Below are 144,179 nucleotides of genomic sequence, written 5' to 3'. Positions count from 1 at the left end.
CTTATATCTCAAAAACTCCAGCATTTAGAGCAAAAACTACAAGAAGTTAAAGTATTTATTACGTCAAGGTCTACCTGTCCTGAAATTTTCAGCCGAATTGGGTAACTGGTTTTTCAGGTATAATGCCCCTGAATTGATGATTTTAAAGAAATTTTGCAGTTTTTGGTTATTATCTTGTATATATTATTATTATAGATACAGATAAACTGTTAATAGCAAAAATGTTAAGCAAAGTAAGATCTACAAATAATTCAATTAGACCAAAATTGTCAATTGACCTTTTAAGGAGTTATTGCCCTTTAAAGACTTGTTTCACAATTTGTTCATCATGTTGACTTACTTTTAAAAATCTTCTCCTTTGAAACTGCTGTATCAATTTTAGCCAAACTTAGGCTAAATGAGTTTCAGAGTATCTAGTATAAATTTTATATTTTATTTCCTTGTATGTGAAGAAACATAGCTCCTATGGCTAAAAAGAACAAAGGAGAAAATGATTTTTTTTTTTGCTTTTGAAGAAAATAGGACGATTCAAAGAACATTTAAATAAATTGAAAAGACAAAATAATCATTGATGGGAGATTTAACCAAAACAATTAAGATAGTCTCTGGCATGCACTAAACATTTGGATTTTTGAAATGACAAATATTGAACTGCCTTTGAATATTATGATTATTTTATTTGGTATCTTAGAAAATGTTAAATTGAATTTTGTTAAAAATAAGATTATTCTTTTTTCAAAATACTACATCTACCGAACAAAACTACAAGAAGTTTTGCCAAATTTAAATGCTTTAAAAAACTATTTAAAGGAACACTTGAATTTAGAAAAATACATTTCATTTAAAAACCTCTCTGTAGAGGAATATAACAAATACTGGAGTCCCTGGGGCCCTATCATAGAATAAATAATAAATGTTAAAATTTGATTGAAACACCACTTATGCATATCGCAAGAACAAGTAAGACTTCAATGTTATAAGATATTTATTTATTTTCAAGCTACTATTGCACCACCATATATATTCAATTGTTGTTTTATTATATAATACTTCTTTTGTGTTAAAATGCCATTCTGTACACCTTTGTTCATACATGTTGTGCTAGTCTATTTGTTACAATAAAGAAAATTCATTATAAAAAAAAAAAACAATTAAGATAAGCAATTCAGGCTCTTGAGAGCCTCTTGTTTTTGTTGAGCCTGCCTGCGATTTACAGCAAAAGTAGGCGAGACACTGGGTTCCGCGGAACTCTTACAAATTTTCTTACTATGGAGTGCTACCTAACATGTATTATTATTGACGCCTTTGATTTTTGCGTATATCTTGTTCATCCGTTTTATCCGGTACGCTTCCGTTAGGTGTCTGTTTTATGCGTTACTCGTCCGTTTTGGATGTACGTTCGACATCCGTTCTGTCCGGTACGTGTCTGTTTCTCGTACGTTGCATATCCGTTGTGTGTCCGTTATGCATCCGTTACACGTCCGTTTTATTCGTTCAGTACATCAACGGACTGTCAACGGATGACAATTTTGTCAACGGACAACTTTCTTTTTCATCCGTTAGGCGTCCGTTCGTGTTATCCGGTAAGGTAAGACCGAGGCTTAAACAAATGTACAGATTTCAATAAAATATGATAAATTTAAAAACAAAAATTGAACTAATCGTGTCAAGCAAGATATTTCAGATTTTGTTGAAAATTGGTATGCATATACAATTATTAAAAAAATATATATTAATATGAAGATTTTATACTTCCAAAGTTCCAATCGATTACGTGCGTAGGATATTTACAAATACAGACTGAAGAAAAATAGAAAAGAATAAAAAATATAAATATGCTTTAACCAATTAAAATTGAAATTTTGCGAAAATCTGTCGAATTTATTGTTTCGGATATTGTATATTTAAAAGATTTTATTAACTTTTGAATATTGAATAAGAATCAAGTAGTGTCTACATTAGTATATTCCAAACAAAATTTTGCATCAATTCATTATATTTTGAACTTGATTTATACTGCAGTGGTTCATGTTTTCAATGGCACTCGTCGACGTTATAGCAAAATGTTGTAACGTCATACGGGTAACGTTATTTTTGATTTTGAAAATTTTTGGCATCGAAAAGGTTTAAGGAAAGCCATTTTTTCAAGTAGGATTTGGTATGAAATTCTGAACAATAAGGATAGATTATAACAAGCCCTTATCCATATTGGCCCTGGTATCATCTCGAGACTTCTATATCGGCTTTAGCCGAGGGTCGATATGGGTCGAGGGATGATACCTGGGCCAATATGCTGTCAAAAAATACTTTTATAAAATATCAGTATAGAAGACAAGAAAAAGCTCGAATGCATGCTTTTTGTGTATTCATTTCATAAAAAAAAATCCCATAGAGTCCTTATTAACAGTACTGTATTTGCAGAGTTGCGTCGTCAACTTGAGAATTTAATGGTTGCAAGTTTTCGTTTTAAAATCTGTATTTGCGACCTTCAAATCGCAAGTTGGTGATGGTAACTTTTTAACTACTGTATATTTTTTTTTGTCGGAGTGTTTTTTGATCGATCAAACAAATATAAATTAACTAGTTTTGCTCATTGACTACCTTTTAAAATACCTTTAAAGCTCAGTAACTTATTATTATTGTAAAGGAGCAACCCTAAAATGTGTGTATATTCATTCAACCAAAAGTATTTTACATTAATTCTTCCTTCCAGATACCTAAATTTTCTCCTCCTCTTCCTGATCATTCGGTAAGTGGAATAGTGACTATTGTATGTACTGACATTATAAATCTTGATATGGAGACAGCAACAACGATAACACATTTGTTGAAAACATTTAAAGCCGAAGCATACATGTTTGAAAATATCAAAATGGTTTATGCAACTGTAAATCCAGATATTTTGCGATGTTTTTATTTTTGCAAATGACAAAATCGCAACAATAAATGCATGTAATAATTTCTGAATCTCCAGTAATATGGAAATGAAATGTTTTGAGCATTCACAAAATCACACAATGGACACTCATTACAACATTACTTGGATGGTGAAGGATGAGTGTCATTCTAGTTATTGAGACTTAGGTTCAAAAGGATTTAACGATTCCCGCCCAGATATGAAGATTTTATCATTATGCCCATCCCATGACCTGATTACATAAACATAGTTAAAATATAAGCTTAAAAGGAAGTTTAAGTTTGCGAGTATGTCGTAGGACAGATACTCATTTTTTTCAAAGGAGTTAAATAGTACACCTCGACGAACTCCGGTAAATGCAATGCCTAATGTAATATCCTCGAAAACCCGAAGAGCGTATTTAGTAGAAAGCATTTTTAGTTTTTGTTTTGTCTTTGGTTAGGGTTTTACCTAGACTGGTCCACACCAGGGAAATAAAAAAAAGTCACATGCCACACTTCAGACGAAGTATAGGCTGATATTTATAGCAGTGCAAAAGTTACTTGGATCTTTCATATGTATCTACAAAGGGGTCATTATGTATAGGGTAACAGAAGGATAGGGTTTACAATAAATAAGTCAAATTGAAAATATGTGGTATATACATTATAAATCGAGGTTAAAAGGGAGACATAAATAACCCGGAAGTGTTTGTCACTTCTCAAAAAATGAATAAACAAAACCTTCAAGAAAATTCAAGACAAAACGTCCCTAATCAAACGACAAAATCAAAAGCTCAAACACATCAAACGAAAGGATAGCATCTTTCCTATTCCTCCTGACTTGGTACAGGCGTTTTCTCATGATAGATTGTTTTAGCCATCTTGTTACAGTTAACATGAATTTGACGTATTTTAAATATAAAACTATTTTATGAAGGAATACAACTTCCTAGTTCAACGATTTGTTGTCAGCATTTTGCAATAATTTTGGTCCTTTTTATTTCAATTAGCCTTCAACATTGCATGTATAATACACTTTTGGTTTTTCAAGTATTTAGGCCTCGAGCTTATAATATACGACATGCGTATTTGGTGAATTAACATTGATACCGTTTATGTTTTTACTACCATAATATCGATACCTCTGCTGGTGAATTGTTGGTCACCAAGGGTATCAGCAGTCCAGTAGGCAGTACTTCGGTACTGGTACATGTATTCTAATACGAATATTGTTTGATTAAATATTTTTGAATTGAATACTAGTATTTGAAATGATTTAATATTAGGAAATAGATTGCCCTAATATAAATCTCTGATTTTACTATGCATCAAGTCATTTTTTGTTTTGATCTGCTCTTTAATTTTCAAAATAAGCATATTGCGTCTTTCTATTGGTATATTTATGTAATTATTAATACAGAACACTACAAATTCTAACATGTATACATTAGATATGTCTTCTATAAAGACTCCCTCAAAGTATTTCGCTATAGTACAAAGTGTGTTCTTTCAAATTATGAGTAACAGGTATTAAAATATTGAAAACAACACGTTATTAATTTCTTACGTCCGAAGCGCTTTTCTGGATGTACCTTCATCAGGAACGCTCAAAGCCAAACATTTGAAATCCGAAGATGTATAAGTACCGAAACCGTTGAAGAGCTGTATGTCAAAAATACCTAAAATAAATAGCCAAATTCATCTAAAGCCAACTTTGCCTGAAGCAGTTGAAACCTTAGTTTCTTAATAATTTATAAATTTATAAACGGACAATTTTAGAAAAGTTTGTTTAATCATGTCAGTACCGAAATACTGACTACTGAGCTGATGATACCCTCGGGGACTGATAGTCCACCAGCAGAGGTATCGACCCAGTGATGTAAAATATTGAAAACAACACGTTATTAATTTCTTGCGTCCGAAGCGCTTATCTGGATTTACCTTCATCAGGAACGCTCAAAGCCAAACATTTGAAATCCGAAGATGTATAAGTACCGAAACCGTTGAAGCGCTGTATGTCAAAAATACCTAAAATAAATAGCCAAATTCATCTAAAGCCAACTTTGCCTGAAGCAGTTGAAACCTTAGTTTCTTAATAATTTATAAATTTATAAACGGACAATTTTAGAAAAGTTTGTTCAATCATGTCAGTACCGAAATACTGACTACTGAGCTGATGATACCCTCGGGGACTGATAGTCCACCAGCAGAGGTATCGACCCAGTGATGTAAAATATTGAAAACAACACGTTATTAATTTCTTGCGTCCGAAGCGCTTATCTGGATTTTCCTTCATCAGGAACGCTCAAAGCCAAACATTTGAAATCCGAAGATGTATAAGTACCGAAACCGTTGAAGAGCTGTATGTCAAAAATACCTAAAATAAATAGCCAAATTCATCTAAAGCCAACTTTGCCTGAGGCAGTTGAAACCTTAGTTTCTTAATAATTTATAAATTTATAAACGGACAATTTTAGAAAAGTTTGTTTAATTATGTCAGTACCGAAATACTGACTACTGAGCTGATGATACCATCGGGGACTGATAGTCCACCAGCAGAGGTATCGACCAAGTGATGTAAAATATTGAAAACAACACGTTATTAATTTCTTGCGTCCGAAGCGTTTTTCTGGATTTATCTTCATCAGGAACGCTCAAAGCCAAACATTTGAAATCCGAAGATGTATAAGAACCAAAACCGTTGAAGTTATTAGCCAATCCTTAAATGGTCAGAAAATGATTGATATGTGACCGAACTTGGACGTTTTGCCAAACAATCGATAGGATAAGTTCATTTTTGTTATCATAAAGATCTTTTTCTTCATGGTATTTTTAATCAGAAATTAATTGAAATAAAATCAATTCATTTGAAAACCATTTTTTTTTTGTGGTTATTATATCTTTCAGTGACGTGCTTAACATAGAGGTTTTCGTTTAACTGATTATTTCTACCACATTTGTCATATTTGAAACAAATGTTGAATCAAAAATGACATTGATTTGATACATAGTAGTACATGATAAAAAGATTCCTCTAATCGCTTTCCCTCTTTCTCTAACAATTAAGCTGTTTTTTATACGATCAGATGATTCTCAAATTTTATTTAAGATGAAATATAATTTTGACTTTCTATTGTAAGTCTAGTCACTCTGCAAGTAAGCTTGACATTAAACTAGTTGAACGAAGTAATTGGAAATATTTTGAAATTATAACATCATAGCTTTATACTTACATTATATTTTAAAAACTTCTTTTTTTAATAGATTGATAGGACTTTTTATCAGAAACATAACAGTTGTTATCCATTTGTTTTGATGTGTTTGAGCTTGTCATATGTCCATCTAATGAGAGATATTCTGTTATGTATATTCCTCGGGTTCAGTATTTTTGTGATTTTACATTTTTTCTTCAAAATAACTTCATTATCCATTTAAAAAGTAACACGTCAAAACATTTAATAAATATAGATAAGATGTTGTATGAGTGCCAATAAGACAACTCTCAATTTTATGTGTGTGTCATCTTTTTTTCAATTTTGTCGCGAATAATCTATCCCTAGAGTTAAAATCCAGTTCTGTATTATTGCGTATTCATCAACGAACCTGTAAATATTGATTTTAAATAAATCTTTTCCGGACATCAGAAGCCGAATTGGATCTGGAGTTAGAAGTTGTGTCTTTACAACGTGTTAGTTCTATCGAATACTAGTATACGATTTAGTTTTATTCATTAAAAGTTTGAAAACGTTTGTTATCAAGGTATAGTCACTGTTACATGTTATATGCATCAAAGGCGTACACTAGCAACAAAATAAATCAATTCAAGAGTCATTGTGCTCTTGTAAATGCAAGATAAAATGTGTGACTTATAACCTACACCGTCTTCAATCAAAATATTTTCATCGTTTATATTTTAATTCAAAAAGTTGCCGGGGTTAACCTCAGTGTACTAATGTTGTTTATATGTTGTCATTGTATAGTATGATACTTGTTCAGATCATATCTTCTGGAAAATTGTCGTTTGAAAACCAAATACATACACGTGTACATTACAAGAATTGACCACATAAAGACAACACACATGAATTCCTCAAAGTTATGACCTATCAGTGCATACTTCTTAGAAAAAATATAGCATTCCTGAATTCAATGCTTAAGTGAGCTGCTGCACTATTCTTATAACCTTAACAACATTAGTGCTTAGTCACTGTTTCATCTTTTTTGATACTCACTACGTGAAAACGCACAAATTCCTTTCAACACATTTGTCAGAGATATTTCACACATACCAAGTCTACCGCCTTACATGTAACAATTTCCAGAATGTGAGCTTTACTGATGCTATTGAAAAGTGTCATGTTTAGAGCATCAATATGTTGCTTTGTTCACTTGATAACGAACAGCAATTTGGTTTTTACCGAACACGACCAAAGGCCCATAGAAGCACAATGACACATAAAGGGAAAACAGTAAATAAAAAAAATGCACTTCTGTTATATAATCTATAATAGACCATCGTGTGCGTTGGTAAAGTAGATAACTGACTATTTATAAGTTTTGTCTTGGAACTTTCCGATAGTTTTTGTTACTTCATCTTCTATGAAAAGATTATAGGTAAATATAAAACGATCTGGTGTTAAATGTTTGGGTTATTGAATCAGAGCTCTCGCACAACATTTGGCTGTTGTCGTACTCTAGAATACGATCCTCAGTTTTTGTAGATGCTTCTCTAAGTGCTGAGAGGTTCAAGTTGGCTTTTACTTTGGCTTGTTTTTTCGTCATACACGTGCAGTCACTTGATCCATTTAAGTTTTCCTGCTTACGGCCTCTTGTTCTAGTTGAGTTTTCTTTTGATTTTTTTTATTGTGCTGCCTCCTCATCCTTTATGGGCTTGTGTATGTTAAGCTTCTTGTTCCGCAAAGATGGCTTCTTTTGACAGTCGACAGTATTTCACATGTGTATCTTTCAGTAAAACTGTATCAAGTGTATTCTTCAGAAAGTTCAGGCACACTTGTGTGGGCTTCAAATAATTAAAACATGACCTGTTGATACTTTTTATAACGTGTTTTTTTATTATTTTATATTCATATTGATTTTTGCTATATACCAGCTTTGATTATTTGGAATACCTACTAATTTTCACTTCCTCGTACTTCATTTGTATGAACCTCAAGATTATTCTCCTTAAATCGGTACAGAGAAGTTTTAGCTAGCTCTTATTTTAGAGTTTTATTGTTGATATTCACCCCAATTTGTATCTAGTGTTACATTATGCATTTATATGACAGAACTTTCTTGTTATTCCTATTTATTGGAAGAATTTTATACACATAAGTAGTATACCTAAAAGTTATTTTTCATTAACCTGTAGATATTATTAAAACCGTTTTTTTTTTTCAAAAGTGATTATTTTCGAAGGGTTAAAAATTTCGCTGTGGTGTCTTGTTATGACTTTGTTTGGACTTGTTTGTTTGCTTTTTGGCCTTCAATGTTTGTTCCTAATATTTTATTAACTATGCATTTGCATTCAGGTATCGCAGATCAAATTTATTCGTTCATAGTGTGTTAATTTACGGTTTTTGATTGAGTTAAGCCTTCCAATTGATATTTTATCGTGTGGTTTTCTATGTTGTGATGTTATGCTATTGTTTTTAGAAAAAGGAGAAGGTTTGTTACCGTTTAAACGTTAAATCCCGCTGCAAATGTTTGCACCTGTCCTAAGTCAGGAATCTGATGTACAGTAGTTGTCGTTTATTTATGTAATTTATACGTGATTCTCTTTTCTCGTTTTTATATAGATTACCGTTGGTTTTCCCGTTAGAATGGGTTTACACTTGTTATTTTTGGGGCCCTTTATAGCTTTTTGTTCGATGTGAGCCAAGGCTCCGTGTTGAAGGCCGTACATTGACCTATAATTGTTTACTTTTATAAATTGTTATTTGTATGGAGAGTTGTCTCATTGGCACTCATACCACATCTTTTTATATCTATTGTACAATAGTCTCTTGTTCTGTTAGCAGTAATGGAAGCTCGTTAGAAGGCATGATCACTTCTAAAAAAAACTGAAATTATTTTAAATACTGTACACCAACTAATTTTCGAGAGCGATTTCTTTTCGCGATCTTCGCGAGAAGAAAATTAACTCGAATTTAAATCGTCGCGAATATGAAAAACTTGGATCTTTCTTTATTTAACTACATCAAGTTAATAAGAAAAGCGCGAAATGAAATTACCGCGAAATTGACTCGAAAGGGTTAAACGCGAAATAAAGTATACGTTAAAATAAGTTGGTTTACAGTATGTGGTATAAGAGGAATTACATTGTGGTTCAATAGCGTCGTTTTCTGGGGCTGACCTGGTATTCCTACTCCGCATGACTGATATTCATCAACTAACGGATAGGTATATAAAAATGTACGCAGAGTTCGCACAACGTTGTTGGGTTGCTACTTGGGACACACAATATTTGTTCCATGGTGTCACAATAACAGCTACAAACGATGCTTCGTTGTATTTCCTGGGCAGGATAAATGTATAGACAAGTTGATGTCAATGTACTGTATTGGTCGGATCACGGGAGTAGGGATTGGGACTTCCTATTATGTTCTACTTCGCTTTTCTCGTCCAATCTTTTTTCTGACTACTTCAAAATAAGGCAACTAAAGACTGGTTTGAATTGAAAGATGCACCAAAGCAGTTTTAATAAACGTACAAGTGAGATATAACAATAATATATTTATAGTTATCGGCACAATCTGGCATCACAGTCTACAAATACAAATGATATGAATTAGAAAAAGACAAACTTCCATCATACAATAGCGTTATAATAAATAATATCTAAATTAAACTGTCAAACTCGCTTTAGTGTTTTCTCGATAATAGAAAAGGGTGCCAAAAGAATTATATAAAGCTCTTGAACCGAATTACTTCTTATTACGCAAAGAAAAGTAAAATATTTTATTTAATAAGAAATATTGTTATGTTCCTCTTCACTTTGCTCATCCCAACATAAAAACGTTTCTGATTACTTCAAAATAAGACAACTAAAAACTGGTATGAACTGAGAGCTTAAACTGTCTTCCAACGACCGTATGATTTTAATAGTCTTTCAAGGATGCGATTATGTGCAGCTTCTGAATCTCTGCCGCTTCTTAAACTGTGAAGACCAAATTGATCATTTTACAACTTACTTCTGACAATGCGCTTAATATCAGCTCTCGGGCTCGTGTAAATGACAATAGTTTGTTAACTTTTAAATGACAAAAAATATGGATAATTCTCGACTTTAAAGAAATGGTTTTAAAGATAAACTCATCTGAAGAAAGGGAAATAATTGCTGCTTTCAAAGTTAGTGTTTGCTAGAAACTATGGTGATTTCGACAGGTGAATCGCAAAATCGTAAATTCGAAGCTTTAAAATGAGAAAGTTCCACTGTATCTTAAAAAATCCCGCTTAAATCAAAAGTACTAAATAGCAAATTCTTTTAAGTCTGCTAAATTAGTAGATGAACCAAACTTGTCTATGACTCTCGTCATTAAATCGTGAGTGATAGAACCTTCTTTTTAACTGATTTTTGATAAAAGTCTGACTCCACCGTCTAGAACTATTGACAAAAATCATTTGAAAACACATAACTATACAGGTTTAAATGATGTTCCCATTTTCTTCTCTATTAGGCGCAATTTAAAACAGGAGATGAAACCACGGATTGTATCCAGAATGATATATAAACTGCAACTGTTGTCACTGAAGCTGGCAGTCGACATAAATCGCAATTTTAACACCTAACACTTTTAAAAGCATCAGTGTACTTTTTCATCGTGCGTTTGCTTTTGCTTTTGCTTTTGCTTGCTTCTGTTATATTAGCAGGGGCGTTACTTAAACAAGTGATTTTTTAAGTTACTTATTTAAGTAATTTTTGTTTTTATAAAAAATAAAATTACTTAATAGAGTTATTTCAATTTCATTAGAAACATAGACTCAATGTAGTTTTTATGAATTTTTACATCATTTTATATCATAAAATAAAGAATTTGTCAGATTTGAGAGGTGTAAAGAGATAAAATGCTACTTTAAAAATAATGACAAAAATATTACTTGAATAAGTCATTTTATACATTTTTAAAAAAATTATTAATTACACTTATCTAAAGAACATAGGTAAATGATTTTAGTTACCAATTATAAATAACTTCACGTCTTAACTAATTCACAAGTATCAATCTATTTATATCAGTCTACCTTCAAGATTTTTGAGGAAAATGATAATTTAATAGTCTAAAGAGACCAATATTTGACCTAGAAGCGTCGGTATGAAAGATAAGTGCGTCAGAAAGTTAATTAGTGTTTCAGAAGAATTAGATTTTATATTTTATGGGAAAAATAACCAGAAGACTGTGAAAATTAGTTAAAGCTAGTTAAATCTGTATTTTTGGACAACTATAAAAATAATATTCAGAAAAGTTACTTGTATAAGTAATATTTAAAATAGCCTCGTTTTTATCATTACTTGTTTATGTAATTTTTTATTGTTACTTGTTTAAGCAATGCCCCTGACTGACTGATTAGGGAGTTTACTAGCAAAGTCATCTACTTGCTTGCAAATCTTTCAAATACGAACATTGAAACCTTCAAAAATATATTTAAACGTTTTCAACAAAACTAAAAACAGAAAAGATATGAATAAGGTAAAGTTTAACCTTATTACAGGGAAAATGTTTATCTCAAAACGAGAAATCAAATCCCTTCACGGGCACAATAATATGTAAACACATAATGCCTTTCATCAATATCCCTTTACGGGAAAACCCAAAACATGTTATATTTGACTAAGATTGTTACTCCTTCACGGAAAATCCTTCTTTTCAATATCCCTTCACATGAAAACCAATAACGGGTAACATATATGATTACTATTTTTAACCGGATTTTTGTGGCAAAAATGGTCGGTTATTGCTTTGGGGATGTAAGGCGGGCGGTCGTGCGGCTGGTCGGGCGGTCAGGTAGGCGGCAATCAAATGTTGTCCGTGCATTTACTCATGAACCGTTCAACTAAAGCTTTTCAAATTTTAATATGTTGTTACTTACATCAAAATGAAGGTCAAGATCAATAATGACGATTTTCACTTTTACCGTTAAGGAGTTATGGTTCTTGAAAGATGGAAAAATGGCGTTTCAATTCATGTTGTTGCATTTACTCATGAACCAATCTACCTAAGCTTTTTTAAATTTTAATATGTTGATACTGATGACAAAATGGAGATAAAATTTGATATTGACGATTTCCGCTTTCACCGTTCATCAGTTATGGTTCTTGTGATATTGACAGGACACAAATAAATGTTAATAAATCCGGTTTGCTGTCGTTGTGAGAGTCTCTTGTTATTCCTACACTGAAAATCCCATCACATGTTGCAAAATTAACAAAATCCATACGGGTGCATCTACTGATCACTATTACAACGGTTATACTTGAAACATTTTAGCTAGTAAAATCAAAGTATAATACTAGAACATTAAAAGACAAACGATCAGCGACGAAAATACTATGATGATATCATTTTTTTTTCCGAAAAAAAATCTCTAGGCTGTTTGCATTCTATGAATCTTTTAACAAATAAATGAAACGAGTTGTCTTTTAAAAAAAAACTATATGATTCGCCAACAATCTGACGATGTTCGTTTCGGCGTAGCCAATACACCTTCACCTTGACACTTTGAAAAATATAACACAGACATTCTAATTAATCTGATAGGCGGAACAATCCAGTAATTATACAAAAACCAGTTGTATGCAAAAGCGTCTACGCCTCCCGTTCCGGGGCTCCAGTGGACTGAGAAAAACATAGGTACTTTGTTATTATTTGAATCTGCGAAAACTTCACAAGTTAAAGAGCCCCATTAAGTGTTAAAATATTCAAAATTAGTAACTGAAATATACCAATCCTCATAATAATTTTTTTTAGAATTAAATCTACTATTTTGTTTTTTTTCTCTTGGGACCCATTCGACTTTTTTTGAAATGCTATTTTCAAACACATAGATTAAATATTTCGATTACTAAAACTTGTAATGCAGCCTTCATGTTCCCAGCTGTAATAATCCTGACAACGGTTTGATTGTCTGTATAAATATTTACCAAACGACTATGAACATTTTTCATTGAAGAATTTAAAGTTATCAGAACAGCTTTTAATTCTATGTAGGTAGAACTCTTTTGTTTTTCTTCATATGTCAACAATTTGTGAACGACTTTCTCAAATTCTTGACTGTATAACCTGCCGCTGCAAAACTGCTGGCATCAGAGTACACTATTTTATCTGGCAAAATGTTATTCGTAAACAGTTTTTTAGATGGTAATAAATCACAATTAGTGTACCATGATTTCGGAAATTGCATTCGACGTTAGCAGAATCATATTTATGATATACCCCAACCTTCATCCAAATACAAAACTACTCTAGTGTCGTACCAATGCTAATGCTTTCCCAAAGAACGTAGTAAAACTTTTGAAAAGACATGAGCAGCTGTAGAGAGGTCAAAGGGAAAGGCGGAATAAACGAACTATTTGACCTTGAAACTTCCATGAAAAAACTGAAAAAATGTTCTGTGGTCCTAATGTATACTTTATGATACATAAGCTTCAGAAAATCCTTCAATTTTTTTTTCAATGAATTGATTGACGCGGCCTAGGTCAGGAATTTACTGTCTTTTCCTTTTACATTGACTGGCACCGTTAATAGGTTAAGCACGTTAGAAATACAATTTTTGTTACCCCGATTTTGTTTTTTGTCCATGGATTTATCAGTTTTGAACAGTGGTATACTACTGTTGAATTTATTATTCTACATTCTACTGCGGCTCAATAGTCAAGCCGTTTCTTGGTCGCTGTCTCAACAAAACAATCATGCTTATTAGCTGAAATATTATTGTTAAAATGAGGTGAAAATGGATTTTCAAAGAAAGGAACTAAAAAAAAACTTGAATTAACATTTGAAACGAAGTTATTTGCATGTAAAGTACCTTTCCAAAATGTAAAATTATGATTAAGACTACAAACTACAAAAGTACTTGATGAACTGCTTAATTTTTACATTCATAATCCCGTTCTAGTAAATTATGTATGTACTTAGTTGTTTTTGTACTGTTTCCCAGATTGGAGTCCTGGGGATTTCTTTGGGCATTGGTAGGAAAAGTGTCCTTCTGCGTTGCAATAGAAGCACTTGACGCTCTTCTTTACATCGTAGTATACGTTCTAGCAAGTGTTGGGGGATCTGCTGTTAAGTGATTCTTCTAGATATGATGTGCCAGGCTGACGTTAAAGAAAAGCATGACATTGTCATTGCCAAATTCGTTACTTCTGCTATAAGGGTTGGTCCTCTGCTTCTCATGCGCTTTGTCTCTACGTTTCGCCTTCGCTCTAAATTCTGCATTCTGCAACTTTGTGGCGTCTCCTGAATTGTCGGTAAGAGGGTCGTCCATATACTCCTCGACGACACCCAGCCGTACTTGTCAGCGATTCTTATGACCTTCTTACGCTCTTTCATGGCCTTTTCCGACTACCCAAACAACTTTAAAGTGGCTTCTAAGGAACCCCTCTCGATGATCGATTTTACCTTGAAGATTTCGTAAAGGCGAAGAGAACTGAAGGAATGTTGCTTGCTGTTACCTACAAACTGAAATTTATCTGGTGTGGGTTGCTGAACAGATGCTGCTTTGAAAGGCTTGTAAAATAAGCCTTAAATATATTTCGGAAACAATCTCCTTCTTCTTTCTGGATAAGTCTGCATCTAGTTTTGTTGAAAATAAGGAAAGTGCTCGTCCTCCGGAGAAAAGTGCTCGTCAGACCTTGGAACTGCTCGACTAGGCATATATTGAACCTTAGATTCATTCAAAAAAAATATCGTCACTCATAGCTGCAATTGTATCTTAATATAACTGTCGAAATCGCTAGGTGGTCTCTCGATAATTAGAAAAAGACGCCAAACGAATTATATACATGTCATGAACCAAATTACTTCCTATAAAGCAAAGAAAATCAAATACAAATATTTTATTGAATAAGAAATATAAATATTGGTTATACGTGGATTTGTCAAAAATAATAGGAAATAATTTTTGTGATTTTTATATAAAAATGATCCTTCTTTTCAATAACATCCTATATTTAAATGCATTTACTTTAGGTAACTGTTAATTGATTTGGGATAGCATATGAACAACTACGAACTTTAAAAAAAAATGCAGTTGTGTTGCATGATTTTCAAATAGTTGGGTCGAAAAATTATACATGTTATACTTGTGATATTTTCTATTTAGTAATGTTGATGCGGCAACACATATGATATACTGGATTATAAAAAAAACATAAAGATAAACACATATGCCAGTTTTATACAGTAAATACATGAACCATTTATAATATTCTTCCACACTGATGGGATACATTCATATTCTATGTTATTGTCTTAACAATGTCTAAACTACATGCTATAAGGATCTCATGTATGACGGGTTCTACATTTCTCTTTTTTTGTACTCATGCTATAAAACGAGCATGCAGAATAAACGTTTGGTCGTTCAAAAAGAACGTTTACTAAATTGCATATTATATAGAAAAATATTGCATTCTTCAAAATCAAAGAATTTTAGAATTATACATTCTTCTATATAAGAACGTCCAGCATCCTACATCTGAATTTGTTAATGATCTTTTTTTCTAAATACTACGTCTTGATATCATTGTGACTTCATATTAAATAAGTATTTGAAGAACATGAGTAAAAGCCCTGTTCATTGATTTTTGCTTTCTATGTATTGTGTACGAATTGATTCCATGTACATTTTTTACTCTATATTTTTTCTGTACTAAGTATCATGTTGATGGAAATTGTCTCATTCGCAATCATACAACATCTCCTTATTTGCTTATATACTGAATTTGTTTTAATTCAATGTTGAAATTAATTTTGTCTGTTTCTCGGTAATCTTAAATCAATGACACCAACATACAGTAAAAAATTATATATGTATAATTAACTACATTAAACCAACTTATTTTCGCGAGAGATTTATTTTCGCGACTTTCGCGAGTAGAAAAATAACGAGAATATAAATTGTCGCGAATATGTCAACCTTGGATCTTTCCTTATTAAACTTCATCAAGTAAATCAGAAAATCGCGAAATTAAATAGCCGCGAAGTGTTCAAGAAAGGGTAAAACGCGAAATAAAGTATCCGCGAAAATAAGTTGGTTTACAGTATTAAACGAAATATTCAGAAATTAAGGATTACAAAATACGTCTTCAGGGAAGGGCTCTTTTTCTTTTTCTTATCCATTTATGGAATAAACACATGTTATTCAATAAATATGCTCCATTACTGACCAGTGAGTAAATGTACATAAAACTTGGTCTATGTAAACATATAAATCATCTATTTTACGTTCTTTTTCAACTGAAAACCGCAAAATAGATCATGTATTAAAGAATCATAACCTATATTTCCTTTTACCGCCGAAAATGTATAGTCATCTCCAATCAAATTATGGTATTATGCTCTGAATTTACATAGTATTTATGGATTTTTAAGAGTAAAATCACTTTATCCAAAGTCAATTTCAACACCCCTAGCTTCTCTGTTTAAAAAGTTATATGAGTATGCCATTAAAAGATGTAGATTTAAGTTGTCATTGATAGTAATTGGGATCCCATTCTTTATATAGTTTCATATTCATAAAAAAAAAAGAGTTTTGTATAAGTGGGCCAGATGTTGGGATATAATACATAAGCGATAGAAGTGGAACAATGATCAATTTACTGTTTGCCTTTTTTAGATGTTACAGTCTTATTTGCATTTATCAAACATCATCTGAGCTATGTTATTCATATTTCCTCATGTTTTGTCATGTTTTGTCCATGATGAAGCTTTTAACAGATAACAAAGGTACATCTAACAGATAACAAAGATACACGAGGTTAGTCAAAAACTATCTCAGTTGGATTCAATATTTCGCCGGGAACCCATTGTCAATTTTAAACTGTTAAAACAAAGAACCTTATTAAAGCTTTTGCATACAATGATAATATAAATAAATGTTACATGCACGTGTATTAGCTATAATTGTCAAGAGAGAGATAATAAGGTACACAATCCTATACGCGATCAGTCAATTCGATTATTGATCGGTTATTGTAGGTGTTGTAGTTTTTTGGAGGTGTGCGGGAATTAATGACAACGGTCGTTTTAAAAAAAAATGAACTGCATAGAAATCTGAATCGGCTAAATTTTAAACACATCAATAAAATCTAGAAATATGTGTTCAATCCTCATAGTTCTTACAACAACGATCTGCAAATTTTAATAAAATAATTTGATCATAGACGACCTATAACTATTTAATGAACTACTGTTGTGTCGTAAAAAGTAAAATCACAAAAATACTGAACTCCGAGAAAAATTCAATCGTAAAGTTCCTAATCAAATGACAAAACACTCCAAACGAATGGACAACAACTGTTATATTCCTCACTTGGTACAGGCATTTTCTAACGAAGAAAATGATGGATTTAACCTGGTTTTATAGAGATAAATATGGGTACAGCAGTCATCACTATGTTACAATCTAAAAAAAAACAATCATCTACAAAACTCACAAAATCATCTATCAAATTAAAAAACACATGTCGTTCAATGTTTCTTAAAAACAATTATAATTTCACATTGGGAATGGGAATCAAAGAGTAACCCGCATTGTTGACCTCCTGAAAATACTTAAATGTTCGACTAGTGTAATTGAATCAAAAATGAAGAAGCACCTACCCGAAAAAGAATCAATTTAATGATTTGTTATTTGAATTTCAAGCATGCAAGTAACGGAGTAATCCTCAGCATCGGTAATCATCCATTGATTCTAACAATGCTAAGCTGTAAGCTGAAAAAAATTATTTTAGATATATTTTAAGAAGCATTCTCTGTAAGCATCAAAATTTCTGATAAAGAATGGGAAAATGTTTATCAGGTTATTCATATTATTTGACCTAAAATTCAATGTTACTTTTTCTTTTAAGTTTTGCGAACTCTTCAACATTTGTATAGTATCATGCGCTCTTCAAAGTAAAGTTTCGTAAGCTCTTCAATATTTGTACAGTTTAAAAGCTATTCAACATTTTAATGTACAGTTTCATGCATTTGTTACTGACCTCTTCAACATTTGTAGTTTACTAACCTCTTCATCATGTGTACAGTTTAATGAGCTCTTGAACATTTGTATAGTTTCGGGCGCACTTTGACATTTCTAAAGTTTCATGAACTTTTCGCCATTTGCACAGTTTAATGACCTCTTTGACATTTGTATAGTTTCGTGATATTTAACAGTTGTACAGATAAATGAGCTCTTCAACATTTGTATAGTTTCGTAAGCCCTTATATATTTGTAAAGTTTCATGAGCTCTTCAATATTGTTTCCTTTACTTCCTGTGCAATGTCACAACCCATATTACATGTAATTTTTTTAAAATGGGAATATTCGTCTAAATGTTTACTTGGGGGGATTTTTCCGAATTCTGGCTGCCGTATACGCTGTCTATGAATTAGGACTGTTTGGGTAACACTGTTTGGCCGATATTTTCTTGGCAACCATTACATTTGATAGAAAAAAACAAATTCTCAGTTTTACAAGTTGTGTCCACGTTGAAGAAAGGTGATTTTCCATTTGGTATGTCCAATTTTTTGTTGACATTAATATACGGATATGCTCCACAACGACTATCGCGGCATTTTCACATACTGAATGTTCCTTTTTGGTCGAATCTTGCTAGGGTCAATAGTTGTTTAAGGGTTTGTGGTTCCCAATTACTTGCAGAAGTGTTTCTGAATTTATTAAACGACGCATCTTTTCATCCTGACCGAGAATAGGTAAATAAAATTTTCAACGGGGATTATGTGTAACGACGAACAGAATTTCATCGTTGCTATAACTCTGCGTCCCGCGGGTGGCGCGTAATTGATTGATTGGGATCATTTTTGTCATCTGAAGTCCCCTTTCTATTAAAGTCTTTGGATAGTTTTGATTGATAAAAAATGACTGTAGTTCCTTAAGACGGTCTTCTATCAAATGTTCATCCTCGACTACTGTACATATTTGTCTTGCAAACCAATAGGGTATATTCCTTTTGGTATAAAAGCTTAATACTGATGTATATTACGGATTACAAATGTGTCGAGGTTTCTGATTGGATAACAACACAGAAATGTCAGTATATATTCAGGAAACCGCCGGGGTTTATACGACGTTTTTCTTCCCAATTGGAACCTCAAAAACGTCATCGTTAACACCGGTAACTATGTGACGTAGTCAAAAGCTTTTAGACTGTAAGAGGCTCACAGAGGGAAAATAATGACGTGCTTCAGTCAATTATACATTTTTGATACATAATCACACAATTTACACTTTTTAATACTGAAATTTAATGTTAAAAGTGTTATTATAAATTAGTACATACACGATAAAATTATATTCATAGCAAATTAGAAAATCCTTTACGTATGCCGACAAGATCAGGTTGGGTTTTTCAAATTAAATGTGTTGTCAACAAATACCTGCACTGGAAAATAACATGAAGTCAGGAGTCATCCGTAATATATGTATAATTCAGGTCTCAGAAAGGGTATATACTGTGACATTTCCTGGCTTAGGGCTTATATCCCCTTCGCCTTCGACTCAGGGGATATAAACTCTAAGCCGGGAATGTCACAGTATATACCCTGTCTGAGACCTGAATAACATATAATATCAGTGTCATTTTAAAAATATTGGTTTTAATTTGGGTGCCATCTCTTATAAGAAGAATGTCCAGAAACGGCAATTTATTGATCTTTTCATCCTTCGTAAATTTTAAAGAGGTGTGAAGGTTCTTTTTGCAGGTTTGAGAGAAAATCTTTATCTTCTCGTAAACAGTTTGGTTAACACTTACCAAATGGTTTCGAAATAATGTCTAAGAGTTGCCAAGTCTGGGGACGGGACACGCTAGACAATTAATAATGGGTCCAACTTTAAAATCTGTCGGGTTTTGCATTTTAATGCATTTGTTTTTCTGAGATTTTCTCCTTTGATTCATAAATTTTTGGAAGCCAATAAAAATTATTTATTCTCCTTACGAAATGTGTCATATAATCATACTCCTTTTCCGTTGTTGCCGTTTTCTATTTGTTCAGTACGGTATTCATTCTTCTCATGATTAGATGGTCTACATTGTCAGGAATTTCAGAGTAAAGTGTCGAACCATTGAGTTGTTCTTCCATTTTAATTCTTAAATATTCTGAACCCTTTATTACTATTACCTAACCTTTCAGCCTGTTTAATTACTATGGTTTTATCGTATCACAAATTTTGAAGTGCTGGCTTTAAGCCTTTATTTAAGTTGTGGTTGACCTTGTTTTTTTGTAAGTTGGTAGTTGGACAAATTTTCTATATTTTCACCTAAACACTTGTTTTTTCCCCTACTTGGAATGAAGGTAGATTTGTGTCTTACTAATGATTCATCCTCCTCACTTTCTATATTTATCAGCGAACTATTTAGTTAGTATCAATTTACTATTGATACGGGGTTGTTTCATTGATGTATTTCGTGAACGGCGATTTTGTTGGTAGTTTCCGCTACCGCGATCATAGTCTAGATTTTGGTAGAACCTTGCATCGCCAAGTTGTCGTTCAGTCTCTTGAATTTAAGCATATTTATCCATGATAACCATCTCACTGCCTTTGCATGCAGGTTTACTGCAGATATTGTTTTCAGAATGTTAGTTTTTCATTGCAGTTCGTTCTTTATTGGTCAGATTGTCAAAAGGTTTATTGTTTACTCTTGCAATTCTAAGAATGTCCGACTTAAAATTGTCAATACATGATTCCTAGGTGGTATTTTTGTTAGGTTAAGTGATTCAAGTACTCTTTTATATATAAATATGTAGTTGGTCTCGTCCTGAAATGTATGAGTCGCTATCCGAGCTTCTGTTATTATTCTCCTTCGACGCGAAATATTCCTTAATGTGTTGACTTTTGTCAAATTGTCAAGGTCTTCCGACAATTTCATTTCATTCACAGGTTCACAGTAATAGTTACAGGAAGGGATAAGTTGTCTGCGCAATGCTAAACGGTGTTGTCGTAGAAGATAAAAATAAAAAGTACAAGTTCCCGTCGGGGAGGAAGTAAAGACACAGATCGTCTCTAACATTGTTCGGTTGATTTTTTTGGCACGTTATATACATATAAGTACGTCTCATCAGATGACAACTCTACGACAGCTTGTATCCATCGGATCACCAGTGATTGTAATACAAGACTGAAAACATATTCTGTATTTACCAATGGATAAATCTGCTGTAGAGTCGTCACTGGTTTAGACGAACTTATAAATATAATTATTTCTGTGACTTGCCATTACTTGTAGGATTCTTAACAATAGATATTTCAGCTGTCTGTAACAATTTTATCTGCATGCCTCAATCGACTACCCAGGATCTACTTAAAAAAACTTTCGGTGGTCGGATGTTACCTTATCTCGTCAGTTTTTATCTAGCTTCGTAACACAGTCCATGATATATTAGGCATGGAGATTGAATATTTACAGATCAGGTGAATTATCTATCGTAGAGGATCTTACAAATCAATGTAGTTTGCAGTCACAGAAATAATTATGGTATAAGTACTTCTATTGAGTGTGTACGGCATATATGAAGTGCAAGCCGATTTGGTGCCACGATATCTCAGTAGTATGAGTTCGATTCCAGCCAGGGAAGATCATGACTAATATTGTAAGGCTGATGTCTAGACGAATTACATATATTATGATTTTAAATCAAATTAATAACAGATACAGTTAAAAAAAAAACATGTAAACAAGCATGTCAAACAATCAATAATTCAATTACAAACTACATATGAAGTTATTAGAAATATTCAGAGAAATGGTTTTGCCTTCATTTTGTTTTGTTTTTATAGGCTTTTCGGGTCTTCAATTTCAAGGATTTTCTTTATCACCTCGATTTCATTATCTGCTTCATTAATTTACTTTGGGAACACACATTTCATGTAGTGATACATCAAACAAGCTAAACGATGCAGGATGGAGGTGAATTGTATATACTGAATGAGATGATTTTGGATATTCATCATCAGAATTTTTAATATTTTCATTATGAACGACGACACCGAGATTTGTAATTTGTCTTCCACCTCCGTTGCTTTCAATTACAATAGCATTAGCTGGGTATTTCGTATAATTCAAATAGTTAAAAAATCTTTTAAAACAGTAATAGTTCTTTTTATATATATAACAAAAATTTTGAAAGACATATAGGTTGATCATTTTGGCTTGGGTATCGTGAGGAACATTTTTAATCGAACTAATTAATAACTACGAATACAAGAAGTTAAGAGTCCGAAGGCAGGTGTGAATCAGAAAGATATCCAAAGACACAAAAACAAAAAACATCGTTATGACATGGAAAAACAATATGTAAACCCTAGTTTCTATATATGTTTGGAATAAATTAAACAACGACACAATGACGACGTACATTAAGACCAATTGTCCCACTGCCTGTATCACTCTTCTCAGCTCTTATAACAGTTGCTTTGACCAGACATATCAACGATCTCATAATAAAATCTTGAAATCTTGAATATTGAAGTTAATAGAATTGACCCGAACATATCAAGTCATTGTCATTTTGCTGAAATACTGAAACCGTTTTATCAATCACGCAAAATTCGCAGAAAACCGCCAACCTAACACAGTTAAGTCTGCTAATTGATATTTTATCGTATGTTTTTATATGTTGTGATGTTATGCTATTGTTTCAGAAAAGGGGAGAAGGTTTGGGCCCATTAAAACGTTTAATCCCGCTGCAAATGTTTGCACCTGTCCTAAGTCAGGAATCTGATGTACAGTAGTTGTCGTTTGTTTATGTAATATATACGTGTTTCTCGTTTCTCGTTTTGTTTATATAGATTAGACCGTTGGTTTTCCCGTTTGAATGGTTTTACACTAGTAATTTTGGGGCCCTTTATAGCTTGTTGTTCGGTGTGAGCCAAGGCTCCGTGTTGAAGGCCGTACTTTAACCTATAATGGTTTAATTTTTAAATTGTTATTTGGATGGAGAGTTGTCTCATTGGCACTCACACCACATCTTCCTATATCTATATGGATTATCTGGTTGTCAGCATATTTAAATACTAATACAACAGAAATCATACTAAAATGTAGTTATTGATAGACAAACATATGTCTTTTTTTAACATCAGCAGGATTTTATTTGGTCTCGATTGATAATAGAGTTTCATTTTCATATTCAGATGTCAAAATACTTTGTTCTATGTTTTTGTCGATATTAACATAATAAAGGAGGCGTTATAAGCTGTCCCGTCAGCTTTAAATGTAAATCTTTATTCACTCAATTTAAAATCTTATTCACTCTGTTTTGCAGATATTTTTCATGGACTGCTTTATCATCTGAATATATCTAATGACAACGTAAATGAATTGTCAAAATTAAATTAACATGTTTTTACGATGTACTATTTCCAGGAAAAGGACATTAAAAGTCATCCACGATTGATTCAAGAGTTATCATTTTATACACACTTCCACACTTACGCTGTTTCGAAGGCATATGATGGAGGTAGGATAACATTAAGTATACTTTACCTAATAATTTTTGATAATCAAATTGAGAATGACAATAATGGGTCTTCTACCATAGCCAAAAAATCCTTCCCCGGAGGCAGGCTTCATCTGACATCTAAACAAAAATATGTACTATTTCAGTGAAAGTGGACGTCATACTAAACTCTAAGACATATAAACGTGCTTTAATTAAAAAATAATACAAGACTAATAAGGTCAGAGGCTCCTGATGTGGGACAGGCGTAAAAATGCGCTAGGTTAAGCATCTTTAGTGAGATCTCGTAACATGTAGCCAATGTTGATAAATCAAACACAAAGCATTACACTTATTGAAAATCAGTTTAAAAGAAGACCGTATCACATTTTCAGAAGAGGTAATAAAAGCTACTAAGTAAAATGACAATGATATATGAAATAAGAAAGGACTTCTAGCAGACACTGACATGCAAGCTCAATTCCACTGATTGAAAGATTATGTTTCGATCATAATTAAAGAACAACCCCTCTCGTATGAAGTATGAGTATGATCTACTTAAACCGGTATATCTTCCAAGAAGAGAAGGAGGAGCAGTCATTATGGGAAATTGACAAACTCAACAGTCAGTTATATAGTTTATATAAAAAAGAAGATGTGGCATGATTGCCAATGAGACAACTATCCACAAAAGACCAAAATGACACAAACATTAACAATTATAGGTCACCATACGGCCTTCATAGTTTGTTCTTAAGTTGTAATGTTACACCGCTGTCCAAGGTAAAGAGAGTGTTAGCACCTTCAAACTCGTTTAACCAAACCACAAGATAGATGTGCTTGGTCTCGTCGTCGTCGTCCGTTAACTCTTACAAATATCTTTTTCTTTCAAACTACCGGCCAAAATTTAACCAAACATGACCACAATCATCATTGTGGTATCTTTTAGTCTTTTGTAGACGAAACGCACGTCTGGCGTATATACTAAATTTAGTCCTGGTATCTATGATGAGTTTATTTACAACCACTGGGTCGATGCCACTGCTGGTGGAGATTTATTTCCCCGAGGGTATCACAAGCCCAGTAGTCAGCACTTTTTGTGCTGACATGAATTGTCATTGATATGATTATATTTATAAATTTACTGTTTATAAACTTTTGAATTTTTTTAAATACTAAGGCTTTTCTACCTAAGGCATAGATTACCTTAGCTGTATTTGGCAAAACTTTTAGGAATTTTAGTTCTCAATGCTCTTCAACTTCGTACTTTGTTTGGCCTTTTTAACTTTTTTGGATTCGAGCGTCACTGATGAGTCTTTTGTAGACGAAACGCGCGTCTGGCGTATATACTAAATTTAGTCCTGGTATCTATGATGGATTTATATTATTTTTTTTTTTAATGTGTGACATGACCATTAACTACCCAACATTGTCGCCATGGCTAAAAGTAGAACATAGGTGGTAAATGAAGTTTTTGGCTCATATCTCTGAAACAAAAGCATTTGGAGTAAGATTGACCGGGTAAAAATGTTCATCTGCTTTAGATCTATCCGCCTCGAAATCAGACAACCCGTTGTTGGGTTGCTGTTCCTGAATTTGTAATTTAAAGGATTTTCTTTTAATTTCTGGTTATTATCTTCAATATTATTAAAGATAGAGATGAACCGTAAGCAACAATGTTAAGCAAAATGAGATCTCAAAATAAATTAATATGACCAAAATTGTCAAATAACCCCTCAATGAGTTATTGCCCTTAATAATGATTTTTAACAATTTTTCGCGTCTGACAAAGTTCAGTACCATGCGTTCGAATTCCGGCCTGGGAAGAGCATTTACATTTTAAATAACATTTTTGGTCTGTTATTATATATTATATATTTATATATTTCGTCATAATAGCAGCCAAAATGCGTCTACATTTGAGTTATTTAAAAGCAAATTATAAATATATAACGATCAGAGAGTCATATATAAATGCACTTTACTTCATGACGTACCAATTTGTCGATACGTTTTTTAACGACTTTACGCATATTTAATATCGCAGAATGGAAGAAATAAGCTATAATTGTGTTATTGTCGACCTTAAGTAATCGAGACTGGATAACACATTCTGGTCTTCATGTAACTATACATTTGTTTCCTTTTATGACTTGCAGGCCTAATATTTTTTTTTTATATTCAAATATAAGGTACTGAAATGTTCGTATTTATTATGTGATTATCCAAGTCGGATTTATGTGTTAATTATCGTTTCTATGCAGACAAAATTGATATTGGACTTCGAGTTGTGAGACCATATTTGGCGAACGATAGCATATCAAACCTTCGAGTTCTTGGAACCATAATTGATGTCGAAGACACAGGTCAAATCGTAGTACAGTGGGACACAGCGACAAATGAAGTTTTTTCAGACGATAAAGGACAGTATAAATTGTTATTGTTTAATAATGAACATACAGGTATGTTTTTGCACCTTTTTTTCAGAGTGTAATGTTTAAATGCTTATATTGTCAAAGGCGTACTCAAAAATGTTGTCATTGGTTAGAAATAATATTTACTGTCGAACGCTTTAAAAATTTCAAGGGGGAGAAATATAATCCCCAAAGTTTGGAAATTTAATTGGTTTGTTTTTTACGTTCCTCACCAAAAATCTTGATTTGAAGAACACAGCTCATCGTAAAAATAAGTAAAATATTTAAACAGAGAATGGTGTAACTTTTTTTGGTCACTAAACAGCACTTTTTATAAGACTTATTGTTTGACTTTTGCATCTATATTTTAAAATTATTATGTTGACTGAACCGAACGACTGCCTTATGTTGATGATCACAATTATATGCAGTGCTCGCAACATTATATGCAGTGCTCAAAACAATAAATGCAGTGCTCACAACATTATATGAAGTGCTCACAGCATTATATGAAGTCCTCGAAACATTATACGCAGTGCTCACAACAATAAATGCAGTGCTCACAGCATTATATGAAGTGCTCACAACATTATATGCAGTGCTCACAACATTATATGAAGTGCTCACAACATTATATGCAGTGCTCACAACAATAACTGCAGTGCTCACAACATTATATGAAGTGCTCACAACATTATTTTCAGTGCTCGCAACATTATATGCAGTGCTCACAACAATAAATGCAGTGCTCACAGCATTATATGAAGTGCTCACAACATTATATGCAGTGCTCACAACATTATATGAAGTGCTCACAACATTATATGCAGTGCTCACAACAATAACTGCAGTGCTCACAACATTATATGAAGTGCTCACAACATTATTTTCAGTGCTCGCAACATTATATGCAGTGCTCACAACAATAAATGCAGTGCTCACAGCATTATATAAAGTGCTCACAACATTATATGAAGTGCTTGCAACATTATATGCAGTGCTTACAACAATAAATGCAGTGCTCACAACATTATATGCAGTGCTCACAACAATAAATGCAGTGCTCACAACATTATATGAAGTGCTCACAGCATTATATGAAGTGCTCGCAACATTATATGAAGTCCTCACAACGTTATATACAGTGCTCACAACAATAAGTGCAGTGCTCATAACATGATATTAAGTGCTCACAACATTATATAAGGTGCTCACAACATTATATGAAGTGCTTGCAACATTATATGCAGTGCTCACAACATTATATGCAGTAGTCACAACATTATATGAAGTGCTCACAACATTATATGAAGTGCTCACAACATTATATGCAGTGCTTGCAACATTGTATGCAGTGTTCACAACAAAGGTGATGATCAGTGATAGTGAGGATGACTGATGTATATGATGGTGGTGGTTCAGATTCGGTAAATTTCGGATTTTGTTTTAGCGGAAATTACCGAATCCAGACATAATTGGTAATGCTCAGCAAACAAATTGAAACAGTTGTTAAAGTCATGTTATCATTAAGGCAATATACAATATTTGAAACTCTGATTGAAATAAGGAAATTAAAAAGTATGATCAATTTACTACAAATATATTCCACACCAGGGCATTTTTAACTTATTTTGATGATCAGTTTCATCATATTCATAACTTAATATGTATACTCTTTAAGTATTTAAAAACATATAAAAATTATATAATTGTGCATTTTTGATCATTTAATTATTATCTTCACATTACTCGGGACTGCAATTTAGATATATCATTGCCCAGTAATTTTTTTAAGGAGAAACACATATCTGTCAGCATTTTTTATTGCAAAATATCTATTTTGAGAATTGTAATCCTTTTAAGAATATAATTCGGACTATGCTATACATTAAAGTCCAATAAGTTTCGACAATTTTTCAATTTTTACCCCGTGAGTGATCAATATACAGGAGAAAGAAGCCCCAAAGAAACAATCAAGATCCACCGTCAAAAGTAACGTTTCCAGATAACGAAAAATATTTAGATATGAAATTTTCAACCTCTGACATTGATCCTAATATGGGATATGGATAAACATTTGTTAGCAAAATTAACAGAAAGCCCCAGACTATATTCATTTTTTTTTTTTTTTTATAAATTTCCTGTTTACAAAACATTTGATTTTTCAAAAAACTAAGGATTTTCTTATCCCAGGCATAAATTATCTTAGCCGTATTTGGCACAACTTTTTGGAATTTTGAATCCACAGCGCTCTTCAACTTTATACTTGTTTTGCTTTATAATTTTTTTTATTTTTTTTATTTTGACAAAAAAATTGTGCAGACCTTAAATAAAATCAAAGAAGTGCTCAGTAACATAGAGCATTCCTCTTGTATTAGGTCCGAGACCACAATTGTCGTCCCTTGATTTTCGTTGTCACAAATATAGTCTCTAGTGTTGAAAGTGGGTTACTTGCCATTTTTTGTATACCCCTGCCAAATTTATTGTTGCCGGACCAATGTGTTGTTGCTATCATCTGAACCTAAACACAAATTTTAATCAGAAATAATCGTGATTAAAAGATAGGTCAAGGCGACAAACTTTTTTAAGGGTTTTGTTATCAAAGATGTGCAATCTAAAAGATCTCATTCTTCTATGACTTGTAGTTGATTAGATTTTGTATCTTAATGCAAAACTTAACCATACATTTTGGTAAAGATGACTCTTTTTCATGGTCAATTGTTACTATCCATTAATAGTAAATCATTCTTTTTTTACGCACAGTTTGTTTCTATCTTCACCTAAATGCAAAACTTAGAAGCATGAAATTTTTTTCATTAGTTGTTAGTGGCTTTGAACTAGCTGTCAGTAACAGTGAGTACTCTCAGATCAGTACTAAGTGTCTTTTTGTGGTTGGGATAAACAAGCATCCGACCACGGTTTATTTTGTTTGATGTATTTATATGTGTATCCATCTGATGAGTTAAGCCTTTTTCAACTGATTTTTATGTTTCGTTCTTATGTTGTTCTGTTACAACACTGTCCCGGGTTAGAGGGAGGGTTGGGATTCCGCTAACATGTATAAACCCGCCACATTATGTTTGTATTAATCTGTCCCAAGTGAGGAGCCTGTATTTCAGTGGTTGTCGTTTGTTGGTGTGTTACATGTTTGATTTTCGTTCATTTGTTTGTACATAAATTAGGCCATTAGTTTTCTCGTTTGAAATATTCAACATTTGTCATTTCGGGGTCTCCTATAGCTGTCTATGCGGTATGCGCTTTGCTCATTGATGAAGGCCGTACTGTGACCTATAGTTGTTAATTTCTGTGTCAGTAGGTCTCTTGTGGAGATTAGTTTTATTGGCAAGCATACCACTTTTCAGCTCACCTGGCCCAAAGGGCCAAGTGAGCTTTTCTCATCACTTGACGTCCGGCGTCGTTAACTTTTACAAAATTCTTCTCCTCTAAAACTGCTGTGCCAAATTAAACCACACTTGACCACAATCATCATTGATGTATCTAGTTTAAAAATTGTGTTTTGTGACCCGGGCAACCAACCAAGATGGCCGCCATGGCTAAAAATAGAACATAGGGGTAAAATGCAGTTTTTGGCTTATAACTCAAAATCCAAAGCATTTAGAGCAAATCTGACATGGAATAAAATTGTTTATCAGGTCAAGATCTATCTGCCCTGAAATTGTCAGATGAATCAGACAACCCATTGTTGGGTTGCTGCCCCTAAATTGGTAATTTTAAGGAGATTTTACTGTTTTTGGTTATTAACTTGAATATTATTATAGATGGAGATAAACTGTAAACAGCAATAATGTTCAGCAAAGTAAGATTTACAAATAAGTCAACATGACCTCAATGGTCAGTTGACCGCTTTAGGAGTTATTGCCCTTTATAGTCAATTTTTAACCAATTTTCGTAAATCTCCATGATCTTTTAACAAAAATCTTCTCCTTTGAAACTACCGGGCCAAATTAATCCAAACCTGGCCACAATAATCTAGGGGTATTAAGTTTTAAAAATGTGTCCGGAGACCCAGCATCAAACCAAAATGGCCGCCACAGCTACAAATAGAACATGGAGGTTAAATGCAGTTTTTGGTTGTTACTCAAAAACCAAAGCATTTAGAGCAAATCTGACAAGGGGTAAAATTGTTTATCTGGTCAAGATCTATCTGCCCTGAAATTTTAAGATGAATGGGACAACCCGTTGTTGAGATGCTGCCCCTGAATTGGTAATTTTAAGGAAATTTTGCTGTTTTTGGATATTATCTTGAATATTATTACGGATAGAGATAAACTGTAAACAGCAAAAAGATTTACAAATAAGTCAACAGGATAAAAATGGTCAGTTGACCCCTTTAGGAGTTATTGCATTTTATAGTCAATTTTTAACCATTTTTCGTAAATCTAAGTTAACTTTTACAAATTATTCTCCTCTGAAACAACTGGGCCAAATTTTACCACAAATAGCCAGAATCATTATTAGGCTATCTAATTTAAAAATTGTGTTTTGTGACCGGGCAAACCAACCAAGATGGCCGCTACGGCTAAAATTAGAACATATGTGTTAAATACAGTTTTTGGCTTATAACTCAAAAACCAAAGCATTTAGAGCAAATCTGACATGGGGTAAATTTGTTTATCTGGTCAATATCTATCTGCCCTGAAATTTTTAGATGAATCGAACAACTTCTTGTTAGGTTGCTGCCCCTAATGTGGTAATTTTAAGGAAATTTTACTCTTTTGGGTTATTATCTTGAATATTATTATAGATAGAGATAAACTGTAAACAGCAATAATGTACAGCAATTTAAGACTCAAAAATAAGTAAAAATGACCAAAATGGTCAATTGACCCCCTAAGAAGTTATTGTCCTTTATAATCAATTTTTAACAATTTTCATAAAATTTGTAAATTTTTACTAACATTTTCCACTGAAACTACACGGACAAGTTCATTATAGATAGAGATGATTGTAACCAGTAAGAATGTTCAGTAAAGTAAGATGTACAAACACATCACAATCACCTAAACACAATTTTGTCATGAACTGTCTGCTTCCTTTGTTTTATTCACATATACCAAGGTGAGCGACACAGGCTCTTTAGAGCCTCTAGGTAATAACCGTGCATGACAGACTGACGAACAAACGATGTAAATGTTTTATCCACTCCCACAAACTCCGTTTTCCGAAGAGATGATAACTATCAATGAAAATGTTAAACTGGGTCTTGAAAGGGTATTTTTTTCTAATAAAAGTTTATATCTTTATAGAAGCTGCTGCTCATATTTAGAAGACAAACTGCCTTACGTGCTAAAAAGCTTGTAAAACATTTGAAATAATTGATGTAAAGTTATGTTAAACGCCTTCAATGAAATGCTTCAAACTGCATTTTCCAAATCTGTAAAATACTTATTCATGTAAAAATGCAAAATATTGAAAATGGACGCCAAATAATGACTCTATCATGACATATATAACCTAGCGTAATATGGGACTTAGGGGTTATAGAAAGCTGACTATTTTTTTTAAAACTAATATAAGCTTTTTAAACTGAGTACTGGCTATAAAGTGACACCTTTCTAAAGTTCTATAGTATGAAATGAACTCGAGGCATATATCATACAAAATTTCCTTCGATATTCCATTAACTAAAATTTTCATTATTTAACTGACATTATACCATGCGTATTTCTGACTACTACCAGACCTAGTTCATTCATTCACTCAACTCTTAGTTTCAGCCTTTCCTCAGAATGAACTTCGCATAATTTAATAAAATTATGTCTGTCCAATTTGCAGAAAGTAGTAGGCGGGTTTTTTTCTGATAAAGTTTTCAATCGAATTGCCTTGATAACATCAATTCAAAAACTGTTTCAATTTGTTTGCGGGGCATAATCAATTATGACTGGATTTGGTAATTTTCGGTTAAAAAAAAAAATCCGAAGTTTACCGAATCTGAATCACTACCATAACATACATCAATTATCATCATCACCATCGCTGATCATCACCTTCATCAACAAAAAACGTATTATATTTTGACCACTGCATATTATGTTGTGATCACTGCATGTAATGTTCTGATCACTGCATATGATGTTGTGACCACTGCATATAATGTTGTGATCACTGCATATAATGTTGTGACCACTTGTGCATATAATGTCCCGACAACTGCATATAATGGTATGACCACTGCATATAATGTTGTGACCACTGCATATAATGTTAGGACCTCTGTGTATAATGTTGTGAGCACTGCATCTTATCTTGTGTGCACTGCATATAATGTTGTGAACACTGCATATAATGGTGTGATCACTGCATATATTGCCGATTATCAACATAAGGCAGTCATGGCGTTTCATATGACTGTGTGATTTCCTTTCTTTATACGGGTTAGCTTTTTTAGAACAATAATTGATAATTACACTTTGATATATATATTACAAAAACAAGTGTTTCAAACTATTGAACTGATTGTGAATAAATTTGACAGTTATGCTTGAAAAACCATTACTACAAAGGGACAAATCACATTGATTTTGTTTCAACTAAAACGTCCTTTTTATGTTTGAAACCGTCAAATCGTAATACGCCATATCGAGCTGCATACTTAAAAGGGTCGAAAAAACTATTCCCTTGACAGTTGTAAAATTGAGTTTAAAATGTCATTTCAATCGTCAAATGATAGCTTATTGTACGCTGATACCAAAAATGTATGGTTTCTATGCATTTTTTTTTAATTTTTAAAAGGAAGATAATTTGTTACTTCCGGTTTGAAAAATGTTATTCCCGATAATATTTGCAAATTTACTTGACACTGATTCCAAAAAATATCCGGTTCTAAATACTTTAATATTAATAAAGTACAAAAAAAATAGCTGCTTCCGGTTTACACAAGGTCACTTACGGTTGTTTTTTAAAGGTTAAATGGTTTGATACCTTTTGCTAAAAGTCTTATGACTTTATCATGTATACATATGAGGTTAAAGCAAAGGTCAAAATGTAGATGGTCAAATCAAGCTTTGACGTGGAGAACAATTTCAAGGTAATAAATCAAGGACCTTAAATCAAAAGACCGTTGGTCTTAATTATATTTGGATAATGAGTTATATCACCATACGCGTATTTTCAAATACAAGAAGGTTAACAACTCCCTTTTACGTTCAACGTACCCTTGCAATAAAAATTTACATCTAATGACATGTCGCAACTATCATTTTAGTAAAAATAATTTGTTGATATTTTGGGAATAAGTGAAAATCAACCAAATTCATAAATAGGAATATAACCTTGACCTTTGACTTTGACCTAATTTTCATTTGTTTGGACCATGGACCTCATATCAAAAGATACGAGGTCTCTCTCACTTATGGTAAACAAGATAGAAATGCATATCACTTATATCAAATGCATAAGGGGAAATAACTCTTATATGGAACGTTCATATAGCTTCGGTCAAAATAGGACAAATCATGCGAAAATATAACGAGCAATTTTATAAAATACAAATGTTGCGAAGGAGTAATGGACACACGGAAAACAGTGTTTGGTGAGATAACTCCTTCAGAGAAAAGTATTCGGTTACGCAGGGTTAATTTCAAAAGCGCATAAACTGTTCGATATCATATACCAAATATCTAAGCGGCATATTTAGAAACAAATATCTATCGCAAGAACAAAATTAAGCGGAAGAAAAAAAAAAATCAGAAGAAAAACAATAGGTCTTTCCACAGAAAAGTGGAAAGACTCAATAATAATAATCAGAACAAATCAATAAGTCTTTCCACAGAAAAGTGGAAAGACTTAATAAACTTCACTTGAATACTACACACATGTCCAGATAAAATGCAACTTTTTTTTAAAACAATGAATAACAGTTTGTTTGACGTGTAAATATTTTGGAAGAATTTATGTACTTTTCAAAACATATCCTTGTTTTGGTCTAATGTTAGAGTTTGTAATCCAAATAAGGAGGTCTTTATTTAGTATAACTAGATAATTAATTGGGAAAACAAATGCATAACGCAATGCGTCATATGTTTTACAATGCAATAGAAAATGAGCTGAAGAATCGATTAGACAACACTAGCTGTTAGACGTATTTACTAAACTGTATGAACATTGTAGGTGTCCATCATGTAAATGTTCAATGTGATGGATGTCAAGAGTATCCTTTACGAGGAATTAGATGGGAATGCCTGACATGCGGGGACTTCGATCTGTGCACACAGTGTTACATGTGCAATAAACATAACCCTGGCCATCATTTTAACAGAATCATAAGCATGAATTCAAAAGGGTAAGTTCAGCATCATTCCAATTAATTCGGATCAGTAATGATTCTACAATTTATGATACAAATTTCCAGGTTGTGCTTCTATCTATAACCATTAAACCTTAAAAATGCACTTAACAACACATATCCCAATATTGAACGGGGGTTAAGTGAAAGCATGTTCCTCCATGGTTTAAAATTATACATTCTTTCAGATCATTTACACTCCATACCCAATAATGTGCCCATTATAGTAACCGATTATATAATCAATTCTTACTTAACAAATTAAGTTTTTGGTTTCATAGTTCAAATATTAGCCAACTCTGTAAAATTCAAATTTTGTTTGGAGGTAAATATTTGTTTCTATTTTGGGTTTTTTTCATAATTTTTTTTTTATTCATCATGGATTAACAAGCAGTTACATAAATTATCTATAGTTGCACATAATAAAGCAAGCGAGAAAAACAAGCATAATCAAGCAAAAAAGAGTAGACAAAAATAATACAAATAATAGGATATGATTTAACGAAATATGGATGAAGTATAACATTTTCATCAAAAAATATATAGTGATAACGGAAATTACATTTCAAGCACATCTATACATAATAATTCACTATTAAATTAAATTAATTAATGATTTTATTGCAGTGGTTCCAGTACATGATATAATCTTTCACACACATATTTTTTTAGGAAATATGTTTTTTCTACAATTAAATTTTCTTTGATATAGTTTTTAAATCCCTCTATATGAGGTTTTTCCTCTCGAATCTTTTATCTGTATATAAAATACTTTAGTAGTAAAATGACTTTATTTTTTATAAAATTTAGTTTATAGTTATCATAAAGACCAAACATGACTATATCTAAATTGAGTAGAATTTCAATATGTGTTGTTTCAAAAATCCAGGCATTCAGATGGTGCCAAATGTCTGTTACAAAAAGACAGCCCCACCATAAGTGTTCTATGCTTTCTGGTTCTTCCTTGCAAAATAATGTAAATAAATTACACTGTACATGGTTCATCTTTAAAAATAAAGTATTGGTACTTAAAATACGGTGAATTATTCGGTATTGAAAACAACAGAGCTTGGTATTCTTTGAAATTTTAGTGACACACTTATGGATTTTTTTTCCAATCCCATACAACGTTATTCAATATACCCTCCCATTTTTGCTTAGCTGCTATTACAACTGGTATCGCACCTTGATTTAATATTTTATACATGTCTTTTGAACCTTTGTTTGACTTGAAAATAATGTTAATATTAAAAGGTTACAGAGCTTGTTGTTGGTTTTTTTCAGTGTTGATTCCCATAGATTGAACCAATTTTTTAATGCTTCTTTAATACCATAAAATTGAAAAAAAATTGGGTTTTAAAAGTATATAGCTGATCAACATTTTGATGACAATATATTTCTTGGCTCATCTTGAAGGTCATTTGCAGTCCATACCCCGTTTTGTTCCCAACTTCTATAATAAACACTGATGTTATCAATTTTAATTTTCTCATTACTCCATATGGATGAAGATATAACTTCCTCAAAATAGCGAGGATGTCGGAATCTCGACATGTTTTTCCTGGCTCAAATAACTTGTGAAAAAGTATAATTAAACAAAACGCGTTTGACTAATAGGTCAAACAACTGGTGTTCTTTAACCCTGCTGACTGCCAATGGCGATTGCCAAAAAAAATTGATCACAAGATGAAACAAAATGGATCTTTATATAAATTTAATACTAAACAGAAAACAAATCACTTGTGGCCACTATTTCTTTTTTGTACACCAGATCCGGATCTGGTATCTATTAAAAATAGAGAGACAAGATATAACCAGAAATAAGTAAACGTTTGATAACAAATAACATCAAAATTGTATCAACAGGTCAAATTAACACGAAAATGCGATTTGATGCTTATATTTTTGTCGTAATGAACACTATTTTGGAAGACTTTTTATATCATATCATATCATATAAAATCATAAATGCATCATTTTGTCTATTGTACTAAAATCTGTATAGATTGAATTTATGCTCATATTTGACCGCCATTGAAAAAAAGCAAATACCTGCAAGGTTGATTAACAAGAAATAGAAAATGTTGGAGTCACATTTCATTGTATTTTTTTTTAAATGATTAGACACAACAACTGTCCAAGTCGTTTGTATACACACCATGCATGTACAAATATAATAATTATATTTATTATATACTTAGTAGTAAATACAGATAAATTGTATTTGTAATACAATCAATGGCAAGCGAACTGTATCAGCCAACCGTGATGATATCGATATCAGCACGGTTGCAAAGGCTATAATCTGTATGAAGTCATTTTGAACCTCATCTGTATGACGTCATGTCACATGCAACAATCTACGTGAAGCATATGTATATAATAAGTGTATATGATATGGCTTTTTCAATAGCACACACCGTATCTACCCTCAACCAATATAAACCCTCGAGCAGAGCTCTTGTGATTATATTGGTGTCTCGGGTTGATATGGATGTGATATTGAAAAAGCCATATAATAATCTTTATGAATCCATCTGTAGTTGAAATATAAAACAATATACTTGGCGAAGAAAAGATAAATCACAGGCAAGTAGGAATGATATGATTCTGATAGGATCAGATTTCATACCACTAGTAGAATGTTGTAAAATTAAACCTGCAGTTATTGATTCTACGGATCATCAAAGTGTTTTTATGAAGTTTAGAACAGGTGCATCAGAAAAGGGTAGGGGGTACTGGAAAATAAATAATTCTATATTAGAAGATAATGACTACATACAATTAGTTAATCAAGAAATGGAAAGCTGCTTTATGGGTAATCGTAATTTAAAAAACCTTGGTTTAGCATGGGATATATTTGAAATAAAGATAAGGGAGGCAACTATAGCTTATTGTATATCTAAAGCAAAATTTAAAAGAGAAAACTTACGAACTCTTGAAAAAAAATTAGAAAGAAAATTGAAAATAAGAGATGAACAAGAATCTGAGAATAGCGTTTTAGATAAAGATATTGAAGAACTTGAAAATAATATTGCCAAAATTTATGAACAAAAGGCTAAAGGTGCTCAAATAAGATCACGAGAGAAATAGGTTAAATTTGGGGAAAAAAATAACTCGTACTTTTTAGGTTTAGAAAAACAGAGACAGGTAAAAAAGTCAATCAATAAATTAAAAGGGGAAAATGGTGAGATTTTAACGGATCAAAGTGATTTATTAAATATTCGAAAGAAACCAACAGAAGTCAATTTAGGAATACGATATACCAGATAAAAGATAACCCAAATTCGTTGAAATCCCTTGTAATATATTTAACGACTCCAGATTACCTTCGTTGTACAAATGTGAACAAATTGTAAGACAAACTAATATATGATCATAATATAAAAAACAACAAATAGTAAGTTTGAATTTTTGGCAATTTTTTGTCATGGATTTATTAGGACAGTTCAACTATGTATCAACCGGCCAACGAATTTGCATTCATCGACAATTTCTCATTAATGTCCAAGATAAAAACATTGAAGGGCAACCATTATATGTTTTCTCCAAATGGCGACTGGGCTACCAGACGCCAACTGTGATAAATTCAGCCCGTCAGTAAAACTATGTATTCAGTAAACATTCTGTCCAATCCATGACGCTTCTTTTGGCAATATCTGAAAATATACAACAAACAGCAGAAAAAAATATTCTAAAGGGTGGGATAGGGCGGGTTTTTGTGTTCCTTCAGAGTTCAAATCACGCAATGAACAAATCACGAAAAGCATGCAATTTTATACCAAATAAAAGCGGGAAAACCGCTTATGAAAAATGTAGGTGAACAAAAGACGCTTAAGTCCGTCAAAATTAAAGAAAAGTTAACTCTAGTTTAGCAGACGATAATCTCAATTTATTTTGAACGATTAAATCTTAATACTTAGTAATATTAGAGAATACTATAAAAAGTTATATTCGACGCAAAACCCTGATAAAACATCAAGCGACAAATATATATTTGAGACAAAACTCGATAAAGAAATGGATAAAAATGATAAATCAATTTGCGATGGGGATATTACAGTAGAAGAATGCTCAGATGCTCAGATGCTATTTATAAAATGAAACTTAATAAATCCCCTGTATAGAAAATTTTGGGATAACTTAAAGTTCATAGTAGTAAACATTCTTAATATTGGATACAAAGATCAAACACTTACATATTCACAGCGTACAAGTGTATTAACGCTATTATTTAAAAAAGGTGATCCATTGTCACTAGATAATTACCGTCCTATTTCTCTTTTAAATATTGACATGAAACTTCTACCGTACGCTCTAGCACAACGATTGATAAAAATCTTACCAAAACTGATTAAAGAAGATCAGACTGGATATGTTAAAAATAGATTTATTGGTTTTAATCTTAGACAGATACAAGATATTATAGATTTTACTGATTTATACAAAATTGAGGGGGCTATAGTCTTTGTTGATTTTTCTAAAGCATTTGACTCTCTAGAATGGAATTTTATGTTTTCAGTTTTAAAACATTTTGGATTTAATGAATCTTTTATCAGATGGGTTAAGACTTTATATAGTGATATTCAAACATGTGTAATGAATAATGGTTGGATATCTGAGGTCTTTATAAACACAAGAGGTATACGTCAAGGGTGTCCTTTATCTGCATTATTATTTGTTTTATCTGTGGAAATTATGGCTTCCAGATTAAGAAGCAATACTGATTTTAAAGGTATCAGAGTCAAATTAGATTGCAAAAATCATACTATAAAAATTTCGCAACTGGCAGATGATACTACTTTATTTTGTTGTTCTAAATATGATGTTCAAGTAGCTATGAATGAAATTGAAATTTTTGGTTCTTATTCAGGGCTGCAATTAAACAGAAACAAAACAGAGGGGTTATGGGTAGGAAAACTTAAATCTTGTAAAGACAAAATTGAGGGAATCAACTGGAGCAATGGACCAGTTAAGACTCTTGGCATTTACTTTGGGCATTGTACGGAGGAATGTGATAAACTAAATTGGGAAAATAAGATTGAAAAGATGAATAAATTATTTTATTCTTGGCAAAAAAGAAATCTTACTATTTTTGGAAAAATTTTGATAATTAAAACATTAATTGTGCCCATTTTTACTTTTGTGGGATCTGCTTGCAGAGTTCCAGAGAAATTTTTAAAAGAAATAGAAAAAAGTTGTTTTAAATTTATTTGGGATAATAAACCAGATAAAGTAAAAAGAAATTCAATTATTAGTCCATATGAAAAGGGGGGTTTGAATATGATAGATATCAGAAGTTATTTCACCGCTCTAAAAGCTATGTGGGTAAAAAGATTAGTAAATGATTGTGAAGGAAGTTGGACAATTATACCTCAACACTATTTTTATAATTTTGGGTCAAACTGGTTAGTGTTTCAAACAAACAGTGGGGATAAGACAGACGAAAGCGTTGAAAACATCCCAGAATTTTATAAAGATATTATTAAATGTTGGAAATTAACTGGTTGAGATCTAACAAAAAAAACCAGAAACATTTACAGATATAAGAAAACAAATATTATGGAACAATAAATTTATTAAATTTGAAAATAAAGCTATATTTTTAAAATATTGGATTAAAAGCGATCTTATTCATGTAAATGATATCATAGATGAAAAAGGTTGTATTTCTCAAGACATAATTTTAAATAAACTAAAAAAAAATCAAACTGGATGGCTGAAATTAATTTAGTTAAGAAATCTATACCAAAAGACTTGGCAGCAATTTTAAAATCGGAAAATTCTATAAAAAGTATTGTTAATATAAAAAGAAACCAATTTATATTGGATGGTTTACCTATAAAATTAGAAGCATTAACAAATAAACTTGTATATAAGTCTCTGATAAATAAAAAAATTGAACCAGCTATTGGACCCAAAAAATGGCTGCGTATATTTGATATAGATGATGTGTTATATCAAAACTATCTATATAAATTTTTATTCAAATATTTAAAAGAAAATAAACTTAGAATTTTTAGATGGAAATTACTACAACATATTCTACCTACAAAGAAACTTTTATGCAGGTGGAAAATTGTAAACAATAGTTCTTGTATTTTTTGTACACAAGAAGAAGATTATTATCACTTCTTTATACTGTGTCCGTATTTAAAACTTTTTTGGAATAAAATAAATGAAGTTTTAAATAACAGTAAAATAACTTTTAAGGTAAAACTAAGACACTTAGTATTTGGATATAAAACTTCTGAAGAAGAATATTTTGACTTAAACTATTTTTTAACAATTGTGGGCTTTTCAATTTATAAAGCCTACTACATATCTGATCAAAAGACAATGAGTTCAATAGAAGAGTATGTTTGAAGGTTAAAAGTAATGTTTTAGCAACTATTAGAAAACATATTACGTGATTAATCGATATTATCTAATATATATATATATATATGATGTAAAAAATGTAATATGTATTTTGCAACTAATCACTACCCTGAGTGATTAGTGGATTGTAACAGGGAACATCAGGAGGAGCTTGGACTCTTGAATGATATTGTAACAAGCCAATATTTGAAATAAATATTTATTTATGTTGTTAAAAAAAAATATATATAAAATATGCAAAGTTAGCACTTAACTGAAAATACTAAAGACGCGCATTTAAATTCCTTTTATTTATTGTATCATTACTTTTTAAACCAGCCAGTGTTCTTCATTTGCTTTCTTCTCGATCATTTTGAAGTGTACAAGTTCCCCCACGACAGAAAAAGATTGATCAACATGATGCTAATTTGGGGGAAAAAATCATCAAAAGATATTGTGAAGGTATTATACAAGGCACAACTGTTCAACTGCAATACGGATCTTCAATCCAAGGTATACTATGTTTGATGTTTGTGCTTTTGTTTACATTAGAGCTTATTCAAATAACACGTCAGCAACTTATGTAAGAAGAAGATGCTTTATTTTTTATCTGATTGCCTTAATTGCTAACATTTTGCACGTCTCATAAGAATAAGGAGATGTCGGCCTATGATACAACTATCCACAAAAGTTATATATAGTAGATTAAAGCAATGAATTTAGTGTAAGGACGTCATTATTGGTGAGAGAAAAGACAATCACCTTGTGCAATGACAAATTATAGGTGTTTAATTTGAATAAACCTTATAGAAGAAGTTTATTTAAAGGAACAAGGTTTTTTTAATGATATCTAGATTTTAAGTCTCGGTAAAATTAAATGTGCTATTTCGTTTGAAAAACGTTTAACTAAATATTTGTACGTTTTGAGGAGTTTTTTTAAAGGTACACAGCATAGAACATCTAGAAAGACACACTATAACATATCAATTGGAATGGCTTAACTCAATAAAAAAACATAGTCCCAGTTATTAACACACAATGAACGAATACATTTGATCTGTGATACAATGTAAATACAGGGATGAGGTTGAATTAACAAAGATGGTTGACTGATTAATAACTTGTTACTTGAATGTTAACATTTCATGACGTTTGATAACTTTAGAATTGTACAAAATCAAATATATGTCCTTACTCCTCTAGGTGGCTTAATTTTTGCAATTAAAAAGTATTTATAAAATATGATATTTTAACAATTGCTAAAGTGTTAGGAAGCGGAACAATTTCGCCTACATTTATAAAAGTATTTCTAAATCCCGCAGAGGTTCCAAAAAACAAATATATTTTTTTTTTTTTTTTTTTTTTTTAACCACAATATATATTTACTCACTGTGTTTGTTAAATTGTAATCTCAAGAGTCCAAGCTTTTCTTTGTGTATCCTGTATTATTCCACAGATAATCCTTGTTAGTAGTAATCTGTTGATATTCACAAGATGTAACACATTAGATCAATTAGTTTAACAATTAGTCAATTGCGTTTTTATAATGTTTTCTGTTTCACGTTTTTAACATTTTGGAAAATGTTGTTTGTGCTGTATTTAGACCCCTAAACAACGAATTTAGACAACGACATTTTTACATACACACGTATAAAAATTGCGGTTTTCATCCAATGCAATCATAGGTTTGAACGTTGTTTTCAATTTTGATTTAACTATTTAAATTGCCGAACTGTTTTGAATGATATTTTTTTACAAATAAGTCTTCCATATTGATCAAATGTGGATACATGTAATTCTTTTTGAGGGGCTGTTCATTTTGTGTTTCTCTGCGTGGTCCATTTTTACATTATATCCATTTATTTGAAAACTATTTTTATTTAAACACCTTACAATGTAACCTTTGAGTACTGGGTGTTAATTGCGGGATAAAACAATAAATGTGCATTCTAGGTAATATAACATGTATTTGTGAACGCTAAGAAACATGAGAAAAGCTGAACTGGCCTCGAACTTCGTTTCTAAAGATCATACAAAAAAGAATTATATTTTTGACATATATTGAAAAAATTATATTATTTGACTTAATTATTCCAATAATCCAAAATACAGTTCTGTTATTCGGTTATTGAACTGTGAACACGAACACTTTAGGTATCACTTACCTATCTGAAACTGATTGGCAAATGACTGAACACTAAAGAGTGTAATGAAACATGGAGTTGTTCAATTTCTTGAATATATGGTTCATGTCACACTTTATCACATATAACAATATCTGTATTAAAAATATTAGTTCAAATAAGTGCTCGTGATTCTCATCTAAGGCCTTAAAATCAAATTTGAAAATTATGTTTTCAAGTAATTATTAAATCATTTATATTTTAGATGGGGAAACATATATCTATGTAGGAGTCTGTGGCAGCGAGAAAGGAAAAGTTACATTGAAGGACAAAAATGACAGGGAGTTTGAACTATATATCAATGAGATCAAGTTAAATTCAGGCGGGATGTTTCCCTTTTATCCTCACCATTTACCGGAGCTTAAAAAATGTAAGAAATTTGATTATATATATTCATATAAGTTCAAGGAACAGTTTATGGTATATGTCTCAGATTTTGCTAAACTTTTGCAAACAGTCTTTTCTCGTTGAACTATCACTGAAAATCGAAAAAATAATAAAATTATCTCATTTATCATTTGAAATTTGAGAGTGACTGTCCCTCTTGTATATTTCATCCCTCAATAACTGATTGATTGATTTCAGAATGGATGAAAATCTGCATAGAAAACACATAAAATCGGCGAAAAACCGTTTTAACTTTGTCTTAAAATCATCAAATCTCTGATATCTGCTCATAAATGTTTCTTTGATAACTGTACGTTCTATATGGAGTAGAAAAACTACAGATTTGATAGTTTTAAGACAAATTTTAGAGAAAAAAAAATCAAAATGTAACTCGGAAAAGCAATCAAAATGTTTTACCAAAATTATTCTCTCTACAGGTTAATACAAAAAAGCAGATATTATAAATGATTCACAATATGTATCTCTAAACTGTTTGTTTATACATTTTATAACTGTTATAAACTAGGTTCCAGCTCCCTTATTCAAAGTCGTTTAAAGTGGCTTTGGTTATTCTTTCGATACAGGTTAATATCACATTTTTTTATAAACTAGGTGTTAACTCCTTTAGGCAAAGTTGACTTTAGACGGCTTTGATATTTCTTTTTGTAGTGTAGCATGTAAAGTATTACTGCATCCCTTGATTTCCAATGTAATTATATCAAAACGTTCCTGATAAGAGTAAATTAGGAATAACGCCTTTAAAGCACCAAATATAGTTGTTGTTCTAATATTATATACGTATAATATGTGTGTATTTGATTGAAATCATGTACATGATGGGATTTAATAATGAATTAATTATGAAAAATAACGCCATCATTAAAAACAACAACCAATATCCCAATCTACAGAACCATTTATTAGGCGTTAAGTTTTTCCTATAAAAATTTCTTAACAACAATTTTGTTAAATTATGAACCATTGGTATAAATAAAAAAAAATAGAAGGCACAAACAATTCTGTGCCTGTAAGAGCCCGTAATTCGGTGGTTTTTGTATTGTCTTGTCTGTCATTGATGTTTTCGTTAATGGTTTTCTAAAGCAGACTGTTTGTTCTGAATTATTTCTCATTTAGTTATGTCGAGGCCTTTATTTGTTGACTTTTATGTATAGTATATGATTAATTTTGAAGGTCGTACAGTGTTCAAAAGCCATCATTTTATATTGTCTTATCCTAATATAAAATTATTAATTCTGATTTGTTTTTATTACCTTAGCGATATAGTTTTTAAAAAAGCATGATGTATGATTGCCAGCGAGTCAACTCTATACCACTGACCAAATGACATAAAAAGTTTAAAACTATACGGCCCTCAATAATGAGCAAAGCCATACTGCATAGTCAGCTATAAAAAATTACAAAATTACAAATTCAAACGAACTACTTCATTTTGACCTGACATTCACTTATTTGTTATCTTGTATTTCTTAGTTTTCCTTTTACCGGTTTCTTATCTTTCTTATGTACGTGGTATATTATTTTACAACATATGGTCGAGATAGACGACTGGTGATGTTTATTGCAAGTTACTACTGTTTGAAATCTTGTCAATGTGTTGTTCGTTTGTTGTTGTTTTTTTTAAGGTGTCTGGTGTTGTTTTCTTGATTGGTCATTGACGTTGTACAAACTGTTTGATAATTAACTTTATCTTTTTTATGTATTGTTGACAAAATGTATTGGAATAAATTGTATATTGTTTAGGTACATTAGACTATCATTTTGAAGTTGATGTCGGGAAACATGATGACAAATCAGTACATAACAAGGTAATGTTTTAGTTATTTATATATGAAACAACTAACGATAAATGATACAGAACGATTATCATAGGAACACAACAGTAGTTTAATGATTTTTAAATCATAAAGATGTAGAACAACATTCCATTTGAATAATAAAATGAACTCCAGAGTAAACGAGATCAATTGATTTGACAAGAATAACTGCTCCTGCTATGCATGTATCAACTGCCAGTAAAAACCTAATACATATCTTGGACGAGACTTTAGAAAATTCGCCGCCTGATGAATGATCGAAGGATTGCATGTAAACCTCGTAAACGGAAAAAAAATGTGAACATTGGAAATACAACCATGCAATTGTAAAACCCAACCTGAAAATGTATACGTAAAATGTACCAATAAAGGTCTCATTTAAACGATTAGAATTCTCAGAATGGTTTCAAAAATAGTTTAGAAAATCAAAGTAATCCATAAATTAAATGTAAGAAATTAATTCGGACACGGGATAGTATGTTTTACTGTTATTCAAACAAGTGAAGAATTATACAATAAAAATGGGGCACAAACTTGTTTTGTGAAGAAATCATAAAATAACCCCGTTATAAGGAATTTTGAATTATTTAATGCATTATAACTTGGATGAAGAGTTTTTTAATTGGCACTTATATCACATCTTCTAATTTATATATTACATTTAGTATACCTTATGGTCAAATGAACTGAGTATCACAGAAACGATAATTGCCTAAGATGCATTTGGAAAAAAGCAACTTGACAATTCGTCGAACACGTTACTAACTTCAAAATGTTCTTTATTTGTCATGATCAGCATATATGCATAATATAATAGTTGGTACATTCAGATGGCAATCTTAATTATGTAGGCTAGCTGTATGAAAATGATGAAAGTTTTTGGGAAACATTTTGTATTATTGTTTTTTTTTCTTTATCATTTCATTATTTCTCATACCTTCATTTATAGGTCGAGGTGCATGTTTGGCGTTCTTTTCAGCAGACGACGAAACTGGCTTTAAAGTCTTGCTTGTATCTTATATTTGCCAATTCCAAGGAAGACAAAAGTGTTAACAAATTTGCACTTATGAAAGAAGTCATACACTTTGCAAGTCAGTATATTAAATTTCTTTCTCATTATGAGACACATATTTGATATAATGTCTTCGAATCATTTCATTTGATAAGAGCATGAGAACATTGTACGTTTACAACTAATACTAAGTTAGAGGAATTCATCTATAGTTACTCCGCTGTAAATGAACATAAAAAAGTGTTTCTCAATCTACTTCATCTTTTCTTTTCTCTAAAATATATCTTCGTTGCACTTTTCTTTGCTTTAATGACAAATTACTTAACGTACAGCAGCTGACCGAGTATCTCTATGGATTAGCTACTGAATAACCAAGGAAATTATCCAGTGAATTCATATTTATGAGTAGTAAGAAAGTTTTATAACTCACAGTTTCGACACCATTTTCGGAGAATGTATAGTCATATGATTACGGAACGTGTCAAGTTTAGTACGGTTTTGTTTCTAAGGATAGTGACTTTGAGATCATTGACCCTTAATCCTTTGTATAGAACCGTTAATGCCGGTTGATCCGTTGATTTGATTAATTTCTGCGTTTTATTGATTGTTTTCATAAACAGTTGAAACATACGTTTACATAGTAAGGTGTAATTACGTCTCATTTGGTAAAAGTGCATACGCATCTATACCTTTTTTATAATTTCCTATATCAGTACTTTTAAAAATTGAATAGATAAAGAGACTTAAAAAGATATGTATATCATGATACATATGATATTTTATTATATAGCCCAGTACTTTAGTCTCTTTATTACATATATGTTATCCGATCTTGGTTTTGCTTACAAGTACATATGCTTTCTTCCAGAATGCATGCAAGTATTGACATTTACCGAAAAGGTGTTCATAGTCTTCAGTCAAATACACTTGACACCCATACTTGCATCTTTTATGTTCCAGTGTTGTAGCAATATTTTTACCCAGGATTATTTAATAGAGCAATTTCCGTCTTAACATTTTATATTTGTTATTAAATAACGAAAAGTAAATAGCATGTTACTAGTAGAGTGATTGATTCAGGTTTGAAGATATTTTTCAATTTTGAGAATCCTATAGGTCTCTAATCATTCTTGTATGATTATATATTTCTTAAGATGATGTTTTTTTAAATTAGTTCTGTGGTTTTTTTTGGTTTGTTAATAGTCAAGGACAAGTTCAGATTTGTTTTTACAAGAGTTTTCAAAGGTTTGTCAGCCAGAAATGTATTACAGTCATATGAAACCTCAAATTAGAAATAAATGATGCATATGTTTTTTATAATTTAATGAATAGTTTTCATTATACCATTTATGTGCATATACTTTGTCCTGAAGAAAAAGCTTTAATTTAGAAGAATTCTACTTTTTTAATAACTTGCTTCCAGGAAGCAATTCGTCGACAAATTTTCCGTATGCAAGTGACCTTAGCGTGACCCACCTCGTAAAAATCCGGTGGTCGAAATACGCATGGATCTGTCATTGACATAAAATAGTATCTGATGGTTCATGCTATAAACGGCTCAATATCCATGCTTTTTTGGTGATTGTTTACTATAATATCACAATCTGTAAACTACGGCTTCAAACACGAAAATTTAGTACCTTCCATATTTTCATATCCTAAATGACAGTCAGGAAAAAATTGACGATAATACGATATTTGTGCGTAAAAAAATAAACAAATGATATATAATCGTGCAAAGAAGACTATAAGTTTATGATATTAACATGCATTGGTTCAACCTATCGTTTTTTTACTTAAAATGTCCTGTACCAAGTCAGGAAAACGGCCATTGTTATATAATAGTTCGTTTCTGTGTGTGTTGCTTTTAAGTGTTTGCAACCCGAATTTCGTTTTTTCTCAATCGATTTATGAATTTCGAAAAGCGGTACAGTACTGTCGCCGTTATTGTATTATTTTGAAATGCAAAAGTCTCGTGTACACATCTTGTTTTCAGAGTTAATACATCTTGTTTATAATTTAACAGGAAAGACAAAATTGCCATGCTATGTTGTGGGCCAGAGAGTATTGTTTCACAGTGGATCAACAAATACTGCTTGTATCCACTACAAAACATGTTCAGAAACTATTAAGGTATTTCAGTTTCATATAGTGTCAATCAGATCAATTTTATTGTTTAAAAACTAATATAAAACTAGTTATTATGTAATTTAATTCATCATTGTAAAGCATGTAAAACGCGTGTGAATGGGTCACAATCTCACGGAGATATCAGTATAACGTGTATGTTGTGGTAAGATATTCAAAGATATTAAATGTTCTAGGAACTTATCGAGACTGGATTCAAAGAATTTGAGAGAGGAGACATGCTTGTTGAAAAAGACGCCAAAGATGAAATTGATTACTTCAAAAAGATGGCCGAACGTAAGTTAAAAAATTATCATTATATATTGTACTTTTCCATGGATGATAAGTACAGTTATTAAATTTTGTGAATAACATGTTGTGTCGAATGTAAAAAGAAATCATATAAAGACAACAAATTATATATCTTAAAGTTGAATAAACCAGTTGCACTTTACTTTAGAACTGTAAACAAATGTGACGCATCAAAATCGAGTCCTCAAAGAATTGGTTTTGTCAAGTATGTGTGTAGGAATCGTATGTCATGAAACACTTAACGAACATAAGGAAACAATATTGAAAAAAAGGTATCTTCGAAAGATTATCACAATTAATTAATCATTATATAAATAAATCTTCGGCCCAGTAGTCGGTGTATTCAGTGCACTGCCAATGACATGAAAACCAACATAACGTAATTTTCGTTACAAACAAGGTTATATTACTGCTTTTGGTAAGTGCTTCAAAAATATATAACTTTCGCTTTTATCAGCAATCAAAGCTGGGCTTTTGTGTAAATGTGAAACTTCTGATCCATACAATCATAATATTTTTCCTCTTGCAATAGTATAAAACATTTACTAAAATATCCCTAACGCTAGTACTCTCCATTTAAAAAACATGTACAAAAAACACAACATAGAACTAAAGACTAAGCAAAACAAACCCCACCATAAACTGTGGGTGATATCAGGTGCCAAGGAAAGGTGACCATATCCTGTTCCACATGTGGCACCCGTCGTGTTTCTAATGTTAGTACAAACCCAGTAATAAGTTTAATTCGGTTAGCCACATTCCTGAAAAAAACGGGATTTTACAATATGATGAACATGTCCTCTTTCATCTGTTAAAAGAATATTCCAAAACGGTCAACCAACTCATGATGGCGTACGTAAACTGACTATGAAGTCATTTCTACTTCATCATTATGAACACTTTGTTACATAGCTTCCTTTTTAGCAGCAAACCTCTATCAAGGAATGCATGAAAATAAATACAACCCCGAGAATGTCGAATCAATTTGGAGATATATACTACAGATGCAGGCGCAGCTGGGATGTTGCTACATAGAAATGAAAAGTTCACAATTGGGAAGCTGCAATCATCTCTTTTATCGTAATGTTTAGTTTTCAACGGACCTTCATTTCTAGATATAAATCAAAATACGAGGCAGTCTTATCTGTATCTGTCGTATCTTTTGTATCTAGTTCGATGGGATAGCTGCGTTTAATATAGACACCAAATTTTCATTTATTTACTGAGAGAACATCATCTATATAGCGGACCATTAAGTTAAAGGATACTGCTTACTTCTATTCGTTCTTCCTACGAAGTTCCTATATGATGTCAGCCTCATAAGAATAAAAAAGACGGACATTGTTCAACTTGGTTTTCTTATGAATTCCGATAAAAAAAATTTAAAACGACGTCCTCCAATCGTGATAAATGTGTTCTAAATCAAATAATCAAAAATCTTAATAATGTCGGTTTCAGACAATTTTCGTTTGATTCAGAGGGAATCTTTTTTATTTATTTATAACAAATATTTTATTCGTCCATTTCCTGATATATAAATACCTAAGTAGCCCAGGTCGCATACTAATGGACCCCCGCATTGCAACAGCTTCAATTGTCCAGGGAAAAAATCAAACGAGTTCATACTTACAATAGTTTTATAGGGGTAAACTCAGTAAAATATCTCCCATTGACTTTAATGCTAATCTATGAGTGGAAATAAATATATACTTGATTGACCTTTAGAAATCAAAATCTTTCATATATCATTCATGAAAGTACAAATGTAGCCCTAAGTACATTAATACATTCAGCCTTTTTTTTTTTTCATTTCTAGTTTTGATCCATCTACCAAAAATATTTATTACAAACATCATCTACCAATCAGAAGAGCACATGACTTCACTTTTAGACAGAAAGCTCTTCAATCTTCATAAATGCTGAGCAAAATTTATACTACAGCCTATACTGCGGCCACTGTATATTTGGTATATAAAGTTGCGCAGTGACTGTTTTTAAAAGAATGGTGTAAAATACTATGTTTAATAAATATGAATTGTTTTCTGTGTTTGCTTTGACCGGTATTGCAAGAAAATCTAGAAACTAAAGTCTTGGTGAAGATGTGGTGTACTCTTAGTTAGTTTTTCCTTATATGGAAGTTTTTGATTAAATACCATGAAAAGACCACAAAAAGACTTTTCAAAGGCTTTTTTAAGCAGTTTCATAACAAATAAAACAACAATTATGTTTCATTATACTAAATCTGTGTTTAAATTACTTGTAAATTTTACAAAATGTCATTGATAATCACTGTGCAGAAATTCCTATTACCCCAACATCAGGATGGGTTGTTCGCCAAAACTAGACATCCAGAACTGGAGTAGAAAAAAGTGCCAAATAAGAAAATATATGAATAAGTATATAAAATCATCATAGATACAAAGACTAAATTTAGTATATACCCCAGACGCGCGTTTCGTCTACAAAAGACTCATCAGTGACACTTGAATCCAAAAAAGTTAAAAAGGCCAAATAAAGTACGAAGTTGAAGAGCATTGAGGACCAAAATTTCTAATTTGCCAAATACAGCTAGGTAATCTATGTATGAGGTAGAAAAGCCTTAGTACGACCAAACTTTTCATTTGGGAGATTGAATTAACAATTTAGAATATTTAAAAGCAATTATAAAACATAAAAATCCAATTACAAACATTTCAACACTTGTTTCATAGATGAAGGACATATAATCATGAAAAGTTGTCTAGTATAATCTTTAAATAAAGAAACGCAATGGATTATGTTTAAAAGTGAATAAATACCTGTATGCGGTCAGATTATTTGAGTGTTGAAATACTAGAAAAGTGCTTATTTACCACTTGTTCTGCAACTTAACATGGGGAACACAGCTAAAAAAAAATACTATGTCAAATAGTACGGTGACAAATAAAGTAAATTTGAAAATTTAATGGACCAAAATACCTCATGGCTAATTTTGGTCTTATTTTGTAGATAAATATAATATCCTTTGATTAAGGCATGTCGTAGAGTGCCAAAGTGGTGCAGATTTTTGAAAACTGCATTCAAAGGTTAAAAGGGGGGGATTTTTAAAAAATGCAAATTGTAGACATTTTGGATAATTTCTCGGAAGTCTCTTATTTAACTGAGATTGTTTTCGATTAAAGCATGCGCTAAGAATGCTCCACAAATACAGCTAGTCATATTTATGTCTGATTACCAGATATTAGTGATACGTACCCTTGCTTGCAACATGTACGAAAATGAAACAAATATCTTTATTTACGGAAATTATCGACAAACAATATTCATAATTAAGATTAAGCTATGCAATAATATATGGCCACATATAAAAATATTTTTGGGGAAAATTTGTTAAAATGCCATAAAGAACAGAGGAGAAATAAGAACTGTAAAGTTTACACTCTGCCCATGGTGTTATAAAAAAACATTATGAAATTCTGTTCTGATTATTTAAACTTAGAAGGATGTAAGAACTATAAAAAATAATCCTTATGTTCATGAAACTATAGTATATGAAGTTTGATTTGATTTTAATAAATAAATCGGTACTAGACCAATTGCACATTGAGAAGATATGTCCCCCCTTTTTTTTAATATAAAACAACAACAGACAAGGTTGTCATTTGTTGGTGTGGTTCATAAATGATTCTAAATTCTAGTTTTTTATATAGATTATACCACTGCATTGGTTTAACACTAGTCAATTGTTGGAGCCCTTACAGTTCGGTGCGAGCCAAGGCTACGTTTTGAAGACCGTACTTTGATATTTAATGGTTATATGACCTTGATGTCTCATTGGAACTCATACCGTATCTTCTTATATCTATAAACAATGGAATATATAGCAGACTTGAAAGCCCAATATATATGTAAATAAAGATTCATATGGATATTACGCTTCAAAAGTTGCTGTCAATGTATAATTGTAGTACACTATCACTAGACATCAATATGCACATCATTTTGAAAAGGAAACGGAATCCTAGAGAAGAAAAAAGATGTCATTGTATATCGCCGACAATACTCATGAGTTTTTTCAGTTCACCATGTACTGATTGACCATTGCTTCTTGGATCATTTGATTCGCGGTGAAGTGATTTTCACTGCAAAATGTGTGTCAATATAAGAACCAGCTAGAATGACAAATTTTGATACATGCATGTTTTTCCCGACCGCTTGTTGTTGTCTCTTTTTTGCCAATTTCGGTTGTAGAAGACGTATCGCATCCTGTTAGAGCGCCGCGAGTTTCTGTTGGTGTGCCAGACATCCTTTTAAAAAGTTGCACATGTCATGAGAAGGTCAAAACTGTCTTGTGGCTTTGGTTGAAGAAACGTCTCCCGTCTAAAATCACAATTTATCTTGTTTGACATCAAAGGATAAGACCTTATTAGAAATATAACATAACTGTCATGATTTTAACATGATGCAACCCCTGGAATAATTTCAATATCTGTTCTCTGGCAAAAAGAGGCGGCAGAATAATTATTATATCTGCCACTTCAGTCACTTACAAATCCTACACACAATTGCTTCAAAGTCTATAGATTTTGAAAATATTTCGCTGGAAATATTTCGTCATGTTCTCCCAAATCAAAGTCATTGTAGTGCGATAGTGCATAGTTACAGTGTACCTACAAATCTTATCAACCCATGTTTATGTTCAGGTGCACAAAGAAATTTCTTACAATCCCTCATTGAAATGCATTCAATGACTTGAAGGACAATTTGGATCTACCACCATTTGAAATACACCTTATTGTCTCTTTGACGCCTTTAATAGCTGACTATGTGGTATGGAATTTGCTCATTGATGAAGGTCGTGCGGTAACCCATAGTTGTAAATATCTGTGTGATTTTGGTCTCTTGTGAAGAGTTATTCCATCGGCAATCATACCACATCTTTTTTTATATACACCAATGTCAAATGTAAGGGGAGGGGTGGCCCCCACTGACATGTTTAACCTCGCCACATTCTCGTTTGAATTGTTTTATAGTTGTAAGTTCGTGCCCTTAATTGCCGACTATGCGGTAAGGGTTTGCTTATTGTTGAAGGCCGTACGGTGACCTATAATTATAAATGTATGTGTAATTTTTTGTCTTTTGTGGCGATTTTTCGAATTGGCAATCATACCACAATTATTTTTTTTTATTGTTTAAAAGCAATCATTGGCCAAATCTCAATAACTGTTGTACCATTTTACATAAAGACTTTTGACAATACCTATATCATATTTTTGATCAGGGGTGTACTTGTTCTTCATAAAAGAATATCAAACACTCAGCCTAAGTATACATTTCCGTTCAGTATTAAATGAGAGTGCATTGTAATTATTATCCATTTGAAAAAAAATTCATCTACTTACCAGGCAAAATATTTACCATAGAGGTTGTAAATCCATTGTAAAGATAGAAATGATTTGTAATCTCAAACGATCATAAACAGTTTGTTACCTCTTTTTTTTCACAAAATGCAATATCTGTAAACAAATGTAAATGGCACAAACTATACGACAACGAACATGTTTTCTTCATTCTTTCGCTAACAGATCATCCGGTAGACTTAATGAATGAAGACATGCTGCCCTGTAGTTTTTGAAAAGCAACATCATGTCCCGATTAATTTAAAACATCGAAAGTAAATGATTTTTAATTTTATCAAATAGTTAACAATGCACGCTGAATGTTGAAGCGGCTTGTCCTTGAAGTTATTTATGACGAGTAAACTCACCACTAGATGGCCTTCCTGATATTTTGCGTCACTGATTTAAAACAATATTGATCGCTCAAATGACTCAACATACCTTAATTGCTTAGCTTGTTGTATGAATTTTGTCTCCAGAATAGACATTTTATACCAGTCATTGTAATGCTATGGAGCGTGTTTTAACGAAAGTTGAATGAAATTAGCACCGACAATAATTTCCAATATGTTCCAATGTGGTTTAAAATTAGTATTTTCGAAAGAAAAAAAAAAGAATAAAAGCACCTCAAAAGTGATTAAACTTTAGCAGCTGTACTTATTCAATCACATCAACACGTCAACTATTCATACCAATATATATCTTTTTTATAAATTTAAAAAAAATGCATATTAAATTCATTGCATTTCATATGATAGGGGTAAATAGGAAAGGGGAACGTTACATGAATCATTGAGATGAAAATTGAGTAGTAATACTGCTATGTGGTGAGTTTTAGAAAAATGATCGTAAAAGTTGATTTTTATGTTCTATCAAACTTGTATATATTGTGACAAATCTGGAATGATAATTGTTATTATTTAACTTATTATTTATTGTATATAACATATATATATATTTGAATATTGCCGGGTGGTCAACTTCTCGGGTGTGCAAAACACTGATTTCATACTCACGATTTAAAATATTTGTACTTTGCAAGCGATAAGGGCCAGTTTTATATGTATATCTTGGTAATGATTACTATGAAATACTTTGATTATCCCGTCATATAGTGATTTATTTTGACAAATTTCGTCGTGAGATTCAACTTGTTTACATCTGCCATAACACCGTTTTGTACTTTCACTTTGCAATCTCATATTATTATTTGTTTAAGTTAACACTTTATCAATGCAGATAAATTGCGTATTTATTATGTTTGTGCCTCCCTTTTCATTAACATTGTATTTATTTATGATAGAACAGGGTTTTCATTGATCTCATTTATGCATTATATTTAGTGCGTAAGGTTATGTAAATTACACACAAGTTCATACGCCGTATCGAGAGAGGTATTTACTGTCCGTTTAAAAATAGCATTATGTAGAAATGTCCTTTTAGTTTCATACGCTTTTAAACATAATTCGGACACGAAGGAAAAAGTTAGGACAACTTAATAATGTTTCTTCATTTAAGAATAACGAATTATGTTTGTCTTTATAAACGTTACTAGCCAATAGAGATAAGAGACGTTGCTTTTGATTGGACGATTAGATGGTTACTCTAACGTCAAATTAAGTTCCAAAAGACATGAATATGAGCCTGTAGACAAACATTGCATTCTGAATCAAGCCTTTGAGCTGTCAACTAACTTTTATATTGACCACCCGATTTATTGTTTATCTGTTGAATGATGACTGTGTATTTGATGTTTATATTATTTGAAAGAAGAAGTCAAAATACGACTGAAATAAAAACTATTGTTATGTATTGCAAATCTGTTTCTCTGAAATGCCGTTGATTCCACTTCCCTGAGTGATGGTTATAAACAGCTTTATGCCAACCCTAGGTTTGTAACAATATCAAAACTTCTTAAGTATTGGTTGTTCCACTATATTTTGTGAAAAATTTACTATTGGTGATATATATAAGAAATGTAATCGACTTTGATAGACGGTAAGATTGACAAAAATGTTACATACATTTAAAAATCTTCCAATTCACTCAATGTATATGTTAATATGATATTAAAATTTGATGTCAAATAAAGGCTGATACATCACTCTTTCATATGATACCAAATTTGTTTTGATATCTTCATTTGGGCATTTATTATAAGCGTTCTCGTGTTTGAAAATGAAAACGAAAAAAAATCAAAAAATCTTACTTTTTACACGATTTTACAAAAAAACTGCACTGTGGGAAAACTCTACGACAGGGCTAAAATGAAAGTATAATGTTTCTCTATCGTCATGTGAATTTTCAGCCGTGAAGTATTTCGGTCCATTAAACTCCTTAACTAAGCGATTTTTCCTGATTTGTCACTCCACTAAAAGGGAGGTAATCCATTTTTATCATATTATTATACATTATGAGGAGAATTTTGTGCGAAATGTGATTTAAATGGGGAGAATAATTATACCTTTCATTGATATTATATCTCTCAAGTGTAATTTCTATTGTTTCTTTCAATCTGGACACAAAAACTGATTTTTACCATATACTCCATGCTTCTCTCCCAGTACACTGAGTGCATCCTAGATAGCCGCAGTTAAAGATAGAAATTTGTGTAAAACACAACTTCAAATGGTTCCAAAATTCTTCCATTACATTAACATTGACAGGAAATGAGTTTTGTGATTATTGTGTGGCCTTGGACAAGTACAGTGAAAAAGTGCATATTTTCCTATAGGGGTAAATTCAGTAAAAAATCTCCCATTGACTTTAATGCGAATCTATCAGTGGAAATATACCTGATTTACCTTAAGCAATCAAAAACTTTCATATATCATTCATGAAAGTACAAATGAAGTCCTATCTTTTGTAACAATAAAAACATGGGTCATGCGGCATTTTTGGGCATTCACATGACCTTGTTTACAAACAATGTAGATTCGCACTGAATTCCTATACAGACCCCCATTACTTTTCAACCCTATAGGGAAAAACATTAGTACATTCAGCTTTTATTTTTTTTTTTATTTTTTCATCTCTAGTTTTGATCCATCTACCAAAAAATATTTATTACAAACATTATCTACCAATCAGAAGAGCACACGACTTCATTTTTAGACAGAAAACTCTCCCCCAAATGGGCGGTCCCTGATGACGTATAATTATTTACTGAATTTACCCCATATACATAATTATATTCAAATAACCAATACAATATACAATTGATTTTACCTGATGAGCATCACTGTATAAAATCACTATCGTGTAACCAGTTCACTGAACAAACATGCGTTGATTTTATTTTAATATGATTTATCCCTCCATCAGAAAATGGATCTACGTTTGCCATTCTTTTTTCTTCAACAAAGCAATACCATCTCTTTCAATTTGTCTTTTAGTTTGGCATGGGAAATACTTGTGTAAAGTGTAGAAACGTCAAATGTTTAAAAAAAAACTTTAGCAAGGTGAAAGAGTTTTAGATTGAATGTACTCAAAAAGATCTTTGGAATTCTTTAGTATCTAGATCTGATGCAAGCCACTTCTAGAATAGACAGTTTCACAATAACTTTGAAGTCTGGCTTTGATTGCAGATAAAATTGATGTTAATTATTTAGAAAAAGTTTACGTGGGGCACTTGGAAGACCCATCAATATACCGTTCATTAAAGGGACCCTTAGGTAGTTCCGGTATGCAATACAGTCATGGAAGATCCAGTTCTTCATTTTGGGTTGAAATTGTTTACCTTACAAAAAATCAGTGTTTTTTTTTACCTGTGTACGTTATTCAATATCACACCTTTTTGGCAAAGGTTATGGTATTCTTTCCGATATTATTTTACATCTAATCCCCATGTTATTAATTTTGTATTTACATATTGTCATAATGTATTCTTTTATTGTATGTTCACTTGTTTTGACTTTGATGTCTTTTGATTGAGTTCAGCCATTTCAATTTATATTTTAGAGTGTGTATGTATATGCTGTTATGTTACATTATTGTTTCAGGATAGGATGAATGTTGGCACATATTCAAAAGTTTAAACCCGCTGCACGTTTTACAACTGTCCTAAGTCAGGAACCTGACGTTTTGTGGTTGTCGTGTGTTGGTTTTCCTGTTTAAATTTTTTTTCACTATTTTAGAGGTCTTGTATAGATTAATGTTGCATTTGAGCCGAGACTCAGTGTTATAGGTTGTATTTCTGTAAATATTGACAATGCGATTTCCCATAGGAACTCCTTTTAAGGCTAAAACTGTATAATTTTTACTATGAAGTTTGAATAAAATCGTATCTTAGAATTAAAAGTTCATATGCACTACATTTCAAAAAACAATCTCCAAGGAAAACTCGAAATGGGAATTCCCTTATTAAAAAAAAAAAAATTAAAAGTTCAAAAAACTAAAAATAATTGAAGACAGCTGTCATATTACTGACTTGTAAGAAACTAGTTTAAATGTAGAAAATGGCGGATTAAACGTTGTTTTATACCTAGTTAAACCTCACACTTGTATAGAATGTCCATTACATTGACAGCAACATGGAAGTCTGACGAACACACATAATGAAACAGCAGTTTACATAGTGTTATGATCTTAGTTATTATAAAAACAAATAACTATGTCAAAAAAGAAAATTAAAATGTAATAAAGATCCTCTATAGACACAAAATGTAAGACAAGAACACAAAACAATTACATTAGCATAATATCAAAATCACGGGAAGCATAAATACAGATCCACATCAAACAGGTATAACTAAAAAACGTCAGTAACTATAATCTATACTTCAAGACCATCATGTATTATGTGTAAAGTTACTACAGAAGGTCTTAGTATACTCCGATGATTTTTTTATAAAAAGGGCGAGACTGTCTTTGAGGAAACCAAGTTCATCAACCTTCTGCTCACACACTGATAACGTGTTAAAAAGTCCGAGTGTCAGATGCAAGCTTTTGAAAACCGAATGAGTCAGGAAATATACATTCCATATGTTGTGAAGTAGGTATATTGCGGGTGGTATTTGAAAAATTCAAAATTTCGAAATTTAAGATGGGAAAGTTGAAGTCATCCCTTCAACAGTTTAAACCTTAAAGTGTGACTGGGGAATAGCAATATGGTCACTCGGTCTTCTCCCAACCGGCAGTAAAACGCTTGCCGTAGTGGGGCGTCCGTTTGCCGTTGCAGAATGTACAATTTTGCAGCCACGTCCTGTCAGAATGGGGATCAGATGCCTCGTGTAAAGACTGCCACGCTCTTCGCACGATTAGACCTCTTGCAGCAACTCCTGGTAGCGTTGGAAGTCTGTTGCAAGGCAAAATTTTTGTCCCTATCAAATATACCCTCATTTTTCAGTGACAGTCAATTTTTTTTTCCAAAATACTTTTTTACAAGACCTACCTATCTATAGTTGCTGTTTTCTTCTCGTCCTGTACATGCATGACATATTTTCCATTGGACGTTTAGCAACAACCATAAATCAATCAATTAATCAAGTTTGACGGATGTCACCATTAATTGGTTCACCGTTATGGAATTGTGTGTTTCAGATGTCAATAGATTGTAAAAAATAAGAAGCTGTGGTATGATTGTCAATGAGACAACTCTCCACAAGTTACTAATAACAACAGAAATACCAAAACTATGGGTCCAATACGGCCTTCAACATTAGCGAAATCAATTCTGCATAGTCAGGAATTGATAAACCCCTAAAGACAGTTCAATCGAGAAAACTAAAGGCCTTATTTGTGTACAAAATATTGAACGAAAACAATTTTGATACTCGGCATCACACACCCACCAGTTGAATTCCAACCCCCTGACCTGCAACAGACACATACAGAATGTGGCACGATTTAACTATTTTGTTGTCGCCAAACCCTCCGCCTAAGCTGGTACCTGTGAAACGGCACAACATAAGAACACGAAAAACAATAAACGAAAAACAATTATGAGAAACAGCAACAAATAAACCAACAATCACTCGTTTATAAGCTCCTGACTTGGGACAAGCACTTATCGAATATTGACGGGTTAAGATAGTTTGAATGAACCAACCCTTCCTTAACCATGAATAGTGCTATAATAGTTCAGCATCATGTATATATCTTCTTTAGAACAAAAAGCGGTCATTACTACCAGTAGTAGTAGTAGTATCAGTAGTTTCACTTTGTATTGTTATTTACTAATACTTGTTTTGTTATATGATTAATAGATGCTATAGGGGAGGAGGTTTTACCAGTAATTATATCCTTTAGCGGAATATCGAGAATAAAAAAGAATAAAACTGTAAAAAGATTAAAGATTCCAATTTTTCGATTAAAGGTAAGATCACAATTTGAATTCTCCACTAAACGTACGTGTGCATATATTCAAAAATTTCAGTTTGTTAAAGAGAGAGGCGAAAGTTACCAATGGTATATTCAGACTCATAAGTTTAAAACAAATTATAATGCCAAAGCAAAAAATTAATACACAAAAAACAGTACTTTTAAAACACAACATATAAAAAAGGAAACCGATCAACACGAACCCCACCCGAAATCCTTTGGTGGTATCAGATGTTCGTGAAAAGGGACAAATGAGAAGAAAAAACGGAAATTACTGTTCCTATTATTGATATACCTGGATTATTTTTGCTTTTTTTATTTCAACATTTTTAAAATTCTATCTATAACTCATCGTTTCATTTGCAACAGAAAAACAGTCATGATGTCAGTGTTATGTGGTATGTAAAAGGCGGTGATAACAAATTTGACAAGGTGCAAACATACGTAACAGATACCATTAAGCCATGGCGTGTAAAACAATCAAAATTAGAAAAAAAGGACGAACTACAGGATCAATGGTCAGACGAAGTTACGCTTATATCCGAGATTCCATTTGGCCTGGATGCTCTTGTTTGCAACTGTTTAATTGGAGGTATATGTAAGGTAGAATGTGAAAAAAAACCGTAAAATCAAACAATCATGTGAGGGCGATCTTTATTACATTTAATTAGATGCACGATTTCCCTAATTCGTATGTTCATTTTTAAAATATAAATAAGATGCGAAAAATTGATTGAATCGTATTGGCTTCTATCAGAGAGATACGTCTTGCTTCGACAGGATAACTGTCTTTCGAACTTCATTAATCATTCGCCGTTCGAATCCACACTCAGTATAGAAAAGAACACAATTTCAGATCAAACAACTAAGAAGTATATTCGTTTTTAAAAATTTATATTTTCCTAAAACTAGGTCATTTAAATTTTAAGCAAGATGTAGTAGTACTAAGATTTAGAAATCTACTTTCTTGTTTATTGAAGTAATGAATAATCAATCATATTGCGCAAAAGTGGTTTCATTTCTATATCTACCTATTTTCCATTAAATGTTTCTGTCATATTTTTAGTGTGTATGGCAGAAGACCGCCGACGAGAAAGAAACGATGTAAGAAGTTAGCTTGACACATAGAGTTAATTCATAGGTCACAGTATAAATAGTTGATCTCAATCCTTGAATGCAAAGTAAATTTATAATGTATGCAATTTCTTGAAGAGTGGATGTATTTGCTCTTCGCAGTCATTGAAAAAACATCGAACCTTTTTTTTTTGTCCTGTCGAAAACCGATAAATAAGCTGTAAAACCGAAAGGTGCGTGCGACTGCTGCACTGAAAAAATACAAGTCAGAATTACAAACAAAACTCAACAAAATCATCAATAGAGTGTTCTATTTTTAAAATGTATCAACTGTTCTATATTCACAGACACTGCAGAATTATGAAGCAAATGTGAGGCTCCTTAACACCAGAGTCATTAAACACTTAAGCTGTAAAGGCTATAATTATATTATTGTTAAGGTCTTTCGTATAGAAATAATAACTATGCTTGAAAGTTATAACAAAAAAGACAGAATTGAGCAGTCAGTTCTATTTACTTTTTAGTGAATTCATATATCAGACTAAAAAACTTCAAACACACAACGTGTGCACATATGGCTTTGTTTAACAACTTTTAGTTCATATATTGGTCACATTATGTTAAATATATGGTTAAGGGTGATATTATAGTGACAAGATTTCTAATCTGACCATCAAAGGCAGAAATTGTTAACTTCTATAAATAAATAGGCATCAATAAGGTCTGATTTAAAACAGAGACATGATTTTATACTTTTATTCACTAGTAGTCTTGAGTGTTGGAATTATTAACAACTGAACGTTAAAAAATACAGTACTCTGAAATGCGTTCAATGTGTTATCATAATAGTTTCGTATAGTATATGTAGAATTGCACAACTTATTTGAGGATTTTAAGTGCCCACTTCTTGACGAATTGTTTCTTTATTCTTCTGAGGCTGACTTCATACATGAATTTCTTTGGAAGAGAGAAAAAAAGTTAGCAGTATACTTTAACTTTACTTTCCACTATTGAGTTGAGGTTCTCTCACTAAATAATTCAAAATTTGATGACAATGTTAAGCGTATTTATCTCTTCGGACTTGCGATAAAGGATTAACAGATACAGTTAGTTAAATCTCCCGCATATATTGACTATTATCTAAAAATTGACAATGTGGGCCTGTTGAAAATAAAACTATACGACAAAAGAGATGATTTCAGCTTCCCAATTATGGACTTTCCATTTTCATGTAACAACATTTCAGATGAGCCAACATACGGATTATATATCTATCAACTGATACGATATTCCCGGGCTTGTATTTCTAATCATAATTTCCATGATAGAGGGTTGCTGCTCACAAGAAAGCTTTTAAAACAAGAGTTCCAAATGCCGAAGTTTAGATCACACCTTTGTAAATTCTACGAAATCCATAACGAGTCGGTTGACCGTTATTCAATATTCGTTTTACAGATGATAGAGGATGTGTTTCTAATATCGTATCTATAATCCCGTCACCTTTCACGAATGTGACAAACCGAATAGCTTATAGTGGGTTTTTTATGGGGTGTTTATTTTTGCTTATTATGCCGGATGAAAGAACATCGCGAAAATAAATTCCGCGGAAATTGATTCATACTTTTTAATACTTTCTAAGAGCTTAGGCGTCACGGTAGGTCAATAACGGTAAAGGTTAATTTTAACAACATTGAACATACATGTTATTTATGAAATGAATGCCAAGTGTGTATATCTTTATCAAGTAGTTCCAAATAGATTATGATAGAAGTGTACTCTAGTAATTATTGTAAATATGTGTCAAATTACATAAGAGTTGAATCGGTCTTGATAATTTTATAACCTAATAAGTAATTACATCAAAGTTAAGGTAAAGATAAATAAGTAAGAAGTCATTTAGGTTAACAAATTTATTAACTAGTCTCTCAATTTTTCAATATTTTATATGCAACAATTTCAGTATCCGCCAAAATATTCAATTGGGATTTAAGAATCCACAAAAATAAACCGCCAAAATTTGTCGTATACTTTGTGGCCCCTAAATCTTGAAATCTTACAGCCGCGAAAATAACCCGCTAAACGATAAAACTTGTTAATGGGTTTTTACAAATATCAGCAACACGACATGTGCATCATCTGGAGCTGGGTCTTCCTACCCTTTCGGAGCACCTGAGGTCACCCCAAACTTTTGTTAGGGTTGGTTTTGTTTAGTCTTTTTTCTATGTTTTGTTTTGTGTGCTATTGTTTGTTTGTCTGGTTTTTTTTTTCTTTTTTAGATGGCGTTGTTAGTTTTTTTTTTATTAGTGAGTTTGAATGACCCCTGGTATTTTTCGCCCGGCATTCACCAAACATAGTTTATCTTCAGCAACTTTAATGAAATTAGCTAATTATAAAGTGTTATGAATATTTCATGACGATTCAGAACCTCCTGGGCAAAAACTATGATGACTCAGGATAAACTGACAGTTTACAGTATATTATACAAATATAGCCTTTGTATAAGGTCGATACAAGGATATATTGACCTGAAAGAAGTATTTTGACTGAGGACGAAGTCAGAGGTCGATATATCCTGTATTGACCTCATACAAAGGCTATATTTGTTATATTATTAATTTCCGACCATATTTGTATCAAAATCGTCATTTAGGTTTGTTGGAATTTTATAGATATTACATTTGTCTTAGACAATAACAACATATTAGTTGTTATTTTATTTACTCTTTATTTTCAACATCTTGTCTAAGACTACTATAACTATGTGTTATAGTAGTCTTAGATCTTATGAAGATTTTTTTCGTCAAATAATTGATCAAAGATATCATGTGTTTCAAAACATTAAACAATATCCTGAAATTCATTACATGACGTCACAAAGTATATCGGTGTTTAGATATTCTAAAAATAACCGTGCGATATGCTTTTTGCCGGTCAATATGCATTTTTCTATCCGCCGTTTTCTCTCTACCGTCGAAAATATAGTTTAACATGTGACTATCCCTAAACGAATCAAATTTGTTAAAATATACGAATTAATAATATATAGTTATATATATCAAAATATGTCCATATTTGTAATTTTAATTGCTGAAAAATGTATATTGACTCTTTGCAGTCATTAAAACTAATGATGCATTAATGAATATTGTTGTTGAGGTGTTTCTCCATAAACAAAAATGCCTGTGACAGTTGTTATCCATTCGTTTGATGTGTTTGAGCTCTTAATTTTTCAATTCTCCCTTAACCTGGGACAGTGGTATAAAAGTACAACATAAGAACAAACTATGAAAATCAGTTGAAAAAAGCTTAACTCATCAGATGGACAAAAATACAAGAGGTCGACAACAAGAAGACACTAGGAACCGATCTAAAAATACTCGCAGTTATTACTTTAATTCTTTTGTGATCTGATTGATAACTTATATATATATATATATATATATATATATATATATATATATATATATATATAATTTATTGTTTAAAGATAAACACAGGAAACAAGATAAAGAAATTGAGCGGATTGTGTGTAATAATTTACCAATAAACTTTTAATATTCATTAACTGTATCAATAGATGGATTCTATAAATCAAAGAATTTCAGTCGCAAGCTAGAATATCTACATATTTTATGTGTATGATGTCGTTTATTTTTGTTGCAGTTTAGTGTTTCTGTTGTTCTATTGTTTTACACATATTATTTCCCTCGACTAAAGTTTAAGGATTTGTTTTCGCTTAATCCAATTATGACTATTGAACAACGGTATAGAACTAGTGCTTTTATTTAACGCGTGAACGCAGCGAAATTATTTCAAATTGTGTCTAGCGGCTGTGTTATATCTATAAAACCCGGCAGACAATAACATTATTGTAGTTCACGTTGAAACTAAACAGTTAAAGGATATTAACTAAACTGTGTGCTTTTGGAAACCTGTTGCAAAATGATATTGATTTCGGCAAAGAAGTGCGTTTGTTCAAAGTGATAAGACGTTTGGTGTAAATATCTCTTACATCAATGAGATTAAGGAGCTACTTTGATAGCATGCTATTGCGCTGTACTCCACGGAGAGGGAAGTATTGCGGTTGTTTTGATTGTTGAACTCCTACCATAAAACAAAAATAATTAAATAATTTTCAGCTGTTTCTACGTTCACTCATATCAATGTGTTGAAAGTTCTCGTTCATCAGTAAAACACGTCTTAATATAGATCTAAAAAAATTACTACTATCGCTGCTAGTAAATAAAACATAAAAATCAATTATTTTGGAACTTTTATGGAAAAACACCCATATGTGGACTGAAGAAGTCTATACAATGTCTTGCATGTTAAAATCTTAACCTATCGTATTAAGGATTTGAATTACGACAATGTACAAAAAAAGACTGATAAAGACATGTACCGTATCGAAAGGGTCTTGCGAAAAAGATACAAGGTGGAACGAAGGTTTAAATTCTTGGATACAAAAATCAGAAATGAAATGAAAACCTTCAAGCAAGCGTTATAGTCTTTGACATTTTTTATAGACTATAAAGTAACTTTCACCATGTTAGGTAAAGGTATGGATGTAAAGATTAAACATCTAAGATATGTCTTTTTCAGTTGAAATGGTTTCTTCGTAGGGTACTCTCACATTGATGTTATAAACATTTTAAAAATGAATGTCAAAACCTCAACACTCACAAAATAGTCTTGTTGGCTAGCCATAGTTATATAAAAAAAAAAACACACACATGTTTTTGTTAATTTCAATTTCAAGACTTCGTTCTTCTATTCAACACACGATTTTACGTCAATACTTTCACTTTGACACCTTTATGAAGTCACTATTCACACTTTATGATGTAACGTCACTACTTTCACTTTATAACGTTACATCACTATTTTACTTTCAAATCATTACATGCTTAGAAATTGAAATTGGGGAAGAATCCCCTTTTCTTCACTTCTTATATTTTGATTTTATTTTCATGTTTTTTCTTATGAGGCATTCATACATATTGATTATTTGCATTTAGTATCATTGCTGAGGAAATTGAATTCTGTCCAATTAAAACATGTGTTACACATATCATGCTTTAATGTTCTATTTTTATTACTTGCAATTAGTTATGGTTGATAGACTATTGTTAAATATGTTATGAGTATATGATACAAAAAAAATCATTTTAGATGGAACATACAAATGCTTATTATACTACGTTGTCGATGTACCTTTTGACAAGAGAAAAGTGGAGAATACCAAATAGACACAGAAAGCCGCACATTAAAAAACCATTGGATCAGAGATCTCTGGAATACATATATGAACAGGTGGGAATTCATTTGTATTTGGTATTTTACAAATTGATTGACATGTTATCAGTTATTAAGTTTAGAAAAAAAGGAATAGAATAATCAGTTAGACCACACCCACAATACAAGTTTATAAAAATAAATACCTAGAGCTAAATCATATCATCCGCAATTCTATACGCTTATCTGTGTTTCTATTTTTGAACTAGACAAGCTTTAAATAAATAGAACATAGACAACAACAATAAAAGTGTACTCAACACCAGGTTTATAAAATGCCTTTAAACTTATTATTTAGACAGACGTTTTAAATGGGCTGTCTGTTACTTCTAAAATACATGTCTCGATTAAGTATATATACATGATATGAAATTGTCATTTTTTTAAATATGATCTTTAAACAGTGTCTATTCACACGATAAAAACGAGGTTTCAAAATCTATGTATAAAATTCGATGAAGATATGTCCAAGGATTTGTATTGTTAGACTATACAAATCCTTGATATGTCATATATAACCTTAAGCTACATAGATATTGTTTGAATCCATCCACATCTGGATTGTATAGTTTTATAACAGGGAGAAACCGTTTTTCTTCAAAGAAACACCTGTATTTTTCGGTGTCTCTATGTGATTAAGAGAATTTAAATCTTTTATAAAGTATTGGCACTTTTAAGAAAGCATACATATTGAGTTAATGAATATATATAGTTAAATACGATAGAATATATTTAAGTGTATACTAACTTTAAATATTTTATAACTATAATTAATATTAATGAAACAAATGAAAGAAACGACAAATCCAACTTACACTATTAAAAACTTATTTATTAAAAGGTCATTACCTCCGACGTTTTACAGAACTTGTGGTACAATCAGAAGTCATTCGTCAAAATGGAATACCAACCACCAGCATACTTAGGTATCTATCAACTCTGATATTCAAACTTGCAAATATTTAGATATGCAAAATATATTTAGTTTGTGTGTCTAGAACATTTTTTTTATATTTATAAAACACGGTGTACACGATAATTTACTATTACAACTACAATTATTCATTTATATTCAAATATTCATGTCATAAGAATAAAAAAATATCTATCAGTAAGAGACGATTTAAAATCAGAAATTATAGGATAAATTTAGTATACCCTCGATGATTAGCCAAATAGCACGAAATATAAAAAAGAAGGTGTGGTATGATTGCCAATGAGACAACTATTCACAAAAGACCAAAATGACATAGACATTAACAACTATAGGTCAACGTATACCTTAAACGAAAGTTTGAAATTTGTCTAGAAGGACAAATGAAAGTTAAAATAGTCAGACGCTCGATTTTTGGTATGATAGATCCGGATTGTGTCGAACTTCATCGTGTTAAATACTCGGATAATTGGAGTTATTTGTGAGAATTTCATTTATTTAAGGCATAAGTCGATCTCGATTGATTAAAAAATTATGGTTTACTCGAGTATAATTATGAACCAAAATTTACCCTATGTTAAAAGTAAAAGATATTTTGAAAGAAGAAAAAAACAACTTCATTTCTTAATAATGCCATAAATATTGAAATGGTTATTTTGTATTATGCATTACAATAGGTTTCCTTTTTAGTTCTTAACTATCAATTGTCTACCATAAACAATGATGATGTGACCCTGTTTTAAGTCTTATTTGTCAAATTCGGGAAATAAGGGCGGTAATGTAGTTACGAAATTAGAAACAAATCCTCTATAATATGTGAAACAAATATTCCCAAGTGGTCATCCAATAATTGATGGCGTACAAAAAACTACGATGGGATCAATTCTAAACTTGGAACTCTTGTTTTAATAACTTCCTAGCTGGGAAGCAGCAAGCCTCAATCAATGTTAGATAATAAAAGCCCTGCAATGTTGAGATATATACTCTGTATTGAGGCGCTACTAGAATGTTGCTAAATTGAACTGGAATGACCACAATTTAAAAGCTGATGAAATCATCTTATTTGTTGTAAATTTGGTTAAACAAACGATCTTCCTTTTTCAATTTCTAGAAGTCAAAATAGGAGGCAGAAATCTCAAATTCGACGGAATAGATGCGTTCAACATAGTTACCGAACTTTGGATTATTTTGTAAAAGGACATAATCTATATATCGGAAAGTAAATTCAAGGATACTGTTATTTTTCTGCCTCTTTCGAAGAAGTTTTGGTCTGGAGACTTATGAATAAAGGAAAAAGTCGACAAGAAAATGGATTCAATTTGTTTTCATGCAAATGCCGATTGTTTGTTGTAAAACACATCGTGCAAACGTAACAAATATTAAACATTTTTCATTTGCTAATTTTTAAAAGATCACGTTTTATGAACGTTGTATAGTGACATTTCCGTACCTTTTCTTTTTCTTGTGGGAACTTCTTCTGTTGATATATACTCCAAACATTTTTCGTATATTAATGTATATTTACATATATTTAAAGACGTGCAAATGTCAATAACAAGGAAATTGTTATAAGTCTCGAAGACAACTTTAAGATTTCCACTGATATTTTGCTAAATAGGCGCAGTCTGTGGTGTGATGTGACTTTATAATTCACAAGAACCAATTTGGAGTTAAGTAATGTAGTCAAAAGTAATATAACAAAGAAACTGGAAAATTCAAAAACAAAAAGTTCTTGATTAAATCGCAAAATCAAAAATTAGAACATATCAAAGGAATGAAAAACAACTGTCAAATTTCTGACTTCCAACTGGCATTTTATTATGCAAAAAAATATGGACTAAACCTGGTTTTACAGAGAGTTAGACGTCTCATTTGTATGCCAGTCGCATAAAATGTCATTATATTGACAACTTTATGTAAACAAAACAACAACATATAACAGGTAAAAATGTCAAAATAGGGATACATCCGTGATTATTGCAACACATGCAAATATATTTATGCATTTTTTCAATACAAATTTATATTCCAAGACTTGATTTCAGAAGATGACGAAGATTCCAGTGGACAAAGTTGTTGTTTTAACAAAGATGTATTGCACACGAAAGGTAATCTCAATGTGTAGTAGTAAGTGTAGAAAAATGTGAACAGCTGTCTAGTGTTAGGGGGAGGGTATTATCCCGCTAACATGTTTTACCCCGCCACATTCTATATACATCTAACATTGTTGGGTTGATGTTTAGACGAGTTGTATATACATTATGTACACAGCCATGTATCACCATCATTGATGGCGATCCGATGGATACATCTGTTGTAGGGTTGTCACTGACTCAGACGTACTTATGAATATAATTATTTTCTGTGACTGTATCACATTAATTTGTAGGATCCTTTACTATAGATAATTTAGCTGATCTGTAACAATGACATCTTCATGCCTTATATTTCATGTACTGTAGTACGCCGCTAGAATAAAAATGACGTGGAAAGGTAACATATGGCCACCGAAAGCTTTTTTTTTTTGAGAGCCCAGGTGGTCTGCAGCCGTCCCGCTAGACCACACGATGTATCCATCGGATCGCCATCAATGATGGTGATACATGGCTGTGTACATAATGTATATACAACTCGTCTAAACATCAACCCAACAATGTTAGATCTGTAAATTTGCTTTCGCAAATTTTTGGTTCTTCCCTCGCCGGGATTCGAACCCATGCTACTGTGATATCGTGACACCAAATCGCCTGCACTGCAGCCGTCCCGCTAGACCACACGACCACCTGGGCTCTCAAAAAAAGAGCTTTCGGTGGCCATATGTTACCTTTCCACGTCAGTTTTAATCTAGCGGCGTACTACAGTACATGATATATAAGGCATGAAGATGTAATTGTTACAGATCAGCTAAATTATCTATAGTAAAGGATCCTACAAATTAATGTAAGATACAGTCACAGAAAATAATTATATTCATAAGTACGTCTGAGTCAGTGACAACCCTACAACAGATGTAGCCATCGGATCGTATTTATATATATATATATATGTCTGTCCAAAGTCTAGAGCCTGTAATGCAGAGGTTGTCCTTTATTGATGTGTTAAATATTATTTTTTTGTTCATTTTTTGTACATAAATAAGACCGTTAGTATTTTCGCTGAGACTGTTATACAACTGTGATGTCGGGTCCTTTCATACCTTGATATTGGCTTTGCTTATTGTTGATGGCCGTGCGATGACCCATATTTGTTAATCAATGCGTCAGATGGGCTCTTGTGGTGAGTTGTCTCATTTGCAATGATTCCATATCTTCTTTTTATATTTTCAAGACAAATGTAAAACAACTTTAATAAGAACAATGACCACCTTATATATTTTCTAAACAAAAAAATCAAAAACAAATATGGAGGACAATCAGTGATTGCCAGATCCATGAATATATAGAGACGTGGATGCACACTTGTTATGGGAATTTTTTATTTGTTCGTTTGTATATTGTGAAGTTAAGTTTGCCGTTCAATTTCACTGAACCAGTCCACGTTTTGTTTAAGAAGCCAGCTAAAGCCCACATCGGTTGGTCAATGAAGCAGGTGTTAGTAATTTGCGGTAAACGTACAACCTTCAGCAACACTATAGTTGGCAGTACAAGACCCCGTTATGAACAAAATAAAACAATTGAGAAAACAAACGGCCTAATTTATAATGGATCATTTTAAGATAACCAAGTATGACAGACATGCACCAACTACTACCGCTGAACTGCAGTCTCCTGACTTTGGACAATAGCTTACATAATGTGGCGGTTTTATACCTGTCAGATGCATCATCCCTTCCCAAACCTCTGACAATGATTAAACAGTACAGCTTAAGAACAAAATTTTAAAAAAAATAACAGATGAAAAGACACTAACTCATCTGATCGATACAGAATTACATATGCATTTTTTGTGGACGCGACTTCTACTTTTGTGAAATTGTTTTTTAACACAAGAGAAGCAAATGGAATGTATCATTATTAAAACATATTTCTGAAGATGTTGAATTTAGAGAGTTGTGCAATCTTCATATTTCAAAAAGCACAGGTTTTGATACTATACGATCCAAGTTTTAAAGAGACGCAGCTCCTTATATTAGGATTCCTGTTAGATTTTCAATAGATGTGTCTTTAACATGATCTATGATCAAAGAACTTGCAGATTTTTTTGAAGAAAGGGGATCGATAACTGCATTAAAACTGTTGCCCTGTTTATATTTATAGTATTGTTTCTTAGATATTAGAAACAGCTGTAATATTACAACTAGAGTGATCATTTTTTGTAGAAATTATTTTTTTGTATGAATTTCAATCAGGTTGTCTGTTTCATAAATAAATCAGATTATATTAAATCAAAAACTGTTAAACGTCTTTTTACTGTCATAGTTTTACTAGATCTACAGAGCTAGAATTGCAGGAAATGTTTATCATTCCATAGGATGTGATATCATAACTATTTTGTTTTTCAATTAATGTATACCATCTTAGTCACTATCAAAATAATTGTATTTTGTTTGTACAGGAAACAGAATTATGCTGAATAACTGGGAATCTGAGTGTTATGGTCTTATATTTTTTGCTTTGCTGCAAAAACGCTTATGGTCAGGTGCAACACAGTTGATTGAAACAGGACATGTTAGTAAATAAATAAAATAGATTCAATAAATAACAGCATTGACGAACATATAGTGTGTTATGAAATGTTTTCCTTTCACAATTTGACCTTCAGAATACGCCCGTAACATCTGCCAATCGACGAAACGCAATTAACAATAACTTATTTATCAGTGGTTCCGTCAAGTGCTGCATACAACTTCTTCCGAAACTCTTTACATTCAGATTGTCTGTAAACTACCTTTTTGTTGTTGGGATGAACACGTATATAGCCAAGTACACTCTGCATTTTTGTTAGATGTGTTTCTATTTGTTTCCATCTGATGAGTTAATATAAAAAGGAGATGTGATGTGATTTTCAATGAGACCACTCTTCATTAGAGATCAAACGCCAGAGAAATTAACAACTAAAGGTTATTTTACGGCCTACAACAATGAGCAAAGACAAAAACGCTTAGTCGGCTATAAAAGGTAATCATACCACGACTTCCTTTTATATACCTGCTCCAGATACTGGATAATTAATGAGTTTTGTGTTGGTAAACTGTTGGTTGTTTTTAAGTCGTTGTAACATTATTATCCCAATTGAACATGAAACGTCAAATATTTATCTGAAAGGAAGATGTATCAATTTTATTTTCAAACTGGAATTCGTTTTTATTTGTATAACAAATCGCAAAACCTTACTTAAATCACTTAGTGTTTTAAATCCTATATGCGGTTCTTATTTTCCTGTTTCAGTTGAAAATGTTTTAACAACACTCGTTTAAAAGGCAAATTCGAGATTTCAAACGTGCTGATTATCAGGCTCTTATAAACCAATTGATCATAAATGACTGGGATGATATAGTTTTTAATTGAAATAATGTTAATGAGTTTTATATGAACTTTGTCAAAACATTTGAAAATACTGTCAATGGATATTTACTTACCTAAACTATTACATCACGACCAACTGATAAACCATTCGTGAACAACTTAATTAAAAACCAGTTAAGACATCGTGCCAGAATTTGCCAAAAGGGAAAAAAATCAAGTAGTTCAAATCACTGGAACAAATTTTGATAAAATCGTTATAAATTTATAATTTTATTTATATGATGTTATATTTGTTATTCTCGTGGTGTATTGTCTGTTGCTTGGTCCGTTTCTGTGTGCTGTTGCGTTTCGGTGTTGTGTCGTTGTTCTCCTCTTATATTTAATGCGTTTCCCTCGGTTTTGGTTTGTTGCCCCGATTTTGTTTTTTGTCCATGGATTTATGAGTTTTGAACAGCGGTATACTACTGTTGCCTTTATTTAGTTAGACAAGCAAATGATGCCGATAAGAGCTAACTGACATCACAACTTTATGATAAAAAAAAATTTCCACCCTGGTAAATGGTGGTGCCTTGCAACTTTTATGTCTAATTTTACACAACAAAAACAGAGATTAAACCCCACTTGAGAACATGTTTATTCATTTATAAGACACAGATCATTAACAATAATTTGTTCATATATGTAATATTATTACAGAACCAGACATTTGAATATGAATAAACCAGTTGGACCTGATGGTATCAGTCCTAGAATTTTAAAATAGGTGGCTACATTTGTTTCTTAACCATTTTTTTCTCATTTAAACAGTGGGATATAGCAAATATTTATCCTATTTACAAAGGAAAAGGTACTGCTCATTCAGTTCTGGACCATCGTTCTATTTTCTGTTACTAGTTATGTTTGTAAGATTATGGAATGGGTTATTTTGAAACACAGGAGGGATCTCTTCTGTTATTCAGTTAATTGAAATATGGCTAGTGGGTTTGATCTAAGGTGGGGTTTTTTGTGATGTATCGAGATGTTTAGATAAAGTTTGGCATCAATGATCCGCTGTTATCCTGGATTGTCAGTTATCTCTTAGATCGAGAACAAAATGTTGTTGCAGAAGGCTTTTCAAAAATACAGGAATTGTCGGAAGAAAAGTATTGCCAATGATTTTCTCTATTCAATTTACATTTCTTTCTTTTATATACATGTGAATTGTGGAAATAGTTTTTACCTTAAAAAAAAACTTAAATTCAAATATCAAACTAAGCACTTAAAAGATGTTAATCCTGCTGATGCTAATGCAATGCGAAATCCGATGACATAGCACAGTGTACATGAGTTATATAAAGGATAGTTTTTGTTGTTTTTTACGGGACACTTGTATTTATGCTGACACAGCTGAACACACAACTGCATTGTTATCAGATTTTTCATGATACCAAAGATGGTAACAAAAAATCTTACGGTGAATGTTTGATAAATGTCAATAGAAAAGCAGCGATAACTGTGGATGAATGTTCGTGGTCAACTTGTTGACTGTTTTAGTTCACGTGAACAACGATTCCAAATGTTCGCATGTTTCGTATCAAAAGACTTGGTGCTGCAGGATATCTATTGCTGCCTATATTTATTGCTTCATTGTTGATATTGTTTAATAATTGTAGTGCCATTGTAACCATGGTTTCCCGCTCTATCTATGTCAGTTTGTTTATTTTAGTTTTTAATATTTTAATTAAGTTTAAGATGTTTCGTATTGAAAGAATTGGTGCTGCATGATATATATTGCTGCCTATATTTATTGCTTCAGTGTTGATATTGTTTAATAATTTTAATGCCATTGTAACAATGGTTTCCCGCTCTATCTATCATTGTCTATGTCAGTTTGTTTATTTTAGTTTTTAATATTTTAATTAAGTTTAAGATAAACGATGACTTTTTCAGATTGATATCCACCATATCCTATTCGGATGTGTCATATTAGACGACGAAATCAATAGCTGGAAAACAACTAAAGTCTTGAAGGAAAAACTGCAACGTTTGAAAAGGTATTCTAGAAAACATTTTGTTTTAAATGTTTTAACTCTTACGTAATATCTTGAAATTATATTCGCTTCTTGCATAGTTTATATTTATATTATTACGATTGAACTCCAAATTTTATTTTGAATAAGTCTTAATGTGTGATATGTATAAATGTTAAGGTCAGCCTTAAACGTTTATATGTGATTTAAAACTACTTTTTGAAGCATTCATAATACTGATTTGAACATGAACCTTGAAAACTAATGTTTATATGGTTTAAGCAATCGAACAAAGAGCAGTCTCCGAACTTGACTTGAAATCAATCTAGCGTCTGATATGGTTATATCTATAAATTTACTGCTTACAAATGTTTGATTTTTTTTAATGCTAAGGCTTTTCTACCTCAGGCATAGATTACCTTAGCTGTATTTGGCAAAAATTTAAGGAATTTGGGTTCTCAATGCTCTTGAACTTCGTAATTTATTTGGTCTTTTTAACTTTTTTGGATTCGAGCGTCGCTCATGTCACTGGTGAGTCTTTTATAGACGAAACGCGCGTCATGTATATATACTAAATTTAGTCCTGGTATCTATGATATGTTTATTTCAACCACTGGGTCGATGCCACTGCTGGTGGAGATTTATTTCCCAGAGGCTATCACAAGCCCAGTAGTCAGTACTTTTGATGCTGACATGAATTGTCATTGATATGGTTGTATTTATTTACTGTTTAAAATTTTTGGAATTTTTTAGAATACTAAGGCTTTTCTACCTCAGGCATAGATTACCTTAGCTGTATTTGGCAAAAATTTAAGGAATTTGGGTTCTCAATGCTCTTCAACATCGTAATTTATTTGGTCTTTTTAACTTTTTTGGGTTCGAGTGTAACTGATGAATCTTTTGTATACGAAACGCGTGTCTTGCGTATATACTCAATTTAGTCCTGGTATCTATAGAGTTTATCTGACAATATATGTGTTTATTGGTCATATTGACCATTACATATTATAATATTTAAATATATTTTAGTTAATTATTGGCGTATGTGCGTTCGTTATGAAATGAAGGCGTAACCAGTAAAGTGCGTCATACGCAAACAATTCATTAAGTCTTATTTTCATTCTTCAGCACGTCATAGCCATCTTATGATTACAGAAGAACTGAACTATTTGTGTATGTATTGATCTCAAGATCTTAATTTTCGCAATAAAGATTTATCTTATAAAAAGGAAAAAATTCATACACACTGTTGAATGCTCGCCTTTTTATTGGGTTTTTTTTGTATTTAGGTTTGCTAACATTGATACAATATCGTGTTCGTTTATTTGTCGAATAATTTTTTCAAGTGCCTTTACTGAGAGAGCAATTCGCATAACAAGCTGCATTGACGATGCTGATAAGAAAATAGAGAATACAGAAATTACAGCTATTGAAGGTATAAAAAAAGACAGCAAGGAGGACCAATCTATTTTAAAGAACACAGAAGAAGGAGAACAACAGCAAGGAGACAATGTTAATCATGCTGCAAGGCTGCTTTTAAATCATGGATATCTTAAAGACGCTATCATCACTAAAAACAATACTTACGTTGAATCTGACACAGTGAACAACATTTTAAATGAAATGTGGTATGGTACAGAAAAGATAAACAGACAGACGGTAAGTGAAAAAAGTGTTATGATATAGATTGATATTTATTGTTTTATATATGTGATTTCGAACTGTGTTTTCCAATCCAGGCGTGCTGACTACTGGGTGGGTGATAATTCTCGGAGAAGAAACACCATCAGCAACGGTATCAAACCAGTAGTTGTGATAGACTTTCTGAAGGTAATTTAGAATCACGTTTCGTTTACAAAAGAATTATAGACGATAGAATCAAAATCGCAAACAAAATCTAAATAAAGGTCGTAGTTCAAAAGCATTGACAACCCTCTTATATAGAAAAAAAATAAATGGGGAATTAAAAAAAATAATAATGTTTAAATTCAATTTATATCAAACATTTTTTTTCATTTTTCAGATTTTTAGCCTTATTGTCCTTGCTGCAGTCCACCTGTTTGTGTTGCCTTTGTTAATGATTAACATGGAGGCACGCCCTTTACGTTGGTAAGTATAATGTTGATCTAACCAGAGATTTTAAAACTCTTTTCTTTTTGAAACTACGCTATCGAAAAACAGTTGATTTATCTATTAAACACTTTCGAAATGCATTTGTTGTAACTATATGTCAGAGTTTGTTGTTATAACAGAGACTATTACATATCGCTTTCAGAGATGTATTTAAGAAATAATTTTCTTCAACTATATATTCAGAAAAACCGCTGAAATAATAATTTCTAATGTCAGAATAACCAGTTGTCAAATGTCTATGGAATTCATCTACCGCATGTATTTCAACATATTTCACTATGTCTAACCTTCCTTCATGAAATTGAGAATGGAAATGGGGAATGGAGACAACAAACCGATCATAAAACAGACAACAGCATAAGGTCATCAACAGGTCTTCAATGCAGCGAAAACTTCCCGCATCCCGAGGCGTCCTTCAGCTGCCTCCTAAACAAAAATATGAATACTTGTTCAGGGAAAATGAACGCCATACTAAACTCCAAATTGTACACAAGAAACTAAAATCTAAAAAAAAATACAAGACTAACAAATGCTAGAGGCTCCGTAATTGGGACAGGCGTAAAATACAGCGGGGTTTAACATGTTTTAGAGATCTCAACCCTCCCCTATACCTCTAGCCAATGCGGAAAAGTAAACGCATAACAAAACAACTAAATATGATTACTGAACCCGAATTAAGGATGATATATTAGTAGTAGATTATTAGTAGTAGATGATGATTCGTTCAATGCAGCTAAGTGGTTATGTCTGTTAATTAATGATTGTATATAATTTATATGGTTCAGTCTAATATTTCTAACCCAATTGAGAAGGAGGGGGAATTGTCTGTCTGTAAATGTATTCGTCTGTCTTATTTTACCAAATAAAGTACAAATATGAAATAGATAGACGTGGTATAATTGCCAATGAGACAACTGTCTATAAGATACTAAATGACACAGAATTTTACAACTATAGATAACAGAACGGCCTTCAACAATGAGCAACGCCCAATTCGTAAAACCACCTATTATTGGCCCCGAAATGGCAAATGTTAAACAATTCAAACGAGAAAGCTAATGGCCTAAATAAGAACAAAAAATGAAGGATAAAAAATGTTACATATCGATAAACAATAACCGCTGGATTACAGACTCCTTACTTGGGACAGGCACATACATACAGAATGTGGCGGGGAGAAACATGTTAGCAGGATCCAGACCCTCCTTCTAACCTGAGACAGTGGTGTTACAGGCAAACAAACAAAAAACGAACTATAAAAATCGGTTGAAAAAAGCTTAACCAATCAGAGGGAGTTGATTGAACCTATATTGCAAAAATGATCATGTTTTCACGTTGAGTTTTCACGTTCTGCATCTTAAAGTCAAAAAGTAAAACAGGTCATATGCTATCATAATATAATTTCAGGTTTTACAAGAAGTATAATTTGCCTTTCCTGAAAGTAATTATACACATGGTATGAACATTTATCAAATTTAAAGGTCTCCTTGTATCCTGTAACAGGAGATTGTTGATTGTTAAATAATTTAAAGATGCACGTGCACATTTGATTCTAATTATTCACTTATATATTCAAATCAGTCATAAGTCATACTTAAAATGTGTAGAGTATAAAATTAACCCACGAGAAACTGAATTTGATTTTAACTGCGTATCCATTATTATGTTGTTTACATGAAAAAATGAAGCGGTACGAAATCTAAAAATACAAATACCTTTTTGAGAGCACTTTAAATAGCAAACAAGATTGAAAAACGCAAACAATAATCTACAATATATATATAAGTCACCAAAAGAAAAAATGCAAGGCAATGTATTAGATATTAGATATACATAGTAAAATTGGATAAACCCTTCTTTTGTAAAGAATTGCCCATTACTCTTATTGTTAGCCAGAGTGTTATTTAATCATTTATTAAATAGGCAAATTATTTTATTTGAAATTTCGTTATTTCAAAAATTGTATTTACACTTAAAAAAATAAAGAAAACAAATTACGAAATAGATTAAAACTTAAAACGTTCAACTTAAACACAGTCAGTCTGAAGTTTTAAATGTCTTTGCAGATATTTGAAGGCTTAATTCTAATTTTCGTAATCAAGTGCGACCTTTTTTGTCATTTTCCACAAAATAAAATTTACTCTTGTGTTCGATAACGGTGTAATTCATTTTCCTTTTTGGTAAGATTCTTTGAATCATATGCATTTGCTATGAAAATGCATGTTTTCCATGGATAATTGAATAGTTTTTCCTATGTATTATGTCTCGTGTAAAGATAGTGACACGCTATTTGCGCGTTAAGACCCCTTAAAACAACTCTTTGAGGGCCTGTTGCAACGCAAAAGTTTTGTCCCTATTCAATATACCCTCATTTTCCAGTGACAGTCGAAATTTCACCGACCATCATCCCAAATGGCCTCTATTATAACAAGACCTACCTATTGTATTTATTTTAAACTTGTACTCGTCCTGAATATGCATGAATTATTTGCCACTGGATAATCAATCAAGCAATCATATTTATCATATCTAATAATAAAATGCAGTTTAATCTTTTGGATTGTTATTTGTGATGACTAGTTTATATATGTATATGTGTATACATGTATAACTTATCTTATTCTTTAAATATTCAAACAGCTTGGATTCTTAGTATTACTCCTTGCATATGCATACATGTTGCTGTTTGACTACAGTGATTATGGGATCACATATACAGACTGTTTCATCATAGTGTTGATTGCCAGTATTTTCGTGGATGAAATAAAGCAGGTATTTGTTAAAATATATTTCATTGGGGTTTTTTTTCGACAAAGAGAGTTTAATGTCAACAAACATATAAATAAAATTGAGAATGGAAATAGGGATTGTGTCAAAGAGACAACAACCCGACCAAATAAAAAAAACAACAGCAGAAGGTCACCAACAGGTCTTCAATGTAGCGAGAAATTCTCGCACCCGGAGGCGTCCTTTAGCTGGCCCATAAACAAATATATACTAGTCCAGTGATAATGAACGCCATACTAATTTCCAAATTGTACACAAGAACCTAAAATAAAAATAGTACTGGACTAACAAAGGCCAGAGGCTCCTGACTTGGGACAGGCGCAAAAATGCGGCGGGGTTAAACATGTTTGTGATATCTCAACCCCCCCCCCAAGATAAGTCCGAGTCTGATGTTAGAAGATGTAACCAAAGAAAATAAACAAAATGACAATAATACATAAATAACAACAGAATACTAGCAGTTAACTGACATGCCAGCTCCAGACTTCAATTAAACTGACTGAAAGATTATGATTTCATCATATGAACATCAGGCACAATCCTTCCCGTTAGGGGTTTATTATCATACCATCATAACATATATGAGAAGAACCAAACCCGTGCCATGCCAACAACTGTTTTGAGAATAAATGTGTTTAGTTCCGATGCAAAGATCTTATCAGTGACTCAATATTAACGCCAAAATATGCAATCTTTAATGACTTGACAACAGTGTCGTAATTATTTCCCTTCTTAATAAGTCTATTGAAAGGTTTTATAAGTTTCTGAGGTGAAAACTGACACCTTTGTGCTTTATAAAGAATATTTCCATGAAAAAATTAGATGTGAAATACCTGAACGTATTAGAAGTCTGCATGTTGAGCTATTTTTACGAATGATGTCTTACTACCGATGATGAAATTTAGTAAATGTTTTGACTAGTTTGTGATATCGAAAACCCTGGTGTAATAATTTTTCAGTAATACATAAATTTCTCTCGGTAAAATCTAAAACATTGTTACATACACGAGCGAATCGTACAAGTTGAGATATATAAACACCGTAAGATGGTGACAAGGGCACGTCGCCATCTAAAAATGGATAATTAACGATAGGAAATGAAACATTATCCTATGTATTGTTTAAAAAAATGTATTGTTAAAAAAAAACGGAAAAAAGGATCAACTAAACATATATTGGTATCACAAGGGTACATTTTTTTTTTTATCATAAAACACATTTATTTCTACATTATTTTATTTCTCTTTTCGTTTATCTTTTTATTGTGAATCTGCTTAAAATTTTCATAGATAATTCAAAATTTAAATTTGCAGATAAAGTGTTAATCAAAAAGTTATAATTTATTTGACCATATTAATTTGTAAAATTAGCCATGCACAATAAGATTGAATAATTAAAGTAATTACTGTCCAAGCTTGATGTTGCTTTTTTCTTTTGTTACACATATAATAAATTTTTGATTGCATATTTAACAAACCACAAAACAGTTCAATGTCCAAGACCTTGACCATTGAACTGTTTTGTGGTTTGTTAAATATTCAATTACAAATTGATTATTCATCTTCCAATTGCTTGAGTTCTTCAACTCAAATCATGATTAACATACATTATATCAAAACAATGTTTAATCAAAACTAAATGCTGTAACATACTATTAAATTTACCAATGCAAAAGATAATTAATGCGATGAACACTTTAGAATTTAATATGGCGAACACGAAAAATGTGGTTTATTCACAATAATTCACTGATAATATAAAAAGAAGATGTGGTATGATTGCCAATGAGACAACCCTGTTATCTCTACAGGGCTAGGTAATATGTTTAGACACTCACTTTCACAGTCTTTTACACTCAAAGAAAACGTCAATATGTGTAACGGTTCAAACCAAATTTACTGACCAGGTGCACATTTGGACAATTAATCCATCTTCAGTGATGAGCGATGCTTATTACCAGCATTTCAAATGACAAAATAAAAACGAGTAAATGATTGCCACATGGACGGAATACATTGCGTTCAATGGAATAAGATAAAACATGTGTATAAACAAGAGCAGAAATTAACCTCTAAAAGTTCCTGCTTCATCGTTGTGACATATCTGTTTCAGGTAATTATTGCTATTATAAGACAAAAATGGAAAAGCTATGCAAGTGATTGGTGGAATCGATTTGATTGGATGGTTATTATTGGATATACATCTGGAATGATACTGAGAACTGGTGAAGGATCCGGTTTCCGCATTACATCAAAATGTTTATTACTATTCGCATTTTCGCTGTTGTGCATAAGAGTTCTCAATTTTTGTTGCATGACATCGTTTCTAGGACCAAAATTGGTCATAATTCGAAAAATGGTATGTATGATTAACCTTATAAACAAACGTTATTCAATTAATGATATGAATAATCCATTATATTTATATGTTAAGGCTACCCTTTAATACAATAGCATTACAGTGTCCCTGTACCAAAAACTTCTGGGGCAAGTCAAATAACCTTCTAATGTGTGAATAAAGATTAATAAAAATAACCTTCTAATGTGTCATTACGACTGAGTAGGTGTGTTTGAATCCTTGCGCGACACACATCCAAATGAATATATAGATATAAGTGGATGTGGTACGAGTGTCAATTATAAAATTGAGGATGGAAATGGGGAATGTGTCAACAACCCGACCATAGAAAAAACAACAGCAGAAGGTCACCAACAAGTCTTCAATGTAGCGAGAAATTCCCGCACCCGGAGGTGTCCTTCAGCTGGCCCCTAAACAAATATTTACAGTGATAATGAACGCCATACTTATTTCCAAATTGTACACAAGAAACTAAAATTAAAATAATACAACACTCACAAAGGCCAGAGGTTCCTGACTTGGGACAAGCGCAAAAATGCGGCGGGGTTAAACATGTTTGTGAGAGCTCAACCCTCCCCTTTACCTCTAGCCAATGTAGAAAAGTAAACGCATAGCAAAACGCACATTAAAATTCAGTTCAAGAGAAGTCCGAGTCTGGTGTCAGAAAATGTAATGTGAGGCAATTTGGTATACAGGGTAGAAAAATCAAAAGACTACTCTCCATTCAAGTCACAATACATAAAAGTAAACCATTATAGGTCAAAATACGGTCTTCGACACAGAGCTTTGGCTCACACCGAATAGCAAACGATAAATTACTAGTAAGTGAAATCAACGGTCTAATCTATATGTAAAAGAAACAAGAAACGAGAAATACTTATGGATCACATCAACAAATGACAACTACTGAACATCAGATATGCCATTATTTTGCAATTTAATATTATGCAAGTAAACATGAATTCTGAACACATGCACTATAATTCCTCATTGTAGAAAAGCAATCATCCCTTATCTAGAATGCGATCATTTTCTGATTGTATCAATGTATCCTTAACTTAAATAATGTATTGCCAGATTTTTATAAACTTAATATCGTCTCACGACCTTAAACTATAAGTTCAGTTTGTTTTACAGTTCTGGAGTAAATATTATTTCTATTATTTTCGTGTATTTTAGTTTACAATTCATTAAAGACGTTCCATATCATGCATTTAAATCGTTAATATTTTGGATTGAAAATAGGGCAGTTTGGCTTTTTTCCGTTGTACGAAAAGTCATTGTATCAAGGATGCCATGAAAAACTGCGTTAACACGAGTTTGCTATAAAGTAAACGTGCGGGGTTTTTTTAACAAAAATAAAAGACGCGATATTTAAACGTTAATGTAGAGGTAAACGTGAAACCTGTGTACATTTAAAATCCACCGAAATTTTGAAAAAAATGTCGAGTAATGTGGTATTTTTATAGAATTCACGCGCGTGTGTGACTAAACCCCGCGTTTAATTTTTTCCTCCAGTTTACATGTAATGTTTGGTCTGTATCCCACTGGTAACCAAAAGCTAGAATAACAAATGTTTTCTTTATTAATTGTTTGATTTTGGTTTTTACTGTTTATTAAGGCATTGTATTCATTTCAGATTAAAGATACTGTTGCCTTTATGATTATCATGGCAGTCATAATGATATGGTACAGCGTGTCTTATTATGCACTTTTATATTCAAACTCGGAGTTCACATGGGAACAGATTGAACACATTTTATCGAACGGATATTGGGTTTTATTTGGAGAACTGAACTTAGATGGTGATACATGTAAGAAAAATATCAAAATCAAATAAATATCTTAATGATATCTTTTCACAGTACAGTGTGCAGTGAATAGTAAAGTGTGTAATTAGAAAATGTTGAAGGACACATTTGTAATTTCCATAGAATATAAGAAACCTTGTGACGTTCAGTAACTTTCTTTTTATATATTTATTAATCATTAGACGAAAATTACGAAAGATAGTAGACCTATAATTGTGTACGCTAGACGCTGAATTCGCCTACATAAAACTAATCAGTGACGAACGAATCAAATGATTGTAAGGCCGAATCAAATTTCTTCATTTCTATCATGCAATATATAAGTAAAACCTACGCAACTATAAGCGTTTCCAGTGTTGCATTTCTTGTTTTTGTTTTTGCTGTGTATCCCTCTTAATCGATTGTATATGAGAATCAAAAATTGTTAACCTAATGTAGCCTTAATATTGAATATTTGTCATTTGTAATAGCATAAATCACTTTTTTTCTTCGTTTAATACTACAATATATACAGTATTATGTACAGTATGATATAAAATGAAATCTGTTTTCTTTTTAAAAAGTTTTACGTTTAGGCAATGATATGATTGACTTTTATTGCTCACATGGTATAGGCTAGCATTTCTTTTCATCTGCATAAAATTGTTTACGCAACATTATTTTAGATGCATGTGCCAAAGATCTTGTTTTCTTGTAGGAGAGATGTTTTCAGCAGCTGGTTTGCGTTTGAATACATTCAATTGTGTATGTGTATACATATGGTCGAATGTTCATACTTTTCTATATATTATTGCAAAAAAATTAATTTATTAGTTTTTAATTCATGTCTGATAATTCCCATAGACATAGAGATGTTCAGCAGTTGAACGTGTACGTAAACGTGTTCGTGTGAAATACACATACAAGTACACGTAAACGAACCCGTTCATGTGTTATAAATGGTGCAGAATGTACCAATTAAAGGCAACAGTAGTATACCGCTGTTCAAAACTCATAAATCCATGGACAAAAAAAATCGGGGTATCAAACTAAAACCGAGGGAAACGCATTAAATATAAGAGGAGAACAACGACATCATACCGAAACGTAACACACACATAAACGGACCAAGCATCAGACAAAACACCACGAGAATAAAAAATATAACATGAAAACCAAATACATGAATTTGGGATAGACAAGTACCGTGCCACGTCTGATCTCAATATCTCAAAAATAAGAGAAAACACAAACGACTCAACGTTAAAATGCAACACACACATAAACGAACAATAATATAACAATGGCCATCTTCCTGACTTGGTACAGGATCCTTTTAAAGGATAATAAAAGTGGTGGGTTGAACCTGATTTTGTGGCATGCCAAACCTCGCACTTTAATGGCAAAGTCAAATATAACATTGAGATGACAAAACAATACCACAGGACTACAACACAAACAAATAGGAGAACACCTTAGACAAAGAAAAACATGATTAATAGATAACAAAAAGCATCAGGTTTAAAATTCAATACGCCAAAAACGCGCCCTGTCCACACAAAAATCAACAGTGACGCCCAGATATAAAAGATCGAAAGTGAAAAAAGTACAAAGTTGTACAGCACTGAAGATCAAAAGTTGAAAAGGTTTCGCCAAATACGGCATTGTTTTATGCCCGGGATAAGAACATTCTTATTACTAATATATAGAACAATACATGCTATTGCAAACAGTTAATTTTATCAAATGTATATGAAAGAGTTAACATAAAGAAACTGAGATATTAACAATACATGTTTATCCAGTTTAACAGAAATTTTGATTGGGCACGATTATCGAATTGGAAAATATCATACATTGGCACGATTGGCCAATTTTCGTCTGCTAGCTGTAATGGATGAGGAAATAGAGGGCGCGTTATTGCTTCTATCATGATATAAGGACAATTCAAATTCAGGAGACAATTTTAATTTTGAAGAATTATTTGCAGAGGCTTGCAAGAAATTGTTCCGTTTGAAAAAGATGGCATTCCAAATTTATGTTTAGCTTTGGGTATCCCCGATTCTTTTGTATGTGACAACCGAACGATAGATTAACTTTTCCTAGTCGCCTTTCAGATTCACCCTCAACTTGTTTTTAAAGTCAGGAGTATTACAAATGTTATCCATAATGGCATTCGTTAGTTGTAATTAAGCTTTTGATTAAGTCATTTGCTTAGGGGCTTTGCGTTTAGAATTTACTCGAAGTTTAGTATTTTTGTAATTTTAAAATACTTTTCACAAGATAGATATATAACGTGACGGTACCCAAATTGCACCTATTGTGGCAGTTTTTTTACCTACGTTTTTTTATGATCAAGAAAAAATGTCCATACTGTGTTTATTTTTGTAGCCCTATCCTTCTTTATTGTAAAGGTACACCCGTTTCATTTTTAATCCATCATTGAGTTATAAAAAAATGGGTTTGAATCAACCTCCAAACTATCTATGATTCTGTAATGAGGAGTACCCAAATTGCATCCATGCTTAAATTCACATCGTTAAAAGTCTAATAATCGAACTTCTGTTTAATTTCTTCAAATATTTCGAACAATTAAATATTAGTCCATGCTTACTCTTCATATTTTACGAAATGGATACTTATAATATATTGAATTTGCTAATTTTAAAAAGATGACGTTTTGATGACGTCGCATGGTGACGTTTTCGTACATTTTACTTTTTCAGTAAACAGCCATCTGTTGATAAATACTGTGAACGTTTTGAGTATATCTAAATATGTTTACCTATTTTGAAATACGTACATAGTATCAAATCATTAAAAAACAAATTTTTTAGTCTCTAGAAAATCTTGTAAGATTTCCGTTGCTATTTTTTTCTGAATAGGTGCAATTTGGGTACGCGGTGCAATTTTGGGTACCCTTACGTTAGACATGAGTTATCACTGCTGAGTTTACTTTTTAAACAAAATTGTATTTGCATTTAAAGACCAGGGGGTAATTGATTTCTTTTAAAACTTGAGACACAGTGGATTTTGTTTTCACTACTTCTGATGAATTTGTTAAGAATATCTTTTTGTCTTCAAATTAATGCAAATATCTTAAATAATAATGAAAATAGTGGATGATGAATGTTCCCCGTTATACTTGAGCTGTGTGGTGTCACTGGTGTGTTTAAGTTTTAACGCATTTTTATAATATGAGAATCCCTAGAGAATATATATAGTTGATACGCAGGCTTGTTTTTAGATACAATAATTTCAATAATTAGAAGTTTATTCAAGTTTGCTAAATATCTTGGTATATTTTTCAATAAGAGATTTTAAGTAAAATCACAGAAATACTGAACTCCGGGGAATTTCAGAAAAGAAAGTCCATAATCAAATGACAAAATCGAAAGCTAAAACACATCAAACGATTGGATTACAACTGTCATATTCCGGACTTGGTACAGACATTTTCATATGTACAAAATGGGGGACTAAACCTGGTTTTGAAGTTAGCTAAACCTTTCTCTTGAATGACTGTCTTACAAAATTCCTTTATATTGACAACAATGCGTGAATAAAACAATCACACATAATGAAAACGATAAATTAGGGCAAAGAAGAATATAGGAATAAAAAGTATGTATATAAATGTATAGAAAATTTATATTTTTAAAAATTAATTAGAAAAATCGAGACAATGAACTAAATTATACTGAAAGACATGTGATTACGGATGACATCTCAAGGCCGTATCGTTCAAATACCATCATGTTTGCATTCAATGTGAAGCCATGAGCCCGAGTTTGAATCCAATAGAGCATGTTTAGTCATCTTACTTGTTGTCTACAAGCATTCGAAACCTACATCAGGCACGTGATGGTTTCACACGGTCCTAAACTTTGAACCGTTGATTACGTGAAGTGACTTATTTTATACCACCTTATCAGGCATTTGATCTCATATGGTCAATACTTTTAGTGATCATGTTTAAGAGTAATTACTGGATTTTTAATTGCGTGATATCTTATTCATTAGATTATAATTTCTATTAATATTAAGTATGTTTTCTTAATGATAATGTTCTAACAGTCTACGTTTGTATGTTTGTGCTTATTTGGTTTGTTATCTAATGACAATATAAAAAGAAGATGTGGTATGATTGCCAATGAGACAACTATCCACAAAAATCCAAAATGACACAAACATTAACAACTATAGGTCACCGTGCGGCCTTCAACAATGAGTAAAGTCCATACCGCATAGTCAGCTATAAAAGGCCCCGATAAGACAATGTAAAACAATTCAAACGAGAAAACTAACGGCCTTATTTAAGTAAAAAAATGAACGAAAAACAAATATGTAACACATAAACAAACGACAACCACTGAATGACAGGCTCCTGACTTGGGACAGGCACATACATAAATAATGTGGCGGGGTAAAACATATTATCGGGGTCCCAACCCTCCCCCTTACCTGGGATAGTGGTAGAACAGTACAACATAAGAATATTCGTTTAATTTGTCATTTAAAAAAACAACTCGGGTTTATGTGTATATGCGATATGTATTGATAGTAAAGTAATAAGAAAATTATATGATGAAAAGTAATGATGTCGTTTATTAATACTTTGCAATATTCTTAAGTTCATGAAGTTTATCAACACTAGTATTCATTAATGTTTTCTTCGAAAATCATACACTCTTTTATTTTAGTAACTGAACCGGACTGCACATTTAACAGGACATTATATGAGAGTGGTGTTTTACAGCGGTGTCCTGACCAATTTGGTTTATACCTAACGCCTTACTTAAAAGCCTTCTATGGATTGATTGCAGTAGTTTTACTATTAAATCTACTTATAGCAATATATAGGTAAAAAAATATAATATGAACTACACAATGAAAAATAATAGACCTACATCGAACTCACTCGGGACATTTTCTGACAAAAAGATAATTACCAGTATTTTAAATTCTATTTCAAAAGGACATGGCAAAGTATTGTATTTTAACTTTGTACTTGTTTGACTTTATAAATATTTTAATATGAGCGTCAAATATGAGTCTTAATTGGCTAGTGATACCCTCGGAGAAACAAATCTCGACCACCAGTGGCATCGACCCAGTGGTTGTAAATAAACTCATCATAGATACCAGGATCAAATTTTCATATTTACGCCAGATTCGCGTTTCATCTACAAAAGACTCATCAGTGACGCTCAAATCAAACATGGTTAAAAGGCAAAATAAGGTACGAAGTGGACGAGCATTTAGGATCACAATTTCCTTAAAGTCTTGCCAAATACAGCGAAGGTAATCTATTCCTAAAGTAGAATAGTCGTAGTATTTCAAAATTACTAAATGTTGTTAACAGTCAATTTATAGTTATAAACACATCAATGATAAATCAAGTCAACACGAAAACGATTTTTAAACAAAATAAACTGCTTTAGTTTAACAAGATAAATTTGTTAAATTTGAATTTTGATTTGATTGTAGTGACACATATGCAGACGTACAGAAGAATTCAAAGTTTTATTGGTCGGAGATGCAGATGTGTTTCCTTGAAGAATATAGTATCAAAACGGTTTTTCCTGTACACCTCCAGTTACTTGCTCTACCTGGAATAATTGTCGCGATAATTGCGGCTTTCATGTTCTACCTGCGTACTTCGAACACGAATGATATAAAAAAGACAAAGTTAAACCATCACCCAATGTGTGTGAGAGGTATGTTCTAAACTATACATATTGCAAAAATGAAATATAATAATTCAATAACATATTTGTAAAACAGTTTAAAGGCCACTGCTAACCTTTTCATTTAGAATTGATGATTTGAAAGAAAACAAAAACAAAGGAATTAAATGATTTAATGATCACATCAGATGCAAAATGGTTTTTCAATTTATTATACACTATTTTCTAAGATACAATCATGCTTCTAAATCGATTGGGAAACCCAAAGTCAAGAATTTCTTTTGGGCCTAATAAAATTAGATTGTATGATATTGAAACTATTTCTGTTGTACGAAGTACATTTTTATTTAAGCAAATCGTACAAATATCTTCTTCGTTTCACAAGAATCATTTTGCAAAGACAATAAGTATTCAGAATGATAAGTAAATGAGTTTTGAAGGTGTTTCAACAAATAATTTGACACTAGTGCAATGTTATGGAATAAGAAGGCCGTTAACTAAAATAAAAAGAAGTTATCTGAAATGTGTTGTAGGGTGACGTCATTTATTGTTAATTGTACTGTACATTGTTTTACTGTATACTTACACAGTGCTCACTAACACATACATACATGCGTATTGTTCTGCATTTACTTTTCTACATCGGTTAGGGGTATAGGGGGAGGGTTGAGATCTCACAAACATGTTTAACCCCGCCGCATTTTTGCGTCTGTCCCAAGTCAGGAGCCTCTGGCCTTTGTTAGTCTTGTATTATTTTTATTTTAGTTTCTTATGTACAATTTGGAAATAAGTATGGCGTTCATTATCACTGGACTAGTATATATTTGTTTAGGGGCCAGCTGAAGGACGCCTCCGGGTGCGGGAATTTCTCGCTACATTGAAGACCTGTTGGTAACCTTCTGCTGTTGTTTTTTTATTTGGTCGGGTTGTTGTCTCTTTGACACATTAATCCCCATTTCCATTCTCAATTTTATTGGATACACAGTCAGAGTATATAATGCTAAACAACTAAAATTTGACTACTTTGACAAGCCTTGTCAAAACGTCAAATGGTGAGCAGTTTGCTTTCAATTTCACCATTACAGTTAAAGAGTATGCAGTATACATCAAAAATATGTGATTTGGATACGAAATTCCCAGTTTTGGTAGGTTATAACAAACTCTTCGTAGCCGGCAATGCATATTATTTATTTCTAAGAGGAATTTTACATTTTAAATTGGGAAAAAAATCAAAAGATGCAATTGTTTTCTGTGACGTCAGAATTTTTGTGGTTCATATCTGTACATGAAGAATACATATATTTGATATCTTAATTGCCAAAATATAAATACTTTCAGTTTTTCTGTATGATACAAATTATGATTTGAGGCTAGAATCAACCGAATTTGCAGAGGAGGAAGGTGCACAAGAAGCCAGGGGGTATATTTCAAATTTAAGAAATCATTGCATAAGGATAGCTTAGTACACAGTTATATCATTATTGCGATATCACATGCGTGATGTGACTTTTATTATATACCTGAATTAACTACCATCCTAAAATGTTCATATTTGAAAATCTTTGTTTATTTGGTGTAATACAATTGGATTACTCATATGTTTAAAACAAACTTGTAGGGAGATTCTATTTGCATTCATAACCGGCGATATAGATTCGGTGATATACAGAATAATGCATAGATCATTTCATTAAAAAAAAAAATTAACGAACTGTTCAAAAACCAGTACATACTATTATCAATAATAACAAACTTACAAGCTTTATCGTTCAGAGCCAAAACTTGTCATTTAATTTTAAAAAGACTTCAATCGAAATTATTAACGCTTTTCTTCTTTTCTCCTTTTTTTTTTTGGTTTTCGACACTCCCTGTTTGCATTCACGATCAGTGAAATAACAGTAGATGCATTAATAAAATTTAAAGATCGAAGAACAAAATGAAATCTGTAAAACCATTAACAGTTGATTCTAGAAAAACAACAATAAGTAAAATAATTACAATACATGATTATAATGAAATGGGGATATCTGATCTCATACTAATTTAAACCTGTATGGCAGATCTTCATCGTCCTGTTATATTAATATTAATCATTTTTGATCTAGTCTTTCTTTTCGTAAACGTCATATAGAGTGAATATATTAAACCAACTTTTTTTTTATCTTTTCAGAAATATAGACATCGACAATTTTGATGAGAATACGGTAAACATGTTACTGCAATATTATTTTATAATTTTGATTGTTGTCAACACACCTGTCAAAGTGTCGTCACGTTCTTAAAATATAAATAAAACTCTGCTTAATTTTTACACCTATAATCAAATCCAGACCCGGAAGATTTGGGTAGTTTTTAAAATAGAATTTTAGTATTTTACTTTTTGTGTATTCATAGACGATATAAGCCAGGAATGCTCAATATGCTTAAGTTGTTAATAAATTGTCATGCTGAGTGGGATTCGTGGATATTTGCAAAAATCTTTCGTTTGGCCCTACTAGATAGTTTAAACATATTAATTCATAGTTGAATGAGACACACTTTGTTACAACTTATATCATTATCTTTCAATTTTGTGGGTGCGAGTGCTGCCTTGTAGCGGTATTAGTCTACTCTCTTTCGAAATCTACAAGGGTGTCTTATACGTGCAAGAACTATAGCTTTCTCTTAACACGGGTCAGCCATTTAGTGTTCTCATCCGACGGACTATCGTCGTTTCTTAAGACCATTGTCGAGAATGGTGTCGAGGGAGAGCCTTGAATTCGGTTATTTAAAATAAGGAAAAGTACAGCACAATGTAAATATAATTGATTAATTTATACAATAGGGATTTTGATATTTTATTTAGACAGAGTAATGAACAATTCAAACAGTGTACCTGTTAATGTACCACTGAATACCAAGGCACAATATTCAGAAAAAATATAAGAAAGTGCCAGTTACCTATATATAATGGGTTGGGTTTTTTTTTGGGGGTGGGGGGTGGGGGCTGGTTTAAAGAAAATTTTAAGTTGTAACAAAAATTCAGATTATTGATATACATTTAAAGAGAAAAACATTTTGAATTAAGCCAAAATCTTCCATTGAACTCTGAATTTCTGACATGCAATTGGTAATTATAAATGTTAATATATATAACATTTATAATTCTTGTTTTAATTTGTTTTGGAACAGAATGAAATCTTCATTTCTGTTGGGCATATATTTTTTTCAGAACATTATATTTTTCAGAAAATTTATGTGCTATTTATATGTGCTGATTATTTAAGCATATCATTATCTTAGCTGTATTTACCAAAAACCTTGGGAATTTTTGGATTTCAATCATCTTCAATTACATTATTTATTTTACCTATTCACTTTTTTTATTCGGACGTCAATGATAAGTTTTTTGTAGAAGAAACCTTCAACTGGGGTACAAAATTTTATGTCTGGTATCTTTGCTCATTTTATTTTGACAATTAATGTCTCTTCGGTGATGCTCGACACCGAAATGTTTGAAATTCAAAATATTAAACAGGCGTTTTATAGTTGGTTTTAAGGAGCTCACCAGTGCTCCTGTTTTGTCTGTAAATATATGCTGACTTTAAATAAAATGTACTTATTTACTTACTTAGCAAATACCAGTTCCGTTTGGAGACCAGGTCATTTTGACATTTTTGATTTGATATGATTCTAATATTTTTCAGATCAAAACAAAATCTCAAAGAAAATAACTGAAATTCAAGTCTACAATTTTATTATTGATGTTTTATTTTACATATATTTCAGAATTCTTAATGATGACATCCGTTTACACAGAGTTGTTACAAATTAAGAAACAGACTATTTTTTGTGCTTTATTATTGTTTGAAAAATGCTTTTTGACTTGTGTATCCCGAATGACAAACTTATGCCATTCGATGTTTGCCAACAAATATTTGGAAATATAACACATTTATGCAGGCTACTTGTTGTTCATATTGGCATATATTTTGTATCGCTTTAGGCGAAATTTATTATAAGTTGATCAATATCTTAATTTAGAATACACATATCATGAGTTTAACAACTGAACGAGGAACTTAAAAAATAAATGTTAATTCAAGTAACTGATACATGCCTTATTTTGGAGGATAATTAGATTATATTTTGTATTAAGTTTTAAATACCATTTGATATTCAATGTATGGAACTTAAAATCATGACCAATGGTCAGCAGCATATCGAAACATCTAATATAGCATGTTTTATTTTTTATGAAGGTACATGTCTTTTTTTACTATTTGGGTTTGTTTGTTTTTTGCTTTAATCTTTATTTGTTTGCTGTGATTTTTATCAAATTCTATTCTTGATTTTATTTTTTGTCTTTTTTTGTTTGTTAATGAGTATTTGTATCTTATTTCAGTAGGTGTACTAATAATATGCATATATCAATGTAACCCTCGCTTTATGATGGTTTTTTTTCTTGCACAAATTCTGTGACTGTTTATCGATAGTGTAAACACATATAACTTTCTATTTTGCGATATATTGTGTTGTTCGACTTGATAAAATATACATTTATCATCTACCATTATATTGCTGATTGCAAAAAGTGGGTTCATTGAGTTGGGTTTTTTTTGTCCTTTAGATGTCGAGTTTGTTTCAGGAAAAATAAAATCCAATACCGCAGAGAACGATTGCCTTGTAACTTCCAATTTTATGTACTTCAGAATTGGTGAACCATAACAGCTATGGTAGCATATTCTCCTTGTCTTTGTCTGTAATTATTTGATGTTTCGGCACGTCATTCTTACCAACTTTTGAATATTTGTTAGTTATTGACGAATAAGCCAAATGAGGACTTAATGTTTGCTTTTCGTCTGTCTGTATGTTCGGGTTTTTTCGCATTAGTTCCAATCATACTTGATCCCATTTATAAAGTAATCGATATATATTAATATCATAACACTTTACAGATCAAAGTTGGGTTTCTTTATGGTTTGATGATTGGTGTAAAATAAATCTTCCTTGCACACCTTGTCAAAAACTTGCTTAATCTCAATATCATAAATATTATGAATTTGAAGCGGTCTGATAACAACGAGATCTAAGTTTAAGTTTACCTTATACATATTACCAACTTGGTTCCTACTTTCTTGTTTTTTATCGATAATATTACTTAAGTAAATTTTTAGGCATAGAATTATGAAAATAAGCGTTTTTTCCTGGATTTACCGTTTCAATGAATGCTCGACGCATTACATTTGAATTTGAATCTGAAAATTCATACTTAGTTTATCCAAATTACATTAAAATACAAAAACAATGATTTTTTTTTTTCGAATTGCGTGTTGGCATGATTGATCCATCTGTAATGTGGGACACTGACTATACAATGTCGTATGGCAAATACTATTGAAGTGTTTAAACATTTAACCTTTACGAAAGATAGAAACTTTTTAAGTCGGATATTGTAAAATGGAAAGGTTATTTCAAATATATGTATATAATTCAATTGTCTATGGTCGCTGTTTTATTAAATCAATTTACTATGTTTTAATCCTATATATCATATAAATGTTGGATTGGAATCATGATTGCAATTTATTTCAAAATGTAATTATCTTAGAACAAATCAGTTTTTTTTATTAGAAGTATACAATTTTCAGAAAATTGTCTCTCTCACTTTAGGAAATTTGAATTCGTCTAACCATGGCTTGATGTTAGGTTATTAGGGTGGTACCTAACACTACAGGAAGATAACTCTGTAAAGTCAGCTTAACGTTTTAAGTACGTTGTGTTGTAAAAGGAATATTAAGCTTATCAATGATCAAAATTGGTGTTTGTCAAACTGCTATATAACCAGTGTAATTTTTCTGACAAAACGGTTGGTTCAAAATTTTTGATTTTTTTATATTTTTGTTAAAGGGTCAAAGTAAATACTTTTTTATGAAAATTAAACGAGCCAAATTAATTTCAGTGAAAGCGTTGGGTACCACCTTAATTTCTAATTTTCCTTTGATATCGGACAAAAGTTATCAACTGTGCACTATTATGAAAACAAAATTTAACAAAGACTACAACTGATATGAAGTATAAAAAATTCTCAATACACTAAATGTTTGCCTATTTAACTAAACCTATGTATTGAATAAGAACCTTAATAAGTCAAACGACACAAAGTTTTATATTAGAAAAAAGGTGGATAGGATGGTTGTGAAATATAAAATAAGAAAGCGACCATTTGATATTTGTTAGGTTTATTAATATGCTTCACTGGTTTGTTTATTTTTGACAATATATCCATGATATGTATCATATAGTTTTATAGTAATAGAGATTATAACACAATGTTGAATTGACTGCTGTACTCCTTGTTTTTAACATTTATACCTATTATGTCTGTTTTTTATGTTCACACATTGTTGTCAAAATAATGGAATTTAATAGCTTTATTAAATCAGCATTTTGCCACAAGTTTCTACACCTGCGCGGGACGTTTGCTCTTTTTCATTGGTCATTCGCGCTTTTTATTTTGGACACTTGCGTCTCAAATAATAGGACATTTTGCGCTTTTGCAATATTTGGTTAATATGACTATCTTCTCCTTTTATCTGGGCTTGGGACCGTCAGGTTTGACCTTAAACAGCTAAAATCATATTTTTCTTAATGATTAAAATTTGAAAAATATTGTTTCAGAGCACATTTCATAGCACATTGATATGTACTTAACAGTTAACATTATAAGGACAAAAAAGCATGTGTAGTCATCACAGGCCAGTTCAGCTTCATAACAGAAGCCCAAGGAGTTGATGATGGCAGTGTTTAACGACCTTGACTTGATTAACCGCTAACCACGACGATGTGTTGTTGGTAGATAAATCATTGCCTCTGTAGTAGATGACTGCAATGGTACAGTTTACATTTGTAAAACCACGGTATACATAGCCCTCGGGCGTCTGGGCAGCATATGTAACTCACCAATCTACAATGGGTTTCAGAGCGTCGCTGACGCGGGTTCACTGTAAGGGACGTCTCAAACTTACTAGTTTGTCGTTGAACCATCTGAGCAGCGTAACATGTTGTAGCCAACGGGTAATCAGGAGCTGATCCAGCACGTCATTTCAGCGGTAAGGACTGAGACGTGACTGAATGATAATGATAATCTATTCTGACTGGTATTTCGCCCACATTTCAAATAAATAATCAAGTTTCTCTTTCTCAATTCTAGACCGGGGTGCCTGTTCATCAATGTAACGAATCTTAAAGTAGTTCACCGACTGTTGTTGAATGATACTCTCCAAAAAGTTTTTTTTTAAAGTAACGCAGGATGGGTCGAGTAGAACTGTTCATCATAGTGGGCATGGAAGGATTCTGGACCATTTGTCGTACTAATGACAAATATAAATTAAATGTATTACTTTTTGTCAAAATACAGGTAGTCGACTATAACTTGAAAAGCGCAAATGTCCGGTCAAATTAATTCGGGTGAGTCAAAATGTCTATAGTATTTGAAGCGCAAGTGTCCTATCGTTTTACATGTTAAAAAAAGCGCAAACGTCCGGTGCCCTACTACACCAGGTTATGCCTGTACTAGTGCAAGAATATGACAGATGTTTTCCCTTCATTAATGTGTTTGAGCTTTTGTTTTTGAGATTTCCTTGGATTTTGATATTTTTGATGTTTTACTTTGTACAGATATATCATTTTTATTGATATTTATAATCGTATATTTTTAGTATCCGTTATTACCAATACCTATTCTTTTATTTGGATTTAAATATCATTCTTTCGGTATCATCGTGGAAGTATGTTTTTTTCAAACATAAAATGTGAAATAAATTAAAAATTATTACAAATAAAATTTTAAAAAAAAAAAGGTCATCGGTTCATAATCGGATTTAGATGAAGAGCAAAATTCTTCTTGGTAGTTGAAAAATATTTGTGTACGTTTTGTTCTTTTTAAATTAACATCTATTATATCAGTAAATATCTAGTTTATTATAGTGACTTTTTAACATGTATCAATAAATGTAACACAACAAAAAAGTGTGTGTAGTCAATGTTTCATTCGATCATTGGTCCATTGGACATATACATCACGTATTTGACGTTTATGCAGTTTTAAGGAGGAAATTTTGATACAGTATTGCTCAATTAATTCAAGATCAAACATAGACGTAACAATGCCCTTCCCCTCCCCAAAAACAAATTTAAAGATGACTTGTCGATTCCTTAGTATTCCCGTTTTCTACTGCCAAATACAGAGACATAAGATATTCTATGTGCGGGTTATTTCGGGTTCGGGACAGCCAGAACTATAACAAACTGTGGTGAAAAACAATGGAATCATGGATGTAAAAAGATAGTCGAAAGATATCAGACGAACATTCAAACTCATAGGTCGAAAATAAACTGTCAACACCATGGCTTAAAACCCCAATGGACCAATAGCCAAACAAACGTTTAAAACACAACATAGCAAACTAAAGACATGAGCAACAGGAACCCCACCAAAACAGTGGTGTAACACTACAGTACAAAATAACAACCTACTATATAACAAATCAGTTGAACTCATCAGATCGATACAAAGCAGGAAAACATCAAACCTAAATACAGGCCGGACGTGACAGGGTATTTACACATTCCTCGCAAAAACAAAGCGTGAGAGTACCCAAAGTTACTGACAGCTAGTTCAAATTTTAAATTCAACTAATAAAAATATCGTGTATCTAAGACACTGTGTGTCTTTATCAAATAAATTCCCTTCAACAGGACTAACGCTTAACTTGTCTACCATTCATTGGTTATATTAGAAAATCGTTGTGGCAAACTGATCGTGCATATATAAAGACTTTTTTCAAAATTTTTGGAGTACACTGGCGTCAATGTCGTGCTGTAGGTGCGAGTTACAGTATGTGATGCTGTAGGTCAATTCCAAAATACGAATATTGAAAAACAAACAGATACTACTATTATTGACATCATCTTGTAAACTGTACAGTGTAAACTACGTAATACATCATTATACGGGACCAAGAAGAATATCCGGCTTAAAAAAAAACAATTTCAGTTCCCAAATTATTTTTTTTTAATTCTTAGGTTTTTTTTTAAGTCACGCAGAGTGGCAAAGGTGGCTGGTCGGATTTACAATTTTGGAGCCATTCAATATCCAACATACCGAATGAATTCTGTATTTAATTCAGCAAATCATATTCTGGTCCCGTTCAATCTCTTCAGTCGAAGTAGTTTCGTGCGATTTAAATTATTCACTGTATAAAATAATTCGAATTCTGTGTTTAAATACGCAATTAAAAATTCTGTAACTGCTTATGCAAAAAAGATGTAACTCGCATTCTATTCGGATCCGTTTGTTTTTTTTAAATTCTGTAAATACACATTCGATTTCTGAATATACGAAAAGTCGCAACAATACATAATTGAATAATATGCATTAGTATTGTATGCGTTTTAATTTTAGTTCATTTATATGTTTTTGGAGTTTAGTATGACGTTTGTTTTCACTGAACCAGTACACATTTGTATTTACGGGCCAGCTGAGGCCCGCCTCCGGTGCGGGATTGTGTTGTGTTGAAGACCCATTGATAGCCTTCAGCTGCTCTTCGGTCTGGTTGTTTTCTCTTTGACACATTCCCAATGTCTGTATCTCGGTTAACAAATTTTAATTACGTAAATACATATTTCGAATTATATCTATGAAAAAAAATTGAACTTCCTATGTAATAAAATATACGGATAATTACTGTACAATAAGTCATGATATGTTATACATGTATTAAAAAAAAGTAAAATCACAAAAATACTGAACTCCGAGGAAAATTCAAAACAGAATCCTAATCAAATTGCACAATCAAACGATAAAACACGCCAAACGAATGGACAACAACGTCAAATTCCTGGCTGTGTACAATGCCTGCCGTACCAAGATTGCATATATACTCTTTAATACCGACAGACCATATTTTTTTACACTGATACCGCAAAATAATATTTTTTTAAGTGTCGGACTAATGGGTTGTCCTATTATTGGGCTGTATTGGTTTATTGGTTCGCCGGACTAATGAGCTGTTTAGATTTGTTGGGTTGTCGGAACAACGGGCTGTAAGACTTATTGAGCTATTGTTTTTGGTCTAGTATTTGTCATGGTGTTGTTTCCTTTTCTACAAATTATGACTTCAAATATCCTATATATTCAACCTTTCTTTTTTTTAACCCTCGCCTATTCAAAATTTTCAACTCTATCTTAATTTATACCTTGTACATTAAGATATGTTTTCGGTTATGAAAAAAAACCTCTTGGACGGCGTCCTGTTGGTTGTCGGATTAATGGCGTGTAACCGTTTCACACACTTAATATATTGGATAGTTATTTTGTTATCTTTTACCTCAAAATTATACATACTAGTTAAAGTAAACCATCAAAGGTCCAAGAACGACCATCAACACAAAGCCTTGGCTCACACAATGCCTATTTTGACATTTTTACTCTTTGAGTATGTTTGTTTTGTTCATACATCATTGACAATGTAATGGAATTTGATGCGACTGTCATACAAGTGAGAGGTTTAGCTAGCTATAAAACCAGGTTCAATTCACCATTTTCTACATTAGAAAATGCCTGTACCAAGTCAGGAATATGACAGTTGTTATCCATACGTTTGATGTGTTTGGACTTTTGATTTTGCCTTTTGATTTTGGATTTTCCTTTTTTAATTTTCCTCGGAGTTCAGTATTTTTGTGTTTTTACTTATTACTGTACAACAAGTTATAAAGTTCCCCAAAAATGACTTATATATTAAACCTTAAAATCATTCATTGTATTGGAACAGAACTTGATATAACACTTGTCGTTGTGTAAACTATATTATAACAAATATCACGTCAATATCTTCAAGTATGAAATAAAATGTATTTAAGTGGATTTTCTAAGTCCGAGGACCATAACTACCAAATATCAAATCAATATCTTCAAGCACGAAGAAAAGTGTGGAAACATTTTTGCTGGAATAACGGACTGACGGACGGACAGACAGACAGAATTGTTAGTGTTCTAGTAATACAACGATTACAACTGGATCTGAAGAAGAAAAAAGTGCACAGGGCACATCTGAAAACTATGACTAATGTTACATAGAATCATATTCAAAACAGTGTGGTCCTGGCCATTGATTGACGACCTAAATTATCCCATTGACTGGGACAGATTTGGTGAACGTTTGTCGGTAACGACCATTGCTCACTTCTTACTTATTATAGAATTTAAACTGTGGGGTCACCAAAGGTTCTTAACGCCTTGAATAATAAAATAATTCGAAAAAATATTCAGGAATAACCTTTATGTTTTGATTTATATTATTGATATAAATCAACACATCGTATTATTCCGGATCAGTTTTTCGCATTGCTTTATTTAGGTGTTGAGATCCTTTGGTGACCCCATAGATTCAGTTTCTTAAACAAGTACATAGTGAGCAGTGATTGTTACCTACAAACGTTCACCTAATCTGTCCCAGTCAATGGGATAATTTAGGTCATCAATAAATGGCCAGGACCACACTGTTTTGAATATGATTCTATTTCAAATATGCATGGCTATAGTTACTGTCTACTTCCAGAATCTTATTGAATGTGTCCATAGAAAACTTAACACTTTCTATGTTCAGTAGACCGTGAAATTGGGGTCAATACTATAATTTGTAATAATAATTTGAATTAAGTTTCAAGTTGATTTTATTATAACTTCATCGAAGACTATCTTGATCAAAAACTTTAACATGAAGCAGAACAAATGAGCAAACAAACAAACAATCAAACAAACCGAAATCATAATGTCCCTAGGTGGGGCATTAAACATTTGCTGGAGGACAGAAGTCTTAGGTGATTGCAATATAGTGTAATGGAATCGTACAAAATAACATATGTGGCCTTACTATATAATAAGATAAATAGGGCATGTGACCATTGGACAAATGATTCATTGCATATCATATAAGGTTATAAAGGGACATGACAGAAGAACTGTAAAAATGTTGATACCCAAATTTGTACTTGATCGGAGGTTGATGGTAATAAGCCTTGTGTATATTAAGTTTCATAAAATTTGGTTGAGGTAATTTTTCGATTTATAAAGGGGCATTACTCTAGAACAATAAAAATAACAGCCTCAAAATTCAAATTTGATCTGTATTTTGTTGTCATGAGTTTCCTAAAAATTTGGTGCAGGCTTACTTGAGTAAGAGAACAAAAACAAAAAATTCAGCAATTTTTACATTTGTAAAGGGATATAACTCTAGAACAGTTAACATCAAACAACCTAAATTCAAACTTAATCTGTGTTTTGTGGTAATAAGTAATTGTGTAGGAGTTCCATTACATTTAGTTGAGGCAAACTAAAGTTAAAGAACAGAAACTAACTTTGGGACGTACAGACGGACAAGGGTAAAACTTAATGCCATCTCTGCTACGACAGGGGAATGAAAATGGATGGATGGTTGGCTGTTATATGCATACTGAGGAGAGGAATATGAGTATATGTTGTCTTTGTTTGTATTATTTCTGTATATATTGCAATGAGATTGTTGAGGAAAGAATGATAGTACATGTACCAGGTATGCTTGTATGTTATTTTGTTGATATTACCCCTAAACTGTGGTCTTTTTAAATTTAAGGATGAAGGGTAATCAATATCTTAAAGATATCCCACTGATACAGGTATTTCAGGTGACCATAAACTTGGATACTGTGGATTCATTGATTTTTTTTAGGGCACCTTTTTTTCGAGAATTGAGGAAAACTTGGATACAAGATTTCATGGATTTGTAAAAATCTGCATTGAGGACCATTTTTTTTTATACCTAAAATGGTTTACTTTTAGAAATTGTAACTTGGATGGAGAGTTTTCTCATTGGCAGTCATACCACATCTTCTTATATCTTTAAATTCGAGTTTCCGTTATCCATGGGAAATAAGTATCCTACGAATAATAATGAATCCAGTTTGACAATACAAAGACAACTACTACTAATGTTTCAAATTTTTAATAATACACAAATGTGACATGAATTCATGATTTTTTAGCTTTCATAACACATTTACTCCATGTATACAATAAATAATATTTAAAATACTACATCTTAAAATTTGATTGCTTAAAATAAATCATTAAAATATAGAATTTACCAATGAACCAAAAATAGAGACCACATCAATGTCACATGCAAAATTAAAAGTGGATTCTAAATATAGCTCAAAAATATATATAAAAGGTGATGAATATTTTCAGTGTTCAAAAATGCTTTAAAAAAACATGGTAAACTGAATAAAATCCTTTTATCTATTTATTTTCTGCATAAAATATCTTCAAATCACAAATAATTAACCAATTGTTCAGTCAATTTTTTCTTGACTGTATAAACTTTTAAGCAACAGTCAGCCAGCAAAACCTTGAAGCTGACCAAGACCAGTAAATTAAATATAAATTATTACTAAAACAATTATCTTTCATTGCCTTCGTCTTTTAAAATTTCATTCTATGATTGATTAAAATTCTTAAAACATACAGGCATATTTCATATTCATATACAGCTTTATAATTCTTTTCCTCAACATCACAAATCAATTTAAAATAAGAATAAAGTATCTAATATCAAGTTTCAGAGATCTTTTCTGTTGATAAATTATATTGCTTATAACAAGTATAGTCCTTTGTTCATGAAAATGCTTTAAACATTCTGCATAATTCTTACACAAAATGTGTGCAATTTCATTCATGTTTATTCAAACAGTTTGAACAATGCTAAGGACATCCATATGATCTAGATATTTTTAAAGCTGTGAATTATTTCCCACTTTTATTCCACAAATATATTACACTATTTCATATCTGTATCTAGATGAAAGAATAAATTTACATCATTTTTGTCCTATTCAAAGAAAAAGATCCAATATTACAAAAGTTGAAGTTTTTCTTTTGCTAAGACTTTATAAAACACTTTGTTTTCAAATAATTTTACTCTGTTCACAACTACTGCATTTAAGATCATTTCAATGAAGAGTCATTGCAATAAAGTTCTCTATTTACAAAATTATTTATATAGGATACAAAAAAAGAAAACCAAATTATCACAAAAATATTTTACTGATATTTTAGGGGGTTAAGTTCGAAGGCTACTCAACTAAATAATAATATCATTTGGTCATCTGCATCATTACAAATGTGTACAGTGACCATTACTGCACCAGCCCAGGGTAATTGACTTTAGGTTCAATAGAAAGTCAGAGGTTTTTAAAACTGTTGAAGCCACTGTTAATTATGTCAAATCATTGCAGAAATCTTGACATATAAACCTCTAGATGTACCAAAATCTGATGTGACAAAAATAAACAATTTTGCAAATACAAGGCAGTAAAAATAGTCCATTGATTCCTGTATGTATAACATCCAGGCAACTATTTAAATGAGTGTTAACACAAAAGAGATCTACAATTTTACATATAAAAATACTGACTCCATTAAACAACCTGATATCTAGAATAAATATAATATTAGATTCAAGATCTTGGCCGTTTCACAGACCTGAGTGGGTTTACTTTCTTCTTTTTTTTCTATTGGGAAAAATCAATCATCAAAATCTTAAACATATATCAAATATGTGGTTTATAACAACATTCTGTTTATATTATATTGGTCAAAATTAATGCCTTCTAAATCTCTCCCTAATTATCTGTATCCCAAAGTTAAATAAGTGTCCCCTGCACAACTAATCACTAACAACTATGATGAATGCCCAAAAATTGTCAAGTTAATATTTCATGCAAGAATCATAAATTACATGTAGATGATAGAACTGGCTTCAATTAAATAAACTAAGTTTACAGGTGCCCCTTTTCAGATTTTTTAGGCAACAATCAGATCAAATACATCATTTTTTAAAATCATAAAGCATTCAAAGCATAGCAATTTCAAATATATTAATAATTCTGAAATTGGAGTCGATGTTTGCATTCCTGACTCAGTGTGACCTTAAATTATGTCTATAAATATACTGTACATTAAAAAAAATATGATGTATGTATTGTTAGCAGATACATTTTCTAATTGATTAAGTCTGAACCTTTTCTTAGTATTCTTGGGAATAATTCGAAAATTACATCTGAAATTGTACATGCTGTATACAGAAAATTCCTAATGAAGTAACAAATAAACAGGAATGGTTTCTCTTATCCCCCTTTTGAACCTAATTCCTCTCTATTTTGCATGTGACATTTGAATTTATATAATTATGGCCTAAAAAAAGGATTCCATATTTCAGAAACAAAAATAAAATCATTTCTACATAACTGTATGTCTGTATTGCATCAAACCAGTATACAAGTCTCTTTTCATGTCATGATTAAATGATATCAAAAATTAATTTCAGAACCAAAGTTATTCTTGGCATGATATGAAAGAGTTAATCAAAAGTGTTTCTGATTAATAGATGACAAAAAGTAGAGGTACTTTCAAGGGATCAAAATTTCTTTTAAACTTTTACTGAAAGGTTTGAAAACTGAGAAATTAGTGTTTCAAATTGAATTTTAATAGAAAAATCATCTTATGTTTTTTTACATTAATGGAAGATATGCTTATTAACAGTAATGAGATATGTGAAAACCTATTTCAAATAGTAACTCTTATCTCAGTGACAGTATTGTATCCCATAAAAAAAAATATATTACCACATATGTATAGTAATGCTTCACATGTATTAAATGTTTCACATATGCTTCACATGTTTTACCCCTATAACACTGTATGCATTCATGTAATGCTTCACGTTTTACACATGATTCTTTACATGTATTCATGCTATACTTTACATGTACAACATACAGCACTATCTTGTGAAAAAATATCAAGTTGCTGTGTCTTTTTAAGAGAAATGGCGGAATTCTCAACTCCAGTTTGACATTGTGGTAAGTCTTTGAATACAATGTCACACTCATTTAAAGTTAAATCACATGACTTATATCTTCAAACTAAGGAAAATTTCAGAGAATCATGTAAGATATATCATGACCCTTGAATAAAGGCCCTCTTCTGAGATATTCCCAATACTGATAAGCCAGTATTTTGTCAACGTACATGTACGTATAAAAGTTTATAGTCAAAAGGCATTTTTATCATACAAGTTCCCTGACTAGGATATTAATCAATAAATTACAAAGCAATCTGGCTTTTAACCATTATATACAAATTAAGTTTATAATATAAGGAATACTTTAAAAATGTATCACACATAAACCAAACATCCAAAGGGACGCAACTCAATTTACGAAGCTATCACAAAAATCTTTGTACATGTACACTAAAGTAACATTAATTTAGCAAGCAGGGTAAAAAATTAGAGCTATATAATTTATCTAAAAAAAATGTACCAATTAGAAAATAAGAAACCTATATATTCACATTAGAAATAAAAGAAAAAAAAGAGCATTTAAAATACAACAATGATTCTCATCAGACTAACATTTAAATTTTTAATTATTTTTATGAACTATACAAATTGTACAAAATGCAAGAAAACTGCTTTTTAAAAGAATGTTTACGAAAAAAAATTACTTACAACTTTAAAGGAGCATCGATGGATATTATATTTCTTAAAAGAATGTTTACAAAAAAAAATCACTTATAACTTTAAAGGAGCATCAATAAAGGGAAAATCCTCTGTGAATGGGGTTTTATGGTAATGAGACAAACAAGTCAGGGGAAGAAAGGTATTTGTTATATCTTTTCACATAAATCATAAATGGTGTAATTGTTAAAATTAAGGGTAGAAATTCTTGAGCACATAGAAATCAAAGTAGATTGGGAATCTTAACAGTCATATTATTATTCCTCACTTTAAAAAAAGCATCTTTAAGGAAAGAGTGTTTTTTTCATTATGCCCTGTCTTACAAAACTTAACAATGTTGTCAAGTCAAACAAACATTTAAATGCATACATATATATACATGCAAAAGCATAATTGAACATTTTAGCAAACAGGCAATTTCAGTAATGACTACGGGGATGATGATTAATTGGCCTGCAATTGATTTGTCCCCAAATCTTAAAGAATTGAATAAATCAAGATTGATTTATATTGTTGCTGGTGGTTTTAGCCTTACAAAATGTTTTGTCACTTCTTTCTTTCAAACTAAAATTTAAAACCAGTCTACCTACAAAAAGAACAATCCCAATGCATTTCCAGTAGGGAATATCTTGCTATTCTTTGCCTCAATTCCATTTATTCATCTGGTCTTTAATTAAATTTCTATCATGTATTGATTATTTTATTGTTGTCCTTAATTGTTAAGCACTAATTGGTTTTATTAATGTATAAGTGCATTAACACATGGTTTAAAATCATTCCTTGGCTCCTAGGAACCTGATTTATTGGTTTTGAAATAGTACTTATCAATCCTACATTTAATTATCTTCAAAAATGTTCTTACACATTACTTTCTTGTTGGAAACTTGTATGGTTTTTCTCCCTTTCTCATTTTTAGCAAAAAAAAAGACAACTTTTTAAAATGTACTAAAACAAAAATGTACACACTATTGTTAGAAGCCGACCCAGAGTGACTGACATATTACTAATTTCTTTTCAAATTTACAATATTTTACAAAACATTATAAAAAAAAATATTTGCAAAGACAAATTGTAAATGTACAAATAAATGTAGCACTTCCAAGACAAAGCCATTACATTTGTCTCATAAGAATATAAGTGTAAAATACAAAATCAATTTTTACTTCCATAACATTTCAAAATTGTAAGAGGAGTTAATTAATCTAAAAAAAATGCTCAAAGAAATCCTTAAAATTTGAACAGCTCATGCAAAACAGTTTATAAAGTGAACTCTAAAAGCAATAGTGAAAATAATAAAGTTTCCTTAAAATTAAATGTATTAAAATAGTATTTAATTTACTGACATAAAAATTAATTTCTATCAGTACAACTCTACAATGTATCAATATCTGAATGATCACTCAGACACAGAAACAACATGTTCTTCTGTGAATATTCTGATTTACAAATGGTATGATTAATCTACAAAAATAACATCACCAAAGAAGCACCATTGCACACAATCATTCTTACAAGTAATCTCCCTTTGACTCTGGCAGAATTACCTCCCTTCTACACATCAGCAATGAGGTATGATGCACAACAGTTATGAATGTGACACACAGAGAAATGAGAAAATTTGTTGACCAATGATAATGGCCGACACAAGTGACCAATCGCTATGACTGATACAACAAATAATTTTTGATGGTATTTGGTAATGGAAGTTTGTGTATCTCATGCAGTCTATTTTTGCCTAGTTGCTGTCTAATCTGTCTACGACAAATGTCCATTAAAGGAAGAGGTTCAGCTGAAAAGGAAAAGAAAAATGGTTAATTAAATAAATAATCAATTGTGCCATTCATGCTATGTTTTTTCAATTTTTTAACTTATTTATTATTCACTGTCGATATACAAATATGATACATCTTAACTTCAAATTTACAGAATTTAATTTCTGTTATACATAATTTATCAGGAGTGTTGTTAATTTTTATCTTCAGTGTCAGTATTCAACCAATAGCAGTGGCTATATAATATATTTCAGTTGGTTTCTTGATGCAGCAAGCATATTTTAGTCCAGCTTAAAGCATCATGTACTGTCACTAAATTCCTTGTTCAAGTTGGTGATTATCCTGTTGGCAGATGCATTATAATGTGCATGTTTTCTTTCATGTCTGTTATGTATTTCAATTGTGTGTTTCCAAATTAAACATATACAATTTGGAAATTAGTATGGCGTTCATTATCACTGAACTAGTATATATTTGTTTAGGGGCCAGCTGAAGGACACCTCCGGGTGCCGGAATTTCTCGCTACATTGAAGTCCTGTTGGTGACCTTCTGCTGTTATTATTGGTTTTATGTATGGTCGGGTTGTTGTCTCTTTGACACATTCCCCTTTTCCATTCTCAATTTTATAAGTATGTGAATGCAAATTCTAGAAAAGTCTTTCCCCCCCCCCCCCCCCCCCAATTGTTTGGTTCAGTCAAACTGGTGGTGCTGTACTAATATTAATTAGCGATATTATTTCAAGTACAAATTTAGCTTTATATATAATATAATACTTACGGTCAAGTCCACCTATATAGTTCATTGTTATTTCACAATGTCCCCAAACGGCACTGACAACGGGATAAAGTTTTTTGCCTTTCAAATTACGATATGCAACACCTAAATATTGTCCATCTACCACAAAGCTTAAAGTGCCTTCGTCCATGTCTAAAACTGTAAGAAAACTATCTGGAACAACAAAATTTTCATCTGAATTCAATAGACTAGGATAGGTCAGTCCTATAGGATTATTTTTTCCATCATGATACAGTTTGTTCCTTCCTAAATCCCAACCCCATGATTCTGAGTTACTCCCTACCAAAGACTGATATCCTACACAATGTAAGGGGGACTCGGCGGTGGCTACACCAACAACGGCATGAGTTCCTCTCTGTCTCGTGCTCCAAACTATCTCCCAAACATGGAGTCCACGAGTGTAGCCAACTTTACCCCTGATACAGTCAGTACTCTGTGCCACCGGATGACGGTGAAATGTTAACTTATCATCCTCCTTCACAAATATATTAAGAGATCGATCATCTGGATTCCAGGAATGAGCCACCTGGACTTCCTTTGGCGGTGGTGGCATGTCCAGTAACATGTCTAGCCGGCTAGGCTTTTGATAGTCGGGATTATACACCATGTTTTCTTTACACAATGCTTTATAGTTAGATTCTCGATTGGTTCCTGTTTTGATGCCTCCAGAAACCTTCTGCCCCATGCTCATTGCTTATCTGCAAATCACGGACAATATCCAACATTACATCAACATCAAATTGTGTGATGTAACAAGCTACAGAAATGTAAGGTGCTCCAAATAATTATGACCAACTTCTTATTTTTTATTTTATATTAACCTGAAAAAAACCAAACAAAAAGTTAATGTGTGAATTGAAACATGTACATGTAGTTGCTAAATTACACAACAATATTGCCTATTCAGCTACATGTATAAAAGTTTAATATACATCACTTAATGTACATTTTGTATTTACATGTACTACATGTACATGTATAACATGTACAATAAGTGTTTTAAATTAGGATTTCTCAGAAAGTGAATATTGTGACCTTTATTTTGTAAAGGATGCAGATTTTGCAAGTTTTGTAAGTAATTACAAGTTTAGAACATGTAATTACTTGTATTTATCACATATTTTGAACTGATATGTACGTTTTTGCATGGCCAATAATAGCCGGAAGTCAAGGTTGGTTATCAGCCCTCGGGGCCGATATCGATATCAGCCCCCGAAATCCATATCAACCCCCTCCCCCCCTGGTATCAGCCCACAACCCATATCAAGCCCTCTGGCTTGATATGGGAGTCAAGGGCTGATACCAGGGCCATATGGAAAATGCCATGTAATAATCTATAATTGCAAACTTTGAAACTTGACTGAAATCTATATCAAAATATTTACATGTAAAAGGTTATTTGGTACATGCACTTGTTCACTGTACGGCAAATAATGAGGAAAGCCAGGCTACACTACATATACATGTGTATATATATTGTAATAAAGGTATAACTTTCCATTTACATTTTAAAACCATCAGTGCATTAACTGTTTTACAGAGTTTAAGACAATGTTACTGAGACAAGTGAGGGCTTCCAATTTTATCAAAAGAAGAAATACCTATTCTTTATACCCTTAAATTAACGAACATGCATCTTAAACTTTATTTTGATCTGAAATCTAGATAGTCGATGACATTTGTTAAATACACATGTACAAAAGGCATAAATATATCTCATAAATGAGGCAAGTACCTGACTCTCCTAGCCACTCATGATCAGTATAGAGGCAGAAATTGTAACTCAACTGAATTCCAAATGAAGTTTTTTTTTGAAAGGATAGAAAATATATTGATGTGTATATTTAAAAATTTTAAAAATCAATATAAACATAAATAGTTACTAGCAGGTGCTTATAATATATGCATGGAATACTATCATAAAAATCATTGAAAGCATTATTATTATCATTACGTACATGTACATGTATACATTTATCCATTATTGGCATAAATGGTAAAACATTAAAACACTTGTCTGATCTTTCGTCGATTTGTTGTCTCTTTGACATATTCCCCTGGTATTTACATTCAGATTCTCAATTTGTAGACAGGTATACTATATTTTTTAAATTGCACAAATTACAAACTACCTCTGAACTAGTCCACAAATATCGACACTATAATCATGTTTTATTTTTTTGTACCAATCAAACACCTGTCAATCTATAGACCACCAAACTTCTAAACAAATCATTAGAGACAAACAACAGTTTTATGTAAACATGAAAAACACTAAAGAATTATCTGTAATCTATATATAATCTGTATATCATATGACTGTGTAGTCATTTATTGTTTATTTGTAATGGAAAGACTGTTATATATAAACAGATATTGCCTAAGGCTTTTTCTAGTTACATGTATATTGTACAGGGGGAGATAATCCCTTGTTACATCACATGTCCATTGGAAATTATGTAATACACAATTAAAGTATTAGGTCAAAAGTTCAACACGTTTGTTACCTTTATATGTAATTGTGTGCATTTATTTTTTAAGCCTTACTTAATTTTACATTTAGCAACTTTTATAACAAATAATGTTTTCTTGAACGATTATAAAAATTATACATTTAAAAAGAGAGGTTAAGATTGTGTACCAATCATTGAATACATTGAATACAATCAAACATTTATTTACAGTTGCATATATATATATGATACAATAAAATTGTGAAAATTAAATTATATTAATTTTTTCTTCTATTTCTGATGTTAATGTATATATATGTAGGTTTTGTGGAGTGCAATGCATAATTAACCCTAACATTTTTACATTTTTAAAATCAGGGCAGCATACTACAAATTTTGCAAAGATTTAGTTCTAATATTGTTATCAATACAAAATCACAATATAAAACAGGAAATTATATATGACCTCTTATTATGTATATTATAACTTGTGTTGTGACGTCAGTTTTGGTCCCATTTTTTTAAAAAGATTTATAACATGGTGACCCGGGGTTTCAATGTTAAATACCTTGCCAACTTTAGACTTGAACATTTTGGGTTGTAAGCTGCAGCCAAAATGGTCTTACTAATGTATATCAAAATAAATGGAGAATGTGTGCATAGCCACTTACTTGATCTATGTTTTGTGGTAATAAGTATTTTGTATTAGTTTTATAAAATAAGGTGAAGGTAAACTAAAGTTGGGGATTGGAAACCATGTTCGGGGACATACTCAACAGACGGACAAGTGTGGGGGACATAAAAACGCTCAAATCGTTGTATTTAAACAATATCTTAGAAAATGTGCAAACTTTGGATACTTGAATGTAATATTTTGAAGATATATGGGCTTTTTAAGTAGAATAAAATTTCAAGATTCAAATTCTGACTTAATTTCAGAACATGTCAGATCTCCAGTTGTATTTTGCCACTTCACAATTTTATTCTTAATAATCACATGATAATAGATAAACACAGCCTGTAATTTTTTCATGCTGAAGGATCATAAAGACTGAAATAAATGTGGAAACAAGATTGATACTAGTCTAAATACCTTAATCAAAATGAAATTGTACCGTAATACACAAAGCCAAATACACCATTTGCAAATATACAAATTTATGATGTTGAACCCTATTCTATGTATTTTATAAATTTCGATCAACTTATAATTTATTATTTTTCTTGCAAAATTGAACATATAGAATTTTATATAAAGAATTGTCATTGTGATATGTTTCGCCTTATATTATTTTGTAAGTTAAGTACAAATGCTGAAACAAAGTAAAATATGCAAAACATTCAACATTTTCAAGGTAAATGAAAGTGCAGGGTAAAAAAATATTTTCGAAAATAAAATGTGTTAATGGTAATATAACTGCATACCAAATATTGTGGAATGTGGACTTATCATTTGTGGTTTTCTTTAAACTGACCTACATGTAATCACATATTTTAAACGAAAGTTTAAGTGGTTCCCTTTAAACTGACCTAACCACATATTTTAATGTAAGCTTAAGTGGTTCTCTTTTAAACTGACCTAATTATTCACAAACTAAAAAGAAAAAAACTAGGCAAATGTTTCAAAGCCAATGAACCTTGATTGATAAGTGGCCTATTAATTTCCAAGGAGTCAAGATTTGTCATTTGCTTATAAAACTGCAAACAAAATATCATTGATTTAACATTATTGGTTCCCTTAAAAATCAAACTTGACCAGTAACTTGTTATGATAAAACAATACACCAAATATCAAACCAATGTTTTCAAGCATGAAGAAAAAAGTCTGGAAAACCGACTTGCCGGACTAACAGATAAACAGACAGATGAACACTGAAGTTTATATATATTATATATATGTATATTACCATTAACACATTCCACTTGGTTGGTAGGGGACTAAAAATACCAGTCATAATAGAATCTGGAGTACCACAAAGATAAGTCCTAGGACCCATTGTATTTCTTAATATATATAACCAAAAAAATTAAAAATATATGTGCAATGTTATGTGTGATACAAAAACTTTAACATATCAAAATGATGCTGATTAATTTCTATATCCCTAATATGTGCAACATTTTTTGGTTAATTTGTAAGAAGTTCATATACATGTACATGTAGTATCTGGGTAGGGAGTTGGTACTACCCAATAGTGTGTCCATTTGCTCCCAAAACACTTAAATCTTTCACACTTTAAATGTTTAAACATGTAAGAAGGGCCTGGAGCAGGGTGAAGGTTGGTACAGGTCTATAGAAACATTTGAACCCTCTGTGTTTGTTTGCACATGTCCTGTCAGGAATATGATGTTCAGTGGTTGTCGTTTGTTGATGTGGTTTACAAGTGTTTCTCGTTTTTTATGTTGATTAGACCTGTTGGAATGGTTTAACACTTGTCATTTTTTGGGGCCCTTTAAAAATTTCTGTTCAGTGTGAGCCAAAGCTCTGTGTTGCAGACTGTACTTTGACTTATAATGGTTTACTTTTACAAATTGTGACTTGGATGGAGAGTACTAATTGTCTCAATGGCACTCATACCACATCTTCTTTATATTTATTAATATAGCACCACACGTTCGCCCCAAGGGTTTGTTTGCACCCTACATTGCCCTATTTTCATTCAGATACCGGTTGAATTAGACAATGTTTTAGATGTCAGATTATATATAGAAATATTTATAATTTCATGAATATAGTGAGGCCACACTTAAAAATATTTTGGTTTGCCCAAACCCTACCAAAAGGTTGAGACAGTGGGTAGGTAGGTAGGCATTTTCTTTTTTTTTTTTCAAAAAAAGAAATTGTAGTATCAGATGTTTATTAGTCTTCATGCCTATTTGATTAAAAAAAAACTTCTTCAAATCAGGACAATAAAAGAGTTTGAGTAAGCAGCTTTTTTCTGGGTAGGTAGCGTTTGGGCAAACAAACCTATTATTTATTATGGCCTGATAATAAAATATTTTTTGGAATATGAGATAATTAATAATAAGTTGTGATCTATCTTTGACATCACTTACTGTTAATTGGTATTAATGTTATATAATGTTACATTGCTCATTGTTGAAGGCCGTACGGTGACCTATAATTGTTAATGTTTGTGTCATTTTGGTCTTTTGTGGATAGTTGTCTCATTTGCAATCATACCACATCTTCTTTTTTATATTGGTGTAAAGTAAAAATAAGTAGTATCCTACAAGTTCTAACATGACGTTCTTCAAAAGCTTTGAGTCACACCCACACCCGTGGTAAAATATGAATATATTGTTTGATCAACATGTATTCCTATCATACTCCTCCCACCAGAGCTCCAGATAAGAATTCATAAATTGGGGTATTTACCCACAATTTTCTTATATAATTGGGTGATGAAGTTTTTTAATTGCATTATCAATTCCAATTCACCCTGACAGGTTAATATCAAATTGGGTTTTTCACCACCAAGCTCCTGTATTGGGTCTTTTCATCGACACAATATTGAATATTAAGGCAATATCAACCCCAATTTTTTTCCATCTTAAATAAATATGTTTCTGTCTTTGTTTAGCTCTTTTATTTTGTTTAGGGTTATGGTTATATTAGGGTTAAATGCTAGCTGTTTTGTTTGGTTTATTTACTGAGAAGCAATTGTAGGTTTAATTTGTGTCCCGTTTCAAACCTTTTGCCAGTTTTGTATTTTTTCACAAAAAAGGATATGTGTATTCACAGGCACTCGTCTTATACCATTACATAATAAATTATGAGACCAGTGCCTGATCAGTGGCTGTGTGCATGGTGTGTGTATTCATTAATTAACCGTAAAATGAATAAAAAAATAGTATATAAACTCTAATTATACTTGAATGATTTTCTTTTATTCAATTTACATAAATCTGGGTTTAGTTGTCTTTTATTAGAACTTTTGGTTTCTGATGCTTTATCATTTCATAATTGATGTGGCCTTTCACTTTTTCCAACTGAATTCGTTTTTGATAAAACCCCGCGTTTATAAGCAATGTTCTCGTTATGGTATGCACACACGCCCGTGCGTTAGATGGAAGCTTCCTAAAAAAACACTGGCTGAGTCTTGTTATCATAACTTTCCCTCAGTTTTCCAAAAGAAGCCGAAAACATGCTTCTTTTCAATATTTGAACCGGACATTCACTTTCGTTTTAATTCAATGTATGTTATGAAAAATCTTGAGCAATGCGGTAAAAATATGACTACATGACACACGCCAATTGGATAAACACAGAAAAGATAGAAATGTTTACAAAAACATGTGTACATTTTTTTGTACCTAATGAGCAAGGGAAAACTCAAACAGAGACCCATTTCAGCTACTTGATGCAGGGATCTATTTTTAGAACGACAGGAAATTTCCAATTATAAATTTATATAATAAAAATAGTTTACGCGACGACTGTAAACAGATAAGGGTAAATAACACAAACGGTAGCCAATAAAAGGGTTGAGAACTCATGATTTTAGCATATAATTGGGTTTTCCGTTGAATGAATTGGGTTGTTGAACCCTTCAATGGACAATTGCATTGGGTTTTCTATTATTTGTATTGCATGATCACGCAAATACGCAGCTTATCTGGAGCTCTGTCCCACTTCATACATTGTATGCTCTTTTAAAAATTAGCTTCACGACGCCATAGAAGGATGATGTAAGAATATGAGGATTTTACAGGAAAATACATGGTTGTGTCTTGTGAAACCGAAAATTAACACAAGGAAACATAAACAAACAATGCTAAAATCTGTTATAAGCCATTATTATAAATTAACATATACTTTTCTTAACATACAAGTAAAATTATTGTTTAAATTCATCAAAACCTATCTGAATATGTTATAAGCATGTCACTAATTCAGTTTGCACCATTCTTTTACATCAATTTAAACATGTGTTTATTTCTGGGAACGGCAAATATTTGCCTTCACCTAGAGCGTTTCGATCCAAAAGAATTACCATATAATATTTGTCCTATTAGAATAGAAATAATTCATGAGAGCATGAATTAACACTAAATTTACAAAGGGTTTGCCCATAATAACCATTTGTTACATCTCACTGTTGCCCGTGTTAAAATATTTAGCATAAAGAGCCAACCCATGGTAAAATGAGTATAAATTCAAGCTCTCATATGAACGAATTATTTTGTCATATGTAAAAGTGTAACTGGCAATTGCAAACTGCCTGATTTTTATTTTATCCTTTATCATGTTTATACAGCTTCCAATTCAGGATTATCATTACAAACAAAAACTAAGAAATTAAAGTTTTAGGCTTAAGTTTATACATTGTTTCTCTTATATTTCATGTATTCACTAGTTTATTTAACTGTCACCATCTGGCCACTGCCATTTGAACAGCTGATTCCGATTTCTTTGTGTTGGCCAAAACAAAGCGAAACAGGATGAACAAAAGACACATTTCCTGATCTCCCTTTTGATCAAATTCGGCTCTTATACGTGAAAATCAGATTAAATACAGATTCATCTTATTCGTGGCTAGTCGTTAGATCACAAAATTACATGTATAATGACAAGAAACGTGACGAACTTACAAAAAAATCCCCATAAAACAATGTGTTTGTAGTCGAGAACGAAAATCACATAGTTACAACAATTCTTACCGTTTCAATCTATATCTAAATATAAAATCAGCATATATATGTGTGAGACTGATAAAACTGAAGATTAAAATCTAAAATATTTGTTAATTATGTCTCAATTTTCTCTTTTTCGTCTGTGACACAACACAGCTCATTTTTCCAACATGGCTGCCACAGCTATCGAGGTCACGTGATCACCACATTGACATCACCCATGGGGAGCGGAGACGAACGGGGTATTGGAGTGCATACAATTTACAATTTATCATCTAATTAACGAGTATACATTCCTAATTAGCGTAGAGCTATGGTATTTGTAGTCTTTGATTGAATTCATTATACAAATATACATAAAAGGGGGATGATAAGAAAAAAAGGGGGGTGGTTATAACAGCTAGAGCATTTATTTTATTAAATTATATGTATGTTGCCGTAAGTATAATTGACCGCAGCACAAATGTTATTACATAGCTTCTCCTTCTATTTGCTATGCTGCGTCTTTCTTCTCTATTATATCCCGATGTCTCTAGCTCTACATCAACTAGAAGGTTAAATTTTGAAAACTTGCGGCAAAATTTTCTGGAAAAAAAACAATTAATATTTTCAATTATTAAAAAGTATTAGCATTAATTTCAAAATATACTGGATCTACTCCCAGATTCTCCTTGCTACATTTATGGTTAATCCAGAATTTTAATAGATACCACTCAAAATTTTGCGTATTCATAATCTGGGATTCGCATATATTCCTGTTGTTCTTTTTCCAAGTTCCTTTTGTAAAAAGTGATATTCTTAAGTTAACCTGTATTATTATATATTTTTAATACAAGTTACGCTGACATTCGTTCAACCAAATATACTAATTTGAATTACGAAACAATTTAAACCTCTTTGCTGAATGCTGGGGCAGATCCAGCCATTTAAAAAAAGGGGGGATATCCCAACCCAGGATAAAAGGGGGGTTCCAACCACACGTCCCCATTCAAATGCATTGATCGTCCTAAAAAAGGGGGTCCAACCCCCGGACCCCCTGGATCCGCCACTGGAACGCTTACATAACAAATCTCAAAAAACGACACTGAGAAAACGGGCACGATTATGAGAGGGTTCAGATGCATTTATAGACGGAAATTGCCAGATGAACGAAAAGCAAATAAGACCCCCCTTTTTATTATTTTGCTTTATTATTTATTTGTTTGTCATACTTTCTACTTTCTTGTATATTTTTGGTATATCTTACAAAATTACTCTATATCTTGCGCCAACCGTAAGCGTCGAGTATTGGTCAAGTTTGACAGTTCAACCCAAGTTCACATACAGGGACGACTCATGACAAAAAACCGTGTCAATACACCAGAATTAAGAACACAATCAGACCCGCAAAATTGTTGTTTTCTACCATAAATATCATGAGCAGCAGTATCTTATTTTTTACTCTACAGATGTATAACATATTGCTAACAAAAATACAGAAAGCGGAGGATTTTAACTTGATAACTAGATTCACAACTTACCATATTTCTAGGTATATCAACATCACGATAGGAAACCGTAGATCTGGAATATAATATCAACTAATATAAGATAAATATATTATTTGAATTGTATCTACAGAATGCAAAATCTTATTAATTACGTGATATCAGAATCTAATTCTTATACTATATGTTGTTCATAAATCCCGCAAATTCAGCAGCTAGAGGTATATGGGGATGGTTAAAATCTTTTGAACCACGCCACTTTTTTTTTGCGCCTGTTCCAAGTTAGGAGCCTCTGGCCTTTGTTAATCCTGTAATTTTTAATGCACCTCCTACGATAGTAGAGGGGCATTATGTTTTCTTGTCTGTAGGTTCGTTCTTTCGTCTGTGCGTCCGTACGTCCGTCCGTTCGTCCCGTTTCAGGTTAAAGTTTTTGGTCAAGGTAGTTTTTGATAAAGGTGAAGTCCAATCAACTTCAAACTTAGTAAACATGTTGCCTATGTTATGATCTATCTAATTTTAATGCCAAATTAGATTTTTGACCCCAATTATACGGTCCACTGAACATGGAAAACGATAGTGCAAGTTTCAGGTTAAAGTTTTTGGTTAAAGTTTTTGGTCAAAATAGTTTTTTATGAATTAAAATTCAATCAACTTGAAAATCATTACGCATGTTCCTTATGATATCCCAATTTCACGGTCCACTGAACTTTAAAAAAAATGATAATGCGAGTTGAGCATCCGTGTACTGTGGACACATTCTTTTTTCTTTTGATTTTACAGCATTTATATGTTTTTAAGTTAAGTGTGACCTCCATTTTCATTCATATCGTTTGCGGTATTTTCCCACTGTGTTGAAAGTGCCCTTCGGCGGCTTTAGCCGGGTTGTTGTCTCTTTGACAAATTGCTTATTTCCATTCTCGACGTGAATTTATACTGTATTCTTTTTTTTTGTCGAGCCTACATTCCGTCGTCGGCGGCGTCCACAAATTTTCAGTCTGTGGTTATTGTTTTTGAAATTTTACTTTTTATGTGTCAAATTGAGAATCTTTAAGAAAACTTGAATTCAAAGGATCAGTTATTTAATATCAGAATGAAACTTGGGTGTCAAATGTCTTTTCTGCCTTTATATGTGACGGCAATTTGCCAACGTTTGTCAATGCTGTGCAGCCAATATCAACATGCGACCAACGGACCGACAATTTGCCAACATTGGGCCAATGTTGTGCTGCCAACACCAACGGTCGACCAACGGACCTGACAATTTGCCAACATAGGGCCACTGTTAGTCTGTTGACTGGGGTATTGCTTACATCAGTAAATGTGGTAGATAATTATACAGCCGTAAGCGGATGAGGTAAGAAAATACTTCTTTAACTCGCCAGTATACGCGCTGCATTTTAACACAGAGCTCCCGTGGTCGAGTCCCGGTGGAGCAGAGATGATATCGTAACTGGAGAATCATTGCACTTTAGGTTACACACACGTACATATAAATATATATGGGCATATGCAAATCCTTTCTGAGATAATTTCAACACAATCCCCACTTCTTTTCTCAATTTTACATATAAAGTTATTTCAGAAACATCAATAAAACTTGTTCAACCGTTGTGTACACGCCTTCACACTCTGAACATCGACGAAACTACACACTTCAGCCGCTGTGTTCAGCCTCTGTCTTTAAGATATACAGCTTTATTCAGAGTCAGTATATATGCAATACAGGCCGGTCTTAACATAAGCTCAGAATAGCTTTTAAAACCAACAGAAAAACGATACAACAACAACAAACCCACACAAGTCAAATCATGCAAATGCACATACAATTAAACATAGAAAGCAAAAGTTCATATCAATATAAAAACAGACAACACAAAAGTTCTTTTTTAAAAAGCATTTAAAAAGTTATACCTACAATGAAGCATGCACTTTAATATGTGATAAAACACAAACGCAAAAAAAAAAAGGTTTGCAACATAAAAAGTACATAGAGATAAGTTTATAAGTAACTTTAATTAGCACAAAACACCAGAACTTGCAGAAGCACCAAAGTAAAGAGCACTGGTAAAGAGTCGGATAAACATGGAAATCTTTATTGAAAATTTGACTGAAAGCTTCCGATCTAGTTAAAGATCGCAATATTTTTCTTATTTCTAGAGATGGTAACTTTGATTTTCAAAGTAGATCTTCATAACTTGCTGAAAAGTCTTCATAAAATAAATCTTAAGTTTTAGTGCTCTCTCTTGAATTTTCTCAATCTTTTTTTTGTATTAAGTGCCAAACTAGAAATCCAGATACTTTTGTTACCATGCTACTACTGAATTATCATATAATTTCCCTTTTTAATATAATGGTTTCACTTTGACCTTTCTCTTATGTGAGCTTAAGTTCTGTTGTTGATCATAAAAAGTGAAATAATATACTACAAAAAGTTTAATTTTAAAAATAAAAGGGAAAGCGGGATACGGAATGCTCATTTTCCATACCCATCTTTTTATAATTTTCCATGTTTACTGCTCCACCTTATATATATCCCCTACATCCTAAATTCACACCTTTTTGTACATCCTTTTAATAGCGACCAATGTTAGAGCAAATAAAGAGAAAAACAACTAAAAGATCGACACAGGGACAGATTCAGACATAAATTAGGAACACCGACATTTTATTGGCGGGAAACAGGGAGACAAATTAGGAACACCAAAATTTTATTGGCGGGAAACAGGGACAATAGTGTGCTGGCAAAGAAGCGCAGTCATAATTTAAAGGTTTGAGCTTTTAAAAGAGTTTTTCATCTCAAAAGTATTATAAATAGATTGAATACAATAATAACAAATGGTCTGTTACCTAGAATTAATCTATACAATTGTTGCTCTGATATTAAATGTACTTTCACTTTGTCAGCATGGCTACTTTCACTTTATATGATTATTTGATTAATGGTTGTTTTCTTGCAATGGGGTTGCAAATTATCTTATGGGTGATTGTAGCACTTCAAAAATAGAACATTGAGGTGTAAAAAAGAGTTTTCTTTTATTGTTCATTGATATAGCAGACTTATAAGAATTGAGACTTATATGAGGGGGGATAGAACCTTTATCAGGACTCCGGGATAAAGTGTTTTTCTGCTTGGGATTTCGGGATTGTCACTTTCGGTCCGGGGATTATTAATTTCGAATATCGGGACCTCGGGATTTCGTGTTTTTAAGCCCGGGATTTCGGGATTTTGAGTTTTTAAGCCCGGGATTTCGGGATCAGCACCCCTCCTACCCTCCCTCTTATATTGCCATGGTTTCACTGACATTTTAAAATTAGTTCTTGTTTTTATCTTTTATATTATTTAATTTTGAAATACTTTTCAGATATGACATACCAGTGGAATCCTTTACAGTATCTTAAATCAGAGTCGGGTGAGAATTATAAAATATTGAGGAAACTTAAGTTCAATAGGTTACACACCATTTTTCTGATAGCCTATTAGTCTGACAGCCCATTGGTCCGACTGTAGGATTTAATAATGTCCCCAATGAAAAACAGTCCACCGGACATTATTTCCTAGTAAATATGGTCTCGGGACAATCTTTACTTATTTATATGTGTCCTGGACACATTTTTCTATGAAAAAGTGCCCTCAGGTATGAAAAAGTGTCCCTGAAAGTGGACATAATTAAATACTATACTTCAGTTATAAGATGTCCACTTGGACATTTTTTCACACAACATTTTTGTCCTCCTGGACTTTTTTTTTATATATATATATGATTAAATAACATTCATTCCTAAGTTATATTACTAAATGTATTCTAATCTATACTTGCTAATTTTAAATACAGTAATTTTGTTACTTTAACAAGAATTACTTCAGTTTTCTCATTGGCATTCATACCATGCTGATGTTCTTATAATATATATTTACAATTGTTCAAAATGAAATAAGTATTACAGATGTAGGTAAACAAAATAATTTCATTTTTTAAACTTCATGTCAAACAATTAATAATTGAATAACAAACATTTAAATCATTAGAAATATTTATATATATTTTCTGTATTCCTTTCCATCCATTTTTTATTTTGTTTATATTAATCAATCTCTAATTAAACTTTCTTATTTTATTAAAATTCAAGCATAATAAAACATTATAATGACCATTGTATTACTTCCCTTGGAGGACATAATTTGTTAATAATAGTAGGATTTAATAATGTCCACCATGAAATAATTAATGTCCTGTATTTCATAACATTCTGTAGTCAAGTGGACACTATTTCATAGATATTGCTATGACAATCTGTCCACTTAGGGGACAATAATCCATGGCAATGGACATTATAGAATACCTAAATTCTAGGAAATAGTGTCCATGTGGACACAATTTCCAAGGACACTTTTTTGCCTTACACGACAACCCATTGGTCCGCAAACCCATTAGTCCAACAACTCAATATTTCGTCAACCCATTACTTCGACACCCCTTAATAAGGGTTGACGTAAATCCGACAACCCATAACTCCGACACTTATCAAGTATATTTGTGATTTTAAGGCCTTTTATAGCTGACTGCAGTATGGGCTTTGCTCATTGTAATATATATATAGCCATGATAGCTGTTAATTTCTGTGTCATTTTGTCTTTTGTGGAGAGTTGTCTCATTGGCAAACATACCAGTGTTTACCTCATCTTCTTTTTTTTTTATATCATATATGCAAAGGTTTGCTATTATGATCATGAAGTTTTAAAAAAAATTGACATTGGAGGTAATGATAAATTTTGCAATAGAAATGGTTGCATTGCTTAAGTCATAAGAAACCTCAAATAAAAAAAAATTAGTGCATATGTTTTTTTATAACTGAATGGATAGTTTTCCTTATAAAACTTATGTACATATACTTTTTTCTGAAGAAAATTCTTTAATATATTCATATTTAGAGGAAGTTAACTTTATTTTAATTGCTTCCTTCCAGGAAGTAGTTCCCCCCGACATATTTTCCATATGCAAAGTGACCTAGCTCAGTGTGACCTATCTCGTAAAAATTTGGTGATCACAATACACATGTATGTCCTTAAAAATAAACTATTATCTGAATTTACATGTTAAACACGTGCAATTTCCATGCTTTTTGTTGTTTTTTTGTCGATTGTTGACAAACAGGTGACAATCATAAAACTTTTGCTTCAAAACACAAACTTTAAACCTGCAATATTTTCACAACACTGACTGATTGAAAGAAAAATTGACGATTATACGAAATTTACACTAAAAAATTGATAAGACTAAGTTAATAATGTTTGTATGCATTGGTTCTTGACTTGGAAGATCATTATTTTTCACCGGTCACTCGTTTCTTATGACTTTTAAACCACAATCAACCTATTAAGTGAGCATGAACTACAGAAATACAACAACAGCAAACGGACACAAATAATCTGTATTTACCAAAACATAAAGAGACAAACGCGCATATGTGTGAGATTCCAGAGAAACAAAATCAGTAACACTAAAAGTCAACTTGATAAACATTCTTGTAAATATTTGCTATGATATGAATTTGATTTTAAATTTCGATTATCTCCCATGTGCCTTTAAAAAAACTTAGAAGTAAAATAAATGTAAAATATTATCTATCATCAAGGCATTATATATATATCTAACAAATTTTATACCTAAAAAAAATGTACTTGTGTCAATTTTCCTGATGCCTCGCTTACAATCTCATTGATTGACCCTGTCATAGACTCACTCACTTGCTACTTATATTGCTGTTCTTTATCTTGATGAATAACCATGGTACTGAGATTTTGATTGCTGTTTTTCATGATGAAAGTATCTGGAAGATATGAAACTGAGCGAATGTTGTTTTGATTGATAGTTGGGTTTTATAAGAAAAATGTAGATATATCCATGTTTCCCAAAAACAATATTAAATTGTTTTATAGATTGCTTTCGTTTTATTTTTTCCCAGATGATAAATTAGCTCTGGTAATGCTGAACCAGCCCCTTCCAACTGACAGGAAGATGTTTACAGTATTATGGAATAAAGGTACACACACAACTCTTATATTTGATGTTCAGTGATCATTCAGTTTGATTCAAATCAAACCTCATTTGCCATGATTAAGTTATATATCTTCCAACATATCAGAAAACAGGAGCACTGAGAGGTTTCATTTTAATCAGACTGGAGATCACTGCGGAACAGGTTAATTGGTCTAACAGCTGAACTTATTTATTTACTCTCTTTATAGTATGAATTTACAAAGTAGAACTGCAAAGTCAGTGAAATATCTTCATTCACCATGAAAAATTACTTATAAATTGGTTCAACACTGTTTTGTGTAATTTATATGTTCTTCTTAATTGGATAAACGCTACTTTAAGTAATTTAACTACTGTTACTTTTAATCGTGGATCCATACCAATTTTCTTTTTCTCTTTTTGAACCACAATTTTAAATGTTCAATGAGGTACATATTTGCCATTGGGGTGTATTCAGACTTTGACAAAACCATGCAATCTAATATCAAAAAAGATGCAAGATTTTCTCAATCCATGAACAAAATTGTTACCCACAAAAATAAATGAATCCACTGTGGTAAATTTATTATTTTGAGCAATTTTAACTACATACATAAAATTAAGAATGGAAATGGGGAATGTTTCAAAGAGACAACAACCCGATCATAGAACAGACAACAGCAGAAGGTCTGACACCAATAGGTCTTCAATGCAGCGTGAAATTCCTGCACCTGGAGGCATCCTTCAGCTTGCCCCTAAACAAATATGTATACTAGTTCAGTGATAATAGACGTCATACTGAACTCCAAATTATACACAAGAAACTAAAATTAAAAATAAATGTATATATATATATATAAAATGTAAATTGTTGTAGCATTGCTGAAGGTGGCAGTTGATGGAGGGGCCAACCATTTATACAACACACATGTACATAACAGAGAGAAATATCTACCAGATCTCATCACAGGAGATTTTGACTCAATCCAACCTGAAGTCAAAAGTTACTATGAAGAACAGGTTTGAAATTTATTAATGTTTGCAATGGTTTGTTATCAACAAGTTTGGACAGATGTTTTTCAAAACCAGTCCTTGTTATTGGACTATGAAATGATGAATAGTTGTATAAAGACAAATAGGGTGCAAGTTAAATCATTTAGAGTTGAGAACAGGCAGGGTCAGAGGTAATTTGGTGTTTTCAGGGTTGACTGGTCCAACACTAAGGTATGGCGTCTAGCCTGATTTAAAGGGTTGACTCACGGTCTAACATTAGGGTGTGACATAGGCTTTCTGATTTAAAGGTGGATTTGTCCAACACTAAGGTTTAGTGTCTGCATCCAGCGTCTGAATTAAGGGGCAGAATAGCTCATCTATTACTTCTAATATATATAGGTCAAAGAATGGCCTTCAGCATATATGTCCATCATACTGTCCACACCTTATTGGGGACCTCTTACAGGTCTCTGGACTACAAATATTAATTTTATTGTTTTGTATTTACTTTGAGATTAAAAACATAATAATTTTATATTTGAAGGGATGATAAAAATAGCTACAAAAAATTGTTATTTTGCTCGATCAAAGGAAACATAGATGGATTTCTGCACAAAATCAGCATTTTTCTTTTTCTTTCTGTTTGAAAAGATTTGCACTTTGCATGTAAATCTTGTCTAATTCATTAAATTATATTTTTTTAGTTTTGAACATTTCCCTGTATCGTGATCAAATTGGAAATAACTACCCAAAACTTCATTTCTTGGTGAAATATGAGCTATAATGTATTTGCTTTTCAAAGTCCTATTAAAAAGTCCCAATTTGGTCCTTTTCCTCAGAAAATTCCTAATTTAAATAAATTGTTTAAGTATAAATGGTAGAACTTGTAAGCTCTTAAAGTTAAAGGTCAGTGTGTCAGAGTTTTTCTTATTACATTTGTTTTTTGTGTATTGTAAAATAGTTGTGATTTTTTTTGTATTTATAGAATGTAGAAGTAGTAGCAACACCAGACCAGAACTTTACAGATTTCACTAAAGCTTTAAAGGTAGCATCTGATAAGATAAAGGAAAAAGAGGTAAGAATTGATTACTGGAAATTATTGGGTGGATTTATTATGATTATCAACAAAAGGACAAACATGTGAGATTAATAATTGAAATTCCAGAAAATTCTGCCTACAGTTTTATATATCTAATATCACAATGCGAGTTCTTCTTATTGAGTTACTCACCTAGTCTCATAATTTAAAGTTATTAAAACTCTCAAAATAATATGTGAATTTACAGTACATACCTCAAACATTTATGTACATATTAGGTCATGTGAACTTTTTTTTATTCCTTATTCATTATTTATTTCATAAATTTAACTTTTCCAGTCAAAAAATATTTTTTAAACCCCAAAAAAGGAATATTTCATTTGGATTACATTTTAAATCATATCAGTACCAAAGTACTGCAGAGTGGAGGTCTGATTTGTTAATTCAAACGATTATTTTTTTTCTAAACGTCTTCATGACACATCTATCTATTAACAACATGACTGATTGAATATATATTGGTGTTTATTGTACTTTCAACAATTGACCATAACAGGATTTTTTGGGTAAAGATTGAATGAAATGAAATGAAATCTGATATATAAATCTTCCAAGGCTTTTGTTACACAAAATATAATGCATTGATCATGGCAATCTATACATCCTATCCATGAACATTTCCAGAAATTTATTAGTGTAATATTTGCTCAGATATTCACACCACAAAATGATGTTTCACCTGTCAAGAAAATTACTTAACTTTTGCAAGGTGCAGAAATCTTGTATCTGTATTTGGAGTTATCTCCCATTGTCCAGAATTTTTGTTGAAATAACTACAACCAATGCTTCATACAATGCAATATTTAATTTTTCTTCCCACAAATAAATTAAAGCAATCTTTACCATTCAATGCTTACAAACACTTTGTTTATTGATTGTCAAGCTAGAAATCTTCAGAACTGGCAATTCTTGTCGAAGTCCAATGTACTTTGCCAGGAGCAGGGTTCAAGCTTACAAAATCTATTATCATTAAATGATTTATAAGTAAAACTTTTGTTTTCAGATAAAAGTTGTTATTGTGTTGGGATCATTTGGTGGACGACTTGACCATATGTTTGCTAACATAAACAGTGTATATGAAGCCAGTGAGATAACTGATGCTCAGATTATCCTGTTATCAGTTGATACTGTAGCATTTCTATTACAACCTGTAAGTACACTTTATAAAAGTAGCATCATAAATTCAAAATTCAGATAATTTTAATCAGCCTCTCTCAATTTTCACATCTGGCTGAATATCTTACCTTAATTTTAACTTCATGAAAAACAGGTATTTGCTGAATTATACAAGTACAGCGTAACCTGCCTAATGCGACACCTAAGAATTCAAACATCCTGCTTTAACCGACACATTTTCATGGTCCTAAAATATGCCTATCCTTGCATTAAAATCTGAGTATTCCAACACTGATTAATCAGACATTTTTTTTGGTCCCCTAGTGTGTCAGATTTGGCAGGCTTCACTGTTATAACTGTTCTACATAGATATAAGAAGATGTGGTATGAGTACCAATAAGACAACTCTCCGTCCAAGTCACAATTGTAAAAGTAAACCATTATAGGTCAAAGTACGGAGTTGGCCCACACAAAACAGAAAGCTATGAATGCCCTAAAATTGACTAGTGTCAAACCATTCAAACAAGAAAACCAACAGTCTAATCTATATGAAAAAATAAGAAACAAGAAAACTTGTGAACTTTATCAACAAATGACAACCACTGACCAACAGATTCCTGCCTTAGGACCAAGGCTTCCAAAACGGTCTTATATTCCGGACTTGACCGAAACTTTCATAAAAAGTCCGGCTGCTCTCAGCCTCAAACGGTCAAATAGAATTGTTTTTTTATTCAAGGCATTTTTCATAAAACGGTCATTTCAATTTTGACCAACTTTCGATCATTAAAAATGTCCGTTTGGGTTTTGGACATGTCCGCTTGGGCATACTATTTCTCAAAGATATTTCGGTCATAATTGGGTTTATTACAACAGATGCAGCATATTTTAGATTCTTTGAAGTGTCTCAGTTAGTCTAATTCTTTGGGAACGTAAATGTCCGGTTGGTCTTTAGCTTGTGTACATCAATAAAAAGTAGAAAAAACACGTTTTCTTTTATTTAAATAACAACAAGCTGTCAAACAATTATCCCTTCAATAAGTTATATTGAAGCCATAAATCATTCACTGATTACAGGTTTGTTACCTTTGACGAGGTGTCCTTAGCTTGTCTCTTTATCAATAGAACTAATGATGCATAACACTGTACATAAAGGTGATCAGGTAACGAGGTCAAATATGTAAGCGTGTACGGAGCAACATCCTATTTAATTACGCTTTATAGATATTATTTTAAATGAGCATTCAGTTTGACAAAGTTTCCTGATATTTGAAAGTAATTCTTCAAATAAGTATATTTATAAATGAATAAGTATGATATCAGATAAATTTTATTTGACCCTGTACATCGTGTAAAACAACAAGAAAAGCTTCGCTTGTGTATACCAAGCTGACTTGTCCAATGAATAAGAGGGGCGTTCTCTATTCTTGTTTTCATATTAAAAAAATATGTTTACAATTGAAATTATAAAGAATAATATCCAATTATGACAATCTCTGACTCCTATAAAGACTTTGTCTGAAATTGAACTTTATGAATCTGCCAGTCATGGGCAAACGTAAATGTTAAATTATTTATCAACTGAGTATGTTTTTATTTATTCCTTATTTTCTAAATCAGGATCGAAAATTGTACAACAAAAACAGTTGATTTGATGAAACATTTAAAAAGGTTTTACATGAAAAAATCGTCAGAACTACGTTGTATGAACAAGAACACGTGTGCGCATGTGCACAGGTGGGAAATTCAATTATGCATCCTACATTTCTTCAAAATTCTAAAACTATCATTGATACCTGTACCCAACGTTCATTTCAAGTATTTTGTTGAAGAAATATTAAATGTGGAAAGAGCTTCTTTGCTCAGTCGTGCTATGTAAACGTACACGGATTTAACGTATCCGTTTATGGTCCATGTTTTACCATTGTCAAGTCAACATCCGGTTTTGAAAAATGTGACTTTAAAAACGAAAATGAAGTTCTAGACAACGTCAATTTGCACAAATAAAGAGTCTAATGCAGATACGAACACACTGATGTGCAAACTTTGAATGATGCAATGCCAATTTTAACAGTTCATGTCAGAACATCAAATTCATATCAAAGTAAATTTCAATATCATTTTTAATCTAAATTTATGTCATTCATTGGGATGGCCATCTGATTACCATAATTGCCTTTAGTGACTTAGTCTTGGGGATTAAAATTCGGATCAGATATAAAATGTCCGGCTGGCTCAGAAAAATTTTGGAAGCCCTGCTTAGGACAGTTGCACATTTTCACCAATTTATTCAAAGTTTTGTAGCAATACCTGATGTTCTGGAATTTATGCACCACTTTGAATAGATGGTGGCCTCTGGCTTGCAGGTTGGATTTTTGTCTCTTTGACATATTCCCCATTTTTTTTTAGGGTAGGAAAACAGTATGTGAACCATAACTGGTTAAATGAAGGCATACATGCCAACTCTAGTTTTGAGTGGGAAACTTCCGCTCAAATGACGAAATCTCTTGCTTGACGACACCCTTCCACGCTAAAGAAAAGGAAAAAACTTTGTATAGGCTATAACCATATGTAAATAAAGAAATATATCTTTTAACTCTTATGTGTTTTAGAAAAAGAATATGTTAACTAAACAGATGATAAATTTCACTTGAAAATGTTGTTTGTGCAAAATCTTCCTCTCAGCTTTCATAGCTGAGGACAGGGCTTTCCATTGAAGCCGGTCACTGGTGGAAATCCGCCGTCTACGGTGGCTTCAAGTGCCGTCTACTTCACTGACAAAAAATATAAATTCAAAAAGAAATAAATATCTTTTTCAAATGTTTACAGGCAGCCAAGAGACGTATTGTCCCAAAGTCGCTGTCAGACCATAATAAATAATAGGTTTGTTTGCCCAAACGCTACCTACCCAGAAAAAAGCTGCCTACTCAAATTCTTTTATTGTCCTGAATTGAAGAAGTTTTTTTTTAATCAAATAGGCATGAAGAATAATAAACATCTGATACTTCAATTTCTTTTTTTGAAAAAAAAAAAAGAAAATGCCTACAGTACCTACCCACTGTCTCAACCTTTGGGTAGGGTTTGGGCAAACCAAATTTTTTTTAAGTGTGGCCTCACGATAAACAAGGATGAAAAGTCAGTGTTTACCTTCGGCTAAATATAGTTCACATTAATTCAGGTCACTGATTGGTTGTGTATTTAAAGTGAGAATGCATTGTTTCTTTTCAAAGATAACAAGAGAGGCGTTCCGGTGGTCATTGAAAGATGACAATAGAGATCGTTCCGATGGTCCTTAACTTGTTGGCTTTTTTTTGGCTTTTAAAACGTGGAGACAATCAGAATTAGGATGACAATCTTATGTTATGGAATAATATCAGTCAAATTAAAGAAAGTGTAGTAGATCATATTGCTCAGAATCTGGAAAACAGTATCTTTTGAAGTTCATTTTTCAAAGCCCATGTGGTGTTCACAGAATCAAGGTCAAAAACGAAAGTAGAATATTGTTGACTCTACCTCAAATAAATAACATTTCCAAATGATTTATGTATCCGTCTTATTGAACAGTTTACAAAAAAATAGAAAATCAGAGGATATATCAATTTTCTGTCAATGCTTGAGAAATAATTGTATGATTTAAATACGTGTAACAGTCTTTAGAGAGAAAAGGGGGGTAATTTGTTTACAAATGCATGTAGTTATGCAAAATAAATCAATCAAGATTTCTAACATACTGGATTATTATGTAAATAAAACTACTTTAAAAGTAAATGAATTTTAAGCATAAGGTAATAAAAATTAAAAAAAAACTAACATAAAAAAAAATGAATTTTCTTTGAGATTTTTTTTCTTCTTTTTTAATTTCATACATAAAAAATGGTCATTTGAAGAAAAAAAATTAGGTGCCAGGAGATTGCCAGAATGCAGGATTTTGCTCTATTTATGGCAGAGCTTCTAGGGGCTTTGAGTGGCCCCCAGACCCCCTGCCGTAAGGCACCAAGCTTACAGCTTGGTGGGCATCCAGCTTCGCCGAACACATGTTACAGCTGCATATAATTTTAATTGAGTCTTCTGCTTTTATTTCAAGGGAAAGCCCTGTGAGGGGGAGATCTCCCTCTTTGAAGGTGTCAGAGGTTGGCAGGTATGTGGAGGTTAACAAATAATTGTGATAAATAAATGATTATTTATTTTAAGGGACATCACTCTATCTCAGTGGACCCTCGTGCTTGTGGAGAATGGTGTGGACTAATTCCTGTAGGAGAGCCATGTAATTCTGTCACCACAACAGGTCTCAAGTGGAATTTAGGTATATTTATAACCATGATAAGGTCCATCAAACATTTATACATTGTTTTACTTTGGGTTCATTTATTTTTGTGAGTACCAATTTTCACTGTATACAAAGCCTACAGAAAAAACCCATTATTCTTTGAACATTTTAATTTGTGGTTCACCTGTACCCACGAAACCAACATAAATTGATATCCAAAGAATGATTATGAATCAGCAGTATGTTTTAACATATGAACGTGGTTAATAAAGCATTTATTGTATTAAATTGTTAAAATATGTTCACAAGACAATTTCAGAATCTATAACATTAAGAATTCTAATATGAAAAAAAACCCAGAAATTTCAGTGAGACTACAACCAAATCAAGCATAGAATAGCTTAAGAAGTAAACTGGCTGGTTTTTAACAATAAACAGATGTCTTAACTATTACAGCTGAGACATAGTGGCAACAGCATTCACCTTCATCTCGCCTCAACAAAATGTAAAAATTACGTTTTGAGTGTTTTAAAAATGAGTATTTCTTAGGTGAACAAATATTGTATCTCCCTCAGGTATGGGAAAAAATAGATGTATAATACTGTTACTTCAGAAATAATTGTGTGCATTTATTATTGCGATTTGTGATTTTAGACTAAAATGCAATTTTTTTTTTCTTCAATATTTAGAAAAATCCTGTTCAATCCATAATATAAAAAATTTAAAAATGCGAGTTTAAATTATTGCGATTATAACCCTGTCGCATTTTTTCGCAATAATAAAAACATTGCAATAATTTCTGAATTTACAGAATTTTTTATATTCTAAAAGATGTCTAAATTGAATAAAATGTAACTTCAGAAATTAATTATTTGGAACATGACATTTTAGTAGGAATTATAATAACTTGCAGATAAACAAAGATTAAAATTTGGAGACCTCATCAGCACATCAAATACTTTGGAAAGTGAAAGTACTGATGTTGTTATCGTGGAAACTGATGCTGCACTTTTATGGACCATGGGTATCATACCTGAGAAGGTTAGTTGGGTTGTTAAGGTCTATTTTTTATGGACCATTTATAGGCATTATGTTTTCTGGTCTGTGTGCGTCAGTTCATTTGTTTGTTAGTCAGTCCGTTTGTCACGCTTCAGGTTAAAGTTTTTGGTCGAGGCAGTTTCTGATTAAGTTGAAGTCCAATTTCCTTTAAACTTAGTACACATGTTCCCTTTGAAATGATCTTTCTAATTTTAATGCCAAACTACAGATTTTTGTTATAAAAAAGTTTTCAGTGTTTTATCTTGAAAACTATTGTAAATATAGAAAACTTAAGAATAATGAATAGGACCAACAAGACATTAGATCTACAAACAAGTCAACATGCACTCAGTCGTCAGTTGAATCTTTATATAGGGGTACTGCCCTTAAAATACTATTTCTACTTGGGTTTGATGTTTTCCTCAATATTCTGGAAAAATATTACAAAAAGAGTGAAAATTTAGACTGGATATATGATCAAAGAGTTGAGCCCTCAAAAAATCACCAATGACTTAAATCATCAGTCAACTCCTTGTAGGAGTTATTTCCCTTTATTAAAATTTGTATGCCAGTTTTCAGATCTGTTTGTCAACCTGTCTATAGTCTGTTCCTAATCTGGTTCAAGTTTTTGATGAAGCTAAAGTCCACTCAATTTAAAACTTGGTACACATGTGCGTATGATATGATATTTCTAATTTTAATGCCAATTTAAGTTAGAGTTTTGACCCCAATTTAATCAGTTCACTGAACATAGAAAATGATGGTGAGTATGCAATATGGATGCATTCTTGTTTAAGTAAAGTTGATCAAAAGATTCCCTTTACAGGTTGATGAATTTTGCCGATGAATTTTACCCATTACTTTTAATTAATGGGTAAAATTTAAAAATTTATAATATACATAAAAGACAGAAAGAAACTTAAAACAGGGGCCTGGTTGAGCAAGCAGTCTAAGTAGTTAAACAACTGTACCACTAGCCTATCACCACTGAGGTTTGGAGTCCAGCTCTGCATGTAGCTGGTGCATTCTGTTCCAATCTTATTTGACTCCAATTGCCTGTTTTCCTGATAAGATCATTGGTTTTATCTTCACCAATAAAAACTGACTGATTGTGCTGAAAGAGGTGTTAAAAGAGAAACAAATCAATCATTCAATCCATTTTAATACATAGTTGAGCATGAATCTGTTCAACTAATTGTGATTTGATTAAAGTTACTTCTTGGTTGCAGGTAATTTACAAAATTTTCAAGAAAAAAGGAAATGAGTCTGACAAGTGTATAGTTGATCTGGCTTGGATGCTCCATCCAACTGCAGATTATGAAGAATATTATTCTGAAGATACAGAAGACTTCTGTCCTTACTTTGATCTCCATGGAGTATTATATTATCCATTAGAACATTATTGTGAAGAACAAAAGAGAGCTCTTCAGACGGAAATCTTTTCATCAAGAGGAGAAAATATATACATGGCTTATAATAATTTTGGTCTTGAAGGACCAGGTTATCTTTTGATTAGGCCTAAACATTCTGAGAAAGTTTTAACACCACTAAGAATTTTGGACTATATGAAAGAAGGTTTTGAATGTGGGACTACTGAATATATGCTAAAACAAAGCGGAAATCACGTTTTTATAGAAAGTGTGGAAATTATAAATTTGTCGAAAGGGGACATTCTTTTCAGTATTTATTGTGGTTCATAGTCCAGGAAATGAGACAGTTCAGCCATTATTATTTAATCTCATTGGATACATTATGTTATTTTATATTCATAAAATGTGTTATCAATAAAGGAATTATTTAAAAAGATTTATTTCACTAAAACTATAAAATTTGCATAAAACAGTTTCTCTAACTCTATGGAAATTTATCCCTTTCCGAACCCATTGTATAAAAAATTTTAATCAACGTGTGGTTGCTGGTGATCTCAAAAGATCATTGGACGATTTTGAGGGTCATGACCTTTTTAGCTAACTGAATGAATCAAAATACAATAACAGGTGTTAATGAAATAGACAACTTCGTGCAATGTGAAAGGCACTTGAAGGGGATTTTCGGTTAACAAAAAAAGAAAATGTCTTTTTAATCATTAGAGAAACAGATTCTTACATAGTTACTCGTGGATTATCGGATTTATCCAATCTCGATAGTTAAATTATAAATTTTAAAGTCCTTGCTGAGGCGGCTCGGACTTTAAAATTGATAATTTAACTATCTCGATTGGATAAATCCGATAATCCACTGGTATCAATGTAAGAATCTATATATATACATTTAGGTTCGTCAATTAATAGTTTGTGGAATAATGAAGAAAAATATCTACTTTTTAGGAATGCAAGTAGATTTAAAAAAAAACTGACATTAACTAATTGTTTGGCCATTTGTAGTACATGTTTATATATTTAGTCGAAAAAGCGAGACTAAGCAATCCTACATTCCGTCGTTGTCGTCAGCGTCCACAAATATTCACTCTGTAGTTAGTTTTTGAAATTTTGATAACTTTCTTAAACTATACTGGATTTCCACCAAACTTGGACAGAAGCTTGTTTATGATTATAAAATAGTATCCAGAAGTAAATTTTGTTAAAATTATATTTCATTTTTGTCGAGCCTTCGACTTTAGTCGAAAAAGCGAGACTAAGCGATCCTACTTTCCGTCGGCGTCGTCGTCGGCGGCGTCCACAAATATTCACTCTGTGGTTAAAGTTTTTGAAATTTTAATAACTTTCTTAAACTATACTGGATTTCTACCAAACTTGGACAGAAGCTTGTTTATGATCATAAGATAGTATCCGGAAGTGAATTTTGTAAAAATAAAATTCCATTTTTTCCGTATTTTACTTATAAATGGACTTAGTTTTTTCTGCGGGGAAACATGACATTCACTCTGTGGTTAAAGTTTTTAGAATTTTAATAACTTTCTTAAACTATCCTTGGTCTGAACCAAATTTTTGACAGAAGCTTGTTTATGATCATAAGATAGTATCCAGAAATAAATTTTGTAAAAAAATAAATCCATTTTTTCCGTATTTTACTTTTAAATGGACTTAGTTTTTCTGCAGGGAAACATAACATTCACTCTGTGGTTAAAGTTTTTAAAATTTTAATAATTTCTTAAACTATCCTGGGTTTGTACCAAACTTGGACAGAAGCTTATTTATGACCATAAGATAGTATCCAGAAGTAAATATTGTAAAAAGATAATTCCATTTTTTCCGTATTTTACTTATAAATGGACTTAGTTTTTTCTGCGGGGAAACATGACATTCACTCTGTGGTTAAAGTTTTTAGAATTTTAATAACTTTCTTAAACTATCCTTGGTCTGAACCAAATTTTTGACAGAAGCTTGTTTATGATCATAAGATAGTATCCAGAAATAAATTTTGTAAAAAAATAAATCCATTTTTTCCGTATTTTACTTTTAAATGGACTTAGTTTTTCTGCAGGGAAACATAACATTCACTCTGTGGTTAAAGTTTTTAAAATTTTAATAATTTCTTAAACTATCCTGGGTTTGTACCAAACTTGGACAGAAGCTTATTTATGACCATAAGATAGTATCCAGAAGTAAATATTGTAAAAAGATAATTCCATTTTTTCCGTATTTTACTTATAAATGGACTTAGTTTTTTCTGCGGGGAAACATTACATTCACTCTGTGGTTAAAGTTTTTAGAATTTTAATAACTTTCTTAAACTATCCTTGGTCTGAACCAAATTTTGACAGAAGCTTGTTTATGATCATAAGATAGTATCAAGAAATAAATTTTGTAAAAAAATAAATCCATTTTTTCCGTATTTTACTTTTAAATGGACTTAGTTTTTCTTCCAGTTAACATTACATACAGTCGGCAGTTTAAGTTTTCAAACATTAATTAGATTCATTAACTATCCTAGATTTTTACCAAACTTGGACAGAAGCTTCTTACAATCAAAAGATAGTATCAAGAGGAATTTTTTTATTTATTTTTTTCCTCATTTTTTGTTGAGCCTGCGATTTACAGCAAAAGTAGGCGAGACACTGGGTTCCGCGGAACCCTTACAAATTTTTTCTGTATTTTACTTATAAATGGACTTAGTTTTTTCTGCGGGAAAAACATTATATTCACTCTGTGGTTAAAGTTTTTAGAATTTTAATAACTTTCTTAAACTATCCTTGGTTTGTACCAAACTTGGACAGAAGCTTGTTTATGATCATAAGATAGTATCCAGAAGTAAATTTCGTGAAAAGATAACTAATTTTTTCTGTAAATGGACTTAGATTTCCCCCCAGTTAATAATGGTTAACATTACATACAGTCTGCAGTTAAAGTTTTCAAAACATTTACTAGATTCATTAACTATCATAGATTTTTTACCAAACTTGGACAGAAGCTTCTTACAATCATAAGATAGTATCAAGAGGAATATTTTTATTGATTTTTTTCCTCTTTTTTGTTGAGCCTGCGATTTACAGCAAATGTAGGCGAGACACTGTGTTCTGTGGAACCCTTGCAAATTTATTCAGCATTATTGTGTTTTAAGAAATATAAGATAAATTTATCTGTATTTGAGGATATTATGCAGCCCAAATCTTAGGTTAATTAAGTACATTGAAGAACAATAAGATATTTTGCATTTGATGGTAAATGCGGATAACCCTTTAAAAACCCTTCAAATAGAGTGGAGAAGACATGTGAAAAACTATATGTTATTCCATACTGCATTAGATAAGATTTGACATCTCCAAAGGTAACAAAGCAAAATCTCTGGAAATACCTGATTCAGTTCTTGACTTAATTTAAAAAAGATGAAGATATTGTTTCTTACAAATCATGTGGCCAAGAATGGCTTATGAATCATGCATAGATTTGCATTCATAGGTATGTATATATAGATGTAATATTTTGGTTGTCATATTATTTCCACCGACAACAAATATAACTTCAGAGAACTTTCCTATCCTAGCCAAAGAAAAGAGTTCTTTTTGCTGTTATCCATAGTTTGTTTTTTGAATTGAATAAGAGCTGCCTGTTGACCAAATGTTTTTTTAATCTTCTCCTTTTTAATGCATTTGAAATGGAAACAAACTTCATTGTTGAATTGTTGTACATCTTTGTTTGATAGATAATTGTCTCACTGGCAATTATACCACACACCATAATGTTTTATATTGACATATATATATAACCCATGGCAGGTCCTTAATAGAATTTCCTGATTTCCTTCTGATTTGTGGGAGAGTTTTTGATTTTAATTAAGGTTAAAAAGATCTTTTGGAAAACTGATGACCAGTTTCATGTTATATTAATAAAAAGAAGATGTAGTATGATTGCCAATGAGACAACTGTCCACAAGAGACCAAAATGACACAGACATTAACAACTATATGTCACTGTACCGCCTTCAACAATGAGCAAGGCCAATACCGCATAGTCAGCTAGAAAAGGCCCCGATAAGTCAATGTAAAACAATTCAAATTAGAAAACTAACGGCCTTATTTATTTAAAAAATTGAACAAAAAAAAATGTGTAACACATAAACAAACAACCACTGAATTACAGGCTCCTGACTTATGTCCTTCGCTGGAAAAGTTTTTCAATTATGCTTGCCTTTATGATGTTATTTACAGAATGAGCAACATGAACATCACCAATCTCAGGTGCTTCAGAAGGGTAAGAAGATCCTGCTCCACACATGGGCACCCATTATGTTGTTCATATAAGTACAAACCCAGTAATACTTAAGTAGGATTTCTAATTACAGGAAGAAGATATAGTTTACCAGATGGCAGAAGGTGTGACAGATGAAGACATCCTCAAGCGTGCTTGGATGACCGTGAACTCTGACATAGACGATTATTATCCCGAAGATCAAGAAGACTTCATTGAAACATTCACTCTGCATGGTGATGTTGAACCTTTACATCGATACTGTGATCCCCAAAGAGAGGCTCTTCTGACGGAAATCTTCAAGTCTAACGACAACAAAGTCTATGTCTGTTATGAAGGTTGTATGACCGACCTTGAACCAGAACAACTGATAAAAGGAAGTCTATTAGTGAAGTCACCGGAGTTGACAGATCAGATTTTAACTCCACTTAAAATACTGGAAAAAATGAAAAAGGGATATGAAAATGGAAGTACATATGACATGTTGAAACGAAGCGGAGATCATATTTTTATTGAGGATATTGAAATTTTTAATCTATCAAATGGTGATATTCTCATAGACATTACTTGTGGTTCTTAGGAATTTATCTGTATGGTCTAACTACATTGAAGTGCTTAAGTCTCCTAAACAAAGTTTCAAACAAGACAACTAATTTCATTGCAACTAGTTTGAATTTTTCTATTTAAAAGATAGTTTAACAACAGAGATTTTTATGAACTTAGATTTATATTCATGCTAATGATGCTATCTAATGATGCTTTGTAAGAAATTGGCTTTACACTTTCTTTTGGTGATAGAAGTTAAGTCAAAACAGAATAGTCAAAAGGGACAAGTATTTTTATTTTTTTACAAATACAAAAGAGTAAGATAATGCATTTTATTTAAATTTTTACCTTTGTGAAACCACTGTGTTAAATGCTTTTAAAGTTTTTTTATGAAAGTTATGTATGAGTGTATAATGCAGTTATTGAAAGAAATGTGTACAAATCAAGAGATTTCTAAATGTTGTTTGTATGGAAGGAATTTTTAAGATCACACTAAAGATTTGTTTAGTAAAGGAAAGGACTAATCAATTGTTTTATAAATTTTTGTTGGAAAATAGTCATTTTTGTATTTTTTTTGTTATTGTTTATTTTTTTACAATATTTCTTTGAAGAATTTACAATATTTGTTATTTTTTTAATTGTCAAAAGATTTGACAAGTTTTTAGTGTGTTTTATTGTTAGATATTTGTATTAAGAATTTTTTTAATTATTTTCATTAATTGTCAAAGAAATGGCAATAATATGAGCATTTTGCAAGACTTCTTTACTTTTCACATTACAGTTATATGGAATAAGATGTTAACACATACTATTGTTTAATGCATCTATAAAATAACTGGTCTTCTTTTGAAAAAGCGCAAAACCTTATTTGAATATATAGTGACAAGTCCTTAAAACTTTACATTTCAAACAGAGTCAAGAATGTTATATAAGTACATTAATCAGAAATGTTTAATACTATCAACAGATGCCGATCAGGTCTTTTTTTTATATTGTGTATATCATAAATTTGATTTTTCGAATTTTTAATGTTGCTATATTTGTTTACAGTCGTAACTATAGAAATCTGTTCATTTCTCTTTTGTTACAAATAAGTTTGAATTTGCCACAGTGATACTATAAATACATGGCAGTGGCGAATCCAGGAATTTTCATAAGTGGGGGCCCACTGACTGACCTAAGAGGGGGCCCACTTCAGTCAGGCTTCAGTGATTCCCTATATAAGCAACCAAATTTTTTATTTTGATCTGCGATTAATTTGGCATTGATAAAATATAGACTATACCCGTAGCCTGGGGGGGTTTCAGGCGGCGACCCCCCCTTGAAAACAAATTAGCACTGTTAAAGTCAACATTCTGTTCAAATTGTGTCTGTTAAAGTTGAGTTTGGAGTCCAAATCCCCCTCCCTCAAAGATTCGTGGCTACAGGCCTGTAGTTTTATCATATTTAAGGGCATACGATACAGTTTTGATCCTGTATTTACAAGTTCATGAAAATTTGCATATAGGCTATTTTTTACCTGATTAAATCAAATATGTAATAAAAAATATACCTTCATGTGCTACTTTTTGAGTAAAATGAGGTCGAAATTTTGTATATTTGCTCAAAATTCAGATTTGTGGCCGTAATTTCTTTTTCGAAAGAAAGACATAACTTTTTTGTTATAAAAGATAAACACAAATTGTTGTTTGTTAAATAATCAGTAATTTCTGTATTTTATAAATACCCTAAAAAAATGTGCAATTTTATATTCAGAAATAACTTATATTTATCAAATGTTAATGAATTGAGGAAAACACGTCATTTTTTACTGCATGTTTATCAAAATTAAAAAAATTCCTCTATTTACAGTTTTATAAAATTTGGGTCACATAATCTCCCTGGAAATTGAAACAAAATGCCGTTTGGAAAAATAGGGGTCCATGAACTCGTTTTCAAATTAAATCAGTTTGAATGATAAAAATCGGTCGAAAAATGCATCTTTTCCCGATATGTCACAGTTTGACGTCGAGAAAATAACAAATTACGTTAGCAACGTCATTACCTTCCCTGTAACTGTATCGTATGCCCTTAACCTATAAATATCTAAAGAACTGACTACTGATAGTTCACTTTACAAAATAATGGCTTGCAAGACCTGAACATAGAAATGTAAATTTTAAATCCATTTCATACTGATATCTATAGCTTAACACATCTCTATGGTTAATCATGATTTGAAGGAAAACTGATAAGACCTTGTCAGCTTATTACTGTCACCTGACCTTGACCTAAAAAGTGCTAGGTTCGTTTTAAGGAAGTATGTTTTTTCTAAACAAACAATCAGTGGTTGTCATTTGTTTTTAGTTCATTTTTTGTACATATATTTGGCTGTTAGTTTTTTCGTTTATCATTGTCATTTCGTGGCCTTTTACAGCTTACTATGTGGTTGGGCTTTGCTCATCGTTGAAGGCTGTAGGTGACTTATAGTTGTTAATTTCTGTGTCATTTTGGTCTTTTGTGGAGAGTTTGTCTCATTGGCATAAACATTTCAAGTAGTCTTCAAACTGCTGTTTTTCTAGTTGAATAGTAAATTCATAAACAATCAAAGATTGCCTCAACTATGAAGTGTCTTAGTGATATTCATTGTGCAGGATAAACTAGAAATAATGTTTGTTCTGTTGGTACTCAATCACAAATTCACAATGACAGCAGTGCTGGTGATTGTCAATTATAAGAATTCTATTTGGCGAATAATTCCTGCAGTAAAGCATCATAGTTTTCCAACCGCTTGCTCAACATAATATCGGAAGTGATGATGCCTCTAAACACACGAATGACGTTCACCAAAACCAAATTTTTTGACCGAAATGCATGGAACTTAAACTTAAAAGTTATTTATTTTCACTGGAAACTAAATTCGCAGGAAATAGTGTTTGTGTTTGGTTTTTTTTTATTGTCATTGTTTTGTTGTCTCATTGGCAAATCCAACAACTCTTTTCCCATCACTTTGCGTCCATCGTTAACTTTTACAAAAATCTTCCCCTCTGAAACTACTGGGCCAAATTTAACCAAACTTGGCCACAATCATCATTGGGGTATTTAGTTTTAAAAATGTGTACGGTGACCCGGTCAACCAACCAAGATGGCTGCCATGGCTAAATATAGAACATAGGGGTAAAATGCAGTTTTTGGCGAATAACTCAAAAACCAAAGCATTTAGAGCAAATCTATCAGGGGTATAAATGTTCATCAGGTCAAAATCTATCTGCCCTTAAATTTTCAGATGGATCAGACACCTTTTGTTGGGTTGCTGCCCCTGAATTGGTTATTTTATTGAAATTTTAATGTTTTGGTTTATTATCTTGAATATTATTATAGATAGAGATAAACTGTAAACAGCAATAATGTTCAGCAAAGTAAGATTTACAAATAAGTTAACCTTACTGAAATGGTCAGTTTACCCCTTTAGGAGTTATTGCCCTTTATAGTAAATTTCCATTTTTCGTAAATCTTAGTAATCTATTACAAAAATCTTCTCTGAAACTTCTGGGCCAAATTAATCCAAACTTGGCCACAATCATCAATGGGGTATTTAGTTTAAAAAATGTGTCCCGTGACCCGGTCAACTAACCAAGATGACTGCCATGGATAAAAATAGAACATAGGGGTAAAATGCAGTTTTTGGCTTATAACTCAGAAACCAAAGCATTTAGAGCAAATCTAACTGGGGTAAAATTGTTTATCAGGTCAAGATATATCTGCCCTTAAATTTTCAGATGAATAAGACAACCCTTTGTTGGGTTGCTGCCCCTAAATTGGTAATTTTAAGGAAATTTTGCTGTTTTTGGTTATTATCTTGAATACTATTATAGATAGAGATAACTTGTAAACAGCAATAATGTTCAGAAAAGTAAGATTTACAAATAAGTCAACATGACTGAAATGGTCAATTGACCCTCTAAGGAGTTATTGTCCTTTATAGTCAATTTTTTACAATTTTCATAAAATTTGTAAATTTTTACTAACATTTTCCACTGACACTACTAGGCCAAGTTCATTATAGATAGATATACTTGTAAGCAGCAAGAATGTTCATTAAAGTAAGATGTACAAACACATCACCATCACCAAAACACAATTTTTTCATGAATCCATCTGCTTACTTTGTTTAATATTCTCATAAACCAAGGTGAGCAACACGGGCTCTAGTTTATAAACGCAAAGACTTCCATTCATTTTTGAAAAAATCTTTTTCCAATCAGAAGCAGTAATACAACTAGAATTCTTCTTGAGGCAGCTTTTATTGTAAAAATGTCATCAAAGATCAACCTTGTATTATGAAACAATGAGATTCATGCATGTAGATCTTCAACTAATAAAATATAATTATTTCCCATAATCAACAAATTGACAGTGTTAACAAATTATCTTATTTCCCATAATCAACTTATGTTTAAAATGAACGTATCTACAATGTTAACAAATTATCTTTAGCTAAAATCTGATAAAAAAGATGTGAAACCTTCTTCATCATCAAAGGCTTGGCACACAAAAAACTACTAATCTATTGACATTTCTAAAAATAAATATGCCTTTCAAAACCAGAATTCAGTAATTTTTTTAGATTTTTGTGCTGTTCTACATTAAAAAAAATCCAGAACTATCTCTTCATCATATAAAAAAATAAAATTTATAAATTTTTCATATTGTTGTTATATTAAGATATGATGACTCTTGTGATGGGGGAATAGTATAGCGGGGTTGCTTCCCTAACACCTTAAATCTTCATTGTTTTACTCATTAAAATCACCCGTTAAACTATGCATCAAAGTCAATTTGGATTTCAAGATTTCTTATAAAATCAATAAAACTTCAAAAAGCAAAGGTAATACACATCAGAAAATACTGTTTTGATGGATCTGGTAATCACAATACATTTTGATCTACAATTGCATAATCAGTAGGCAATTTTTGCCTTATTTGCATCTTAACAAATAATCAAAATCC

At 31.8% G+C, this 144,179-nt stretch overlaps 4 protein-coding genes across 5 annotated transcripts; 3 read left to right on the top strand and 1 right to left on the bottom strand.

Moving 5' to 3' along the window:
- The first annotated feature begins 60,083 nt into the window (after nucleotides 1-60,083).
- On the top strand, nucleotides 60,084-69,620 carry LOC134693577 (uncharacterized). The gene is made up of 6 exons (XM_063554418.1): nucleotides 60,084-60,187; nucleotides 60,562-60,784; nucleotides 61,259-61,296; nucleotides 66,439-66,579; nucleotides 67,403-67,487; nucleotides 69,541-69,620. Exons 2-6 carry the CDS (start codon nucleotides 60,586-60,588, stop codon nucleotides 69,618-69,620), a joined length of 543 nt encoding a protein of 180 aa, XP_063410488.1. The 5' UTR covers nucleotides 60,084-60,187; nucleotides 60,562-60,585.
- A 2,439-nt stretch (nucleotides 69,621-72,059) lies between these two features.
- Nucleotides 72,060-97,693, top strand: LOC134692971 (transient receptor potential cation channel subfamily M member 2-like). Its single transcript, XM_063553640.1, has 13 exons — nucleotides 72,060-72,162; nucleotides 74,890-74,993; nucleotides 76,316-76,628; nucleotides 76,993-77,078; nucleotides 78,510-78,558; nucleotides 79,743-79,874; nucleotides 82,002-82,247; nucleotides 83,887-84,061; nucleotides 88,741-88,900; nucleotides 89,528-89,757; nucleotides 91,066-91,147; nucleotides 91,898-91,931; nucleotides 93,496-97,693. Exons 1-13 carry the CDS (start codon nucleotides 72,061-72,063, stop codon nucleotides 93,502-93,504), a joined length of 1,722 nt encoding a protein of 573 aa, XP_063409710.1. The 5' UTR covers nucleotide 72,060; the 3' UTR covers nucleotides 93,505-97,693.
- Nucleotides 97,694-102,733: 5,040 nt separating this feature from the next.
- On the bottom strand, nucleotides 102,734-109,708 carry LOC134693036 (SPRY domain-containing SOCS box protein 1-like). Its single transcript, XM_063553731.1, has 2 exons — nucleotides 108,875-109,708; nucleotides 102,734-108,114 (listed from the first exon to the last, which is right to left on the bottom strand). Exons 1-2 carry the CDS (start codon nucleotides 109,581-109,583, stop codon nucleotides 107,984-107,986), a joined length of 840 nt encoding a protein of 279 aa, XP_063409801.1. The 5' UTR covers nucleotides 109,584-109,708; the 3' UTR covers nucleotides 102,734-107,983.
- An 11,424-nt stretch (nucleotides 109,709-121,132) lies between these two features.
- LOC134692811 (thiamin pyrophosphokinase 1-like) lies at nucleotides 121,133-140,170 on the top strand. 2 transcript variants are annotated; one of them, XM_063553383.1, is made up of 9 exons: nucleotides 121,133-121,237; nucleotides 121,832-121,879; nucleotides 124,434-124,511; nucleotides 125,364-125,506; nucleotides 126,465-126,554; nucleotides 127,582-127,728; nucleotides 131,883-131,994; nucleotides 132,872-132,999; nucleotides 138,739-140,170. In XM_063553383.1, the coding sequence occupies exons 2-9, from the start codon at nucleotides 121,834-121,836 to the stop codon at nucleotides 139,222-139,224; spliced, it is 1,230 nt and encodes a 409-aa protein (XP_063409453.1). In that variant the 5' UTR covers nucleotides 121,133-121,237; nucleotides 121,832-121,833; the 3' UTR covers nucleotides 139,225-140,170. The 2 variants fall into 2 exon arrangements, with proteins under 2 accessions (XP_063409453.1, XP_063409454.1); XM_063553384.1 differs by lacking the exon at nucleotides 138,739-140,170 and adding an exon at nucleotides 134,226-134,736.
- The last annotated feature ends 4,009 nt before the right edge of the window (nucleotides 140,171-144,179 follow it).

The sequence above is a fragment of the Mytilus trossulus genome, chromosome 12 (assembly GCF_036588685.1).
Source record: "Mytilus trossulus isolate FHL-02 chromosome 12, PNRI_Mtr1.1.1.hap1, whole genome shotgun sequence".
In the NCBI taxonomy this organism is placed as follows: domain Eukaryota; kingdom Metazoa; phylum Mollusca; class Bivalvia; order Mytilida; family Mytilidae; genus Mytilus; species Mytilus trossulus.
Note: the sequence above shows the minus strand (reverse complement) of the source record. Positions and strands in the feature narration are given on the sequence as shown.

Excerpts from the sequence above, each read along its gene's own strand:
- LOC134693577 (XM_063554418.1), top strand. The coding sequence starts at position 60,586 with ATGTGGTATGTAAAAGGCGGTGATAACAAATTTGACAAGGTGCAAACA. Across the intron at positions 60,785-61,258 it reads TTGCAACTGTTTAATTGGAG|TGTGTATGGCAGAAGACCGC; the intron begins GTATATGTAAGG and ends TCATATTTTTAG. Across the intron at positions 66,580-67,402 it reads TGGAATACATATATGAACAG|GTCATTACCTCCGACGTTTT; the intron begins GTGGGAATTCAT and ends ATTTATTAAAAG.
- LOC134692971 (XM_063553640.1), top strand. The coding sequence starts at position 72,061 with ATGCTGAATAACTGGGAATCTGAGTGTTATGGTCTTATATTTTTTGCT. Across the intron at positions 88,901-89,527 it reads CTACTTATAGCAATATATAG|TGACACATATGCAGACGTAC; the intron begins GTAAAAAAATAT and ends ATTTGATTGTAG. Across the intron at positions 91,148-91,897 it reads GGTGCACAAGAAGCCAGGGG|AAATATAGACATCGACAATT; the intron begins GTATATTTCAAA and ends TTATCTTTTCAG.
- LOC134693036 (XM_063553731.1), bottom strand. The coding sequence starts at position 109,583 with ATGAGCATGGGGCAGAAGGTTTCTGGAGGCATCAAAACAGGAACCAAT. Across the intron at positions 108,115-108,874 it reads CTATATAGGTGGACTTGACC|CTGAACCTCTTCCTTTAATG; the intron begins GTAAGTATTATA and ends TTTCCTTTTCAG.
- LOC134692811 (XM_063553383.1), top strand. The coding sequence starts at position 121,834 with ATGACATACCAGTGGAATCCTTTACAGTATCTTAAATCAGAGTCGG. Across the intron at positions 131,995-132,871 it reads AGGTCTCAAGTGGAATTTAG|ATAAACAAAGATTAAAATTT; the intron begins GTATATTTATAA and ends AATAACTTGCAG. Across the intron at positions 133,000-138,738 it reads TGGGTATCATACCTGAGAAG|GAAGAAGATATAGTTTACCA; the intron begins GTTAGTTGGGTT and ends TTCTAATTACAG.